The sequence below is a fragment of the Condylostylus longicornis genome, unplaced genomic scaffold (assembly GCF_029603195.1).
Source record: "Condylostylus longicornis isolate FDR11 unplaced genomic scaffold, ASM2960319v2 ptg000040l, whole genome shotgun sequence".
Taxonomy (NCBI): Eukaryota; Metazoa; Arthropoda; class Insecta; order Diptera; family Dolichopodidae; genus Condylostylus; species Condylostylus longicornis.
Window position 1 is genome coordinate 7,369,335 of NW_026578009.1, and position 105,976 is coordinate 7,475,310.

General features: G+C 20.8%; 3 protein-coding genes across 19 annotated transcripts; all 3 read right to left on the minus strand.

Moving 5' to 3' along the window:
• Nucleotides 1–1,292: 1,292 nt before the first annotated feature.
• Nucleotides 1,293–11,104, minus strand: LOC129609896 (tropomyosin-2). 2 transcript variants are annotated; one of them, XR_008697054.1, is made up of 5 exons: nucleotides 10,955–11,104; nucleotides 6,565–7,220; nucleotides 6,276–6,453; nucleotides 3,043–5,160; nucleotides 1,293–1,634 (listed from the first exon to the last, which is right to left on the minus strand). XR_008697054.1 is itself a non-coding variant. In XM_055522134.1 (4 exons), exons 2-4 carry the CDS (start codon nucleotides 7,156–7,158, stop codon nucleotides 1,552–1,554), a joined length of 855 nt encoding a protein of 284 aa, XP_055378109.1. In that variant the 5' UTR covers nucleotides 7,159–7,220; nucleotides 10,955–11,104; the 3' UTR covers nucleotides 1,293–1,551. The 2 variants fall into 2 exon arrangements, 1 of the variants encoding a protein (XP_055378109.1); XM_055522134.1 differs by lacking the exon at nucleotides 3,043–5,160.
• A 12,941-nt stretch (nucleotides 11,105–24,045) lies between these two features.
• Nucleotides 24,046–104,498, minus strand: LOC129609880 (tropomyosin-2). Of its 15 annotated transcripts, none has more exons than XM_055522077.1 (10): nucleotides 104,377–104,498; nucleotides 90,546–90,702; nucleotides 89,472–89,597; nucleotides 70,940–71,073; nucleotides 69,348–69,465; nucleotides 41,944–42,014; nucleotides 40,900–40,975; nucleotides 40,468–40,530; nucleotides 34,614–34,683; nucleotides 24,046–24,297 (listed from the first exon to the last, which is right to left on the minus strand). In XM_055522077.1, exons 2-10 carry the CDS (start codon nucleotides 90,657–90,659, stop codon nucleotides 24,212–24,214), a joined length of 858 nt encoding a protein of 285 aa, XP_055378052.1. In that variant the 5' UTR covers nucleotides 90,660–90,702; nucleotides 104,377–104,498; the 3' UTR covers nucleotides 24,046–24,211. The 15 variants fall into 15 exon arrangements, with proteins under 15 accessions (XP_055378052.1, XP_055378051.1, XP_055378049.1 ...); XM_055522076.1 differs by lacking the exons at nucleotides 41,944–42,014; nucleotides 69,348–69,465 and adding exons at nucleotides 43,181–43,251; nucleotides 60,970–61,087 and having other exon boundaries at nucleotides 104,377–104,497; XM_055522069.1 differs by lacking the exon at nucleotides 24,046–24,297 and adding an exon at nucleotides 25,064–26,143.
• Nucleotides 79,963–84,185, minus strand: LOC129609879 (homeobox protein 2-like). 2 transcript variants are annotated; one of them, XM_055522063.1, is made up of 3 exons: nucleotides 83,016–84,185; nucleotides 82,038–82,955; nucleotides 79,963–81,666 (listed from the first exon to the last, which is right to left on the minus strand). In XM_055522063.1, exons 1-3 carry the CDS (start codon nucleotides 83,545–83,547, stop codon nucleotides 80,900–80,902), a joined length of 2,217 nt encoding a protein of 738 aa, XP_055378038.1. In that variant the 5' UTR covers nucleotides 83,548–84,185; the 3' UTR covers nucleotides 79,963–80,899. The 2 variants fall into 2 exon arrangements, with proteins under 2 accessions (XP_055378038.1, XP_055378037.1); XM_055522062.1 differs by having other exon boundaries at nucleotides 82,038–84,185.
• Nucleotides 104,499–105,976: the final 1,478 nt, after the last annotated feature.

The window sequence follows — 105,976 nt, forward strand, 5'->3', positions numbered from 1 at the left end:
TTCATAAAATTTTAAAAATTTATAAATGTAAAAAATTACATAATATTTATAGATTGATAATATTTATATATATATATATATATATATATATATATATATATATATATATATATATATATAATATCTATATCAACATATGTAATTGATTATTCATACAAATATATAAATTAATATTTTATTTAAAAAATAAGCAAAAAATAATATAATATATAAAATTGCTAAAAATTTTCCTAAACCTACACAAGTTATATATGTATATATATATATAGAAAGTGAAATTATCTATTAATATATATAAAAAAAAATTATTTTCAATTTAACTATTTTATGATTTTTAAATATTTTATTTTATAAAGAAAAAAATATTGATGAAAAATAAATATATAACTCTTTTGACAAGACAACTATAATATATAAACATATTTTATACAATATTAAATAATATTATATAAAGTATATATAATGTTGGATATATAATAAAAGTTTAACTTTTACTTTATTGTTTTGATTTAAAGTTATATTTTTATTATATTAAATTATATTGTTAAATTTTTGTTTTAAGTTTTTTTCTTTTTTTTTAAATATTACCTTTTTCTTTGCAATTTTCAAGATTTTAGGCTATTAGGTCTATTATGTTTTTTTTTATATAACTATATATTATGTGAAGATAAACAATGGAAGCTCTTCTATTAGATATTGCATATCTATATATACAGTATTTACTTAAATTCCTCTAATCAATGGATGTACCCGCAGTTATGAACATAATATACATATATAATTTAAATATATTAATATATATGATATACATACATATACATACATATATATATATATGTATTATATGCATCGAATTTTTTCTTTGGTTGAAGATGCTGCATAACATTGTGATATAATGTGATAAGAGGACTAAGATAAAATTGTAAGTATATATTATATAGAATAAAATTTTACACAAGAAAAAAAAAATAAATTACTTTTTCAATTTTCTTTTTCTCTTTTTTGTTTTTTTTTTTTTTTAAATATTTTAATTAAAAAAATAATAAAAATAATTTTATACTTTATGCAAATGTGTGAGTGTATATTTAAAATGGTTGTAATAAAAGATGAATAATATAAGATACAACAACAATTTTTTTTTTGTTTTAGAAAAACGATCCGCCAAGAGCGTTTTGTTGTGTGTTTTTTAAAATAAAAAAAAATTTATAAATTAATTAAAAATGTTTGTTTTTTTTTTTTGTTTTGATTTTCAAATATTCTTTTGCAAATAATATTTAAATAAATAGAATTCATTAATTTTTTCCTTTTATTTGATTTTTCATATATATGAAGTATAAAACTGCTGATATATATATATATTCGCATATATATAATATATATATATATGTATATACATATATACATGTAATACAAATATTAGATGTTCTATATTAATTATTTAATATTTTATTGTATATATTCATACATATATATATAGATACATATATATATATATATATATACATATCTGATAAAAGAATAAACGAATTTTTTGTTGTTCCTTGTTTTCTTCTAATAACCGGCCAATTCGGCAAATGTGGAATCCATTTCGTCGGCAAGACTCTTGTATCTGTCTTTGTTGATGCCCAATTCGTCTATGTAAAATGGAAATATAAAAAAATAAAAAAAAAAAAATAAAAATTATAACAAATAAATAAATAAATAAATTTAGTAAAATTCGAAATTATAATTTTATAATAATAATTATAATTTTGAATAAATATAATTTTAATTAAAAATATATTCAATTTAATAAATTTTTCTTTAATTTTTTATTTCTTATTACAGTTTTTTTTAAAAAAAAAAGGTTGATTTAAATTTTATTATAAAATTTTGTTAATTTAGCAATTGTTTTTTTTTACTTCATTTTATGATAAAGCAAGCAAATGCAATTTCATTATATAAAATCATGTAGAAAAAAATATACATTTTGGAATTTATTTCAAATTATTTCAAAGTAATTGAAAATCAAAAATATTAATTTATTGTTGTGCAGTACTATTTTGTTTAATGCAACAGTACTACAGTATATATATTTAAGTATAATATCATAGGGTAAACATTTAAATATATGTACATAGATGTAAATTTATTTGACTTTATGAACAACCAAAATTTTTCTAAGTATATATACATAGTAATAGTGTTTTTAATTTTATTATTGATAAAAGATGGATTTAAATTAAAAAAAATAATCTAACTAATTATTGTAAGTTATTATGCAACTTTCAAAATGCAGTATAAAAGTATAAAACTGCAATGAACTGCTAATTCAAAATTTTTTAAGAATTTTGTAAAATGTATAGTTGGAGTATTTAATACGTATAGAAATCTAGAGAGTTCAATTGACAAAATCTTTAATATTTTGCTTGTACTTTTTTGTCAAGCAATATAAATATTATATTAAATATTAATTTTTCACTGTCGCATTAAATGCGACCCAAAATTTAACTATAATAACTGTTTTGTAGTTTGTTTCTTACTGCCTTTTAGAACTCATGGTAAATATTTTACATAAAATTTTTTATTACCATTTAATTTTTAAACGATTTTTTTTCTTCTCCTTTAGATTGTGAAAGCAAATGAGTGGAATGTACGTATTGGAGCAAAAATTTTTGAGTTTACTTGAACATGAATTTAAGCTTTCGAAAATCTATTTAGTGTAATTTTTTTTATAATCAGTATAATATAAGTTATAATTAAGTATAAATTAAATATATAAGTATGTACAATATTTACAAATTAAATATTTTACATATTATGCATTAAAGATAAAATAAATATTTACATCTGAATTAAAATTCCAAAATGTCGAATTATTAAAACTAATTTATTAAAAATAATTATAATTTAATTATATAAATAATGTAGGCATTCCAATTAATTAATTATCAACCTTCTTAATATATATTAATAAAGAGAAAAAAAATTTTTATTCTTATTGTTTTTTTTTTTACAAAGTATATTTACAATATTGTGTTAAAATAAAAGAAAAACAATCACCTTTTCCAAAAAAAAATATTATGTTTTATCGGCCAGTAAATATTATATATAAGTAGTATATAATTTATTAAAGCTGTATTAGTAGTTTATATATACTCAAAATAGGCGGCGTTGTTCATAATATTAATTTAATTATATTACATTTTTATTATATGTATATTTTTTTTAATTAGATATTTTTTATATAAATTAATTTTAGCGAAGCGAAGGCATTTTTTTTATAAAAAATAAAAAAAAAATTCTTGTTCGTTTGTTTTTTTTTTTAATATACATCACATAATAGTTGTTTTTTTTTAGTTTTATTTAATATACAATTATACATTTTATTGATGTTATTAATAATTGTTTTGTTAAGCATTTAATGTATATTTTTTAATTTTAATTGTTATAATATTTTTATATATTAAAAAAAGTTATTAATGATATATGTATGTATATGTATATGTACATGTATATGTATTTGTATATTTGTGTATAAAATGAAAAAAAAAGTAATATTTTGGCCTATAAAATATATATAATTTATTAATAATAAATTAATAATGTCAATAAAAAATATTAATAAATTAGGTAAAAAAAAAATGAAAACAATAATTTAACAATTAATTATAATTTATATTAATTTAATATGTATATTATATATATAGGAGTAATATTATACACAAAATGATTTTTTTTAATATTTGTAAATAAGAAATAAAGAATAATAAATTGACAAAATATATATATACGTATAAATATATATATATATCATGATTCCAAGTAATATTAATTTTTAATATTTGAAACAAATTAAAAAAACACAATATTTAATACATATATTTTCATATGTATATCTGTAAAAATATATATGTGTAAATATATAAATAGAACGCAGGAAGAAAAAAAACTTTCTTATTTTTTATATATATATGTAAAATTTTACTGTATAAGGGACTTAATTTGATATTAATAATAAATTACTTATATAAATTTTTGATTTTATGAACAATAACGATATAGAATAAGATTTACGAAATATTTTGAGTGATTTTTATTTAGCTACGTTTTCTTTTCTTTATTAATGTTTTAACAATTAATAATTTATTTTTTTGTTTTAATTAAATAGTTTTTAATTAATGATAAATATTTACAAAATTGATTGTTTGGTTTTTTAATTGAAAAAAATGTATATATTTTCTATATACCTTATTATTTTAAATTATAATGATGTTATATACGGGTATATATTGAAAGAAAAGAGAATTATAAATGATATTATAAAAATGTTGACAAAAATAAAATGGTCAAAAATTCTCAAAACGAATTTTAGGTGACAATTTTTTTTGTAAATAAGTGTTTTATTTTTCCTATATATAAAAATTATTTTTGATCTGATAAAAAATATTTTTTTTTTATTGCAATTAAAATAAATTCGAAAAAAAATTTACACACAACAACACGCAAACTATGTATGTATATTATATATATATATAATTTAAATTGAAAAATTTAATAATTTAAAAAGAAAAAAAATAATATAAATATAATCGCTATTTTATTAAAAATAAAGAAAATATATAATTCGAAATTATCTTAATTCTACTAATATTATATAATATAACCGCTATATAATATTAGTGAACTATTTATAATGTAAGAATATAGTATGTAAAGTGATATTGCAGGTTAAATGTATATGAAAGAGATTGTTTTGGGTAGTATAGTGTTTTTGTATAATTGTGTGTGTGTGTGTGTGGTTATGTTTTAAAATTGATAAAAACATCAATAATTTTTAATATGAGATTTACAATAAAAAAATTTAAATAATTTCATTTTTATTATTTTGGTTTTTTCTTTTTTTTTTTCATATAATACGTCCGAGATAAAGAAATTTAATTTAGAAAATAAATATAAACATATATATATATATATGTATATATTTATATATATGTGTATATGGGTGAATTAAGGGATGTTGTAATTATTATGTATATATATACATATATACAAGTACATATATATATATATATATATATATATATACTGAAAGTTTTTAATATCCTGTAAGTTCGGCAAATGTTGAATCCAAATCGTCGCAGATTGCTTTGTATTTTTCTTTTTCGTGGAACAAACGGTCTGTAATATTGAAGCCATTTTTATTATTAAGCAAAAAAACAAAAAAAAAACAATTTTTTTAATTATATTATTAAAATGCATTAGTTGGCGATATATTGACACTTCTGTTTTATAATTTAATTTAAAATATAAAAAAAAAAAATATTATTTATAAATAAATGCAAAAATAAAAGTAGAAAAAATTTTCAAATTTTTACAGCATAAACTAAGTATGTATACTTGAAATGTGATATATGTATGTTATTTGTAAAATAATATGTAGAATGTGCGCATACATACAATACAGACAGGTATACATATAGGTTGTAGATAATTTATTGATTTTTTTCCAGTAAAATCTTATTAAAGAATATTATTAATTAAATTATGAAAATTTGAATATTCTTAATAAATAGTGGAAGGTAACTAAAGATATCTTAAATATAGATAGCAATATTAGTTTCAACAAACTATGCACAATGTTCTAGAATTTTCAAGATAACGAAAAGGTTATTTCAATTTTATTAACACTGAATTCTTCTGCGCTATAGGAATAATATAAGAAATATTGTGCATGAGAGTTTTGTTAAAATTCTAAGTTCATTTTAAATATGTATCCTTGCATTACCTAATTTAAATATTTACATACATAATGTAAAAAATGTATATGTATAGTAAAAACATTTCATGTATATTTACAAAGTATTTCAGCTACATACTTATTATGTATATTTACAAAAACTAATCGGCAAAAATTTAAAATATTTTACATAATTATATAATTATTATTATAATCTTTAATTTATGTATATACAGAAAATATTAGATATATATTGTCTAATATTTATTCTAGTTATCATAATTCAATCACACACTATAATATAATAATTAATATGTTTATGAACATATATATATATATATATAATTTATATGAAAATTTTTTCAACTTTTAATTGTTATGCATATTATAATTTATAATTATGGCAAAACATTTAATTATACAAAAATTTAATATTAACAAATTATAAATTATGAAAATAAAATGATATTAATTTTAAATGATTTATTTATACAATATAATATAATATTATTTTTATTATAAATATAATAAAACAATGGTTCATTTAATCTGTTACCTTCTAGCCTGTCGACCTCCTTTTGAAGCCTCTTGACTTGTTTTTCAGCGTGTTCGGCACGAGTTTCAGCTTCCTTCAATTTAACAGTCAATGTCTTCATTTCACGTTTGAATTCTTCTACTCTTTGGTTGGCCTTTTCTTCTGAAACTTCCAAAGATTTAAGAGAGTTACCTACAACCTACATATATTGTTAAATTATTATTAACGTATAGCAAATACATAAAATATATAAAATAAAAATTATATAAAAATTTTAAAATATTGTTATATATATATTTTCAAAACTTACTTTCAATTCTTCTTCAAGTTCCATGATCTTTGCTTCACCGGATCTTACACGATCTTCAGCTACTTCAAGTTCATCTTCAACGAAGGCCAATTTACGTGATACTTCATCAGATTTTGAATCAGCATCTTCAGCTAACATACGTGCTTCCTTTAATTGATTTGACAATTGTTCCATACGTTCTTCATCTTGTTGTGAACGATTTTCGAGTACTTTACACATACGGTTATTTTCATCAGCAGCTTGTGTAGCTTCCAATAATTTTTGTGTAGCTGTACCAGAACGTTCTTCAGATTTTTCTAAATCTTCTTCAATTTGTTGGACTTTACGATTTAATGTTGCTACCTCAGATTCTGTAGCAGTTAATAATTTTTCTTTTTCTTCCAATTCTTTATTGGAATTTTCCAATTGCTCTTTAGATGAAACTAAATCAGCTTCAACTTGAACTAATTTTTTACCCAAATCAGATACTTCTTCATTGATTTTATCAGCACGTGCATTTGCATCTCTAGCTTGAGCTTCACATGCATCGGCTTTATCAACGGCATTATCTTTTTCAAGCTTCATAGCTTGCATTTTCTTCTTAATGGCATCCATGTTGAATTTGGGTTTTTAACTTTTATATACACGAAATAAGAAAAAAAAAGTGGAACAGTAACCTAAAATGAAATAAAAAATAAATAAATTATTAAGTATCTTAATAAAATTTGGTCAATTTATAGAATATGAAATGAAAATTCATTGGCAAGAGATTTGATATTTGAAAAATTTTTGACATTTTTCAAAAAAAAATTAAGATAATAATTATTCCTGGGATTGGAAATGTATTAATATTGTTGTAATGCAGAATTCAGCTTATAAATGCCAATTGCTGAATTGTGCATCAATATGGTATTATTAAAATTCCGCTGACAGAGTTGGTACCAAAATTAAAGATAAAATTTTTAAATAAATTTAATTTAATTCAGGTATGTACATAAAGTCCTGAATTCAGCAGAAACAGTTTAAATTTTATGTAAATATCAGATTTTAAACCTTATTTGTTTATTTTGCAATTTAAGTATTCTTATTTATTGCTATTTAAAATAATAAAATAATGTAAATTAATTATTTTAATGGTTTTGAAAATTAAACACGTAATATGTATGGGGGTATAATTTTCCTATAAAGATCATATGCTAATAGAGTAAGTACAGATTTAACGTCACCTTGAATTATTCAGCAATTAAAAATATATTGCTGAAGTTGACGCTTAAATTTGCATTTTATTTTTTTTATCACATATATATTTTAATTTTTTAAAATTGCATTTATATTTTTTGAGTGTAAATGAAAGCGTATGTGTAACACTGACCTTACAAGTTAATTAATATACCTATATGTGCATAGTGTTATCTACATAGTGTAAAACTCATGAAAAATCATAGTAAGTATATACATGCTTTATTAATATTTTAATAGAATTTTTCTTAAAAAATTAAATTTTCTTTTCAAATCTAAATAATTATAATAAACTGTGAATTAAAAATAGAAATTTGATTCCGTGTAGGTAGTAGTAACTAATTCATTTATGTATATATATTTAGTATGTGTTAGTATGTATGCGTTTAAAAATATTTCAATAGTGTGTGAAATATTTGTGCTATTTTCGTTTGCCTATGCAAATAATTTATTAATTTTTATTTTTAGATATTTAGAAAAATTACTTTTCTGTTTTCTTTTTTTTTAATAAACAATTGAATTTATATATTTATTTAATTTTGATTTTCATATTACATAGATATAAATTGTATATTAATAAATATAAGCATAGTATTGGAGTATATAATACGAAATAAAAATTGATATATATATACTGTATAACATGAAACTCAATATAGAATATAGAAATTTTTACATATATGCACCTACATATTAAATACAATTTGAAATATATGTTCGTATGTACCTATGACATTTAGCATTAAATAGAACAAAATTTTTATTCTTTTTCAAATATTTACCTGCAAAGCTATTTATAAATTAAAATATAATGAGAATATATTATAATAATCAAACACAGTCGAACACGCTTATATGCAACGCGCATATAAGCAAAACTCTTTTATACGTTTAAGCATTTTTAGCCCACACATGTGGTTTTTTTAATTAAGTAGGAAATGTATAACTCCACAATAGGGTTGTATGCATAAAAAATTCTCCCCTAAAGGGTGTGTATATAATTGTCTTCGACTGTATGTTATAAATAATATTCAATAGGAAAATATTTTATAACAACTTTAGGTACTTAGGAATAATGTAAATAATTAAATTAATTTTTATTTATTTAAAACATTTATTATTAATATTTTTAATTATTTAATTTAAAATAATTAAAAATATTTTAAAGTAATTTAATATCAGACTTTATTTTCAATAATGAATGTCTTTTAAGAGTTTCGATTCGGTTATTATTAATTAAAGTTAATTGATCTTTAATTTTCATTAGTCTGGTTTCTTATTGTGGGTCTGTGTAGGTTTTTTTCATCTTATTAAAATTTGATAAAAATTTGAATCTATATACGTCGCCGAATTTGATTCAATTGAAAGAAATGTGAAAATATCAAAAATGCTGATCAATTTAAAATGCGTGAATAGAGTTTTTGATGCTTGTATCCTGTCTTGGATTCAATTATTACAATAAAATGAGATTTAGTTATACGCTTGTTGATTCTCGAATTCTATTAGAAATTAAACATATTACGGGAATATTTTGCTAATAATTTTAATTATAATTGAATTTGGTAATAAAATTTTTTATTTTTATGATTCAAGCTTAAACTTGTTATAAAAAGCTGTGATGTGTCATACGTTTTTGTAAGTATTTAATTGATAACATCAATATAAAAAATATAAAGAGATTAAAATATTAATTTGAAAAATAAGATAAAATATTTTAATTTTATATTATTTAAATTTAAAAATTTCAATTTATTCAATTATTTTTATTTTATATTTTTTTTTAAATAAATTTAAATTTTTAGTCGATTTCTCTATTTTGTATATTTGTAATATAATATGTATAAATGTATGTGTATAATATAATATGCGTATATTTGTGTGTATGAATTCACGAATATTGAATTTGTAAGAGAAAGAGAATTTATACGTTTTGAGATTATTTTGACGTCATAATAAATTAAAAATCATATTTCTCTTTTATATCTTTAAATGTGCGTAATTGTGTGTATTTCGCTGAAAAAATTAATTAACCAATACTATAAAAATATTTTTATTATTGTATTGATAATTTAATTTCTTTTAATTTTAAATTTCGTTTGATATATGTAAGTATGTATAGATGATTCAAAATGAATGAGTATAGATATTGTATTATTTGTTGTATTGTGTGTATATGTTTGGATATGTGTTAATGTAGATATTTTGACGTGAAGAAATAATATGATATTCAATTACAAATTCCTTATATGTTTGTCATGAATTTTAATTTTAAACTAAAATTAAAAAATAAAAAACAAAAAAAAAAAAAACCATATAAGAAAAACAAAATTGAGTAAATTTTGAAAAAATTTGAAAATTTTAAAAATAATTAATTTTTAATTTTTGTTTAAAAATTTTTTCGTATAAATTGAATTTTAAATTCTTTATATATGTTTTTTTTATTTTTACGGATTTTAAGGGATTTATGTTTAAATTAATTTGAATATATTTATTAATAATTTCATTATCCAGCCATTTTAAATAATTTTTTAGTTTACGTAACACATTCCAGATGCTTTTCTTATTATTCTTTGTCAGTTATATTTACTCCATGAAAATATTAGGTAGCTTTTGTATCCATGATTTAATCCATTTATAGGTTAGATAAGGCTCGCTAATTTAATATTGGGAAAGAAATTACTTTAATCCTTTGAGACCGTGAAAGTGACAAACTATTATAATTATTATATTATACACACACACAAATTATAATTAAATATACACTCTATATATGAGTATATAGAGTGTTAATTTTATTTTTAGAATATTATAAATTATTATGAAAATTAATAATTGATTATTTTTTTATTCGTATTTTAATTAAAAATCTATTTTTAGATAAGATCACTATTCTTCTCTGATTATTTTTTTCTTATTTTGTAACTGAATGATTTTTTTTTTAAATGAAAAGTGTAAAAAATTGAAAATTTTATAGAGAAAATTGTTAAATATTTACTGTTATTAAAAATTTTAATATTAAAACTAGTTTTAAAATAATAATAATAAGTTTTCAATTGGATTTATAAACAATTAACGGGTAGATTTTTATAACAAAATCCAAAAAAAAAAAAAAAAATTTTATATATATATTTTCGATTTTCCTATATAACGGAATATTAAAATGAAAACCAACCTGAGCGCTTGGAATATACACTATGCGCTACCAAATACGCGAAAGCACTGATGACCAAATTATTTAGCCCCTTAACGCCCCTTGACTTTTCATGTAGTTGAAAATTTTACGAGAAAAAAGACAAAAAAAAAAAATAATTTTCATTTTTATTTTAAAATATTTTTCTTCTTTCATCGTTTCGTATCCCAAAAAGCAAAAAGAATTTTTCTTTTATAGGTGTCTTAGTTTTAAATTTTGTTTTTCTTTTTTTTTATGTTTTAATTTTTTTTCACCAGGAAAATTTTTAGATATGAATATTTTTCCCAAAATTGTTTCTATAGTCTACCTTAATGTTAAAAATTACATATGTATATATAAATATGTGTGTTTTCTTGTTCGAACACTCACGCACTCCTTTTAACAAATACAATTTTAAAACGTTTTCTAATATATATATATATATATGTATGGATATATATTTTCTTGAAATATTAACATTATAAATATAGTTTATACAATTATGAATATCTTAATTTGTTAATTTATAAAAAATCTTGCATTTTTTTTATAAATAATAATTAATATAACAATAAAATAAATTTAATAGAAAAATATTAACATCTCTACAGTCGACACATACACATATACCAATGAATTTTAATAAGAAATTTTAATTTAAAGTGTGTGGCCTTCTTTTAATTTATATATCCTAAATATATACATATATGTTTAATAAAATCTAAAAATTAAAGTATTCTTAGATTTTATATCCTATATAATATAAACGCATACTTGCTATTCTGTATACACATTGAAAAAATATAATCTTATAAAATTAACAATAATTGTAATAATTATTTTAATTTTATACTAAATTAAATTTTCAATTTATTTTCAAATATTTGTATGCGACATTACTTGTATTGTGCTTGTATTTGTATTGTGCATGATAATGACTTTTATATTAAACTGTATAATGAAAATTTCTCATACATATGTATATATACAAATACAATATTCCTATAAATTTTCTTATTTTATCAATAATAAAATGATAGAGCAACAGAAAATTTATATGTATGCATGTATGTATTGAAATTGTAATTTTTAATTTCAAAAATTTACTTTATTTTTTTTTTATACTTCAATTCTATTCTCAACATTTTGAAAAAATTTTTAAACTCACTGTACCATATGATACTATAATTTTCATTCATTTACACACATATAAAAAATGTAATGATCTCTTAGAAAATCTCCACTGAGATGAGAATTGCTACTAAAAATAAATTTTTCTTATTTCCCCTCAAAAAATATATATATGATTTTCAAGAATATTAATGAATAGTTAATATTGTTGTTATAAGATATGTAGTTGTGTGGTTTGAAAAAAATTTCCTTTTGGGAAATATTTTAAATCCTGTCAATATCTTGTTTTTGCATAAATGCTCTTATTTTGAATGTGCACACACACATATATACATATTATATATATCAAAAGAAAAAAAAATTATTTTTTTTTCTTTTTATTTATTTTTGGCAAATTTTCAAAAATTAAACTTATTTTTTTTTTTGTTTTTTAACTTTTATGAAAGTTATTTTGATGATTTCCCACACAATTGGCAACTTGTTCAATTTTTCTGAAATTTTTCAATATTTAAGAGACGATAATATAGTGTTATTGATATTGATGATGATGAAAGAAATGATTAAATGAAAAAGATGATATTCAGACGAAAAAAAATTTTGAATATAAAATTAGAATAAATGGAGAATAATATTTTTTCTTTAATATTTCACACTATTTACAAATTGTTTAGAGAAAATATACCAAAAAAAAAAAAAATTATATCATATATGCTTGAATGTTGTGTGGCGATCTCTACACGCCTAGATTGTATATTACATTTATGGTGTTTAAAAGAAAGGAAATTCATTAAATTTTTAATAAAAAACAAAAAAGAAAAGAAATCGGAATCAAATTTTTAAAATAGAAAAATTATTCATTCATTTTATGTTCATTAAAATTGAATTTTTGTAAACGACGTAGATTTTATAATTAATCACAATCTGCAATCAATTATGAAAAATTATTTAATTTTAATATGAAAATCAGTTTATGCATCTCTAAAATAAATTGTTTTGAAAAATTTTGAAATAAGAAAGTGGTATATCCTTCAAGGACAACAGATAAATTCGTTTTCATTAGAAAATGTATAACATTAAAATTCGATTCTAGACACACTACAATTTATTTGTAGTACATAATAAAATTTTTACGATTAATTTGGTGAGACAGGAAAATTTGAAATATGATACATATTTTTTAAGAAATCATTTTTAAGAATGTTTAATTCAAATTAATTTAATTAATTTTAGTTAATTGACATTCAAATTATTAAGACTGTAAAGTAATACTAATTTATAATGAGATCAAGACTTAAATTTATTTTTAATTTATTTAAATATAAGACTGGAGGTATGATGACTACTACTTACAACTATTGTAGTACCAATATGTACATGAAGTTCTGTGATGATGAAAATAAAAGTTTTTCTATATAAAATAACTCACTTCACTAATCATAATGAAGTTGGAGTAAATTTATAAAGTGTTAAATTAGAAATCGACAAATTCCCAAATTATCCAAAAAACTATCCAACTATTTAAAATATAACTCTAATATGGTCACCAGTACATAACCGACTGCATTGCATATATTATGAATATTATACTTATTTCAAATTTTAAAGAAAGCTAAGTAACAATAAATTTTTAAATATTATTTTTCTAGCTGACAAACAAAATGTTATTATAATTTCCTTAATATGGTCAAAAATGTATAGAACCAATAAAAAATCGATTTCCATTAACTATATTATATACCCGGATAGTTTCTAATTTCATTATTTTAATATTAAGATTTTAAAGCGGAATTTTATAATCAATTTTTCTTCTATCTTTTAATAATAAATCTGCTAGCGGAATTTGCAGATTATTTGTTTATATATAGATAAAAATTTATATTAGGGATCTGATATTATCAATAAGATTATAATGACTCTTCATATTATTAAACATAATATGTATATTATATTATTATAGATATTGTTATTATTGCTAGGCTCCCTAAAAAATGGATTTAAAATTTCGACACAATTTATTTAATATATAAGTTCTTAAAAATTTGACAAAAATGTTTTTCAACTTTTGTTATGACAACAACTAACCTTTGCTATGTTCAAAAAAATTTGACTGATTACAATCCCACGGCTCCTGATATATTTACATTGACACGGCAATTTTTTTTTTTCAAAACCCCTGATTATATGCAATATATCCATGTATATATAAAAATATATAGCTATTTAGCAGGTTTAAATATGAAATTATTAATGTGCAGAATGGTGCTAAATACAAAAATACAAAGGGAAGATATTAATTTAGTTTGAAAAGCATAATTACATTATTTTGAATTTGTTTATATTCATAATTCAATAAAATTGTCTTTTGTAAAATAATAAAGATCAAAGTATATCAACTATTTTAAATTTATATACGAACTTGATGCTTCCAAATAGGGTTAATTTAAAACAATATATTAATATTGCTATATATAATACACATACATATATATGTTTAGTATATCTAGTACGAAAATATTAAACACATAAATAAATATAAATTCACATGGCTTTCATATTGTTACATAAGGATTTTTTCCATATTATGCACCTGTTAAATTTATGTAAATATAACATTTTTTCTAATTATTTTTTTTTTATAAAAATTAATAATGTAGAAACATATATATAGAATATTTAAAATATTGGCAATCTAAAAGTTAAATTGAATTAGAATATTAATAATAGTTATGACATGAGTGATATATATATTAATAAATTATTGTATATAGTAAATATATCGCCTTTGTATATACAATAAATATGAGGTAATGGCCTAAAAATAGAAAATTTTTTTTTGTTTGTTTAAAAATATTGTATAAGATAATGAATAATTTTAATTTCTTTTTTTTAATTATCGTAATAAAATTAATTAAAATTTTCTATTAATATTATAAAAATGATTTCATTCAAAATTTTATTAGATTCTATTTAAATCTTCATTCTAGAACTAACTGTATAACAAATGCGTGTTAATAGAACATAGATCAATAATAATTACTATTAAGATCTAAAAATTTTACATTTCACGTAAAAATGTTTATCCAAAGAAAATTAATTGAAGTTGAAATTATTCTTTTTTATATTTTTATATATAAAAGTTTAAAAAATTTTGAAAATTCTCTGTTGTTTTTAAAACTATTAATTTTTTTTTACTTTGAAATTGAGGTCAAATGATGCTAAATATAATATTATATTAAATTAATGTAGTGTTGCTATATCGCTGTAAGAGTATATATATATATAAATATACACATATAAATACGAGTATTGTATTCGCATTTTTTTAGCAACAAAGAGTCTGTGTAGTATCACCATAATTATAATGTGCATATTATGTGGTACACAATTTATACAGGCGGATGTATGTAGATATACACTCTATATTCTTATTGTGTATAAGTATTAAAAACTTATAAAAACTTAAAAACTTAAAATCGAAAACAAAATTTTAATTTTTAAATATTTGTACTGGAATAGATAAGTAATTTCTTAAAGTACAAAATATAAGGAATTGAGATAAAAATTATAATATATTATACCATATGGATTCGATATAATTACAAGGCCAAAAATTTATTTGATTTAATCTATATATAAATTATAATAGTAACATGAAAATGTTTCTTTTCCAAATTTTGTTATTTGAAAAATTGTTATTTATAACTAGATCTTGTATAATAAAGAATTTTATACATACGTATAAATATATCTTTGATATTTCAAAATCTAAAGTTTTATGATTTTGGTGATATGTATCGGTTTTTAAATTAGGAAATCCTTTCGTACAAAATTTCTTAGCACTAATGCATATTACTACAGATACATTTTTTATATAACACTCTATTTTTGAGGTAGGTTAGGTTAGGTTAGGTTGTCGCGGCTCCCTGAATGTTACACATAGGCCAACTAGGCCCGTTGAGGTACCGCCGGATCTCTTCCCTCGCGCTCCTTATCTGAAATAGCTTGAACCCCTCAAAAATCGGTTCAAATTCCTAACGCTTACATTCGCTAAGTTCGTAGCGTGGCTGAAGAAGCAAGACCGAAGGAATCTCTGCCTGGAGTTCGCCAATGCCAGACATGAGTATAGAAGGTGGGTCACCGTTTCCTCCTCCCCCTCGTCACAGCAACTCCTACAAAGATCGTTTGCAAGGCGGCCCATTCTCTTTGCTGATGTTCGCCGATCAGACAATCGGCCCGTCAGTACCCCTACCACAGCACTGATATCCTCTCTTCTGAGAGAGATCAGATTCCTTGTGCGACGTAAATCCAGTTTTGGCCACAAATTCCTTGTCGCATTACACGTTGCTCCATTAGCTTATCTAAGGTTGGTGCGCTCCACTGCCGCGTTGCGCAGCAGCAGCTCTAGGGTTCTTAGAATAAATTTTTGAGGTAAATTAATATTATTTCAAAACATTTGTTATATGAAAGAAATTTGTTATATATACTCGTATAGTTCATTAAATGGTAACGATTTTGCTAGGAAACCTGATAGCCGCATTTTGTGCATCGAATTGATGATTTCTTTAATGTTTCGTGAAATGTTATTTTGCATGATAGTTTATGCTTGCCCTATGCAATTTCATTTTCATAAATTGTATTTAATTTAAATTTCACTCCTTATACTAGTATACTTACATGTATTTGAATTTATGTTTGCCAACATAATATTGATTTTGATTTGTTATATTGATGTATTACGTCAAATTTTCTTTAAATTCTTCAAACATATTAATATTAAATAGTTTGTATCGTACCATACCATTTCATACAAAAATTCAGCTTCTTTTGGGTTTCGAATTAGCCAAATATTTGATATAGATTGAGTAAAAGTTGCAATTCTAATTATTGTCATTATCATTGCTTTGGAAATAAACGAGAGTTTTAAAATCGCAAATAGATTTAGGTCACTTTTAAAGTAAACCATCCAATATGTATTATTCTTAATAGTGTTAATATAGAAAAAAAAACAATGTTAGGTTGTCCATGTTAATTTTGAGATTAAAACAAAATTAGATCTACATATATAAATCTAAATATATATATACATATATATTTGGATGAAAAAAAAACATAGGATTAATAAATACCTCGAAAATATTGTTCTGAAAATCTATTTCCCATCTAATTCATAATACGAGTATACAAAGTTTAAAGCAGGAGTCTTATTCGAAATTTTTCTGTAATTTGATTTTTCGAAGAAATTTAATTTTCGAAAAATCAAATTACATTCGAAAACAAATTTAATTCGAAAGAAAATTTAAACAGAATTTTGAATTTTTTTAATCCCATCTATTCTATAAATTATTCAAAGTCATAAATATTTAGATTTAGCAGAATGGAAAAAAAAAATTCAGAAATTAAGCAAAAACATTGTTAAAAATTTTCGCAATTTGAAAAAAATGGAACTAAATTTTCGATAAATTAGATTTGAATAGCGTTTTTAAGAAAATATCATATTATATACATTATAAGTATATAGGAATATTTTTTTATGTTCTTACTGAAGTGTATTGTTAAGTTATAATAAATTGGCCATTCCATTTGCAATAATAAAAAATAATTGTCTAAGATATAGACACAAGTATATGTTTTTAATTAGTGTCGAATTATGAGTTGATTTATCCATGTCTGTTTATTTGTCCTCAAAAAGAAAGTTAAATTTACTAAATTTTCACAGTTGATTTATTATAGTAAATGCCAGGACTCAATTTGAATTGAATATGATGGAAGCTGTGATTTGGTTACCTGCCATACAACTTCAAATTTTACTTAGCTTTATTATCAGAAATTATAGAACCTAGAAAATTCGCGCAGTTAAAAATATTATTAGGGTTATTATATTTGATAAGATCTTTTTAAACTGATCAATTCCTTATGGTAGCTGCCATACAATTTTATAAGTTATTTAGTTATGTCCTAGAAACTGTGGTTTGAAACAATCCTGAAATTTTACACAAACGAATTTCGTAATATGGCCATTAATTTCGGTAAAAATTTTTGAGAGTATTCCATATACTGCCGTAAATTATCATACAATTCTTAAAATCAATCATTAGTACGGGTATCACAGCGTTGACCAAGTTAACCTATTCACATATTTTTAAATAAAACCCATATATTTTGCAATTTTTTCTCTTTTAATTTTTTTTTTTATTAAATATATAATTTTTATTTCAATTTCAAATAACTATATATTTATAATAATTATGATTATTACAATTAAATTTGCATTATTTTGATTTTACATGCATAAAATTCAAATGTTTTTATAAAAAAAAAAAAAGTATAAATAAAAAATTAATTTTTTTTTTATTATTTTCAATATTATGAATAGATTTTTTAAAACTTGTTGTTTTTTATAATATTAAATATTTTTTAAATTCTATTTTTTTGGTGATTGTAATTTGTAAATGTATCTTAAGAACTAAAATTAGAAAAATTAATTTATGTTATTTTTTTTTTATGTATGTATTTAAGTATGATTATGATAAGAAATATTGAAAGCTTGAGCTAGCAACTAATTAAAATTTTTTTAAAAACATTTAATGTTGAAAAATAATATATATATATATTTTTTTTGAATTAAATGCATAAATTGGACATTTGCTTTTTATTCTCAATCCCTACAATTAAAAAAATGAAATTTTTATTTTGCACTCATTATTTCATACTTTTGAATTAAAAATTAAATCTATATTTGAATGGATTTGAATGGCAGTTTAGAATAAATGTTTTTCTTTATTTTTTTACTATTTAATTTCAAAATTTCTATAATAAATTTGTTTTTACTTATTTTATATAATATAATTTTAAATGTATAAAATGTAAATATATGTATATATTTATCAATATAAGTTTGTAATTTCTCAAATTTTTAATTTTCTCCGCTTTGAGAAATGGTTCAATTGTTGTTAATTTACTTTATTCAGCAATTGAATGAACACACCGCGTGCGCGTTAAACAAAGTTAATTGAGAACAATTTAAACATTATTGTGACCGCGGTATATGCAATAATATAGCTTGATTTTAAATATCAATCTTTGAATATAATTTGTTAATGATTGATCAATTTAATCATTGATCAACGGCAAATCTGATTCATTTTAATATATTAATGTTAACAAATGAATAACAATTAGATAATTAACATTTAAAATTATCCCTGATTTCAAAGTTACCATAATTGGCGGTATAAATAAACAATTCAGTTGATGAGTTTTAATTGCTAAACTGTATGGTAATATAATTTTGATGTAATTGTGAAATCAGATTTAATACTTTTAAAATGAAAATCATTAAATTTTTCGATTAATAAAATAATATTATTGACAGTGTGCGATACATTTAATTTATTGTTCATCGAAATATTTTTTTTTCCAATTTCGGATTTTTCGGATCAGAGCCTTATTTCATTATTAAATTGGTTTTACTATAATATTCGAAAGAAAGTTAAATACATACTCTGACTTTCAAAATATTGGTAACAAAGTACTCGTATTAAACTGCATTAATTTATTTAAGATTTAAAAAATTATTTAAGTTTTGAATGAATATATCTACGAATGGATAGATAGGGTGATTCAGTAATTAGTGAAATTTTATAAATTATATTGTTTGCATGTTTAAAATTTTTGTTATAAAAACTCAATTGTTTCGAGAAATAAGAATTTTAAGAAAACTTAGTAAAATTTTTATTTGATCTTTATCATTAAGTTTTCGAAAAATATGAGCCTGCAAGCAAAGCTTTCTTTTTGAAGAAGCTCATTGAGTTTAACTTAATGGATATTTCTTCATGCAACTGCAGAACAGATGGATGACGTAATCAAAGGAACGAGTTAAAGGCAGAAAAATTAATTAAAAAATTTTTCTCCTCGAACTGGACTCGAACCAGTGACCTACCGCTTTCTAGGCGGACTCTCTACCAACTGAGCTACAGAGGCATGAAGAAATTGCCGACGAAATGTTCTCTACATTGCTTTATACTTTAATCCACATGATTACTAAGTATTTTTTTTGTTTACATTGACTGCTACATACAATCTACTATTGAAACACACAATAACAAGAACATATATATATTTATAGGATTGTGCCTATTACACTAATTATATTATGAATTTCATTGCTCATTGAGTTCAAGATTTAATTTTGTTTGCCATTCCGAATCTACAAGGAAATTAAGCCATATATTTTCGTAAAGGTTTCAATGAATTCTTTCGGAAACGCTTTACTTAAAATTAATACCATTTGGAGACCGGATGATACGAGCAAGTGAAAATCTCTATCAAATTTTCTTAAAATTCCTGTAAATCAAAAACTATCGAGTTTTTAAATCAATTTCTGAACAAAAGTTTTACCCATTTTTTGATTCTCTAAATTATGGTATATAATATTGTACTTACTACTGGATCATCTTATAAAAATATAAAATCAAAATGTTCTTATTATGTTGTTGTTTCTTAAGTTAAAAAATAGTTTTTTGATATTTGAATGTACTTACTGCCTTATGTGATTTTTTTAGAATAGAATGAATGCTTTAATAAATTTATAGTACAATAGTTATAATTCATATTCATAATAAAAGTCGAATATATGTATGTATATGTAGATATTTGAATTAAAAATAATTAGACAAATCAATTACCTTATTTAAATTTATATTAACTATATGTTAACATACTTATAAATCAATGTTTAAAGAAATTTATTTGACATTTACTTGACTTGCTATTCGACAACTTTTCTTCTTTTGACAATTTCTGTTTGTATAGGAACTTTGAATCATAGCTACTACACCATAAAAGTACCCTAAACAAATTCCTTTTATTATGATCTGTTTTCGTTAATATAAAAATTATTTGTATGGAATTTTGCGGATCACACTTGATGAAATCACTTTGATTACTAGTTATGTAATATTTTGAACTTAATATATTTAAATTACAATAACAAATTAAATGAATCAAATTGCTATTATTTTGTAAAATTATTCTTGAATCTTTAATATGATTTTGAGTTTAATAGTAAAATTGAAAAAAAATTGTGCAGAACTGCATTCCATTTTCTATAGTTGAAAATTTAAAAATATAATATATTTTGTACAAATATATTAATTGCATATACATATACACATGTACATTTTTTTCTTCTTTTTAAATAAATATTTTTCAATTTGTTTTTTAAAAAAAAAAAAAATTAATGTACTTATATTATGAGAACATTCTCTAATACTTGGTATTTAAATTCATATTATTGATTTATTAAAAGACTTGTATATATAAACAGGATATCCGAAACTTGATGGAGCTAGCGAACTAGGATTATATATTAGAATGCCTCAAGACTAACAAAAAACACCTGCTGACATTTTGTTTTTTTGGGCCCTCCAAAATGTTTTTTTGCCACTAGATGTTTTTTGTTCGTCTGAATACATTCTATCATATTGCTTGAGGAGTTCCATCACGTGTAGGGACACCCTATATAGAATTGAGTTTACCTTATTACAATGAAAACGAAGCACTTTTAAGCTTAAAAAAAGCACATAACATATAATTTTTCGGTGGTTACTTACACAGATAATTAAAAATTTCCATAGATGACTTTTTCGATCAATTTTATTTTTGTTTTTTGTAATATTTAATTTATTTATTGTTTAAAAAGATTCTTTACTTGATTTTTGAAATTCGATATTAACAGTTAATATAAAAATTTTTATTATTAGAATGTGAATAAGCAATAGTGATAATAAATATTTTATTTTTTCTATATTATTTTTGGTATTCTCCCTATTATTAGAGCCTACAAATAATATTAAATGTTTCCATAGAATCACCAGATTGAATTGTGAAATATTACATACATTGGGCGGCATGAACATGTTGCAATTAAAAGTAATTACTTTATAAGAATTAAATTTTTTAGAATATTATTCACTACAGCGAAGAATGGGTAAGTGTTAATTAATATCTAGAAAATTTAAAAAAAAAAAACACATCACCTGATATTGTGAATTACATACATTATTAGCCCATTAATTAAATAAATTTTGCTAATCGTACACACGCATCATCTTAAGATCGCATATTATTCTAGAATTTTAAAATGTTTAGAAAAAACAAAACAAATAAATTTAAATTAATTTTATAATTTAAATATATACATATACATAATACATACAATGAAAATATATATATACATGTACACATATGAATTTATAAGCTATAATAATAATTGGTGGGTATAAGCGATTTTTATAAAAAAATCAAAAAGCAACAAGATTTTACTCATATTTTGATTGAATTTTCATAATTTTTTATTAAATGAACATTTAATTTTGCTTGTGGTTCCATACAAGTTTATTAAGTTTTGTTCACTCCTATTCAGATTAAATTCTTATTCACTTATATTCTGTTATTCGAATCACTCAACGCAGTTGGTTGTTATTCAAGATTTTTAAAAGGTATTTAGTAAATAAATTTCGAAATTCAAAATTCTATACAAAAAATTAAAATATTATTGAAAAGAGGTGATAAGTTCTGAAATACTTTTCTGATACGCATAGGATTCAAAGTGGTATAAGTATATATGTAATTGCATAAGTAGGTGAAAGTATATTGAAAAGATTAAAACAAAGTTATAATTTGTGAAACCTTATTTTAAATATTTATTTGAAATAGTAATTATTAATAATTATTTAATTAAGAACACCTATTATGTATATAATATTATTGTCTCCTTACATGTGTACATATTTGGAGTATTAATAGCTATCATAAGGAATCATAAAATCAATTTATTATGCTTAATAATCTTTTTGTTAATTAAAGTGTTAAGATTTGAAAATTATTAAATATTTTAATTAATTTCACATTCATAATATTCACAAACTATTTCTATCAAGTCTGCCTGCTTGTATATGCCTATATTTATATACATATATATTTCCTTTATTATAATAATTTGTTCTTGTCTTGTGATATGCCGGTCTAAAGACGAAATTTAAATTTTTGTTTTGTTTAATGGCAATAAATAACTCGATTTAATAATCAATTCCCTTCTAACAACACACATTCCGAAGGTACATAAATGGAATTTTAAATTTTTTAATTAAATGAATTTTTTAATTAAATAAAATTTTTTTTTGTTTGAAATATAAAAACCAATTAAATTAATCTATATTCATATAAATATTAGAAACTTTTAAACATTTTTAGTAGTCCTTTTATAAAATTGAGCGGAAAAACATTTGAAAAAATTTCATTTTATTTTTATACACGTTCGAAGTTGGTCTGCATAAACGGATATAAATTCAATATCCTTTCTTTCTTATTTTTTTCTATACAAGTCTTTTTCGAAAATTAAATTTTATAATTTTATTAATATAATATTTTTGAAATCAGTATAATAATATCATTGAATTTAATCTTTATAAATATTTTTGTAATTAAGGTTTTTGAAAATAAATTAAAAGAGAATTAAAGAAATAATAAATATGGTTATAATAAAAGGCCTATTTTAATATTCAATATTTTTAGTACATGTCCGCAATTGATAAATCCAATTGATGTGAAATTTCTTTGTACTTTTCCTTCTCTTTGTTGTAGTCCTCTGTTTTTTGTTTTCATATATGAATAAAATTTTAAGAAAGAAAATTAGCAAAATAATAAAAACAGCAAATTTTTTATTGGTGTATTAAATTAGAAATTTGTTTTTATTTACTTTTTATTTTTGCGCAAAAATAAATTGTATATGTGATGGAACAAAATTTTAAATTTAAAAATAATTAATAACTAAAATTGAATAATAAAAAAATAAATAATAAATAAATAAATAATTAAAAAAAAAATAAAGTCCTTTTTTGATGTTTTGTTTTTTCCTTTTTTCAAATTTTTTTTTTTTGTTCTAAATTAAAATAAAAGTAAACTTTTATTGAAAATTTACATTTATATTTGAGTCAAACAACCACATAAATAGGTTCTTGTTTTCTTTTTTTATAATAATACAATAATATTTTACTATAATATTTCATACATATAAAAAAAACTGTTATAAATTTATGCGCAATTGCAAAAAGTTCATTATAAAATAATTTATTCCTTGAGGATAAGTTCGACGAATGCGGTATCGAGATCGTCTCCAATATCCTTGTATCTTTCCTTTTCCAAGACGAGGTCGTCTATATACATCATTTTCATATTTTTTTGAAATAATCGATTTTTTTGTTTTCGGGCACAAAAAAAAAATAAATGAAAATAAAGAAAAGAAATAATAAAATAAATAAATTTTGAAATAATAAAAAAAAAATTAAATTTAAATTTAAAATAAAATTTAATTAAAAATATTAAAAGAAAATAAGTAAAAAATAATTACCTATTAAGTTTTTTTTTTTTAAACTATTTTAGCAAAGCGGCATTTTTAATATTTAATGGCAAAATTTCATTTTTGCATTTTTTGCAGGCTCGATTCACACTTCTTTAAAATTATTAAGGAAAAAAAAAAATACCAAAACTAAAAAATAAATTAAATTTCAAAAACAAAATTAAATTCAATTGAGTATTAATGAAGCCTTTAACAAGTTCAACTACATGGAAATGCTGCTCAAAAGGATTGTTTTCCAATTTGATTTTGTTATACTAAATAAGAGTGTGTTTCTTTTGATCACACTTAACATCATATTTTAAAATCTATTCTCTAATTTGCAGGTTCTTAATATCTAATAATTTTAAAATTTTAATAATCAAGAAATAAGGCTTTTCTACACATTTCTATTAACTGATCAACAGCTAATTTAAATTACTTGCTCTCGATTATGGCATTTTTAATGTAAGTTTCTTTTTTAAAAAATACTCAATGATAATTTATTTTTGATTTGAAATTAAACTATAAATAAAGAAATTAAATTTGCAAAGGTTAAAAAAAATAAATAAAAAAAAAAAAACGTTTCGTTAATAGCAAATTTGAAATTTTTTATATCGATATTAAAAAAAAAATTCATGTTTCATCTGAAAACATTAAATATTATAACTAGTATTTTATATAAATATAATATACTTATGTATGTAAATATATAATAAATTATGTACATGCCAATATTAAAAAATTTTTTTTATTTTCTTTTTTTTTTATTGATCGTATTAAAAAATTAAAAAAATGGTGTTTCATTAGACGGACTGTTTGTGTTTCTTTTTTTTTTCTGTTTTTCATTTTTCGTATAGCAAATTCTATTATTATTATATGATAAAGTTGTTGTAATTTTTTTATAGGTAAATTAATTTAAGAAGGTGGAGCATCTGCTGGCGGCGCTGGTGCTTCGGCTGGTGCATCTGCTGCAGGGGCGGCTGGAGGCGCTCCTTCCGCTGGTGCTGGTGGAGCAGCACCATCGGCTGGCGGAGCAGCTCCTTCTGCTGGAGGAGCAGCTTCTTCGGCTGGTGGAGCAGCACCTTCGGCTGGAGCTGGAGGTGGTGCAGCTCCCTCAGCTGGGGGTGCGGCTCCTTCGGCTGGTGGTGCAGCTCCCTCTGCTGGTGGGGCTCCTTCAGCTGGTGGAGCAGCTCCCTCTGCCGGAGCTCCTTCTGTTGGAACAGTAATTGTTTCACCAGTAGGCACTGGTCCGTCGTAGTTTTTGACGTATGGAACTTCAGCACCCTCTGGTGGTAAATCTATAGCATATTCGAATGGTGGTGGTGGTGGTGGAGGAGGTGTTGGCTCTTTTGGTGGAGGCGTTGGTTCTTTTGGTTTTGCTTCTCCTCCTTCTGCTGGTGCACCCTCAGCGCCTTCTTTAGGCTCTTCGCCTTCTTTTGGAGCTTCACCTTCCTTAGCAGCTTCACCCTCGGCTCCTGCTTCACCTTCTCCTGCAGGTGCTTCACCTTCAGCTGGTTCTGGTTCTGGTGGTTTAGGTGCTTCAGCTGGTCTGGGTTGTCCCTTTTCATCATATGCTTCATTTAATCCTGGAATTAGTTCTACGAATGCTTCATCTAAAGCTCCCATTACTAATTTATATCGTTCTTTTTCAATGATCAGTTCGTCTAAATTTTCGAAGATTTTTATGTTTTTATTCGAGGATTTTATTTTATTTCGTTTTTTTTCGTTCGAATGTTTCCAAATTCGACAATTTTATCATTTTATGCGTGTTATTTTAATGCAATGATTTTTGAGATGCGGGTAAGCAAAAGATTTTTAAAGTCAAAATTTCGAAAAAAAAGAAAAAATTGTTAAAAGAAAATAAAATAAAAATTAAATAAAAAATGTGTAATAATGCTACAAAATGAAAATGAGTCGGAAGTATTAAAGGTTTCCAAAAACCCTTCTTAAAAATATGTGACTGGTGACTTTGTGGTTTTCTTCTGCGTATTTGGAATGTAATGTAAAACTTTGAAAATATAATGTAAAAATTTTATATAAATTGTGAAATTAAATTTATTTTATATGATTTAATAACACGTCAATGCCAACAAATTTTTTAAAAAAATTATCTATGATAATTAACACTTTGTTTTAGATCTCAATATTTTATTTGTTATTCAATTTCTTATGATGATGAAGCTGTTTCTGTTACTGGTGCTGTTTCTGTTGGAGCTGCAGGATTTTCTGGTGGAGGTCCTTCCACAACAACTGCTGGGGCACTTTCAACAGTTGGTTGGCCTCCTTCCGTTGGTTGTACACTATCTCCAGCTGGTGCTCCTTCTGCTGGTGGAGCATCAGTAGATGTTGGAACGTCGGTTGTTGCAGGAGCACCTTCAGCTGGTGGAACACTACCACCTTCTGGTGCTGGTATGTTTTCAGTTTGTGGGGCTGATTCTCCTTCAGCAGGAATTTCATCTCCAGGCTCAAAATTTTTAACATATGGAACTTCAGCACCCTCTGGTGGTAAATCTTTTGCGTATTCAAATGGTGGTGGTGGTGGAGGTGGTGGTGTAGGTTCTTTTGGTACTTCTGGTTCTGGCTCGGGTTCAGGTATTTGTGCTGCTTCTTCTGCCGCTTCAGGTTTCACTTCTTCTTCAGTAACTGCTGTACCTTCAGCAGTTTCTTCTGCTGGAGGTGGTGTTGGTTCTTTTGGAGGTTCTATACCCCAACCAGGCGCACAGCTAGGAATAAGATCACAAAATGCTGCATCTAAATCATCTTCAATTAGGAAATATTTTTCTTTTTCACATATTAATTCATCTGATAAGTGTAACAAAATTTTTTTTTTATATTATAAGTTTTTATTTTAATTGTTGGCAATTGACGATTATTGTAAAGTTGTTTGTTTAAATAACGATTATTGTTAATATTATTAAATATTTTTGTTGTATATTTGTTTTAAAAAAGTTGTAATAATGTTGATTGGTGAATTTTGAAGTTTTGTTTTGTTGTTATAAAAATTCATTTTGTAGACATTTTGTTTTTTTATTATTTTTATTTAAATATAGAGAGAAAAAAGAGAAAAAGTATTTGTTAAATATAATAAATAGGATAAATTTAACAAATATTTAAAGGATGACGATGGGCATGTTCATAACATACAATACATAATCTATTATTAATCAATTTACATTATATTGTTCAATATAAGTACTTATGACAAAATTAATATTTAAATAATAATAAAACTAGTAAATTTATATTAATGAAAAATATAAGGCAAACTATGCTACACAAAGATTTATATATTTGAAATCTAGTTTAAAAAGTAGATTTTTTTTAAATTAAATAAATAATATTATGTAGGCCAACTTCAATCCGGCTTACTAAAAATTTTTGTATTTAAGTTACAAATATAGTAATCTTAAATTAAAAAGAGTTTTAAATTATTAAAAATATTTTAAACATTAATTCGTTTAATAATGTGAGAGTAGGTTCTTCTGAAGAAACCGTAGCCTGCGTACGCATTTCCAATTTAAAACTAAAAGTTTTTTCAATGATTGACAAATTCAAAAACATGTTGTTTGTTTTGCAGTAGCAAAAAGATTTTAGATAGCAGAATTTTAATTAAATATGTTATTTTTGAAAACGCAATTCTAGTATTAAATTGAAATTGTCATTATTGTATTGGTCTTACATATGAAAATCAAAAAACTTATATATACTACATATATGTAACATATATACATATGTCTTTAATAATTAATTTGATAATTAATTAACCCATCGAAATGAAATCGCTTGAAATTTTTGAAATGTCTTACTTGTAATTGTAATTTTCAAAAGACCTATTGCCAAATCTACGTTTTTAAAAGCACTGCTTTACAATTAACGCAGTTTTTAATAAAAATACACACTACAATCTATTAGTACTAAGTTAAAACTGTATTTTCAGACCTAGTGTTTAATTTATAAATTTTAATAGATTTTCAATTTTATAATTTTAACTTTTTAATATCATAAGTACTTAATATTTATTAATATAATGAAACATAAAAGCAATGAATAATATATATAAAAAAAAAACACATTTTTATTACATATTTTTAGGCACAAGTATTCTTTTTTTTTTGTATTGCATATTTTATTTGTTTCTTTTTTTATATCATATATTTTGTATAATATATACCTATTTGTATAAAAGTATTATATATAGTTATAAATTTTAAAAAATTAAAATAATAAAATTTTTTTTCTCGTTTTATACTTTTTTTTTTTAATTTTTTTTAGTTCTTTTAAAATTTTTTTTGTTTTTCTGGTATTATAGTAATTTATATTGGTATGTTTTACATACTTAAAATTAAAAATAATTATAATAATTAAAAATTAATAATAATAATCATTAAAAAAAAAATGGAAGTACATTTAAAAAGAAAAAAAATTAAAAAAGACGATTAAATAGAAAATAAAATTATATTTTTATTATCTTTAAGGATTTTCTGCGTTCAACATAATTTATGGAATTAATTTATTTTAATTTAAAACATTCGTTTTTTTTTAATGTTTTATAATAAATGTATACTTTAATATTAATTTTAATAAAAATTTGAACATAGGGGATTTTCGATATTTCATTTTTAACTTAGGTCTTAATATGCTCGAAGAAAACTACAAAATTTCCAAAAATGCATGTTTGAGAATGAATGTTGTGCTTAAAGTTCTATAGTTTTTTTTTTTTATAAAAACTGCAAAAATATCATAAATTAGAAGAACATAATAGACAAACGTTGGACATTGAAGAATTACTCGAGTATGCTACACAACTGCAAAAGTAAAATATTTAATTTCTGCAGATTTGCAAGTATTTGTTAAAAGAATTATAAAATTAAGTTTAGAACTTTCAGTTCATGTCTGAATTATCGCAAAAATTCCCTATAATCATATAGAATTTAAAAGTAATTTAAGTATAAAAATAATTTTCAGTAGATATATAATTAAATACTATTGAAAAAAAAAAATTATATTTAATTTTTATTAATCATTATTCTTATATATTTCATTAATTTTATCAAAAAAAAAAAAAATCTGCTTTATTTTTTTCTTTTAATTTAATTTACAAAAGTATTCTTGCTTTTTTTTTATTTTAACAATTTAATTTTATATATTTCGCTTTTCTTATGCATTTTCTTTTTTTTTTTTGATTTAAAATTAGAATTCAAATTAATTATGATTGACAAATTTTTTAAAATTTCTAATTACACAAAAAAAAAATTATATTATATTAAATATTTATTTATTTAAAAAAAAAAAATTAAAATATCTCCAGAAATTGTGGATAATTAACATCGAAAACATGACGTGTTTACAAAATTTTAAATGTAACTTTAAACAAAAGCAAATAATTGCAAAAAATCAAAAAAAAAAAAAAATTTAAAAATATAAAACTGAATAATAGACCCAACCTTGCACCAAAAAATAATTTTTTTTTTTTATTTTTATTTGCAACATTTTTTTTTACAAAAATCTATGAGTGTTTCCACTAAGTTTCTTTCACTTCAGAGTGAACAGAATTTATTTAGCATAAATATTTTTTGTGTTTTCTTAATTATTTTAAAAAATGAATGAAATGATGAAACAGATCAAATAAGCAATTTTATTTTCTATTTTATTAAATTGAATTAAAAAAATAAATATTATAATTATTTTTCCTTTTATTAATATTTACCATTTAGTTTTATTTTGTTTTATTGTTATTAAAATTAAAAGTAAAAAAATTATTTTATATAGAAAAATATTTTTTTGTTTTTATAATAAAGGCAGCATTTGGTCTTAATTGAAAAATTTTATTTTATTTTATTATTTTTTTTTGTATTTTTATTCCATTTTTATTAATTTTTTAGTTAATTAAAATTTCATAAATAGAAATTAGAAGAAAAGTAATAATGATGCCATGATTAACAAAATAATGACTGAATTTTTTTTTGATTTAAATAATAAATTTTGATTCCAAATTAATCTTAGAAAAATAAAAGAAATTTTTTTTTAATTGCATATAAAATGCTGAAATCTAGACTTTGTATTATTGCGATATATCTGCACAATTGAAATCAGGGTGTATAAATTAATGAAAAGTAATTTAATATAAATTTGTTTTATTAAATCAATAAAAGATTTGGAATGTGATTGACAGAAAATAAGATAAACAGAAATGAAAGTATAACAGATGTATTTAAATAAAAGTATATATATATATATATATATATATATATATATATATGTATCTATTCTAAACGTATAGCATATAAATTAAAATTTATTTAAATTTTATTTAATAAAAATATATTATATAATGTTTTATTATTTTAGAATGTATAGTATATACGAATATAATAGTAGTTCTAGATAATTATCATGTGTCTGCTAAATTAAAAAAAAAATGATAATCCAAAAACAAAATTAATAATAATAATTAAGAAGAAACAATGTAGATTTTCTAAATTTTTTAAAACAAATTACATAAGAATAATAAAAAAAAAATTATTTCAATCGTTATTGCATATTTAATTAATTTTAATTGATTTTTTAAAAAATATGTTTTTCAATTTTTTACTTTGTAGATGAAAAAAAAAATTTACCATAATAAATTTAATAATTGAATATATAAATAATTTATATATTAGAATTTATATTAGAAAATTGTTTAAGAAAATTTATCATAAGAATTTTATATCCTTTTTTCATTTTTTTTTTTGAATTATTTACTTGCTAAAAATAAATGTACAAATAAAATCGAAAAAGAAAAAAAAAATTTTTAACAATTTTAAAATTGTTTGATTTTTTTGTTTGTGCTTTTATTTAATTAAATTATTTTTAATATAATTTTTTATAATAAAAAAAAAAAACAGAATTATAGTTTTTAATTATATAAGTATATAAAGTTTTTTTTTATATATGGAATTTATTTATAATTTGTATCTCTTTAATTTTAATTTTAAATATTAAATAATATTTAAATTTGAATTTAATATTTAATTTTAAATATTAAATAATAAAAAAAGTTTTTTTTATTTGCTTATTTTTCAAATTTTCTTTATTAATTAAAAAAAAAAAAGAAGAAAATTGAAGTTCAAACGAGGAATTTTTTAGTAATGTAATTAAGAAATAATAAATTTTTTCTCAAAATTTATTTGAGAATCTTATAATGGAGAACACACAAAAATTACATGATGAAATCAAAATTAAAAAATTTTATTAAAAATAATTAAATTTTGTATCAAAAATTTAAATATTTTTTTTTTAATATTTAAATTAATAAACATTACTTTAGTATTTAAAAAAAAATGTAGAATATACAAAGAACCATAAAATAGCACATAGATTACATATTGGAATGTATATTTTATATTATACTTATAAATATATATGAATGTATATATAAAAATAAAATTAAAATAATAAAAACACAAAATATATTTTTATTTTTAATAAAAAACACAATATTTTTAATTCATCATGTAATTTTTATATAATAATTAAAAAAAAAAATAATTCAAAAACAAAGTGAATCCGAAACGTAATCATTTTGAATGTTTTTTATGTTTGCTTAATATTTTTTATAACTTTTCATTTTTAATTTTAAATTAAAGTTACAGATTTTTTAATTTTATCTTGTTTTTATAAATATTTATAAAAATAATTGCAATATTTGTTAAATTTAAAATATTAAAATATGTTTTATAGCAAAAAACAATAATTGAAAAAAAATTATTGATATTATTTAATTTTTACAATATAAATTTTTTTGTTTTTAATTTTAAATGCATATTGCAAATTAAAAGATTTAAAATGAAAGAAAATTTTAATATTTATTAATAATTTAGAAAATTAATAAAAAATTCTTTAAAAATTGAAATTAAGCTTTCTTTAAGAAAAGAAATTACATAATACATAGATTTATGAAAGTTTTCATGAGAATAAAGTACAATAAAATTGAAAATTTTTAAATAAAATAAAATTTAAGATGAATTTTATTAAACGAATATCAGAAATCTTCAATTAAATTTATAGTTTTTTAATTTTAAATGTAGTTGATTATTATATTATTAAATATGATAAGCTTTTAAGATCAATAAAGATATTGTTTTTTTTTTGTAATTTTGTTATGCAAACATAATACTTAAATATGTTAACATTTAATTTCTGGATTTCTTGTTTTCAATTTTTTTAAACAATATTTTTCTAATAACATATTAAAAGAGAAAAAAAAAAAACACAATTATTTCAATACTTATAATAATCAAAATTATATTGGAATGATATTCTGGAATGTTTTCTTTATTACATTGTCTTTTATATTAAAAAAATAATATATATTAATTAAATATATGAATGCTTGTTTTTACAATATTTTTAATTTTTTTTTTGAATATCCCTTTAACAATACTACAGAATATTGAATAAAATGAAAAAAATATAATACCCATTTTAATATGAAATTTAATAATATAATTTTAAATCAATAAATGCATTATTATTGAATTTTTAATTATATAAAAATGTATTGAAATAATTTTTTTATTTTTAAAATAGAAAATAAAAACATAAATGTTTTTTTATAAGAAAAATTTCTTATAAGTTGTGGTTGTTAAATTTAGAAAAATATTGTTTTTTTTTTTTTTTAAAAATAATAAATTTTTTTGAATTATTTCGTTTTTAATAATAAAATTGGAATTTTAAACAGTTTTTCAGAATTTTTAAATTTTCTTAAATAAAATTTTGAGCTTCTTTTCTTCTTTTTTTTTTTTGTTTTTTGATTCTAAATCTTTTCTTTGTTTCTTTCTACTTTGAAACATTTGTTTTTATTTTTGCCTGTCTTTTGTAAACTTTGTTTTTTTTTTTTGCAATGTATTTGAAATTATTTTGTTTTCTTTTTTTTTAAATAATATAATATAATAATATAATTATTGATTATTTGTTTATGCTCTTATCATTTTTTTTTTGTTTTTACATATTTTGAATATCGTGTAGAGTAGCTTCCATTTCCTCCTGAAGTAATTTTTTCTTTTCACGTTCATTCAGTAAATCATCTGTTTACATTTTTTGTTTTGTGTTTTTCATTTATTTTTACACAAATTTTGTTTAATTAATTTTATATTTAACATTTTTTAAATATTCGTTTTTTGTTTTTCAATTATTTTACATAAATTTAATTTAATTTTATATAATAATAATAAAAATAATTAAGTAAAGTAAAACAAAAACATTTAAATAACAAACACAAGGGTATATTTTAACAAAAACAGAAAAAAACAAAATATTTTTTATTATAATTTTAAGTTTAGTAAAAAAATTATAAATGCAAATATAATTTTAAAAATATTTTATTTTAAATGCAAAAAAATTGTTTGGATTTTCATTTTTTTTTTTAGTTAACATCAAATATTTGTTACAGCATTATGAGGTTATTTGAGCGTGCGGTTGATTGTCAATATAAAGTTTTTGTAATAATTGGATTAAAAGGAAACATAAAAATAAAATAAAAAAAAATATAGAAAACAAATTATAATTATTAAAAAAACATAATAAAAAAAAACATTTTAAATATTAATTAAAATAAAAACAATTAACAATAATATTAAATTTATATAACAAAACAAAACAAAAAGAATTGAAGATGTTTTTAAACAAATTAATTATTTTCGAAAGAATCATTTAAAAATTAAAATATTAAAATTTATTGCGAATTCTTGAATTAAAAAATTATAACAATAGAACAAAGTTCTTTAAATTTAATTATATTTTAAAATTGCTTCTTTAAAAATTATCATTTAAAATTAATTTTAATTTCCTATTGAATTAAATTTTTGCAAAAAAATATTTTTAATAATGCAAAGCAATTTAATAACTTTTATTAGTATGATTTAATTACAAATAAAATTATTGATTATTAATTTTTCAAAAAAAAAAAAAAAAAACATCTTCAATTTATTTATTTTTTTCTTCAATATGAAATTATTTTACAAATATTTCATTTAGTATACTTATAATAAAATAAATAGTAAAAAAATTTCATCACATTTTATATATATATATATAAAAAATGTAATATTAATTCAATATAATTAATATTATTATTAAAATTTTAATACATACCTTCGAGTCTGTCGACTTCTTTTTGCAATTTTTGGACTGAACGCTCAGCGAATTCAGCACGGGCTTCAGCCTATTGTTATTATTATTTAATAAGTGAATAAAAAAAAAACAAAATGAAATTTAATTAATATTATTTTATTTTAATCAGATTCATTTTTTTTTTTTCTTTTTTTTGCAAATTAAAAAAGAAAGTCAAATTTTCATTTTTATTAATATTATTTCTTCTGATTTATTTACTTCTGTTAATATTTTTGTTTTTACAGAATATTAACAGAATATTTAAAATATAAATTAAATAAGAAATATAATTTTAATAATTTGACTTTCTTTTTTTAAAGAAATAGCGTTTTAAGTTGCAAATTTATTTTTTTAAATAATAGGATAGTTTCAAATTGCAAATTAAATCGCTATTTTTTTTTTGTTTTATATTTCATTTAATTTTCCAAAAGCGAATTTTTCAATTTATAATACTATATTTTTTTTATCTAAAACTTTTATAATAATATTTATTTATTTGTACTTATTTTAGAGTTTTAATTATTTAAGGATTCAAAAAGCTGATAACCAATCCAGCGTTTAATATAATAATAAAAAAAATTAAAAATATAATTTTAAGTTTATATTTACAAATTTAAAAAGAAAATTATAACAAAGAAAAAATTATGAAAAAATTTTAAATAATTAAAAAAATATAAAACATACAAAAGCATAAAACAAATGATTACAAGCTACAAAATACAATTATAATTTATTTAAAATTTAAATATTCAGTTAATCTAAATTAGCTAACAAACCAAATTAGTTAAGCCAAATAGCAAGAATTTTTTATGAATGTAAGGTTTAGTTTTTTTTTTTTATGAAACATTATTGGTATATTTATGAATTAATTAATGTTAATTTTACAATTAATGATTAGAAAATTTGAAATCAACCTAACTACAATAGTTACCTACTTTTGAATCTTGGATTTTTTTATTTTTGTTTTAATTTTAAATTTGGATTTAGCAAAATATTTTAATATAATTACAACTAAAAACAGAATAAAACATGTATTTAAAAAAATTTAGATTTTTGAGGATATGTGCATAGAAAAGAAATACATTTAATTATAATAGGTCTTTTCATAAACGCAATATATCACGATACATAGCGAAAATTTCGCTACATTTCTGTTTATAATCAAATTTTATTAACCGAATTTTTTTTTAACAAAATAGAGAAATAAGTATGAGTAGCGCAGTTAAATCATACGAACTGTTTTGATTTAATAGAATAGTTATTATTTTGCAATATTGCGTTTATGAAAATCGCTAATTTTATAATCGTTTTTTTTCTGTTTTCATTCGTTTACTACATTCATTTATTATTAATTCAATTGAACATAATTTTTATTTATACAATTTAAAATTTTTTTTGGTTTTTGTTTTAATAATTAAATTCAGTCATAAACTCTATGTTTAAAATCATAAATTAAAAAATTTCAACATATTTATATTGTATATTATATTTAGTAAATAACTAAAAAAATTTTTTTTTAAAATTATCTATTAGGTATTACGCTTTATTCTTAAAAATTATTAAAATTATAAAATTATAGAAAAAAAATAACCATATGATTTTTAAATAAACTGCTTCTTGCTTAGTACTGCTTTAAATAAACGTAAAATTTTTTGATCCAGTAAAATAAAATATTTTATATTATATTTTGATTAAAAGAAAGTATTGAAAAATAATTAATAACATTATATTTTCAATAGTTTCTAATTCTTTTATAACATAATTATGTTCAACTGAAACCATATACCAATCTTATTAAACAAATATAAATCAAAGAATAATTAATAATAAATTTTATTATATTAATAATAATTGTATATAAAAATGTGTATATAGGGAAAATAATTAAACAAATTAAGACAAAGCTTAATAATATTATTATTACTTTAATATATCATTTAAATATTAAAAATATAGAGAAAATATTAAGGTATATATCGATTTTTTGTTTTAAACATTATATTTTTAAAATAATTGCAACAAATTTATTACATTTTGTTTTTATATTAAATAAACTATATATATATATATATATATATATGTATATATATATACAAATTTATTTGTTTTTTAATTTTTGTTAATATTTATATTATAAACTTACAGCATCTAATAGTATCTTTAAATTTCGGTTTTGCTCCTCAGCAATATTGCAATCTATACAGGCCTGAACATAAATACCATTAAAATTATGATGCGTTTTTTTTTATTTTATATTTATTACTTCAATTTTATACAAATATTAATAAATAAATATATAAAACAATAATTATGATAGTAATAATAATTATAATTAGAGATATAAAATAAATACAAAAACGTAATAGAAATTAACAAAAAAAAAAAAAATAAATAAAATTTTTGGAAGACGATAAAATTTCTACCGAAATTTTAAAATTTTTCTTAAATAATTTCTTAAATAATAGCAAATATTCATTGAAATATATTGAAGAAATTTGAATTTAATACAAAATATACTTTAACTACACTAGAAAAGAAAAAAAAAAAAAACAAATACAAAATGACATTCAAAATAAAATAATGATATTTAAGTCCCACTTTCCTTTCTTTTAGTAAAATTTTTTTGAATATTGAATATCAAGCTTAAAAAAAAATATTAAAATAATTTTGATTTTTTTTTGAAATACAATTTTTTTTTTTTAAATGTTTAGGCCTCAATATTGCAAATTACATTTTTTTTTCAGAATTTTATTTTATTATATATTCAATTTTATTTAATAATTTTTATTTATTTTAGTAATAATATATTGTAAGTTTACAATTAATATTTTTTCTTTGTCTTTTACAAAAAATCGATTTTAATAAATTAATAAAAAAGAATACATATAAAATTATTTAAATATACATACATTTTATATATAAATAAATTTACATGAATAAATTTTAAAGAAGAAAAAATTAATTATAATTTAAAAAAAAATTTTTAATTAAAATTTATAATAATTAAAAGATATTTTAAAATATGTATATAACATATAGTTTAGAGCACAAATTTATACTTTAAAAAAAATAGGTCAAAAATTTAGAAATATAAATAAATATACATAAATTATAACAAATTATTTATTTAATATTATAGTTAAATTTATTATTTAAAGCAATTATTAATGCGTGACAGAATTTATAGAATTAATGTTATTCATTACAATAATGTTAAATTATTAAACTCTACATGAAATGATAAATTAATTAATAATTAATTATTGTACATACATTCATGTTAATTAAATTATTTTATAAACAGAATGATAATTTACGTGATTTTATTCAAATAATTAATTTATTTTAAATTTTAATGAAAATTTTATTAAAAAAAAATTAACCAATAAATGATTTTATTTTTTAATGAAAATTAAAAATATAAATAAAATTATCTACAATATACTAATATTAACTAAATTTTACAAATTTTATTTTGAACAAAATTGAAAAATTATTTGATTGTAAAAGTGCTTGCATAAATTTCTATTAAAAATAAACAATTAATTTTACCCAGTTACCATAAAAAAAAGTAAAAAAAAAAAATGGCTCTATAAATATCAAATTTTTCAAATACCTCCTTAAGTTGTTGATCCAATAATCTAATTTGACTTTCAAAACTTTCTTCTTTTTGTGTAGCCTAAATTTATTTTTATGCCATATACAATAAAATTTTATAATATTCACGTGTATTTAAATTAATTCGCATTCAGGTGGAATGTGTGTACAAGTATACAAGGAACAAAATTTTTTTTTAATTTTACAAATTTAAATAATGTTTTTTTTTATGTTAATAAATACGATACATATAACATTGCAAAAAAATTCATTACAATATACAAAATTCATTAAAAAAAAAAATCAAAATTATTCACGTGAAGCATAAAAATTTTTTTTTTTTTTTTTAATAAAAGCAGCAGTGCATCAAAGAATTCAAAATCAGGAATTGTTTCATTCAATCCAATCACAAAAAAAAAATTCAAACATATCAAATAAAAAATATCAAAATTTTATACATGAAAATAAAAAAGAAAATAAAAAAATTTCATTAATATTATTAATATAAAAAATAAATAATATAATTACAAAATTAAAAAATAAATTAATATTAAATTTTATAATTAAAAGAACAACTAAAAATACGAAATTATTTTAGAAAAATTAGTAATAAATGTAAAATGCAAAAATTTTTAGTAATTTTTAAAATTATTAGAAATCGCTGAGATTTTCGGTAGATATTTTATCGTTTTTATAAATGCTTGTTTTTCATTTTTCAAAAACAAAAAAATAAAGAATATTAAATTAAAATTTTAAATTAAAAAAAAATTATCTTTTGTCTTTTGTTTTTTTTTAAATTAAAATTAAAATTTCGAAAATATCCACACTAAATTTAAAAAAAAAAAAAAATAATTTTTTGTTTTTGTACAATAATGAAAAAACTGATAATCTTTAAAATAAAATGAATTTAAAAATCAAGAAAAAAACAAAAATAATAAAAAATTATAAAAAAATAAATATATTGAAATTAAGTTAGTAAATAAAATTTTTTTTTTATTTAATTTTGATCTGTAAAAGAGATTTTTCACAATTTTTTATAAGAAGCCCCATTTTTTGCTTTTATTTAAGTTTATTTTCGAAAATTTTAATTTTAAATACAATACTCGTATTTTTGTCCAAGAAGAAAATTGGAAACCCTCCATAATAATTGTTAATATAATTTTCTCTCATTATTCACACTCATAACATTACTGTTATGTTTTTAATTAAGTTAAATATTTTCTTCTTATCTCATAAGAAGAATGGGACGCCTTATATACATTCATATATAATGCGTTTACCAAAAAATACGGATCAACTTAACTTATTCAGCCATGCTGTCTTAATTACTGAATATGTCAATTTGTCGTTAGAACTGCATTTTTCTATATACGTCCGTACATTTATTTAATTGAATCACTGAACAAAGACCACTCTAACAACAAAATTTTAATTTTAGACTAACATTTTTATATGAAAATTGAGAAAATGTTAAAAATCTCTTTTAAATTTTTTTTTTGTTTTGCTTACAAATTTCTATTTACATTTACATTAAAAAAAAAAAAAACATTGAAAATAAATTTAGCAAACTGAGCTGTCTTTTATGCTCAGCTAAAATCTGTACAGTTTTTCTTTTAAATTTGCTGTAAATTGCAATTTGAATTTGTTATGAATATATGAAGTATTGAGAGCCGTATGTATAACAGGTCCCCCTTTTGAAATTAATTTCTTTAAAATAGATTAAAAAAAAAACTTTTGTTATCTAATTAACATGTAAATTTCATTTATTTTAGTTTTTTTTTTTTTTGGTTATTTACCAAACAGTAAAAAAAAAATATTATTAAAAAAAAATATATATGTAGAGAAAAATTATTAGAAATAAAAAAAAAAAAGAAAAAATAATTAAATGATCGCCACGCTGGAAAATAATTTTAAAGCAATTTTTTTTTTTTTTTCAAAACTCATTTCATAAAAAAAAAAGAAAATATAAATCAAACAAAAACAGAAACAGAATGGAACAAAATCAAAATAAACAATATTTGGAAAACATTTTAATTTTTTTTTTTGTTTTTAAAGCCGGATTATATTTACTGCAAAGGCTATTTTGAAGAACTTCAAAAATTTTATCTGAATTGCCAGATGAATTCTAGATTACTCTTAGATATTCGATTCAGTAGATATTTTACTTGTATTCGCTTTTGAAAATTATAGAAATTGGTTTTTTTTTTTGCAGCTATTTAAACCCAAAAAAAAAAAGTACCTCCTTTAGACGAGTGTTCAATGTTTTGATTTGGTTCTTGTATTCTTCTTCACGTTGGTTGGCCTAATCAAAATTTATTTTTTAGAATATTTTTATTATGTAATATTTAAATTAAATATTAATATTATCGTATACATATACTATATAATTAAAAATTCTAAATTTGTCAAAATTGTTTTTTTAACTTTAACTTTAAACAGCGGGCGAACGAAGATATATATTATAAATATATTTTTTGATTTTCTGAAATATACTTCTATTCTTCATAATGATTTCTGAACTTACACCGAATATTTTAATATAATTTAACTAATAAATTAATTAAAATTTTATAAATTATATTTTAAATATAGTTTCAATCTTTTATATGAAAATTATTGTAAAAAATAATTTTTTTATTATAATAAAATTGCCATAATATGTATAATTTACCTTTTCTTCTGAAACCTCAAGAGATTTCAAGTTGTTGCCTACAACACGAAGTTCTTCTTCAAGCTCAACGATTTTACTGTGAAAATTTTCAAAAAAAAAAAAGAAATTATTTTATAAATTTAATTTTCATATTTGAATATTTATATGTATGTACATTATTTATTATTATAATTATTATTATTGTCATATATAAAAAAAAAATCAATATAAATTATTTTCAATATAAAATAAAAAAATGTTTTTGAAAATATTGCAAATAATTAAATTTTTTCATCAGTTTTTTTCATTTTATTTATTAAAACAATAGTGCTCTGTTTTAATTAATAGTGGAATTTTATTGAAGATATTAAATTGAAAACCGAAATTTGTTTTCACGAAAATTTTGACATTACGTTACTCATAAAATGTATAAAGTTGAACGAATGCAAAATGGTTTTAATATCATTAAAACCTTCAAATATTTAGCAATATCGACTAAACTAATTTTATCATAATAATTTATTCGGAATTCAATTTAAATTTTGCATTCAAATCAAATTTGAATACTCGTATAATTTGAACCGGAATGTGTAACACAATATATAAATAGGAATATAATGTTAAAAAACATTAAAAATAATTTAGTTTTAGAAGAATTTAATTAAATTTAGAATTTAAAATTATGATTCTTACAACAAATTTTAATTGTATATTGAAGATTTCAATTAAATATTTTAAAATTTTTTTTTTTTTAATGTTTCAATTTAAAATATTTTATATTGAAATTTTATATTAGATTTAATAATTAATTCAAAAAACTTATTTTATTTATATTGAAATAATTTATTTATACATGCATTTCAATATAAAAAAAAAAGAAAAACAAAATGAACAAATATTATACGTAAATCTACATACATTTTATTAAATTAAACAAATATACAAAAAATATATATATATATGTACATTATGTTTATGTTATTAATATATATTTATTGGTATATAAAAAGCATAAGTGCATTTTCAAGATTATTAAATTAATTTTTGTGATAAAACCAAACAAACCTTTCAAGAAGTTCAACTTTTTCTTCTGATCGTTCCAAATCCTGTTCCATAAGGACTAGTTTACGAGCAACCTTTTATAATTTTTTTGGTTTTTTTTTTTTTAATTTTGCAAATTTTGTTTTTTGTTTCATTCGAAGTAAAATCCATGAAGGAATTGCAATTTTTTTTTTTTTTGTAAATGATGGATTTGGATTTTATTATAACAAAAATTAATTGTATATATGGAGAGCGTTGTTATTGCAAAAAAATAAAAAACAATTGTTAATTTGCCATAATGTTTTTGAAGGCGATATTTAAAATCACAACACACAAAATTTTTTTTTTTTTTCGTTTTTATTGTTAGTTCGGATTTGTGGGGGGAAAGCCGTAAAATATACAAAAATAAAAAATAAAAAAAAATTATTATTAATATTATTTTAAAAAAATATTTGTTAGATTATTAATGTTTTTTTTTTTTGTTTATTCAACAATATAAAACGAGAATCGAGCTAGCTAAAGCTACTTAAAAATAAAAAAAAATAAAGTTTTTATTAATTTTTATTTAAATTTATGCTGAAATATAAAATATTATTTATTAGAGTTAGTCAATTTTTTTTTTAAAAAAAATTAAAATTCAGAATTCTTTTATTTAATTTAGTTTAATGGACTGTTTTCAAATAAAATAAAATTTTTAAAGTAATTAAGTAGTATAATTAATTTAGGAAATGCTAGATATAAAAGAATCAATTTAAATTAAATCGATTACTTGTTATACGTATCGTAAAGTAAATTCACTAATTTTTTTTAGAAGTGAGAGCAATTTTTGTATATTTAAATTTGATATTCGAAATTTCGAATATCAAATTTATATTTAGCAATTTTAATTTGATATTCGAAATTTCGAAAATAATAACAAAATTACGCAAAATGAATTATATTTGACCGTAAATTCAATATAATTGTCCATTAACAAAATTAAATAAAAAAAACAAAAATAACAATAATTAGAATTAAAAAAATATATATGTATATTTATGTATATTATATAATTATTTAATAAAAATTATTGTAATATTAATCAAAAACAATATAGTATTATAATAATTTAATGTAAAACATAAAATCAATCAATTGAAAACTAAAATTAGAACACACTTGGATCAATAAAATAAATCAACATTAATTAACATCAATATTATATATAATATCAATAATCATTTTTATAAAAAATAAATTTTTATTTATTCTTTCAACGTACTTTTCACCTTGTTCGGCACGTTCTTCTGCTCTTTCCAAATCAGCTTCAACCATGGCCAATTTACGAGCGACCTATACATTTTTTTTTGTCGAGATTTTTTTTTTTTGTTTTGTTGTTAAGATTTTTCAAAGGACAATATAACGTAATATGTTTCGGGCAAGGATATTTCAATAATCAAAAATATTTATAGAAGATGATTTTTTTTTTTTCAATTTTTAATAAAAAAAAATTGAAATTCAATTTTATTTTAAATAAAAATACGAAGAGAATAAAAAAAAAAATAAATGAAAAGAAAAAATAAAATACAATTACTAAAATAATATAAAAAAAAAATTAAATTTTCAAAAAGAAAAATACAAAAATAAAGGAAACAGATTTAGAAATACTAAGTAGAGAGAAGGAAGGAGAAAAAAAAAACAGGAAAAATTAAATTTAAACCAGCTGCTGCATTTTATGGTTTTTTTTATTTGGTATTTGGTTTTTTTTTTTATAAAACATAATACGAACACACATAAACTAGAGAACAACATTTACAAATAAACAACAATGAATGACACAAAGTCAAAAACAAAAAGCAAAAAAGCAAAAAAAAAAAAAACACAGAAAAACTAAACACAATTTTATGAAAAGGAAATTAAAGGATTAGTTTTTGAAAAAAAAAAATATTTGTGAATCGAAAAGCGTTTATATTTCTTAAAAAATTAGTTAATTAAAAAGGAAAAGCGAAATTTTTTACAACATTTAGAAAACAAACAAACAAAACATTTACAAAACACAAATTTTTCTACAAAACAATATTTTTATTTCTTTTTTTTTTTTTTTTTAATTACCAATTGAGAACTTTTCAAAAAGATTAATTACTATTACAATTAAAATTAAAAATAAATTAAAGAAATTGATCAAGAAAATAAAAAAAATGGATGTTCTAAAACATTTTTTTTTGTATTCAGCCATTTATAAATGAGTTCAAATAGTTTTTTTTTATATTTATTTTAGCTGAATTTCTTGCATTTTATATAAAAAGTTATGTAATGTATCTATTACATAATAGTTTACTATGTGTGTAATTACAATACATATGGTACTTATTGTATTATTTTATATATGTATGTATGTATTGTATATATGTACATTGAATGTCATGATAATTTTTATAAAATTTCATTAAATTATTAATTATTATTCAATTTAGAATATTTTTTAAATAATTCGATTTTGTAAGACCTGGATAAAACATATTAAAGTGGATAGGTTTTCAGGATTATATTTAAAAATTTCAAAAGAAAATTCCCAAAATACGTCCTTAAAGTGTATTGTTTATAAATAACAATGATAGTTTCACATTTTTCATAAAGAAATTAAAATTATTTTGTTTTTTTAAAAAGAAAACCGTTTAAATCTAAATTTATGTGGAACATGTTGCTCTAATTGCCTGGGAATCAATTTGAATATATGATTTAATATAAAATTATAAAGAATATCCCAAAATACTATATAATTAATGACTTTTATTCTAGTAAAATATTTAAAATAATTCTGTTCTGTTATGTTATAATTAAGTTTTACGGAGTTTTTTTTTTTTGTGGGGAAATTCTTGAATACAATATAAAATCGGAAATTTATGTAATTAATTAAAAATATTTTAATATTATTTTATTAACTCCTTCATCTATATTATTAATAAAAATTTAATTATCAAGAAATTTGTACTTTAATATATGTAGGTAATATGAGTATAACAAAATTCAACATATTGTTATATTTATATTTAATAGTAAAGAATAAGATCAAGGAGAAAATTTTTTATATTGTTACTGTACTCATATAAATAATATAGATGTATGTATTTGATATGCAGAAATATATGATCGTATATTTCAATGTATATTAAATTTAATATCCGTAAAAACTTTTAATGTGGGATAAATAATATAAAGTCATTGACAATATGCAATATTTATATAAATAGACAAGTAACATGAATATAAAAGAAATATAAATTGCCTTGAAAAATTGAGTGTCTCTTCTTTGTTATTGTACAAAGGACTATTGTAGTTACATATATAATATAAAACTTGACCTTATTTTTAAAAGTGTATATAGGTACACTAGTTTTTATTCATTTTTATACTTCTTTTTCTCTATTTTATTTGTAAAATAAAAATATCAAAATTTTATATATGTACAATTTCTTTTTGTTTTCTTGAAGTTTACGAAATCTATTCATTGTTAATATTTTTTATCCAACCGCATTGTATATAGTAATAAGGGTCATTACCATATATAATAAGAGAAATTTTTGTTTTCTCTTGAAACAAGTCATATAAATTTTGTTAGGAAATTGCACAAAAATATAGGCAAATGGATGATAATATTATTTATATAAATTTAAAAAAAATTTTGGCTCGAAATTGCAATAAAATTATCATAACATCAATGCAATAATTTTACATGAATGAAAACTACAATTAACTACTTACTATTAAAATAAAAAAAAAAAATCTAAAAATCTTTGTAATTAAAAATATTGAATTATTTTAATAATCATATTCTTAGTATTGAATAAATATTCATTTTTTTTTTCAGATTAATTTTTTATTAAAATTAATTTATTATTATTAAATTTTCAGCTATTCAGTCATAATCATTCCTATATGTTTTTATAATCATGCTAATATTTTTTTTTTAATTTAATTTTTAAAGCTAATTTTATTTTGCTTTTCATTCCTTTATTCATATAATATGCTTGATTTCACTTATTATTATAATTTTATTGGTATAAAATAACAGACAAATGCAAAAAAAAAAGGTTTGCATACCATCAGTTGCGATTAAAGAGGAATTATATATTATTATTGTTGGTTTTATGCTTTATTTATGGATGGGGACACTAATGTGGAAATGATTTATATTTAAATAATTTAATTAATAATTATTCATGACATTTTTTTTTATTTTTTGGTAAATCTAATGCTATAAATGCATTTTTGTTTTAAGGCTTTGAATAATGATCACGATGCGTATTAAAAAAATTTTGGTTTTAAAAAATTCGACAAAAATATGGGTAAAAAATTAATTTTTTTAACAAAAATCAAAAATTTTAAAAATATTTCAAAATTTATTGCATTCTTTCAAAAAAAATGTGTACAAAAAAAGGAGGAAGGAATTGTAAGGTTTTGAAACTCAAAAAAAGAAAGTGTGTTTTTTCTTGTCTGGTTTGACTGTAATGGATTTTTTTTTTAATGAATTTGTGATTATGTGAAATTCTAAATTACAAAATCTAATTCTAAATAAAAAAAAAAAAAACTACTAAAAATTATAAAAACTTACTACTGATTAGGTAAGGGTTTGTGTGTCATTTTTTTTAACTTTGTTTTCTATTCTATTCAAAAATTTATATATATATACACTTTTGTTTTTAATTAAAAAAAAAATTTAAAAAATTAAAAAAATTTTCAAAAAAAAAAATTATTTTTATATAAAATAATGCTTAATGTTTTCTTGCAGGTTTTGTTTTTTTATTTTTTATTTTGGGATCAACTTCATTGCTTAACTTCACCAACACATCCAAAAAAAAAAAAATTATATGCGATAAATTTCAAATTCCTGGATTTTTGGGGGATATTTCAAAATAATTATTTTTGCTAACTAAGTATAGCTATATTTGGAGAAATAATGTATGTATAAAAAAATTTCAGTATGGCACAAGCACTTTTCATTTTCTACATTCTTTTTATTTTTATTTTTTGCAGAATTCTAATGCATTTTATTTTTTTAATTCATGTATTGGAGGAATTTGCATCCAAAATCAAAAAAATGAAAAAAAAAAATTATAATTTATTTAATTTTATGTGATATATATGGTATATATAAAATGTAGTATTTAAAAAAAAAAATAACTAAAAAAAAACTACAGGGATTTTATAATATTATAAGTAGTAACATTCCGATATTATGCACATACCACCAATAAATTATCTACTTTTAAAATTTTATATATATACATTAATATTAAAGACTACATATATTACGAGTATTTATTTAGATTTTTAATATTTATGTAATATTAAGAATATTAAAGAATTTTACTTATTAATTACTATTATTTAAATTTATTTTATAATTATGAGGAACGCTTAAAGGAAAAATTATATTTTAATTAAATTTTGGTACGTAATTATTGTATGAAATTTGAATGAATTATAAAAATAGTAGTACTTTTTGATATAGTAGTAAGACAACTATATGTATTTTTAATTTATCAGCAATATTAGAACTACGTATAGGTATATTTAGTATATAAAATTTACTAAAATTTTTAGATGAAAATACTTATGTATATAGACACAACAATGTATAACTACATAATATTGAAAGTTTTATTATTTTATTATATTAGGGGTCGATCAGTTTTTTGATAATATTGGAAAGAATATAAAATTTATATTTTAATTAATTTATTTTTATTTTATATTTTTTAATACAAATTTGAGAACATAAATTATTTATTTTTAATTTTTTTATACTATTACAAATGTATAATTCTTATACTTATAATTTTAACTCGGAAATGCATAAGACCGCCTTTATGCAGGCTAGGTCTTGTTGAGATTAAATACTCCTAATTTTTATTATGAATTATTTACAATTGTTTTGGTACTGCATTATTTTTTTATAACTATTCTTGATAAATTAACTTAGTTCTATATCATTAAAATAGTTAACGTTTTTGTATTAATTTGTAATTGTAAAAATTTTTATTTTGTTATTATAATTTAACGAATAACTTATATTTTATAAAATATATATTATAATATTATATTTTATTATTAAAACAAAATTTATTTATTTTACCATATAACATTCAAATATTTTTTATATAGGGTTTATTTTTAAAATCAACATTAATTATTTGTTTAAGTTTTTAAGTTTTCGAAATGTCTTCAAGACTTCATGTCATGACAATTGAATTTCAATTTATGACAATACATATTTGTTGGGAAATTACTACAACTTTTTTATAGACTAAACTGGCATCGAAATTCCAATTAAACTGTATCCCTACACAATTTAGAAATAAATTTTGAATTATCATTTATAAGCTGAATCGTTTATAGTAATATGATAGTATTGTTGCATTAATTCTCATGTCTCAATTAATTAGGAGTTATTTTATTAAGATATTTGCAGTAATACATTTTTAAAATCTAGATTTAGAGAAGAAATAATTTGCCGAATTTAGATTTGAGAACAGAATTTAAAAACAGTAATCTTTCATTATGAAGCTAGCTCATGGAATAATTTTTTTTGAGTTTCTTTTTTGTTATATTAAGTAAACTGCATAGAGACACAAATTTAAAGTGTTCTTAAGGGGGGAGTCAAATATAAAAATAAAAATTACAAAGATTCGTGTATTCAAACTACAATTAACACCTAAATTTGTTTATTTTAAATCAAAAATAAGATCAATGTACAACCACATTTAAAAAAAAAACGCTTAAATATTTTCATCTTCATTTCTAATTAGCAACATACATACATACATATTTATGTATGTACAAATATCTATAAATGTATGTTGGTTTCTTACTCAAAAGAAATGAATTCATTTCAAAAAAATTTTTAGAAATAAAAAAAAAAGGAAATAATTTAAGAATAATTTGTTTGTGGTTCTAATTCTAATTTTTGTTTTTTAATTTGAATAAATGAATAACGGAATATAAAATATTTACGGTAAACTATAGGATACCAATAAATTGATCTTTATTTTTGTATTCAATTTAAAAAGGAATAGCGGAAATTTAATTATGTACTTACATACATATATGTAAAATGTTATGCACATATGAAACGAATGTGAAATGTCGGACGACAATATAGACGTCGATGTTGGTCTAAAACGATTTTGATGAAGTTTTGTATTTAAATTTTCTTTTTAGATACATGATAATATTATCAATTTTTCGGGTTATGAAGGTGTACTAAAGGCAAATTTCACCGTTTTCGAAGATGCTGTTCGGCAAGTCCAAGGTACTATTATGCAAGTATTATCAAAAATATCATATCAATCTTGAAATTCTAATTGAGTTTATCATATAATTGGAAAATGTATTACGTTGTGACGGTCATGTTGTGGCCATATCAGATTGTATTCTCGTACTCATCTTTTTTTCCCAAAAAAAGATAAATGACATTTCGACTTTAAAAAGCATAATTATTTGAATATTTTACTTGTACGCTACCCACGCATTCCCATATCTTATATAGATATCTCGTTCACACTCACCTATGTATGTACTTCTTAAAAATATTATTAATAGAAAGAGAAAAAGAAAAAGAATTATAAATGAAAAAGAATTGAAATTCTTTTTAACGGTTTTTTTTCTGAAAACTCCATTAAAACAAAAAAACTGAGAATAATAAAAAAGAAAAAAACAAAAATACTAGATTTTAAGTGAGTGATTAAATAACGTTGGAAAGAGAACTTGAGATATGTATATTTGTATGTGTGTACCTATAGTGTGAAAAATAAATAAAGCATTCCGGCCGGCATTTGTAAGCTTTTTCATTGCTTTTTCACTTTTTTTTTTCATTTTTTTTTGTTTTTTTTTTATTTTTAAATAAATGTACATAAGTACTTATATGGAGCGCGTTCATCAGTCCATTTCTGTACATATTTTACATGGTCGCGTTTTATTTTTTCTTTTGTTTTTTTTTTACTAGATTTTAAGGCAAAATTTAATATACAAATAGTTTAGAAATTTTTTTTAGCGAAAAAGTAAGAAAACAAGTTTTTTCATTCGCATCTTTCTTTTTTCTTTTTTTTTTTTTAAATTTTATTGGCTATATTAGATTCTTTAACATAAATATAATATAATTGAGATTTTTATGTCATTTTTATATTCATGCATCGCAATTTTCGTATGCGCGAGTTTATAAATGTAACTACGACGTATGTTTCATATTTACATGCATATGGCATCGCTATTTTTGTCTATAGACTACTTTTTGTTGTGTTGTCATTAACTCATTTTCAACAATATTGTAAGAAAGTTGCAGTTGTAAATTTGTAATAGCGCCAATTTAATGACTCAAAAAAATACAAATTAATTATTATTAAGAAAAAAAAAACTATAAATTTTTAAAAAGCTTAAATTACTCAAATATTTATTACATTTCTCGTTTATTTATGCAAACGGGCAACATGTAAATTATTTTATTCTGTACATATATTTACATAAGTCTTCTGTATGTGTGTATTGGACGTACGAGAGTATATGTAGATAAATTTAAGTAATATCTCTAATGTCATTTATCATTCAAAATAATGGACAGAAATTCTTATATTGTGTATGCTGTGTTAAATATTCATATTTGTAAAATGAAAAAATTTAAATGTCTGTCAACAAAATGTGGTCGGGTTATCTAATATGTTTGACAAAAACAAAGCTTAAAAAGATAAAATTATATTTATTAAGTTTTAAGATTTTTATAAGATATTTAACATAAAATTGAATTTTTTTAATAAATTCGAATGAAATTGAGAATTGGCAATACAAAGGCTTTTAAAACCCTTTATTATAAGTATTGAATATAGATACACTCAATTTGGGTTACTTTATGTTCTATAATATCTAGATATTTCAAATTCGTCATATTTCAATTTGGTATAGTATTAAAATAAAAGGCCATCTTCGAAATCTCAACTTTAATTTGTCATATGTATATGTACATATGTATATGTAAATATAAATATATGCATAAAAATTCTACCTCCTTTAGGTCTTGAATTTAAGATTTTTAAAGCTGAATAGTTATTTTCCCAAAAATAACTTAATTGTCACAAAACTAACTATTGACTTTTTTACTAATCTAACTAATTATTGTTGACTTAATTGTTACAAAAATAACTTAATTGTCATGGCCTATATTTTGAGCATAGCCGCACTTTTGTACTTCAAATGAAAAACATTTTTTGATAAGTTTTTGATATAAAATTGGGATAATTAATTTGAAATGACAAAGAAATTTATACAATATCTTTTCAAATCAAAAACATAGCAAATCTAATATTAATTAGTAATGGTATTAACAAAATGTCATGACTATTTTTCTCTGTGTTCATAATTCAGAATATGTAATTGTAATAGGTTTTGTGCGTATGTATGTATGAAACATTGAAACATGTATTTCAATTAGAATTATAAATATCACATGGTCTCTATTTAATAATATGTAGTTGATTTAACCCTACTTTTTAACATAAAAAATTTGTTAACTTTAAAAAATATGAAATAATGTAGTTGTGTACGGTAAAATTCCTAGTAACTATTTATTACTGTCGAAAAGTAATTATATTTTGTATGCTGTTTTGTATTTACTTTGATTATATGCTACATGTTTCACGTAATCTAATTTCAAAAATAGTTTTGAAAATTTTTGTAAAATGATAACAGTTAGGTGTATTAAAAGATTTATCTATGTATATGAGTAGATAAAAGTACATAAAATACAAATGAATACCTATACATAATATAATTATTTAAGTAAATAATATGTAGGTTGTATTTATGTATAAATTTTCAAAAATTTTTGATATTTGAGAATTACATTTTATTTAATTGTTTGTGATTTTTAAATAAAAGAATTACTGGATTGTATTAAACATTAGGTCAAACCAAAATAATGGTGATACCAAAATATCAAATTGTCATCATAATTATAATAGTTGCGTAAAATTCATATGGATAATTTTTAACAGAAAATCAGGGTTAAAAGTTTTTTTATATAAAATGAGGTATTTTTCATTTAAAACATCATTGTTTATATAATAAAATACATACATATATATGTAAGTATAAGAATAGCATAATATGTGAATATCTTTTGTTTTTGTATAACAGTTATACATATATATACAAGTGTGAAATTTTATATTATTTTGTCTTACGCGTTTTTCTTTATAATTGTGGTAGTTAGACAACAAGTTAACATATAAAATTGAGTTTATTATTTCATATCAATTTATCAATTATTTTTCTTGCCGTATGTATTTTTGCAAGTGAATGACTCAGCTTTTAAGTGTTTTTTTTTTTATGGAATTTATTGAATTTTTGAGTTAATCTAACCGTGAAAGGTCAACAAATTGATTTTCGTTTTTATTTTTTTAATTTATTTTTATAATTTTGCTGTCTTTTTTGGAATTAATAAGTAAAAGAAAAAAACATAAAATCTAGGTTTGGTTCGCAATAATTTATGTACATCTACTATATGTAAGTAAATGTTAAGTACATAAAATAATAATGATATACATATGTACATATTTGCATACATATTTATATATTTAGGTTTTATTTAAAACCGTTTAGTAGTAATTACAGATATTATAATAAATTGGGATTTAGTATGTAAATTGTTTGCAAATGTTTTTCTGAACGAAGATTTCTAAAGATTTTGTTTTCTTATTTACGTTTCAAATATCGATTATTCGAAAAATGCCAGACATTACGATAGATTTATGGTTTCGATAGTACTCTTTAATCAATTTCATTTTAATTAATTTATATTTTGTTGGATTTAAGTCTGAATTTAATATTATTCTATCGCAGATAAATTTTTGGACTCGATAAAGTATATTTAATGTTTATGATTATTTAGAATCGCTAATTATACATATTTCGAATTAAATATACAAATGCATATCTCCAATTCCGTATATATATCAAGCAGCTTTACTGGCAGTAAAGTAAGAAAGAAACATTGCAAATAACCAGCATGTACAATATTATATTACTATTCGTAGTTTTAAATAACTCAGAAAATAATTTTGAAAATTTAGAAATTTTTTAAAAGTTTTACAGTATAAGTGAAAAATTGCGACTGTTTTCCTTTTACAAGGGCTAATCTTATCTGAAAAAAAGGTTTTCATATTTATCGAAAATATGGAATAATAATTATAAAAAACTTTTACTAAAAATATTTTCAATTCTCATTAAATCACATGATTTAATTAAGGTGAAAGTTTTGTAAAAAGAGAATATTACATATGTAAGTCGAAATAAGAACAGACGAAATAAATCAATTTAAAGTCAACTGTTATATATAAACCATTTTTTTAATACCATTAATGATATAATTTTTTTCTTAGATGACAATAAATAGTCATCTAAATAATGAAATTCTGAAAAAGTTTCTTAGACATTATTTAATAAAATCTCGCCTTTTAGTGTTTCTCTCACCGAAATTACCGTCTCTCTCATTTATAAAACTGGTAAACTTTATAAAACATTTATAAAATAAAAACACAAACAGTTGATTCTATAGTTTTTTCTTATCTAAATATACAGTCAAAAAAATTTCGTATAGTAGTAAGTATTTATTTGGCTCTTCTCTTATTTTTCTGTTCTCCGTCCATCCTATAACTATGCAACATTAGTACATATTACAAAAATAAATTCAACGAAAGTATGAAACATCCAAACCGTTTAAAAGAAATTTGCAAATTTTTATAAATTATTCGCTTAAACTAGGTTTTGGTTTATTAATTCTATTTAATTTTATTTTAAATATTGGGTCTGTATGGCGTAATTTAATTTAAAATTTTTAAATGGTTGGCGTATCTTTTAGAAATTGATATCAGGTAAAGAATATTAATAATCTAAAAATTCCATATTTTACTTATTATATAAAATCATTTATTTGCATATTATAGAAATGTGTATATATGTATAGCGATTTATATAGGTAAATTTGAGAAATAAATTCATTTTTGTACTTAATATTCTATATAAAATCGTTAGAATACCCCAATAATGTGAAATTCATTTCAATGATCCTCAATTAAGTGAATATTGTAAAATATGTAGTATACATATAAAGAATTTCAAATCATAAACTAAGAATATGTTTAAATTCTAAATATTTTATATGAGGAGACAAAAAAAAAAAAATAAGAAGAAAATAAAATCAAAAGATTTAAAAAATTAAAAAAAATTTGTATGCCAAGAACATTTTTGTTATTTGAATGAGTTTTTTTTTTTTAAGCAAAAAGGCACAAAATTCTATTTTTCTCAAAATTTTTGTTCTTTTTATAATGCGAGAGCCTCGATTATTTTTGTGTTACTATAATAAAAAAAAAAATTTTTTTTAATCAAAACTGATCATTGCCATAAAAAAAATTTTTTATTATGTTTTGTTGGTTTTTTTTTTCGTTCATTTTTGGTTAATTTATGCTAACTAATATAACATAATGACGTCATCTGTGAATATAGAAATATTTTCATGGTTGAAGAGTTTATTATGTTGCACAATGTATGGGTTTTTATTCTCAATTTTTTATTTATTTTTTTTTTATTCTGTTATTATAATGGTTGTAGTATTTTTACGTATATATTTTAGTTTTTCTGAAATTCACTAATTTATTATGAGATGAGCAGTTTGTAGTAGTATAGTTTATACATAAATATATGTACATTAGATTTTTATAGTTTTTTGAATAAAAACTAGATTGAAAATTTCATAATTTCTAATTTTTACTATATTATTCAATAAATAAAAATGTAATTTGAATATTAGGACAATATTAAGTATGTATGTATGTAAAAAGTTCTGTTCTATCATTCATAATTTATGTTGGATAAGTTTATTAAAAATTTCAATTTTTATTTATAGAGAATTGAAAACAAAATGAAATACATGGATTCAATACCTTCAATAGTTGTTGGTAATAAAGTGAATTTGTAATAAATGAGTAATTAAATGAATTTTGAATTAAATTAAGAACGCTTTATGAAACATGAACATAATTTGAAAAACCAATATTTCTGATTAATATTTAAAAATTTAGGGTAATCCACTTGTATAAGATTTTATTCATGAATATTTAAATATGCCATTCCTGACTTGTTTTTTATTTTATTTTTTTGTAAGAAAGATACTTGATACAATTCAAGTTTTGCAAAATATATGTACCACATATGATAATAATTATTATAAACCATGTGGATATTGTTATATATGTAGAAATTATCAAAAAAAATGTTGTAATTCGAATATAAAGTTGAAATGACCCAATATTATCTACTTATAATACAAGATTTTTTAAATAAATATTCGAAAAATTTTCTTGAATATGAAGTTTTTTATACAATTAATTTTTGTATATGCATTAAGATTAAATCAAAAGAAGACACAAATTTCGAAATTTTTTTATTTACTTAAATAGAAAAATTAATTACGAAATTTAAATTATAAATTAATTTAAATTTTACATGATTTTGGGCTCTATCAAGAATCAATACTACTTACTTATTTTATGTATATTTTTCTTATCTTTTAGCTGATAGCTAGCTATAGTTTAAAAAATATTGTGATAAGTGAATAAACATTATTTAACGATAAGAAATTCATTTATCGAAATTACTATAAATGGAAGTAAAAAAATTGTAAAATTGAAAAAAAAAAAATGGAAAAATAAAGGTGAATAGTTTATTTTTAATGATATTAAAGAGAAATGTATATAAATTTGTGTTATGTATATTGGTATTCGCGAAAAATGTATATAAACTATAAACACATACATAATCATACAATTTTGATTTTTCTTTATTGAGTATGTATTCAATATTCTATTAGTATGGATGTATTGGCATTTACAATATTATAGGTATGAACATGTGACTTTCATATACATACATAAGTATCTCTTGTATGAATAAATGAAGTTAAAAAATTGCATTCTTTGAATTTCTCAAAGCGACATATTTTTGATATCGATGGCGAAAAATTTGAATCATACAGTGTTCAAAACACTCATTCTTTAACTGATTTTCATAAGGTTTAAAAAAAGAAATGAAGAAGATTTCGTCATTAAAACTTTTTTTGCTTAAACAATGATTCATATTAATTTCATTATTAATCGAATGAATAAATTATATGATTAAGTCAAATTTGTTACCAACCAATATTCAAGCTTGTTAATATCATATTTCTATGCATAGATTGTAGACTACATAGATATTAGTATGTCAAAAACGTAATCATGTAATATACTCTAAAAATAAAGAATGCAGAGATATTTGGGAACACTCTCGAAAATACCAATTTGAAATTAGATATTTAAAAAAATTTAATTAAAAATTTAATATGTACTTTCAATTGAAGTTTCAAAAAAACACGTGTTAGAAAAAACTGTTTCATTTTTTTTATCAAAATGTTACCAAAATGTTTGTTATTGAAATTTTTATAAGTAACTATAAAAACTTTTAAGAATTTACAAAAAAAAAAACAATTCTTATAAATTAAAATAATGGGCATTGTTTCTTTTTACTGTTACAAATTTTTTCTCTCGATTAGAAACCTGTGCAAGTACAGTTATTCAAATAAATTGTTTCATGATTTTATCGTTTCATCAATTTACTCGTCAATTATTCAGGGTAAATTGTTAAATTTTCCTTATTTTTGTTCGGAAAATTCTCAAACGTTCCTTACTTCTTCGTCCCAAAACATTATTAATTTAAAATTTATTATTTTAAAGTCTTAAAAATTCAAATTAAATTATTTTGTGCCATTAATTTCTCAAGTAAAAATTCTATTTTCGAACTTTTTTTCAAAAATTTTTATACGTCAAAAATTTCGACGAAATTTTGTAATTGAAAAAAAAAAAAGAGTACTTTTGAAAACGCAGTGTCTGCACGTTTACTTCTATTATTAGAATATGTGCTCATATTTAATGTTTTACAATACATACATTGTAATTATTCTTATATGTTGCAGTTTTGCAAATCTTAATCGCAGTTCTAAAAAATTCGAATCAAAACACTGAATTTTTTTTGTACTTTTATAGGTTTAAGCTTGTAAATTTTCGAGTAGGCTTCTATTATACATATAATGCAGTATTCACAGAGTCTCTGAAATTTACTGCACAATCTACAATTCTATTAGAACTGAGTTTTATATTTAAACATTTATACTTTTAAGGAAGTTATCATAATAACATTGAGATAAGCTAAAAACAAAATTTGCATTTTAAGAGTAAAAAAAATTAAAATTTTTTCTTTTATTTTGCCTTTGTTTTATTTTTGAATGTTATATTGTAAATAAAATTCTTCATTATACTTAAATATATATTTGTATATATTTATATAAGTTTTCGTTCAATTTTTTTTCAAGTAAAATAATTTCCCACTTCTTTTTTAAATAACAATTATACATTAAATTAAATCGTTTGTTTTTTTATTCATTTTCTTTTTATTTAAAATAACATTAAAATTTTATACATCGATGTGATATAAATACACATTTAGTACATATATATATATATATATTCAAATATTTCAATACAATATTTATCATTATTTTTGTTAAAATTTAAAATAAAAACGAAAATTTTTACAACCAATTTAAAAAAAAAAACAAAGTTTCAATATTTTAATCCTGTTCATTTTTATATATTTATATAGGTAGGTATTTTTATTAGCACATTTTTATTTCTCGTTTAATATATATTTTATATAAGATTACAATATAGATTTCCCATTTTTTAAATTATTTTAAATTTTAATTTATCAACAATTTTTATTTATTAAAAATATAATAATTAGTGATGATATTAGTACAATTTTAATTGAATAATTTAATTATAAATATTTAAAATGAAAAAAAAATAATTATATAAAAAGGTAAAATGCATTTTTGTATATCGTCGGCAAAACTGTGATACCTCGTAAGTGCAAATATTTCCAAAAGTACTTTATCAATTTTCTGTTTATGAAATCTCAAACAGTCAATCTTTAAAATTTACGAAACAGTAAAAACTAATAAATAATTACATATTCTTTAAATAATTTTCATATTTTCATAAATTTAAAAGATGGATTGTTTGACATTTCCTAAACAGAAAATTGGTAAAGTACTTTTGGAAATATTTGCACTTACGTGGTATCACAGTTTTGCCGACGATATCATATATGAAAGTTTATTAAAAAAAAATTAAACATATTAAATTCAATAGTAATTCATATAAAAAAACAAAAAATATAAAATAAAAATTTGTTTGCTGTGAAAAAAAATTCAAGAATCATTTATTTCAGCTGTAAATTGGAGAAAAAATTTTACAAGAGTTCAAATGTTTCATATGACACGAGAGAATAGCTCCTCTTATATCACTGTTAAATACGGATTGTCTCTCTATTTGTGACGTTCATAAATAAACAAAATAGCTCTAATTAAGATTGTCATATTTTAGAATCATAAAAATTTGTGACTTCAAAATATACTCGTATAATTTATTGCTCCATAATTAAGATTTTCTCTTTGAAGTATTGGTACTCGTATAAATACTAGCCTATAAGACAATAATTTTTGTCAAATGAGTTTTTATACCATAATAAATGGAGTTAGCTGCACAATATATTATGTATCTTGTTCTACTAAAACATATCTTTATCAATTTGCACCTTTTCATTGGAACATATTTGTGTATATGTATAGAATTTAACCATATACATATATACATATATATAGTTAGTTTTTTAATTAATTGAATTTAAAATTTAACTTGAGATCACTAATAAAAATTTATAATGTATATAAAAGATTCCAAATCAATATGGTAAACAAATTATATTTTGAGATCAATTTATCATCTTCATATTATAATAATTTGTATAACAGAATTATATTATACAAAAATATATAATTATCTTATATAATACAATACTTTTCCGATTAAAGAATTCTTCTAAGTAATTAATAAAACTTATACATATTTTTTTTAAAATATAATACAATACTTTTGAGCCTTTAATATTAGTGATAAACAAGGAAATTTTAAAGTTTGAAATTTTTTATTTGTTATTAATTTTCTTATTGATTTGATGAACTTAGATAAGTCAGCTTATGCCAGTAATATAATAATTGTGTAATTGTAGCACAGATTTATTTATAATAAAGCTATGTGTTACAAAACGTGTAAACGTAAGTTGGTATATAAGTAATTTAAAATTTCAAAACAAAATTAATGACTCCGTTATTTACATATGTACTGGAGACTCAGTTACTGGTTTATTGAGTTGTTTTTTAAAGTTCAATATTTTTATTACAAGAACTGACTGTTTTTTTTTTTTAATATCTTCCATAAGGCAAACAATATACATTTGACCTTTTTACATAATGACATAAATTAAAAATTGAACAAATTATAGAACTATATTATAATTATGGATACAAAAAAAAAAAACGTAGTGAAGAAAACAATTGAATAAATAAACAAATAAATAAGAGCAAAATAAATTTTTGTTTTTAGAACAAAAAAACTTGAAATAAGAAAATTTTAACATTAGAGGAGACCATAAAAAACAACAATTAAATATTGATATTAAAGGAAGTTTGTATAACAGTTTTGTTTTGATTATATTTTGCTTGTTAAATATTACAAAATAAGAGTGATTTTTGTATTAAAGTTGAGTTTTAACAAGTTTGAGTGGTATTTTGCGGTATAACAGTTTAAACAACATAATCATTGTGGATGACAAGTTGCACCCAATGTCAGAGAGACGTTGATGTGTACTAATGACAGTAAAAAAAAAAAATAAAACTATAATTTTTTTCCAATAAGAATATTAAGAAATAATGTGTTCTAAACTGTTATATTTGATGTATTATGTATAAGTCACTCTATTTTGTAATCAAATATTAATCCTGTATTTTCTAAATTGAATAAATTGAGTTATATTTATAAGTCAATATATTATAAGCATAACATTACTTTTATACTTATTATAACTCAAATTTTAGTTAATCGAACTTAATTGTTATCTCATAATCCCTCCCCTAATGACAAAAATTTCATTTTTAGCCTAGACATCAAACCAAATAAATTATAATAAACAAAAAGAGAGTATAATAAACTAAATATTTAAAGATTTTGTTAAAAAAAAAAATTAAATCATACTTAAATTATTTTTCTTCTTTCCAAAAATTCTATTTGAAATTTATGTTCTCAAAATTACATACATAGCTAATAGTTATATTTATTCATAAATATTTTCTCATATAAAAATTAACAATATTAACATTGTGTTATATTATTGCTTTTTTTCTTTTATACATTTTATTATTTTATAAATAATTTGAGTTATTAATTTTCTTCGTAATTTTTTTATTTTTTTAAATTTTGAAGATTCGTCCTTTATTATTATTTTTTTTTAAATTTTATATTCTTTCCTTTATTTCAAATGTTTTCTTTTTGTTTTCCTCGTTTATATGAGCTTCTATATAAACTTTAAAGTGTATTTTAAAGGAAAAATTGGGGTAGTCGTTGTTATTCTTCCAAGTTAAAGTGATATGGTAATTATAAAGGTGATAAGATAAAAATCAGAAATCTTATCATTTATTTTCAAAGAATAAAACTCAATCAATCAAATAATAGTTGAATTTCTTTTATATGTATGTATTTTGATTGAAAGGTATATTTATTTATAAATTTTTTTTTTATATTGTAGTATATAAAATGAATAGAAGTCGTATAGTAAATATTATCGTAAATTTTTCATATCATAAGTCAAATTTATAAATTTCCTTTTCTTTTCTTTTATAATGCTATATTATTTTTTTTTATAACACTCTCGTTCTTTTCTAATATTTCCTGTTTATATTTGTATCATTTTTTTTTCATATTGATCTTCTCACATTCTTTTTTTAATTAATCAAATTAATGCATATATTGGTGTATGTGCAAAATTATATTTTCGGGTAATAAAATAAAGTCAAGTAATATGTGAATTAGAAACCTCATCATATTTTTTATCAGCTTCTTCAGCCATGAAACGAGCTTCTTTTAATTGACTTTCAAGTGCGTCCATACGTTCTTCATCCTGTAGTGAACGATTTTCAAGAATTTGTCGAGCACTGCATTTTGAACGTGTTATTGTTTTTTTTTTTTTTATAAATTTCATTTTTGATTTATAGTTTGTTTTTTGAATATTTTATTAACAAATATTTTATTTTTGTAATATTTTATGAATGTTTCAATTAAAAAAAAAAGTAAAAAAAAAAGAAGAAGAATTTTTGTTGGTGAGTTGATTATAATTTTAATGTTTAATAAAACAAAATGCTATTTTATTAACTGTTATATTTACTATTAAAATTTTTACCGAATTTTATTTTGCATTTCAAGCTCAATTTTATTAATCAAATAATTAAGTTAAATAAAAATACTTTTATCACGCTAAAATTATTTATGTAATCTATTGAATTTTGTAGTTTGATTATTTATATTAATCTCCTACTCATTTTTCCTCAACATTAATTGAATACCCTTTTGTTTCACATATTGCATTCGAATTTTCTCTTCCTCGAAATTTTACTCTATATACCTTATTAAAATAGCAACTGATTGTATTTAAGAAATATAGGAATAAAATTTTTTTTATTAAATAATTTGGGTGAAATAATCCCTTCCATTTTCATATAAAAGTTCAGAATTAAAAAAAATTAAAAAAAAAAAGTAGTTTTATTCACCTAATTATTGTATGATCACTAACAATAAAAATAGTCATAAAAAATAGAAAAGACAATTAATAAATACTTTTTAATAGCATTTTGTTGATAAAAAATTCTATAAACTAATCTACTAAAATATTTCTTTTTATTTCATTTTAAATGCGTTCCATAAATTTTCAAAGTAATTTTAGCAAGAATAAGAAAAAAAAATCTTTATTTTTTTGACATAATTTTTTCTTCTCTTTTGTTATAGACTGCAATTGCAATTTGAATAAATTTTATTAAAAAAAAAAATTCTAAACATCAAGAGGCTTAACAATTAAATTTTGAAATGTTCCCAATTGAATTTTATTTTGCATAAAATACTTATATAATAAATTGGACATATACGAAACAATTTTTAAACTATACACTGTAAATATAGATAGCGCTGAATTAATATATAAAAAAAAAAACAGAAGAGCGTTTATATTTAATTTTTTTTTAGAATAACGTTTTCCTCGTCATCTTAAATTCTAGTTTACCATAATTAATACCACAACATCTTATTTTAACAATATAATTTTTCATTGTTAAATAAAGTAAATAAATTTATTATTGGTAAATTATAATTTATAGATTACGAAGAATTTTGATTATTATTTTGCAAAAGATATCAATATAGAAGTTCTGTTGTATTATAACACTTAAACAGAGATTAATAGAAAAAAAAAATAATTTTTTTTTTTAACCTCATCGTATCTTTTGTCAGCTTCTTCAGCGCACAAGCGAGCTTCTTTAAGTTGAAGCTCCATAGCATCTAAACGTTCTTCAACGGCTAATGCAATTGTTTCATTTTTTTTGCGGTTACTATATATACACAGTACGATATTCAAATCCATTAGAAATTATTATTTAAAATTTTTAAGTTTAAAAAACAAAAATTATATGTAAAAAATCGTATTTTTTTTTCTATAAAAAAATAAAATTACGAACGTATTCGTATTACAACAACAAGGAGGTTAACTAATAAAAAAAATATATATATAATATTAACATTGAAAATTCCTGAATTATTAAGATAATGGTCATTCTAATTCAATAAGAACTATAAGAATTTTCATTATTAACAAGTAAATACCTAAATAATAATAAAATGTTTTATGTATATGTGTATGTATATGGAATTCTTGTATTTAAATAAATTTAAATATCTACAGGAAATTTTCTGAAAAATTTTTAATACCAGATACTTTTTATGGTAAAGAAAAGTTTTATATACAGATACTTAAAAAATTTAATTCATGAAACTATAATTTTTAATATTTTATAATCTCTTAATTAAAACGATTTGTTTATGTATATAAAATTGATTAGTTTTAAAACTGTTATACGCTCGTTAAAAAATGTTATACGTTTTAAAAAAAAAAAACTGTTATACGCAACATTTTCACAGTTTTTCTTATCTGTGATACTAGTATAACAGAATATAGAAATATGTCAAAATATTCATAAAATACACTTATAAAAGTAAAATTGGTAAAAAATTTGGTAGAAAATTTCCATTTTTTATAACTGACAATACAACTTATACATTTATATTGGTTTACATTGTTTATGTATAACAGAAGGAAAATTGGAAATGATTTTCAAAGGGATTTTTAACAGGGATTACAAGTGATTAAAGTTTATGTATTTCTTTTGTTTGTGGTTTTATAATTAATTTTTAAAAGCTTGAACGTCTATTAAAAATTAAATATTAAGTATATAGATTAAGTCATATGTCATATTCATTCCTTGCAAAAAAATGTTACACAAATTTAAATTAAATTAAGTAATAACGGAATATAATAATCAAAAATAATTATATAAAAAAAAAGTACATATATTAGAATTAAGTTAGAAAATATATTTTTATTTTTCGTTCCAGCATTCATTCATATGCGTTCCGCTTGCTTTTTATTTATGTATATAAATATAAAAATAATAAAGTTTTATTGAAAGGGAATTAAAAAATTTATTTTTTTTGTTTTGTTTTTAGGCGAAATTATAATATAAAATAGAAATTAGAAAAAAAAAAATATAAATAGGGCAAAAAAAGAAGAAAAATTAATGAACCTCATCATATTTTTTATCAGCTTCTTCAGCCATGAAACGAGCTTCTTTTAATTGACTTTCTAATGCTTCCACTCGTTCTTCTGTGGACAATGCATTATTTTCACGAATTTTGCGTTCACTAAGTTATTTTGTTTTATTATTTTTTTTTTGTTGTGATAATAAAATAAATATAATTTTTATAAAAATTTTTTTAGAAAATATGTATATAAAAAATTGTTTTTAAAAATAAATATAAATAAAAAATTTTTTTTGTATAACAATATTATTTATATAACATTGTATTGTGTATAATAATTTAAAAACACCAAATATAAAAGAGCACGTTAAAATAAACTTTTAATAAGTGATTTTATACTTAAGTTTATTCATTTTTCAAGATGTGATAATAATATTATTGTGTTGCTTATAAAACTTAATTTACTATGATGGCAATTCCACGATGACGAAATACGGAAGATATACCTAGATATAAATATATATTGTTTCTTGTTAATGGTCTATTTTTATCTCATCCCTCAATTAATGAAATAATTTTCTTCAAAAAAAAAAAATTCTTTTCATCGTAATAATCGAATAATTCATGAATAGCAGAATTATACGTTATTGTTTATACGTATAACAATTATTATTTGTGTATCCTAATAAAAGTTAATTAAATTTATAATTACTTATAGTATTTTTCTTATTTTGTTCTTAAAACTTATATATGTGTAAGAAAACAAAAAGTTATTTGTATTATGTATTTTTTTTTCTAAATTATTATAGATTTATAATATTTTGTGTTATATAAACATATAAATATGTAAATGTATTGGTATAATTAGTTAATTATTTTGTGTAATTTTGGAAATTTCTCAACTGTTTATGTGTATATATTCTTATATTATTTATATATTTGTGTGTATTAGTGCTTTAATTTTACTTATAAAATTTTATAAAATATAAAAGTAAAAAATTTAAAAAAAAATTTTTTTTAATTTAAAGTAAATTTCCTTTAAAATTCAAGAAAGGAACTTTTTTTTCCCAGCAAATGATATTTTATAGTAATTTATAAAAATTATGACATTGCTATAATATTTTAATATTACACAATTCAGCTTATAAAAGTAAGTTTCTGAATTAAGTAGTAATAGAAAATTACTCTTATTTGAATTTCAGATTAAAACTTTATTTTATTATTACGGAATAAAATAAATCTTGCAATTATCTGAATTTAAAAGAAAATTTACCTTAAAATTGTAATTTTTTATCTTAATTTTTAATAAGTATTAATTTGTGTGTGTAAATGTTAGTAAAGTGTATAGCAAAATTAAGAAAAAAATTTATGTATATATTCGTATTTAAATATACATAAAAATTAAAAACTAAAAAAATAAAAACTAAAAACTAAAAAGAAAACCCCTAAGAATCTACTTAAAAAAAATTCGAAAAGAAAAAAAAATTTTAACCCTCCAATACGTTTATGTATGGGTAAAAGGTTTCTAAACTTTTTATGTTTTGAAAATCAATTCAATGTGGGTGGTTGGGGAATGTTCATTTGTATTTTTATAATTTATTTATGTATTTATGATGAATGTAGGTATATATATGTGTGTGTGTTAGCATATTTTTTCAAAATAAAAATAAGAAAAAAATAAAGTATAGTATTTGTTGTGTTATTTACAAGAAAAAAAAAAAAAAAATAATTCTATTAATTTTTGAATTGATTGGTAAAAAAAAAAAATTTTTGTAAAATTTATTCGTGTAAAGACCTCATCATATTTTTTATCAGCTTCTTCAGCGCAAAGACGAGCTTCTTTAATTTGAAGCTCCATAGCATCAACACGTTCTTCAAGAATTTGAGCGCGTTCTTCAAGTGAAATACGTTGACTGTAATTAATTAAATAAATTGCCAATATTGATGATTATTTAACAATTTTTATTTTTGTGTGTGTTTTGTTGTTTTTTTTTTTTTTTTTAATAATTATTACAAATGATCTTTGGTTTTGTAATGTATGTATGTATAAATAATGATAAAATGTATCAAAAGAATAATTTAAAAAAAAAAAACCAAAAAAAAATGAATGTAATAATGGTAATGAATTGAAAATTATAAAAATATACACTAAAATTCAAAATTGTAATAAAAAGGTGTTTATACAAAATTCAGCTTATAACTTGTAGTTGCTGAATTATTTAATAAATTAATATTATTACAATTTCGAAATCAGGAATATTTAATGGAATAACACAAGTACATGAACATGTATGTATTCGGTTGATTGAATATTTTTTGAATTGTAAGTTTAAATACTTTTTATACATCATGTAGTGGAGATAATGTGTATAAAAAACAAACGTAAATGCTATAATAATAGTTCACAATTGTGACTAAATTATTGTGTATAATTTACAGTACGTTTTGTTTGAGTATTTCATTCTCGAATTAATTATTAAAATTTATTAGACGTAAAGCATAGAAATTTATAATGTAATAAATTTTGACTTTAAATTAGATTGGAGACGGATAATTATTAAATAGGATATTAAGTAAGAATTCTTTTTTCCTTAATTTGGTTCGATTATTTTAGTTACGATTCTCAATAGATAGAAATAAATTTATTGAATTGAATCACGAACATCATACATGTTTGATTCATAATATTACTAAAGTTATTTGAACCTTTTAATCTAAATAATTATGTAATCTTAATTATTAAATAAATATTTTTTTTTTCAAATTGTTATTCTACTTAAGAATTTCGAATTTTCTTTTATTAAGAGCTTGTATGATTTTGAGGTCTAAGTATTATTAAATAAATATTTTATATTTTTATGTATAACTTTTGTGTGTGATTAATGTTAAATATGTGTACTTATTTTATTATGTTATTTGATTTGAAGATATTTCTTTTAAAATTCCTTAGATACTTATTTATGAATTTATATTGAACATTTTATAAGATTATTTTTGTCCTATATTCCAAAATTAAGAAAAAACCGTAATAGTTGTTTTTTTTACCTTTTCTTAGCTGAATACAATACTTTCGAAGAAAATCAAAAAAAAAAATGTGATAAATAATAATAAAACAAGTTTAGGGACAAAATTAATATTATTAATATAATATTTTGCTCCCTATAACCCACTTTTATGTAGGTTTTCAAAAATAAAATTTAACATTAAAAAATAAAATGAAAATGACTCAAAAATGTTTTTTTTTTTGTTTAATTACAACGGATGCAAAAACTGCAAATTAAAACAAAAATTCTTTTTAACAATCAAAAAATTATTTAAGAGGCGAAGGTCAGGGGCGGGCACAGGGACAAAATCAAAAATTTTTTGTACAAAAAACAGGATGAGGGGTCGTTAAATATAATTTTTAAATAATTTTCAAAGTTATTTATGTTTTTTTCATTTTGATAAAAAAAAATAATCAGTATTCATTATTTTTTTTTTCATTTAAATAATTTATTAATATGAAATTTTTAAAAAAATGGGAGAGGGGGGAACAATAAATATCACATCTATTTATGCAAAAATAGTAAAAGAGTATTTTTTGTGTTGTAATTTTATTGATAAAATTTGTGATATTTTAAAAAATGAGTATTGTGTTTTAAGAACAAAAATATTTTCTTTTACTTTATTTTTAGTTTTAAGAAATCTATAGTTCGTTTGTAAGTTTGCCTATTTAAAAAAAAAATATAAGTAATATTTAAAAAATTATTTACATATTATTTTTGCAGTTTTAATAATAATTTTTTTGTTTTGTTAGCATATCTTAATTTAATTATTTTGTCAAAGAGAAAGTATTAACATTCAAAAGTTAATATATTATGAAAAAAATAATATATATAAAATATATTAAATAAATTTGAAATCAATTTGAATTTAAAGACCTCATCATATTTTTTATCAGCTTCTTCAGCAAGAAAACGAGCTTCTTTAAGTTGAAGCTCAAGTGCATCTAAACGTTCTTCAACCTCTTGAGAACTGAGTTCAAGATTTTTACGTTCGCTGAATAATACATAATAAAATTAATTTAAGAATAAATTAATATTAATTTAATTATTAAGAATATTATTAATTATTATTGAATTAAAAAAAAAAATTTATTTTTTTTTTTAATTCAAGGCCGGGACAAAACGATCAATCATTTTATAAAAGTTTCCGCCACCTATTTGTATAGAAAATTTGCAAAATGGGCAAATATATAGTAATATTATTTTTAAACAAATAAATAAAATTCACATAAAAAATAAATAAATAAAGTTTTAAAATAAATTAACAGCTGCTGGTTGAACAAAATAGGATTCAGAAGACACATATATACCTCCGACATACTTATACGAATTGCAGTAATATTACTACATAATTTTGCTATTACAAGTTATAAGATGAAGAGTTTATGAATTAACAAATTCATCTTATAACCTCTAATTACTGAATTGAATAGTATTAGTATAGTACTAGACTGCAATTCGAATGTTAGGGAAAATAACAAAATAATTTCCAATCATAAAATAATTTTACAAATTTTGAAAATATTTCGAAATTAATTCAATACAACATTTTTCGATAAATTCTTATCTATAATGAAAATTGAATATAATTAAAACATGAAACATTTAACAGACATATTATAATTCATAATATTTAAAATAAGGACCGAAAAAAGGTAAAAACATATAATAGAATAGAACCTCATCATATTTTCTGTCAGCAATTTCGGCAAGATATAATGCTTCTTTTAATTGTGATTCTAATGAATCCATACGTTCTTCATGTGATAACATACCATTTTCAAGTGTTTTACGTGCTCTGAAAAAATTATTATTTTTGGTTTTTTCTTCAATAAAATCAAAAATTTTTTCTTTTGTATTTTTTGGGTTTCTGACGGCAGCAGGTGAAAAGTTAACGTTGACTTTTAATTTTTTTTTATATACGTTGAATTTAATAATAATTTATATTATAGAAATAAGAAATAATTTATACAAATTGATCCAGTTGAATAATAATTTAATAATAAAATAAATAAAAAAAAAATAAGAAAATTGTTGAATCTGAAAAACTCATTAAATAATATTTTGTATAATAAATAGAACAGAGAATTCCCTAATACCCTACAAAAGCTGAATGTTTTGAATTTGAACTAATTATTCATTTTGGAAATTTAGAATATGTACTTGAATTTATGGGAAATTGATAATTTTACTGAAGTAAAACAATATTTTTAAATTTTAAAAATTAAAAGTTACTGGAAATTTTAAATTTTTTGATTGATTGCGAATTTTAATTACATTTTTTAACAAAATTAATTCGGCAAGTAGAAAAAAAATTTATTTTATTAAATTCGAAATTCAAATCAAAATTTTTTCAATATCAAAAGAAAATAATTAATTCAAATTGAATGATTTCAAAATGAGATCACAATACGAAATTCAAAATTATCAAAATAAAAATTAACAGAAAAAAAAAATTTTTTTATGGCAATTCAAAACATTTTCAGCGTGTCCTATTTAAAACCTGACTTTGAATTTATCATTTTTTTTTTTTGCAATTAAATCAATAGAACGTTCTATAAATTTATACCTCTTCATATTTTTTATCTGCTTCTTCAGCAATTAATTTTGCTTGTGCTAATTGTGCTTCCAAAATAGCTACTCTGTCATCTTCCATATTTGTACGATTTTCAAGTGCTTTTCGTATCCTTGTGATTTTTTATTTTATTTTTTAATTTTTGTTTTGCATTATTTTTTTTTTTATAATTTATTCGTATATAATAGAAAAAATTGTATTTTTTTTTGAGATAATATTTCAAAATTGGTTTTTAATTTCAATTTTAAAAAATAATAGCGAAATATATGGTCAAAAAATGAGAGTAGAAAAACGATTCATAAAAAGTATGTGTGGAAAAAACCCAAGTTATTACACATAAAAATATACATAAATATGTATGTATATAACATATATGTATGTATAGAATTATGTCTAATTCAATTTCAAAGTAGAAAATATTTTTCTATTTATAATTAAGTATTTATAATTCTCTAAAATTATCAACTATAAGGTAAAACAAATATTGTTCATTACTTTTAGTCAATTTTAATAGAAACCTGATTTTAAAAATTAGGTACTAATATAGTATTATTAGAATTTCAGGTCAATACTTATAAAAAAAAAACTTAATGAATAAACTACTAAAGTAGGAGAGAGAGAGAGAATAATGTAATTTTTAAATAAGCTAAAATCGGAGTTTTAATAAAATTTAACATTGAAAATTCGTGGGAACTCGAAATCTTTTTTTTATTTTTTTTTTTAATTTCGTTTTATTTTCTAATACGTTTATGAAAAGAAATATTTGATAAAATAAATATAACAACAATTATATATAATTAAGAGTAAATTCTTTGATTTTAAAAAAATTTCGAAGAATTTATTAAGTATATTTGAAATTTATTGAACGATATTTTATTTTACATATATCATGCTCTTAAATCTCATTAGTTCAGTAAATTAAAATTTGTAGCGTATGCATTTTGAATGCTTGACTGATTACAAATTAGATTTGCATTTGAATTTTTTTGAAAACAGGCGTATTTTAAACATATATTTTGGGAAGAGTACTGAAGCTTCCAATTATTTAACATAGATCTCATATAAAGAGTATCAGCCACTCAAAATGATTGAAAGTTTTGAATAATAAATAAATACTTCTTTGAGGTATTTGAATATTATGCAATAAGCAGTTACCGCTTAATTTGATCTCCGAAAAATACATAATTTTTAATGTTATTAAAAACCAAAATTAATTTGAGAAACCCATGTCTTTCTTTTAAAATTGAATTTGTTCCATGTTGGTATGTCAATCGATATTAAATAGGATATTGTTATGCAGAGATAACACTTTGTATTTATATTTTATAAAATTTTTGATTTTATAGCAGGTCTCGATAACCGTCTTAATTTGTATTACAAAATTAAAGTATTGAAACAGTTAAAAATAGATTTTGTTTATAAAACACAGTTAACAATAATTTTTAATTTAAGAGCATGATATAAAAAACAAAAATCATTATCAATTTGTGGAAAAATTTCATACTTTTTCAGCAACAAATAAAAAATAAATACAATTTAGCAATAAAACAAAAAATTCTTATTACAATTTTAATATTGAAACTTACCGTTCACTTTCATCAGCAGCTTGAGATGCTTCCGAAAGTTTAGCTGACGCTGAGGCAAGACGTTCTTCAGAACGTTCCAAATCTTCTTCAAGCAATTGAATACGACGATTCAAAGCAGCTACTTCTGATTCAGCCTATATTTAATTGAAAACAAAAAAGTTTTTTTTTTGGATAACAAAGATGTCCTTCATAATTTTTTTTTTTTATGATTCTTTTTCTTCTTTTTATATAATAATTATATTTCATTAAAATGATGAAGTTTTTAATAATAAACTTTAATATTTTAAGAATAAAAAAGTTTAACCTAAAATTCAGGTAAATATGGTAAAAAAGTGAAAAGTTTTAAAAAAAAAAACCTAAAAATCCTCCTTTATATAGAAACCAAAAATTAATGGTATTATTGCATAATTCAAATTTCATGATTAAGTATAATAAAGAAGATGTTTATGTAAGCATAAATTTTCAACAAGTACAGAAATATGTACAAGATGAGATAGAAATGTAAACGGTAAAAGATCCAATTGTTGTCGTGTATAAGTATTTATAAAATAGTCAGAAAGTACTTAATAACTCGAAAGATGAAATTTTATTGTAGCAAATCGTGAAATTTCCAAAAAGTTCAACTTGCAAATTTTTATAGCTTGCTTTTACAATTTCATAAACTACTCAAATATGACCTAATAAAAAATATATGGTCAATAACTTATGAGTAAATATTTAAAATGCTGGATCGAAAAAAGTTTCCATACCCCAAAAACAGCAGGAGGTCTTGGATTGCAAAAGTTATCTATGCCATGCAAAGACCAAGTACTAAAAATTATTTATCGTTTTAAAGACCCTGTCGTATAATAAAAATCTTTAATCTTTCTGTAATCACTTATTCCGATTACTTTTTCAAATATACCTTGTGCTTTTTAGTTTTTTTTATACTTATATCTTTAACAGGTAGTTAAATAGATAGACATATATTAAATAACCGAAAAAAAAAAATTTTTTTATACTTCATTTTGTTATAACCCTAAAATTTTTAGGTTAGAAAATATTTGAAAATAATATTAAAAAAAACTCACTGGCAACAATTTCCGTTTACCAAATAGGTGCTCTGTTTTTTTTTTTTTTTAATATTATTCAAATCAACTTGACCATAACATGCATAAAGATTTAACAATTATGTATTCTAATTAGGTTGTACTCTATATAGTTACGCACTATTTTTTTTTATTAATGTTATATTATTAAATTTTTTATTAATGAGAAATAAGAAAGAATGAAAAGCAAAATGTTTTATTTTAACTAATTTTTGGGTGAAAATTTAGCTAGAATTCAAAATATTCAAATACTTATAAGTATATTGAAATATATGCCTGTTTAGCTATATGCACAAACATTTATTTTAAAAGAAATTTTATTTTGATTATGATTCTACTAGCTCTATTATTTCCCAATTATGACAGTAAATATATATTTAAAAATGTTCCAATCCATTGAATTTGTTTACGTATCGCTTATACTTAACTACTAAGGTTTGTTTTTTATTATTATTTTATTTTATGAATTACCTTGATATTGTAAGTACAATGAAAATTTAGAATTTGGACCTATTCAAGTTTCACATTAAATATGACATATTCATGTAATGCTGAATTACAAAATTTACTTGTCTAACATTTAAATGTTACTTATTTTGGGTAAATTTTAGTAAGGCTTATTATTTTGCATTTGATTTAATACCAAAATATTTAATTTGTAAAATAATTGATTCGTATTATACATTACGTTCATAAACTGTTGACAAATTCTGTAGAAATCACATGGAATATTCGATTTGGGAGCCTTTTGATATTGTACTAATATTTTATTTGATTTCAAAGTTTCTAATGTAATTCTAAAATTGACGGCAGTTAATTTTTACATTTACTTAATACTAATTTGCAATTTTTAATTTTAAATCTTGAAATAATTCATAACACTTTCACTCATATAAAAGTGATATTGATTTGATTCTTAAAAGAACACTTAATAAGTACACAGTTACAATTTATATACAAACGGCACACCATAAAATGTCGAAAATAAGACAAGAGCATTAAACAATCGAATCCAAATAACCTTTAAGAAAGAAAAAGTGAATTCAAATTACCATTATAAATAAGTATAAAATATTTTTAAATGGTAGGTATGAAAAACTAAAAAACAAAAATAAGTCGATTGAATATTAACAAAAAAAAAATTTTTTTAACGTTTTTTTATTTTTGATTTCGTTTTTTATTAAGTTACTCAAAAGGTAGCCAAGAAATTTTCTTATTATGATTTTTTCATTTTTTATTTGTTGCCATTTTTAAAAAGAATTTCATGCTTTTAACACATGTAGTACGCAGGTATATAAGTCTTTATTATTTTTGTCATTATTTACGTAATTTATTTGTTAGTTATTTATGTATTTATAACTTTATTCGTATAATTATTTTATAATATAAAAGGTATGAACCGGCAATGACGAGACAACATTATTTTCATTAAAAATAATTATGTAATTATAATTTTTATTATTTATATTTTATAATTTTATGTAATAAACAAATGGAATGCGTTGATATAAATTTCGAATTTCTTAAAAGGCCATCAAATAACAAACATTGACAATTTTGACATTGCAATGAAATATTTAAGTGGATGAAATTTTAACTTTGTTTTGCAAAGTAAATATGTAAATACATTTAAGTATATAATATAATTAAAATAATAAAAACATACATAAAGTATAGGCAATCATTTCAAATGAATGATTATTAAAAGTAAAATTTTAATATTATTGTACGATATCTTATACACCAAATTCTAAAAGGTTTAATTAACATAAAAATTAATTGATGTATGTAAACCTATTGCTACGGATGTACCTATATATATTTGCAATTAAATTTTTTTTTTTTTAAATTTTTACTTAATTGTTTTTACAAAAAAAAAAAAAAAACATACTTTTCTTTTTAATGTAAAACACCAAAAATATTCTTAAACATTAGTATATGTACTTTAAATAACCAATGACGAATATTTCGTTTTTAATTTCAATTAAGAATCATACCTCCTGCCTAAGTTAAACTGCTTAAGGCATTTATGAATCACATTAAATACATTAAAAATTTTTTTGTTAAAAAAATAATCTAAGTATACAAAATAATTTAATAGTAATGGCAAATAAAATAATGACGAGAATTACTTAATTTAAGTAACAAGAAAAGAATTCGAAACTTTTAAATCGTCAACCCTAAAGATTTATAAGGAATATAAAACTGAATAAATGATTTTAATTCTGATTCAAAATTATGAAAAAAATAAGAAATACCAAACAAACATAGATGAAATATTTTCTCCCTAAAATTTAAAATTAAATGCAACCTACTGTTTAAACAGTACTAATAAAGCTAACATAACCTAAATAAATATAACATATAAGTACGTACATAAATGCTTAAATTATAATTTAAGATTGAGTAAAATAATGAAAAAAAAAAAAAAACGAAAACAAAAATATTGCATGAGCAAATTTCCTTCAATTCATAAAAAAAAAAAAAAAAATTAAAAAAGAACAAGCGACTGTAGACCTAAAGTTTTTTTAGCGTTTGCCTGTCACCTCACCTGCTTTTGTGGTCTGCCCTTTTTTTTCTCATTTGAAATAAAAATAAAACAGAATTTTACCTGTTTAAGTTTTAATTTTCTTTTTTTTTTTTTTTGTTTTCTTTTTGTTAAATTTTATTATTCTTATCATCAAGTGTCATGAGGTCACCAAACGCTATAGTAAAACAAAAATACAACCAAACTATTACAAACTTTTAGTTATTTAATTTTATACTTGAAAAAAGGAAAAAAAAATGAACAAAAAGAAAATATAAGGTATTTCTTGCTTTTATTGTTGTATTCTTTTTTTTTTGTTTTCCATTACTTACTCACTAAAATCGTAGATATTTGAGAAATAAACCTACCTATTCATATTCTTTCAAACTTATAGATAGAAAGGAAGTTTACTATAAAGTGTGTGTGTCTGTACATTTTAGAAAATAAGTATTGGTTGTCTTACTTGTGTTATAGTAATTGGATATTAAGTTGAGAATAACTTTGAAGAATATTTCGTTTTTCTTTTTTCCAAAACGAAAATAAAAAAATTTACTGACTATTTTTTTTAAGTTGTTAAATGTGCAAAATTAACATTTTTTCTTATGGATTTGTATAAATGCGAGTGCCTATATAAATCAGCTATCTAACTATACCAATGCTATTATTACTTGCTATATTGTTGGGAGTAAGAGTCAAGAAATTCACCCGCTATAATTAAGTGAAATATTATTTTAGTTAATGAGAACGAAAAGGTATTATATTTCTTCAATTTTTTATTTTTATTTTGTTTTTAGAAAACGTAAAAACAAACAAAGAGAACATTTTTGGGGGGAAATAATATTTTCTGTCATTTTGCTTTTTTTTTTTTTAATTGATTTTTTTTTAGAAATTTCGAAAACAAGAGTTTATGAAAACAGGTAGGTAGGTAGGTATAAATATTTATATATGTGTATAATAACTTTTAGCTTATTAGAATTCAAAAGTTTATTGTACCTAACCTGTAAAATTTAGTTTAATAAAAAATCTGACATTTTCAAATTTACTTATGCTATGATTAATAACTTAATTTTTTATTTGTACCTACATATATGAATAGTTAGGTACATAATTTGGGAATTACAAAGTGGAATTATTGTAATAATTTTTTGTATAATAGGGGTTGGATATTGCAATTACGTAGATCAGTTAAATTTATTATGTATGCACCTACCCATCAACTAAATAACAACATTAGGTAGGCACCTAGTTATTAATGTACAACAAAAAATAGTAAAGAATCATAATATATTGTTAATAAGATTAGAATAAATTTAATTCGGATTGGAACATTTAATAATTATAATATAAATAAATAATTAACAACCTAATTACTTAATTAAAAAACTAATGAATTAAAAAAGGGATTTCATACTTTTTTGAAAATGAGAAGTAGAATCATTTAAATATTGTGTCTCTATTAATATGAACATTTTCTTATTTTGCATAGATCCTTTCAACTTTTTTATAGATATATAGGTATAAGTTTTTCATTTAATATTTAATAAACTATGACAGAGTGATAATTGCAACTATGGAGTACATACAACCTCTACCTAACAAAAAGTTAAACTTCAAATAAATGTAATCAATTTATTAATACTTAGTTTCCTAACTCTAAGTATATTGACTAAGAATCTAAATAATTGAATATTTATAAATTAAATTTATAAATATTCAAAAATATATAACTAAGTTGGTATAAGTATAGAATTAAGTAGGCTCCTAACTGATTATGAATTTTACATATGGAACTAAATAAAACTCACTTCTTCTCTCCTAATAATTTCCATTTGTAATCTTTTATGATATTCTTCACATTCATCTTTATATTTTTCCATTTCTTCTTTCGTTTGTCGCATTTTCTTTTTGAGAACATCTAAGAGTGTACCTTGTTGAATATTTGCCGTCATTTTGTTAGTTTTATTTTAATTTTTTATATATATATATTTTCTCTAACGAAGTATTGTAATAATATATTAAATATATAAGTATGTAAATGTGTATGGATATATATATGTAATATAAATCCAAAAACAAAAAGAAATAGTGTGATAAATAGATATTTCTCAAATATATTAATCAAAATGAATTAAATAAGTTTTTCTTTACTAAACTTTAAAATAATTTTTAATTAAAAGCTTATATTAAGCCAAAATTTATTTTTAAAAATAGAAAATTAAGATCTTAAATTAATTTAGGCACAAAATTGTTAATTATTTATGGTCAATAATTATTTTATATTCACAAAAATTTTATTTTAAGTAAGCAAGTTTATAAAGTAATTAGGTATAAGTAGGTAATTCACTTTTTTATCAATTTTTTTTTTTATATTTTTAATCTAAAATTAAGATATAAGTAATTTATTAAAATATGATGTTATAGAAGTATATTTTTGATTTAATTAAATATTAATCTATGGTCAGTGGTGGTCATATTAAATGGAAAAAAAAAAATCATGATGTGTTTTTAAATATGGAATAGGTAGGTAGGAAGTAATTGAATGTATTTGTATGTATATAAGTATTTAACATCTATATCATAATCACTGTACAACTTTCATATGAAGGTAGGTAGGTAGGTAGATGATACACAGTATTAATTTTAAATTTTAATCAAATAATTTAAATTTTGAAACAAGAACTAAGTATGTAAGTACTTATGTATAAATTTTGTAGAATAAAATTTTTGAAACCATACAAGAAGTTAGTACAAGTTAATACGTATATGTACATATTATGTATATAAATAGGTAGATATATAATATTCTAACCTGAAAAATTAAAATAATTTTAATTCTGTTCTATTAAAAATGGCTTGATTAACAATATTATAGTATATTTTAATAAAAATTATATAAAAAAAAAGAAGGAAAACAAAAAATTGGAATTTTTTGTTTTATTTAGCCATATTATAACAAAAATGAAATCAATTGGGAGCGGCTTTTACTGATTTTTAAATTTTATTGCTATAAGCACTACATAAAATTAAAGTATTATGGAAGAAAATAGGCAATATTAAGTATGTATAAAAAAAAATTTGTTAGCCATTCTGCTTGTGTGTGTGTGTGTGTTAATATCAACCACCGAACTGACTGACTAATATTTCAATAAAACATTTTTTTTTTTTTTTTTCAATTCACTTGACGCAAAAAAAAAATTTAATTTCAATGGATGCACTTAAAATATATTAAAAATTTATCAATGTGACAAATAAAAAAAAATTAGGGTAAAATTTATTCATCCGAAACACACGGTTTAAATTTTTTTTTTTTTAATATTTCTATTTTCCTTCTATAACTTGCTTTTAATTCTAATTTTTTAATTTATTCCAACAACAAAAAAAAAAAAAAACTATTTTTTTTTTGTTACACGTAACACACTACACTTTTTAATATGAAAATTTTCCAATTCCACTATCTTTTCCTAGTACTAAAATCAAACTGAACTCAATTTCAATTTTCAAGTCAAGTTTTTTTTTTCTTCTTTTTATTAAATCCGATGCTTAACAGGAGAAAAAGCAGTAAAACAATATTATTTTTGAAAATAATTTTATGCTATCCTTTTTTGTAATCCACTTCAAAATATCTGTCAAACGCAAAATGGATTTGTGAAAATATCATAAAAGTTACAAGTTGAAATGAAAAAAGTATATCTATATCATGAAAATTAGTGAGAATGAAATAGAAATAAAGTAACGTCATCTTTAGACCAGAGCTTTATTTTTTTTTCTTTTTAAAAATAATTATATGTTATGTTGTGTTTGTATATGATGAGTGATGACAACAAAACTGGTCTAAAGAAGAACGTTATTATTGTTATTTCTTTTTATCCAACAGGTAAAATGTATATATACTATAATTATCGAATTGTTACAAACAAATGTAATGAAATTTATAATTTCTCAAAAGATTTAAACTTATTGATAAAAAGTTATTTAGTTATATGAACGAGTAAACGAGTAAACTCGATATTTTAATTATTTCGATAAGATTTTACTATATTGTATAATGTTATGTTTGACCGAACTATGAACTCTGGTGACAAAATTTAAAAGTTTTAACAATATGCTTATTATTTGAGTTTTTATAATTAAATAAATTTTGAAAATTAAATATATTTTTATGAAAATATTTTTCTTTTTTAATTATGAATTCAATTATTTAAAATTTTTAATACATATGCTGTAAAAGTTGTGATAAATTATTTTTAATTTTTATCTATATAATCAAATCTATATGAATGAGTAACTTAAGTATGAATGTATAGCATAAACTATTTTCAATATTTTAAAATTTTGTCACTAGGATCATTTTCTAAATTAAAGTTAATAACGGTTTAAAAAATTATGAATATCTTTATCTCAATTTCCCACTTAGTTATATAAATTTATTTCAATAAAATTTTAGTAAATATTTTTTTTTAATTTTAATTCAAGTCTCTTAACTAACTGTATTTATAAACTTATAAATCGTTCCTAATATTATATAAATTAAATCTAATAACTTATTGAACTACCGTACTTGATTTCCTGAGTTTTAGTTTGAATCAAAAAAATTTTTATTTCTATTTTTATATTCATATTTTGACGATAATCTACAAAATCGACTAATGAAATGTTCAACAGAACAAAAATTACAATAACTTCCTCGACAATAGGTTTCTATGTACCAAAACGGTCTTAACAGCTATTAATTACATATGGAAACTAGTGTAAGAATTCTTGATTTTTGGTTAGAAAAAAAATATACATATGTCGATAAGAACTATTATTAGTTATTGAATTAGAGCAATTAATAAATAATTATATTTAAAATCAAAAAACAAATATGTTATATTATATAATTACATATATCGAAAATACAATTAAATATCAAAAGAACATTCACTATATCAGAAAATATTTTATGTAAGTTTTGAAATGTAAATAAATTTCAAGATTTAATTGTAATTCATAGAAAAATTTTTCAATTTATATTCTTTTTTTTTTTAGTTTTTATGGATTTTCCTAATAGCAATAATTAAAAAATTAAATAGACAACTCTAAATACATGTCTATTTAACTTGGAGTCAATAAAAAGAACCTTCAAGATTTTAATTTTTGATGCCTTTACAATAATCAAAAAAAAGTTGTTTAAAAACTTTTAAAAGGTATGTATAAGTAATTAAGTGTATATATTTAAGTTCCTATTAATCAAATTAGATTATCTTAAAAATTTATAAAGTAAACAAAACTATACATATGTATGTATATGCTATATTACGAATTAAATAAAAAATGAAAATATAATTGAAGTATTTAAAAAAGCAAAAAAATATTTAACTAATGAATCATCACGATAAAATTTTACTATGTTCATTGAATTTAATTTTTTAATTTTCTAAAAACAGATCCAGTAAGTGTTTATTGTATTTAAAGACAAAAATAATTCAAATGTAATTTTGTGAAAAAGCTTTCTTTTCATCTATCTAATAAAATGAAAGAAAACAATAAAAAAACAGTAATCAATTTTGAATGATTTCGCGAATATCTTCAAGGTTATATTTTTTGATTTCATCCTCGTTGCCTCGTTCTCTCTCATATTTTAAATATTTCATTATTAAGAAAGACAAAAATTCATCCAAAAATTATAAACTAAAATTTTAGAAAAAAATATATTTATGTATGAATTTCTTATTTTAATTTTTAAATAAAATTTTGTTTCTTGTTGAAAATGAAAGGAAAAAAAAATGAATTTGGAAATATTTATAATGATGACGAGTCAAGTGATCGCTTTTATTTATTTTTCTTTTTACTTTTTACTTGTAGCTATTATGTATATACACATAATTACTCAAGCGGTGAAAATATTCCGCGTTTTCTTTTCAGATCACAAGATAAGCGTGCATACATACATATTACATGTATATTTATTGCATACGTGATGATTTTTTTTTAAACAAATTCGTATGTTGCGGGAGGGTTTTAATAAAATAAAATTTTCCATGGGAAAGTTTATATTGCGTATAAAGTCAAAATATATGAATTTCTGGTTTCAAGTATTTGTATCTACACTTCAAACTTATAATTTTGAGAATTTTTTTTAGAGAAATACGTTTGTAAACAAGAAAATTGTTTCAGTGAACCGTATTTTCTAAATTTTAAATATATTATTTTAGATAACGTATTCAAGCCAAATTAAACTTAAACTGACATTAAAAGTTTTTTAAATAATTTGTGTCAAATAAGAAAAAAATCATTCTCACAAAACTTGTTAATCATTATCACAGTTGTTTGTTAAATTTCACATTCACTCATTGCCACAAAATGCTAAAATAGAAAAAAAAAATGTCGTATAGGATTAATCGAAAAATTTACCCTTTTAAGTTGAGTTTTCATAATATTATGCAACTCATTACGAATAATATTAAATTTCATCATAGTATCAGAGCTAAATATTGAACGCCCAAATGCAAGACCTGGATAATCGGCACAACGATTTTTATTACGACGTGCTTCACGTTCTGCAACAATTTCAGTACATTCACTAGTACAACGCATTTTAGCCCATTCAGCTGCATCCGGATCATTTTCAATGTTATCGATATCTGGATCGGCTGGTGCACCATCACCTGGAGCTCGTTCATTATTGCTATATTGATTAATACTATTATTTATAATATTTTGATCACGTCGTCGTTTATGTTTTTTATCTGATTTCGAATTGGAATCTTTGGACGTTTTATCACGTTTTGAGCTACCATTATTATTATTACTATTATTATTATTAATATTACTATTATCTACAGATTTACTACTAGATTTAGTTTTAGATTTGGTAGACGATTTTGATGTTTTAATGACTGAAGATTTTATTAAAACTGTATCATCAGCAATACTGCTATCATCAGTTGGTGTTGGACTACTGCAACTAGCTGATGTTGGTGATAGCAACTGGCAAGATGTATTAGTAACTGAAGATGATGGGGAATCTAAATTAGTTTTGACATCAAATGGTGATGCTGGCAAGGCACTTGTTGGTGTTGTTGATCTCGTTAAATCTATTATCTCAACCTCTGTTGTTATTGATTTCAAATCTAAATTAATATTTGGCATTTATGATAATATTCTTAAACAGAATATGCAAAAAAAAATATTTGAAAATATGAATACAAAATTATAGTTCCATTATTTGAATACCGTATCAATGTACACTAAGATTATTATTAAAAAATTTCATTTTATTGAAAAATAAAAATCAAATTTTTTAAAAGTGTTAAATTGCTGTGAATATCAAGAAATATTAACTTGAATTAAGTTGACAAGGAATAACTTTTAATTGGAAATAGAATGCTAAAACCTATGTTCATTTTATGAATTGATGACGCAGGAGTTACTTTTTTTTGTTATTAAACATTGGGAACTATAACTTTCATATTCAAGTCAATTTCCATATTTGTATTCTTACCCCTATTGTTCTGTCCGTCGGGCAGTAATTTATTTGGTCGAGTTTTATTTGATATATCATTTAGGGTATTGCGATTGACATCTTTCATTAATTTTGTTTTAATTGATGCACTATCTTGTTCTATTTCTTTATTAACAGATGATTTTTCGTCTAAATTTATTTTTGATTTATTTAAAGTTTTATTTTTAGTGTTCTCATTTGAATTATTTATAACATTTCCACTAGTTTTTCCTATCTCCACCTTAAATCTATCATCAATTGTTTTAGTTGAATTTACATCATTTACTTTTTCAATGTTATTTATAGTAGGATTAATAGTTGTATCTAAACTATTATCAGAAGCAGCTGACGATGTTGATGTTGTCGACGATGATGATGATGATGTTGACGATGATGATAATGATGATGATGATGTTGTTGTTTTTGTTATTTCTTCTGTTGATATTGATGATGTTGGTGCTGCTGTTGTTGTTAATTCAATTGTTCCACCACGACGTAATACCTCTAATACTTCTTCAACTGGTACATTTGAACGACGTTGGCCAGAAAAACGTAAATGATGTTGATGTCCTCGTTTTTTAACTGGCATATTACCAGTATTAGCATGATCACTCATTATTATTGCCAAATTATTATAATTATCACAAATAAAATATAATTTATTTATATCATATAAAAAATTTTCCTTAAATTCATTTGCATTAGCGTAGGTATCATCATCAGCATAAAATTCATTAAAAAAATAAAAATCAAATAATAATGAATTCGATGAACAATATATTGGTAAAGTCACCGAAAATGTTCTACTTTTAATACAATCGTCATTATTATTAAATTTATTTTTTGATTTTCTTTTTTTAGATAATTTTTTTATTATTTCAAATTCAGTAAAGTTATTTTCTTTTTTTTCTTCTTCACCTACAAATAATTCACATTCACTAGTACTTTGTTCTTGTTTTTCTACTACTGTAAAAATACCTTGAGTTGACAGCGAAAACGACACATAACCAATCGGTGTAGTTAGCTGCATATTTGTAGTTGTAGTTATTTTTGACATATATTTTCTATTTCTTTTTCTTTTTCTAAATGTTTTTATGTTGGCAGAATTGTTTCTATTATGATTACTACATTTGTGGTTTGTATTATATTGCGATATATTTGTTGTTCTATTTGTAGCAACAATTTTACGTCGTTTAGATGTAGTGAAAAATAATTTTTTATATTCATTGTTTCCAAAATTATTTAATAGATGGCGGTTGGCACGTTTTAATTGATTAATTTCTTTTAAATATTTTGATTTACGATGAAATTTTTTTGTATTTTTATTATAATTTTCTGTTTTATTATTATTATTATTATTGTTGTTATTTGAACCACTATTATTATTAAAATTTTTTATATTAGTTTTATTTAAATTATTATTATTTTCATTACGGAATTTTTGAAGATATTTTTGTGCTGTTGCCGATATGATGCTAGTATGAGTTTGATAACCCCCGTATCCACCCATATTTCTTTGAAATTTTTATAAACATTTACTTTTTTCTTTAATAAAAAATTCTTATATTTATTTTTCCGAACAGATTATAGTTAATTAACTTGGCAAAGAATAAAATGATTAATTAATTTTATTGATTTAATTTTTTTGTATTTGCTATAATTTGTACGTTATAAATTTAGAAGCATTTAGAGTTCTACTATATACTGAATTAAAATGAATGAACTTCTTTTTAACGTAATTACGATGTGTTCATTCATTTAGAAATGCTTTTTTAAGTTTACTTGGATTTGATAAAAATTTTGCCTAGACTTTGAATGTTCTTAATTTTTTTGATTATTTTCTGTTGTTGTTTTTTATTTATTTATGTTTTTTTTTTTTTTTTGGGAAAATTAGTCACATCACAACGAATGACGGCGACTATGCGGCAGAAAACAATTTTCTTATTATTTTTTTCTTTGCTTTTTTTTTGGGTCATAAAAACCTATGAGATTAATTAATTTCAATTCTTATACTCCAACCAACGCCTTGACTTTTCAGTAGTTGATGAATTGAGAGAAAAAAAAAATTTTTGAACGGTAAAAATTCTTCTGTATAAATAGAAAGTGATGCTGTTATTGAAAATATTTCCGCTTTTCATATTAGTTTTTCACAAACTAAAAAATTTACTATTGAGAGAATTTTAAGGATAATAGATTCATATGTATATAGGTTTGTACATACATGAAAATTACGATCTGAGAAAATAATTTATTAAAAATAAAAATTTTGAAGGTTAAAATCTACGTGGTTTTATACACATAGTTTTTTTTTTTTTGTTCTAAAAATGTATTTTTTGGAATGATTTAACAAAAAATTTGCAAACTATTTCAATAAATTTTATGAAAATAAAAAAAAAAAGAAGAGAAATTGAAAAAAAATTGCAAATATAAATTCCTAAATTTTATAAAATAACAAGAAAATTGCGAATTTCTACATACATATATTCGAAATTTTTGAGTATGTAGGTTTATAAATATGAAAAAAATGAAATTCTTTAATTTTCAAATTAACATCGAAAAAACAAAAACGCTTTCTTTTGTTTTAATAAATTTTTATTCTTACGTTATAACTATACATTACGATATTCATATTTTATATTCCATATCTACCTACATAATACAATAAAAAACATTTTGATATCACAATCTGTGCGATAAAATTATATTGTAATGACGTAAGAACAAAACATATCGTATGATATATTCACTTAAAATTATAAACTCAGAATATACGTGTATTACAAATCTTAAAAATGATGACGTTATTTCTTGCTAATGTCATGCTAGCTTATTTTAGATTTTTAATAGAGTATGAATAGGGGCGAAACGAAATAACTAGTGATTTCTAAAGTTCTCTATATAAGAGATACGCATATATTTTTGTTTGACCTTTTTTATATTGAAATGGGGAAAAGTATGAAATTTAGAAGACATCTGGATTTATTTTATGGAATGCTCCTTTACAATATCTACATCTTACCAGTCATATCTGCATTTTATTAAAACGCAATGCTCTTTCTTTAAAAGTTTTACAAAAATTTATTAATATTATCACTAATAGTGGATTAAAAATTTATATTATTCTCTTCTTATATTAGGTAATAAATTATTGTTTTGTTTCTCTTACCGTTATTATTATTTTTCTTATTTCAATTAAAAAGAATAATGTATATAAATAATTTAAATAATATATTATATAATATAATTAACATTGTCTGAAGCGACATCTATTGATCAGTAGTTTAACTTTTTGAAAGCGATAAAAGTTTAGCTTTTTATTTTTATCCAAAAGATGGCCTGAAACAAAATTTAAAAAAAAAAACATCTTTTGTAAAATCGGAACCTTCTCAATTTCCCTTTATTCCGCTACTAAAATTCATACTTTCTAGAAAAAGTAGGCCAACAAAAATTTTGGAAAATTAACCATCCTAATTCATGCTTTCATTTTTTTTTACATATTACAATTTCGAATATTATTAATTTTTAAAATGGTTTTCAAATTTTACGATATTCGAAATTCAATATTTTTTTTTTTAATAAATTTAAATTTAGATAGTTGTTTTTAATGTGGTTAGTATCTTATATAGTAAATAGGTGGTGTGTAGTGTCTATAGAATATTTAAAATTAATCATGTAATAAATGATTGTACGTATATATATGTACATATATTCAGCAAATTTTAAAGAATTTTATAAATTCATGTTACAGATATTTAATAAAATTACCAAAAATATATGTAAGTAAATCAAACTTGAGCTTAGGTTAGGATAAACGATATATAAATGTGTCCTTCATGTATACTATACCATACATAATTTAATGTCATTTTGACTTATTCAGCAATTAAAATTCTATTAACTTAATACAATTAATTGGACATTTGAATTTGACAAGACTTCCATATGGAGTTTCCGAAGTATTATACTTGGAATATGATTATGTATTTTATTTAATTAAGGCGATACTAACAAGATCAAATAATACCTATTTTATATAGCTTAATTTTCTAAAAAATAAGAAAATTTCAAGGGTATTAATAAAGGGTGAACCAATTTTTTAATAAAATATTTTTCGCAGTATCTATACATAACAAGTCTGATTGATTCTAGTTAGGTACTAGAATGGTTGTGTATCCGAATACGTATGTTTGTTATTTAAACAATCTTACATATATTGTTATACTTATACCTTTAAAATTATTTACTTAAATTTTATTAATAAAGATATTGAAAAAATTTGAAAAAAATATAAAAGTTTTTTTTTTAAAATATTCTGAATTATTTATTTATTTCAGAGAATTCAATTAATTTTTTTAATTAATTCAAAAACATTTCTCTTTCTTAAATTTTTTTAAGAGGTATTCGAATAAAAACCTAAATTTAATGAATGATCATATATTTTTAATTAGAGCATTTCAATAAAATTAAATTAGAACATTATTCTTCTGTTCTGAAATTAATTTCATATACATAAAAAATAATTGAAAAGATTTTTCAAAAAATTGTGAAAATTATGAAAATTTTGACCAGAAAATTACGTCATATTTTTTTTTGTAAATTTTTCATTTTCCAATTTGGATTTATTGCGCGTGGAAAAAAAAAGAAGCGGAGTGGGAGTGGAAGAGGGAGATTCTTATATTTTTTTGTTAGCGTACGTGTATACAAAAAAAAAACGTGCTTGTATATGTAGGGTACAATAAAAAAAAAAAAGACAAATAGAATAACTAAAAAAAAAAAAGAAGAATAATAAAAATTTCCCAAATTTTCATTTTTAACAACGAGAATTTCCACATCGCACCATGTGTATATGTATGTACTATATATGCACATGTATGTTATGCTCTGAATTTCCCAAGAGAAAATAAAATATATACTTTTATTTTCAGTGAAAAACTATAAAAAAAAAAAAAACAAAATACAATTTCACATATACATGTGAAAAATGTGTGTGTAAGAAAATTTTTTATGAAATTCTATTATAGGAGCATGCGCCACATACTCTAAATCTAATAAATTAAAAAAAAAAGAAAAAAATACAATAAAATATTCGTATATCCGATTTGATCGTCGCATATCGCATTTTCTTTAGATTCCAACCGTATTTGGCCAGGGTGTTAATTTACATAAAGGAATTTTTAACAATAAAAAAAATTCAATGTGTGTATAAGTTTATGTATTTGTGTTAAAAATGAGAGAAATCAATTACAAAATTATAAATGAAGATTTTATAAAATTGCGATTTCATTTTGTTACTGTAAATTTTCACATCCTACACTGCATTAAGAAATAAAATTTTCAAATTATCAAATTATTTCTTTTTCTCTTTTTTTTTTTAATTAATCCTCATTTTGTTAATGAAGTTTTTGTTCCATTGATTAATTTTCATATTTTTAATACATACATATAAGCTGTTATACATCATTAAGATTTTTTTTTGAAAAATATTTTTTATGAATATTTTTTTTTGTACAATACAAGAAAATGTAGAATTTTCTCGTAGAAATTATTGAGAATGTTAATGTACGAGTGTACTACACACGCATATAATTATTGTTTTCTTAAAAATGGATTTTTGGAGATTTGAATGATTTGAAATTTGATATCTGAAATTTTTTGAGAGAGCATAGTTACCTAGTTTCTATATTATTTAATGCTACATGCCATATATATTATATATTCACATTAGAATTGCTATACATTCGTATATTTTTTATTACTTCAAATGTAGCTTACTTCAAAATACTCTCAAGTTAAATTGTAGCTGTTATACATACATATATATTTTAATTATTATATTTATAATATAATTTAATTGATATGAGAAAAAATTTCAATAAAAATTTTATGATATGCAAAATATATTTATACAAGATTGTCCTATGAGATCTTTAATATTTTTATATACATATATATGTGTGTATATGTATATAATTAAAAAAATAGAAAAAAATGTATATTTAATGTGGAATTTGTAGATTAATAAAATTTGTATAATGAAAATTTTATAAAATAATAAAGAAAAGCTAGCAATTAAAATTATTATTGCTGAATAAGTCAACTTGCTGTTACAAATCTGCAATTCGGTATAGACATTTATTTATACACTCCTTATTATTATTTTAAGGTTATTGACAAATTTTGACTATACTATATCGTAAATTCACAAAACTTTTATGCCGTTCCAAATTGAAGGATGAAGTGACTGATTACGAGTACTAATAGATTTTTGGGAAAAGGTTATTTCTCTTAAGTATCAAAAGAGGTTTTTCTTCATTATTCAGATTAATTTTTCTCGTTATTTTGGAAAAATGTCAAAGCTTAACAGTTTTAAGATATCGATATAGGATTTTAAATAAAAATTTCTTAAACATTATTTTTCCTAAACATACCTGCACTTCTTACCGAATTTCTATAAAATTTGGAAATAGACACATTATAGATACTACAGATTAAATCGCAATTTAATTGGGTTATTACATTAATGCCTTTGGAATATATTTTGAATTCTTTTAAAAATTTAAAGAATGTTACTTATTATAATATATAGCCAGAGCATTCTGATCCTGCTGTGTATAAAATAGAAGCATTGTCAATTAAGCAATTTTAAAAAAATGCCATATGTGGGACAGTACAGATTGAATAAAAAATTCAAGTAAACGCGTTTACAATATTATGAATTTTTAACATTACTTGTAAGAGATTTGTTTTATAATGTCGCATAATATTGAGTCTCAGTCGAATATTCGAATTGGCTGAAATGACTACATATATTCGGGTTGTTTAAGAATTATTTCAAATTTCAGAAACATTCAACTACAAATCCATATTTTTTTTTAATTCATAATTAAAATATAATATTAAATATTTTGAAAAATTCGTGAAATTCATTTAAATTACTTTTGAACTCAAATAAGATTTCATTCAACTTTTCTGTATACCAATGAACTTAAATCTTAGATAGAGAAATAATTACGTATATAATTGAATATTCAACAATAATTTACTTTTAATTTAACAATTTGTTTTTTTTTTTTTTTGTGTTTTCTAAATAATTGGAAATTTTATTGTTAAACTGTTAATAATATGATTTTTGCGTTCAGTTATGAATTTTACAGATTTTTTTTACATAAAGAATTTTAATTACAAATTCAATTTGAATTTGAAATTATATAGAAATATTTTTCGTGTTTGTTATCAATTGCTTTCAATCAATTAAATTTTTTTTTTTTACTTTCCATTTTATTTAAGTATTATAAAAAATAATATACCCAATAAATATACCCAATATTATAAATTTTTTCCCATTATCATTCTTAATTTAACTTCATCATTTTAATAAAAATATTATTATAAATATTATAAAAAATTTAAGAATAAAATTTTGATAAAACTTACATTTTGTAATGCCTTATTTTTCTCTTCTAATTTTGTCATAACTTGTGTAAGAGCTTCTTGTGTTTGATCCAATTCATTTTCAACTGTTTGGATTTTCTTTTGTAGGTTACGAGCTTCTTCTTCAGCCTATTTTATATAATAGAAAACAAAAACCAAATTAAAATTTAATTTCTGTTTAAATTGCATATGAGTATAACATATTAGACAAAGTTTTAAGATTTTCAAATTCAAGTTTATTTAAGACATTATTTAAGACAAGTTTGAGTACCTCTACTATTTAAAGACAAAACATAAGTTCATTTTTAATAAATTTCAAATGAATTCTTTAAGTTATTGTTTCTGCATAAAATTAAGTACATACGAACTCAAATAATGCTTTGCATTTTTTTTTTCAGTATGATAGTTAGGTATGATTAAGTATGATAGCATGTGCTAATAGCTATCATACATAAATAATTAATCTGAAATTATTTACATTATTCTATGTCTTAGGGGTCAGACAGACATGCAACGAAACTTTTGCGTCAATTAAAATCAGCTGCAATAACTAAATTACAATTAGTTTGTAAAAAATTACAAACCGTTTGATTGTTTATTTTCATGTGATCATACAGTTGTATGTTTGAGTGGAATACAAATAATCAATCAAACCGTTGCAAAATTAAAAATAGTATGTCTGCCAGGGCCCTTGTTATTATACTACATTTTTAGTAAATTTTAAAAACTTTTTTTTGGGTATGTGTTAAAAGTCGTTGGTCTTCATTATCATTTACACGTGTTGTGCAGAAATTAATATAAGTCCAATATTAATTATGTGCCTTTCTAAAATTTAAATTAAAATTAAATAGCAATATTATGGCATAATAGATGAATTTGCCGGCAGCTTTATATTATCTTAAAACCATTTCTAATTTATTTTTATAAAAAATTTATTAATCGGTAATTTTGAGTAAAATATTCATTACATACATTTTCAAATAATTTAAATTTAACATTATTTTAACTATATCGTATATATTATTTTATTAACATCACAATTCATTGATTATTTAATATTTTTTGTTATATTTTTACCTTTTCTGCACGCAAGTTAGCATCACGAGCTTGTTGTTCGCAAAGAGTTGCCCGTTCTAATGCATTATCTTTGTCGATTTTCATCGCTTGCATTTTCTTCTTAATGGCATCCATGGTGTTGGTTTTTTTGTTTTACACTCCAATTACTTAAAGAAAACTGTACGAAAAAAAAAAAAAATAAAAAGTATATATAAATTAAAAAGTATAATAATGTTTTACAAATTAACTATAATGAGTGTTTGTTTTTTGATTGAAATTAATTGAAATCAAAATTGTAATCATAATAACAATAATAATAGTTATAATTATATTACAAGTAACGATTATAATAATAATTGGTTATTCAACTATATATAATAAAAATTAATAATTTAAATATTAAAAATTATTTTTCATAATTTCAATTAAAGAAGAAACGAAAAAAAACACAAAGTGTTTTCCTTCGCAATTTTTAACATTTTTGATTGGCTAGCCCCTATAAATATGCAATATAAAAATGTTTAAATTTTTGTTATTGCAATATTTTAAAATGGAATGAACTTATTGGTTTATTAAAATTATTTATTTTTGGTTTTACCATTATAAATTCAATAATAATGTTTATTTTGAATACCATTTTTGGTAACTTGGTGTCTTTGCTTTTAATTTTTATTAATATTTTTTTTTTTTAAAGATATTTATGTTTTTAGTTGCATATGTACGTATTCTTGTTTATGCATTGTATGTTTAATAATGTACATATACACATATTTTTAATTAATATACAATGTTTTCATGTCATTTATAAATAGGTTGTATAACATGCGACTAGATATTTTTTTAAGATAATGTTTCAAAGTTGCCATCAAAATTTTAGAATATATGCTTGTGTTTTATTTGTTATAAATAAATTAATTTTGCATTTTTAATTTTTGTTTTTTTGCTTTGTCGCCAATATTAAGAAAAACTATATAGGGAAAGGAGTCCTTGATATAGATTCATGTATTTCTTACATGTTTTAAATTTATGTAGTTTTGAATTATGTTTTGATTTTTTTTATATTTTAAGTTATTATGGTTTATTAGTCTTAAATATGTTGATAATAATTAGCCGGGAAAGTATTAAGATAAATACGATTCTTTGTTTTTAAGTATAATTTTAATTAAGTGTTTGGTCAATTGAAATTATTTCGGTGAAATGGGCCTACAAAATGGTGTGGAAATGAAAATTATTAATCTATTTTATAATAAATAGCGATTAGGTAGTATAGTGGCATAGTTTAATAACAATAACTTCCAGTTTGTCTGTATACATAGTATAAGGGATGTATACTATAACTATAATCTGCTAAATTTTTCACTCATTAGTGATCCGTGAATAAATAAATTATTTTCAGAATTAATAGAATTTAAATTAATATTCTGTGAATTTCAGTTTTGTATAATTTTTGGGACACATCGTATCACAACAACTGCTTTCTTACTATATGGATTCATTTCGTATTTTTAACAATTTAAGGTAATAATAAAATGATTTTCTTAAAATATTATAATTCAGCTTTATTTTTCGGTTAAACGAATTAATAAAATTTTAGAAAGTTTTTCTTCATTAAGAGCTAATATTAAATTATTTCAAGTGACTTGACTAATAATAATTAACTAATTCTATTAAAATCTTATATTTCTAAAATTTGTTTCCAAATTGGACTTGGTTGATCAACTTTTTATTTTTTTAATTTGAAACAATTATGTATTTAAGCACATCTACCTCAATGCAATTATACCCTATTAATTAACTTAGTTAATAGGGTATAATTAATTAAACTTAGTGATGATAAGCCGCTATTTTAAAAAAAAATATTTGAAAAATCTTTATAACAATCTATAAATACAAAATTCAGCAATCACAATTCATAAGCCGAATTGTATATTATTGCAATATTACTGTTATTTTGAAGCCACGTCACAGGTATTTTCCACTTTTATAATTATTTCATTAGATTATATAAGAGCAATAAGACTTCTTTATAATATAAGAATAAATTTATCAAAATTTGTAACGCATACATAAGATGGACGATAGTATGCTGACTACATCACATATTTTCTATATTATTTTCTCTTATTTTACGATTGTAGTTTTTCAATAAATTTTTTTAATATTTTAAAATCTCTATTATAAAATATTCAATATAATTTTATAGAAGTATGCAATTGAATTGCGTGTATGATTTTTTTTTTTTTTGGTTTTTATAATTTTCTAATATAGAATTTCAAATATTTTCAAGAGTAAGTATAGAAATCTAAAAGATCACGCTTAATAATTTAATGTATTTTATGTACAAGTATACAATAAGAAAAAATATTTTACTTAATTTAGGCATCAAAAATTAAATAGAAATATTAAAAAAAAAAAAAAAAATAAATGAAAAAATGCGCTCGCTTATTAATTGAATGAATCAACGGAATGAATGAATGAATAAACGAAAAAATGTAAGAAAGAATTGAATAGAAAGAGAACAAAAAAAAAATATTAAAATTGAAATGATCCCGACTTTTAAAGTTTTGTGTCTTCCATTCCACTTTGCAATTTTGTTTTTCATCCATTCTTTTTAGAAAATGAGTGTATGGAATGGAAGTGTGGTGTGTTTTGTGTGCGCTGTGTTTTACTCAGCACTGTGCTTTACTTATTCAAGTGTCGCTTTTCTTTTATTTTTATTTTCTTTTTGATTATTGATGCTTTTATTTCTTTAATTCCTTTGTTCTTTTTTTGGTGGTTTATTTATTTTCAAAGTCACATATTATTTGCATAATAATTACACCAATTTTTTTGTTTTTTTTTTTTTTGTTCAGCTGACTGCCGTGTTCTAGTTAAATGGCTAATACGTGATTAAAATATTTGGGTATGAAATTGAACTCAAAATATGTGCGATTTATTTAAATGTAAAATTTTCACAAAAATTTTTAGTGATTCAGCAAAAAAAAAAAATAGTTATGAAAATTACCCTGAAAATTCTTTAATAAATTTTGTCGATTTTATAATTTTTTGTTTATTAAAAAAAAAATGTTTTTTTTTTGTTTTGTTGCTTTATTAAAAAATATTTTAATGCCCCAGTTATTTGTTGTATTATTAATATTTTTTTTTGGTAAATTTTTAATAACAAAAATGGAAAATAAGTTAAAAAAATGCATAACAATTTTTTTTTTGTTTTTGTTTCTATTTTCATTTTTTTTTTCCAACAATAACTTTTTTATTCATTGTAAACTAAGGGTTTTAAAAAATAAGTGCAACTATATACAAAAACTTTGTCATTAATATTTAAGTAAACGTAATACCTATATGTATAGTAAGTACCTACAGGGTGTTGAGAAAAAAATTGAATTTTGAAATAATTGAAGTATGCGCAATGTTTGTCGGTTGAAATTGAAAGAATATTGAGAGAATTAGAATGAAAAGAGTTCAAAACACTCTTTATAAAGTTATAAGAATAAAGTTATAGTTTGTATGTGGAAGCGTTTGGAGACTACTATGCCTTATAATCGGTATTTGTACTTTATATTGTTATATAACTGTTAACTTTACTTTTAACATTAAATACTTTAAAAATTCAAGAATTTTGCTTTGATATACTTTAAAGATATTATGACATTCCTAATATGTAAATGAGTTTGGAATGTTCTATACATTTGGGATAATATACGACATATTGTAAGTGGCTCGACATTTTTATATAGAAAATAAGTATCAAATTCTTTTGGCCAAATATCTAATTATTTTCTTTTACTAATTACAATAATTTCATAAAAAAAAAACATTTATAACAGCTACAGTTAAGCAAATATAACATTTCAATTTTGTAACACTCTCATTCATTTAAATATTCCAAAATAAATCATTTTATTAATCATGTATTCCGGTAATTTTTTCACTACCAGATTACTAAAATTTTTATATACATAGGTTAGGTTTTACTCCATAAAAAACGGCGTTTCATTTGTAAATTATTCCAAATTACGACGAGATAATTTGGAGTGACATATATCAAAGCCGCAATTGGAGTTTAATTTTTGAAATTACAAATATATATTTTTATCTCCTCAACTATACTACTTTATTGAGGCTGGTGTATTTTGGAGAAAACATGGAACTTAAACGTTTAGATGATCTTAAAAAGATTTATTTAAAATTCAGGAAAATTGTTAGTTATTATATTAAATAATTTAGTCACTATACTCTTATTATATGTAAATATTTTGGGAGATTGTCATAATGTATACTTGTTTTAAAGTGCCCAAATCTATTTGTGTAATATGAAAAAATTTTAAATACAAATTATTTTGTAATAAAAATAATGTTAGTAAGTCTTAATTACATGTAATTATTATTTTGGTTTCTATAAAATTTATATGAGTTTTATTTTCAGTTTGCTTAACTTTTCTAATAATACAATAGCTTTGAAATAAGTTCAAATTTTAGTTGAAAGACAATTTAGTTTGTACTTGTGTACAAAGGTGCTAAGTAGTATAAATGTAATAATACACATAGAAATGAACTTACAATTTTTTGAATAAATTGTGTATTTTTAAATATTTTTCATAATAAAATGTGTCACCCTGTTCAAATGCTATCAACATTGATTACGCATATATGTATGTATATATATTAACATGAATTTCTTGCACGTACAAGCATATTATACTTATGTTTTAAATGATATATCCATAATTTATATAGAGAGGGAGTCAGTTAATGTACGAACGTATATGATATGCAAATATTTGTAAAATTTTGTAAAAACAAAAAAAAAATATTTTTTTTTTTATTTGCAAGATTTTTCAACAAAATGATGAATAATATAGAGAAAAATGTATGAGTATGAAGTTTTTTTGTTGTTTCTTTCTTGTAGAAAGTTTTATCTTTATGTCATTTTTTAAGGATACAATAAAGGTGTACGGTATACAATATTGTATAAGAGTATGAAAATGAGCTCATACACACGGTAAACCATCATTGTTAATAATAATATAAGTTTGTTAAGAAAAAAACTAAAAATTTGATTATGTATGAATCTTGTATTTATAAAAAATATTAAGATTAATATATTGTTTTTAGTCAAAATACCAAACATATACAAACACAAATAATATGCATATATGAACCTTTTTGTAATGTCTATATGTATATAGAAGATGTATACAGAAATTAAAGATTTTGTTTTTATAATAAAGAAAACCTTGTTTGTAATATTTTTGAATATGACAAATTAATTCTGTTTAACAAGTATGTAGATATACTTCAATAACGACCTTGATTCAATTTATATCTTTATTAATGTATACATTTACGTATACATATAGTATATTTATGTGAACGAGTATATAATATATATAGTGTAATATACGAGAATTGGTAAAAATTAATTGAGGAAGGATTTTTATCATGTATATTATGAATGAGCCGATATGCAGCGTATTTCGATTAATTAATAAGATAAAAAGGCGAATGCAAATACATATTGTAAGAGCATTGATATACAGTATGTAAGAGAGTTGCAATTTTTATATATTTTTATATAAAAATAAATGTAAGTTATCGGTATATAGGTAAATATTTTTAATATTATAAATATACAACAATAATATTATATAACTTTTAAGGTATAAGCCATATTTTCGATAAATCTCGAATAAATAAGAGAAATTAAAATTATTTAAAAATTATAAAGGAGACTGATGATTCATTTGGAAAATAAGGGATAGGGAAAAGTTTTCTTACAATCAGTACTTAAACGCAAGGTGTATTTTCTATGGTTTGATAAAAGTACTGATGCGATGCGTTTTTCATGAAAAGTTCATGAGCTAGTTTCAGTGACGAATAAAACTTAAATATTAATTTTGAAAAAAATTCTTTAAAAAAGTTCAAATAAGATTTGAGAGAAAATTCAGTATCCGAATCCTGGACTTATTAGTTTTTTGACAATCAGATATGATTTATATTAACTTTTAAGTAAATTTTGTTAATTGCTGTTCAGTATATGAGCAAAAATGCTGAATCGGTATATAGGAAAGATTTAGTTTAAGGGATCTGTATAGAATATGATTATAAAATCTTTTACAATTGGAGGTTGTAGTTGGAAAATTTGTTGAATATCCTTGAACTTATAAGATAACTTAAGTTTAAAATTTTAGATATTTCAATTCCTACAAATATATTTTTCTAAATGTGATTATATATCATTATATATCATTATATATTATTATATATCATTAGATTATATTAAATATTTATAATAAATTTTCCTTTTTATATCATCAAAAAATGCAATTTTGTAAATGAACATATTTTTAAGCGGATGAGCTTTATGAGCTCTCAATTGTTTGATATATTCAAAATTACAATATTTTTTTAAAAGTTTTTTTGAAATAGGTACTAGAATGAAAGCTTGCATTGTGTGATTAACCTTATATATGCTTATATTTGTATTATAGAGTTTATATTAGTCTTATAAAACATCAAAAATATGTTTTTTATACCCGAAGAATGTATGATATACCAAGTTGTGCTATGCTGTTTTCTATGTTCATATAAAATGCTTTTTTTTATACATTCTACATATTGTGGGGATAACACTTTTAAAATGTTTACATAAGTTTAAGAGATTTGATAATTCAATATGATTAAATTCAATATGATTTAAATGTCAAAGAATAAGGCGATTTACGCACAAATTTTTCTAAAAAATAAAAAATAAAAAAAATTGTACTAAAGAAACCAAAAATTTATAATTTTACCCTCCTTTTACTGAAATATTTTTAGAACTAAGGTCTTGAATCACTTTATTTGTTTTAAAAGAAAATTTTTATTTTTCACAGTGTTACAGACAAGTATTTCGTTTTTTATTTAAATTAAATATTTTGTGTTTTTTTCTTGTTATTTTTATAAATAAATTTTACTCTACATATTGTGTAATTTTGCTTTGTTTTTTTTTTTATTTTCTATTTAGTTTGTTCTGCAAGAGCACGATTCAAGAACGCTTCCTTAAAATTAAAAAAAAAAAAATTTTAATGAAATTTAACCTTATATCAGCTTTATTTTAAAAATAGATACAACGATATTGCTTATTTAATCATTTCAGTTATATACGAGTATATATGTATGTTTAATATATAGCATGCGATAAGTAAAAATTTTTTCTAAAATGTTGCAAACACACTTATAACAAATATTCAAAAAAGAAAATTTTATTAGTCTCATGCGAACATAATTTTCTTTGTTGGAAAAACAAATCTGTGAAAGTTTTCCGCACACTATTATAAAAATATAACCTTGAGTTCCAGTATAATGCTATAATAAGCTTTAATAGAATTTTCTAACTGTATTACTGCAATATGAAAATGAAGGTGTATTGTGGTAATCACGGATATAAACATCGAATGCAGATTTCAATTAAAATATGTCAATTTGATCTTAGATCTGGATTTGTAGACGTTTTCCGTGTACGAATATCGTAAATAAATGAATAATAACTTAATTACTTAGGATATACTACTATGTGTTTAGTATTAAGTAGTAAATAGGTGTAATACTACTATATACTAAATAGTATATAGTAGTATTACAGGTATATACCGCTATATATTACTTAGTATTATAGATAATATTGATTAATAACTTAAATTAATTGATTATACATAAAATATGTAAATACTTATTAGTATGTGAATAGTATTTATTAAATGAACTTCTCTCCTGGCTACCGCAACCATCTATGATAAACATGATCGATAAGTCACGCTTGTTATCAATAATGAAATAACCTTGATATTTCTTTCGGCTGCCAAAGCTGTGAAATCACTCATATGCAAATTGTATTCAGCTAGCACGGCACTATCGCGTTGGAGAAAGTTAGGCGAGAAAAAGTGAAATTTATCCAGTTAAAGTAAATAATATTTTAGCATTGCACAGTGTGCCGTAATTTGTATGTGTATATTATTTATTAAATGAACTTTTCTCCTGGCTACCGCAACCATCTATGATAAACAAGATCGATAAATCACGCTTTTGGTCAATAATGAAAAAGCCCTAGTATTTCTTGTGGCGGCCAAAGCTGGGAAATCATTTACATGCAAATTCAACTAGCACGGCACTATCGCGTTGGAGAAAATTAGACGAGAAAGAGTGAAATTTATCCAATTTAAATAGATGATATTTATGACACAGCACACTCTTCTGTGATTTGGTATACTTAAGTAAATGGCGTATACGTATTTTAGTTTTAGTTAGTGTATGTATAGATTTTTACTCTACTTTTAAATTAAGGGAAAATTAAAGTGTGGTGTATACTACCAGTGGTGAACGTGTTAAATTCATTTTGAATAAAACCACCAATTTTAAAATTATTGTGTACAAAATACGTATGTGAAATGCGTATACATGAATGAAAATATATTTGTATTTTGTAATAAAATTAATTTTAACTTTAATTATTAATAAAATTTCATAAGAATTCAAATGTAAATTACATACCTATACAATAGTAAACTACCTAAATTTTAAAATCAATTAATTTTTTTTTCTCCTATTTTCTTGTATTGAATTTCTTTTTCTATTTTTTTTATTAGATAGTATATAAGACTGTGAATTAAAAAAAAGGGTGATTGCAAGAAAAAAAAAAAAAAGAAAACTAGAAAAAAAAGCAGAACCAAAATAATTTTTTCATTTTGCGGTTTTGAACATTTTATTTGTAAGTATATTGGTATTTTGTAAAAAAAAAAAAATAAAACATAAAATTGCAATATTTGAAATCAATTACAAAAAAATATAGTAAGTACTCGTATATGGTAAATAAATCAATTTGAATTAAAATTGCCTCTTAATTTATTTTATTTTTTATGCAATTTATTTTTACTTTTTTTTTCATACAGGTGAAAATTAATATTATCTTTAGTTTTTTCCTCTTATATATTTTATTACAAGGGCGTACACAGAGAAAAAATTATATTGAATTTTTGAAATTTATGTTGAATTTTGTATTTGCAATACCAAAGTGGTACTTAGCTAAATTTGATTTGGTTTGATTTTCTTTACCCATAGAAATATTAATGAAATTCGGATTTCATTTCAATGACAATTTTTGAATTTTTAATATTGTATGTATAATATTTTAGATATTATATAAGAATTGAAAATATATTAAGGAGACATACCTAAAACAGAATAACGTAAGAGACCAAGATCATATTAGTGTTAATTCAATTTTATTGACATTTCATAAGAATTCAAATGTAAATTTGCAAAATTCAATTTTTCCTACTTAAACAATTGAGTGTTTAAAGTTTTAGGAAAATTCACTAGAAAATTCATTAAATGATAAACTAAGCTCTAAGCCTATTTTTAAATTTCTTTTTATTGTATTATGTATACAATACGTAGGTTATGTGCTAACCACATCAGATTTTTTTTTTTTAATCAGATCTTTAAGGTTACAAAATTTTTTCGATCTGGTCAGACTGTATACTCTGAGTAACTCTGTAAACTATGCATTTAATCAAAATAAGCTTTAAAGAACGAAAACTCCCTTGTATGAAAATATATTATGGAGAAACACCTGAATGTAAATCAAACGTCAACTTGACTTATTTGTCACTCAAGTTGATGTTAAATTTATATTAACGTCAAGCCTATAATCAAAATAATTTTAAATAGAAATGTATTAAGGAGAAAGATTTTTTTGTGTGTAAAAAATTATGTATGAAAATATATTTATTGCATAATTTTGGTTTACGAGTATAAAGATGAAATTAAAATTATGAAAAGAAAAAAAAAAAATTAAGAAATGTATACAATATAATCCACATGTACATTTGCATATACATATATATATATACATATAAATATATAGAATCATATCTTATTGTATACAGTGCAACTGTATATTTTTAAATACATATAACAATGAAAAACAAAATTCAATTAAATGAATTTGTATTAAGTATTTTGAGACAAAAATGTTTTTATAAAAATTTTATTACTGTGTACCTATAACAGTAACAACTATGTCTGAATTGAACATAATTTTGTTTATAAATAATATATTTGTATACTAATATAAATATATATATATGTAAATTTAATATATAATATGCGAAAAAATCAATGTGAAAATGTGAAAAGTCTAGAAATTTCTAAAAATAAAATCTTTAAAAAAAAAAAATTAGAAATTTTGTAGAAAAAATGATTTTTTTTTCACTCTTCTATATTATACTGAATATCATCTGAATTGAGGGCATCGGAGATAATATTATTTTTTTTTTTTTTTGAAAATGAAAAATTATTTAAAAATAAATTAAAAACATTTTAAATAAACAAAATGTATATAGGTACCTATGTAGTTATATAGAAAAAGTAGAAGAATTTATAACATATAGTAGATAATTCAATATTTTTCAGGAATCTCATTTTCTTAATCCAAATTAATAATAATAATTTTTCATTTGAAAAGTTAATTGATATTAATTGATGATATTTGCCAATTAATAATTTATTAAAGATAAAAATCATGTCAAGAAAATTCGATTATAACCGTATACATATACTATATTTATACCCTATATGTACTAAATTTACTATAAAATTACTAGCAGTGATTTGGTATTCATTTATACTGTATAGTGTTTTAGTAATGTTTAAAGCTGATAATTTGTAAATATGAATTCATTCCGGTACACAAACACACACATTATGTATTCATATTTAAATTTTATTTTTCATTATTGTATTATATATGTGTGTCTATATTATATACGTATATGTATATATACAAAATTTAAATATAATTTCGTATTAAATATAATGTAATTTAATATATAGTTTTCTTCCATTTGAATTATTATGAAAAATTAAATCCGCAGATAATAAATTAAATTTAATACATTAAATTATATTTATTTTGTTTTTTCAATATAATCCATGTAATACTCGTATTAAAATAATAAAATTCACAATTAATTTATAAAGATGTTTGTTAAATTTTGATTTAATTCCTTTTTTTTTTTTTTTGTTATTATAATAGAAAAGGGTAGTTGAAGAACATTCAATAAAATCTCGTAATCGAATACGAATTTGTTTTAAAACGTAAGTACTTATTATTTAGTATTTGATGAAGCAAAGAAGTATTATTGTAATCATCATCTATAATTTACGATTTATAAAATTCTCAATTCTCTTGATCTTTGTTTAATTATAAAATTTTTACAAGGAATCCGATTTCTTTTTTACATTTAACTTAAATTAAAATTTTTGATCGCAGCAATTTTAATTTTGTGCTGATGCTTTTGATATTAAATGTCTTCTTTAAAGGAATAGATGGCTTATGGTGAAAACCTTCTATTCAACATAAGAAAAATTTTAAAATATTTTACAATTAATAGAAAAAATTTATATCAAGTTCAGTATTTTGTACTGTTACATTTTAGTAATTAAAGTATGGTTTTTTAAATTTACAGTCTACATATTTGTGTAGTAAGTTAAGAATGATTAGTACTGAAGTAGTATTTTAGGATTTTTTACTAAGTTATTTTAAAATATGGTATAGGACATTTTTTCTATAAGCTTTCGGAATGTTGTGTATGTGATTGAATATTTTTTTTTGAAATAGATGAAAATCTCGTTAAAAAAATATTCAATTTTTTTTAACATAAAGTTGACAATATTAATTTTTTGAAAAGATTGCTATGCACAGAAATATTGTAGTGACGGGATATAACACATCAATCGTGCTCTAAACTTCATCATTAGTTTTAGATTATGTTTCATATTATTAAAACACGATCTTTTAATTATTAAAATCCTTAGAATTTTATAGAAATTTGAGCTAACAAAAAAAAAAAATAACCTAAGAAAGATCTTTTTAACTTACAATAGTAGATATTAATTACAGAAATATATTTGGAATCTTTATAACTATACCGGAAACTAAAAAATCAATAGGTTTATTAGAAATTCTATTTCAAGTACCCAATATAACAATAATTTACTTAAATTTTATATTTAAAATTAAGCAGTTCACAATTTTACTAATTCAATTTAATACCCATATTATAATAAGTATGTGCGTTAGTATATTTTTATATGTGATACAAAATTAAAAATAGATAATGTGTGTTGAGTAAGTATATAAAATATTTTAATTTACACACAGTATGCATATAATATGTTTATGTAACATTGTATGTACGCTGTTTATTTAAAATTATTTTGGTAAAAATAAAAACAATTTTTTTTTTTTTGTTTTTTTTATATTTAAAAATTAAAAATAGAATTAAAAATACTGAGATATTTAATTTATTTTCTGAATTTCTTTATTTTAAAAGAATAAATGCAAAAAAAAAAATAAGAAAAAATTAATTACAACTAAAAATGTTAAAAAAGAAAATTCATCAGTTTATAAAATATGCAGCAAAAATATGCGAAAATTTATTATGTAATTTGGCATTACTAAATATATATTTTTTTATAAAATAATATGTGTGATATAAGAATAAAATATTGAATTTGAATGAAATATAAATGTAGAAATGTTTAAGAAAATTAAATAAGAATTTAGAATAAAATTTCCAAATTTTCATAAAAGTATTGCAAAAAATAGTCAATTTTCAAAACTGAATATTTCAACATATTACAAAATAATTCAAATTCTATTAAATTTAATTTCCAAATTTAAAATTTTGGAAATTAAATATTTATAATTAATTTGAAGATATTAAAATTGTGAGAAGATTTTATTTATTTAATTCTTCAATTATTTTCATTAATGATGAATAATTTAAGATTTTCATCATACTTATATAATAAGATTTTTTAATATTGCTATATTTTGTTATACAGGAATATGTAAATGTTCCTTAATGATATTGTTCTCTATTTATAATAAAATAAAGATTACAATATTATATATGAGTACGATATTTTAATATACATAAGTATATAGATGTATATATGTACTATAGATGTATACTAGATAAAATGTATTTTTCTACTTATATATACACTTTTTAGTTCTCTCTACATGATAAAACTATTTGTTTATGCCTTTAATATTTTTCTCATATTTTTTTTTATGTTTATTATTTTTTTTTTTCTTTTATTTTGGAATATTAAAAATATATGCAAAGAATTTTCATTCTATATTTATTTTTTCTTCATTTACACAATATTAGAGCACTTTTTTTTTATATAATTTATTTTATTATTTATTTATAATAATTAATTATTTATATGAGTTGAAAATATTTAAATGCAAATCAAAATTTTTTTTCTTTGGCTAACCAATCAAATGACAACCAGATATACATATATAGTCTTAACACCTAACGGATAATTGTACGACCATTGTATATATAATAAAAAATTTACGATCATAATGATCGTAATTATGAACACATAATTAAATATTTTAGAAAAAAATGTTCATATTCATTATAAATAAAATTTTAAATTTCCATAATTTTACTATTTAAAAAATTTATTTAATTATTTTGATTAAATTTCTTTAAAATAATTTTATTATAATTATTATACTTAAGCTTTTTGTATTTTTTTACTCAAATTTCGTTATTTGATCTTAAAAGTTTTCGTTTTTTTTTTTTTTTATCTCTTATCAGGAATTATCAAGAAAATTATTTCATATTCTTATTATTATTGTTATAACTATTGTTATTATATGATCTTTTTTCTTTTTTTTTTTTTGTAGCTTCTTAATTTTCTTCTTCTCTTACTGTTATTGTTATTGTTATTATGATTATATGATTATATTATATTATATTTTTTTTTTTATTATTTTATTTCTACTTACAAACTCTACAATAAACCTATCCGCGACTTGAACGGATTGTGATGTTCAACTGAAAAACGGGCAAAAGCGAATTTAATTTTTTGGTTCAATATATTGCTGACGTCTGCTTTTAAGATACAAAAATAACAACAAAAATGAAAAGAAAATATATTTATGCATATATATACATACACAATATATATTTAGATATATATGTATATGTATAGATGTTAGTGTATTATTATTTTCTTATTATATATTTTATATTATTTTTCTTTTATTTTTAATTTTTTAAAATTTTATTTAAAAAAAAAAAAAAAGTAAAGCATAAAGCAGAAAATGCGAATGAATCTAGCCAGATATTTTTAAAGTTTTATAAGATTTTTTTGTTTTTGTTCTTGTTTTTTTTTTCTTTCTTAATTTTAATTTTGTACACTCATTTATTTTTATTTATTTTTTTATTTAATTTTTTTTTTTTTTTTTTTTTTTAAGTTTTACTTTGCTGCACTGTTGCTGTTTCTTTGATTTAATATGATAATTTTCGAGAATCGATTTTATTTTATTTATGCATTTTTTTTTTTTGGGTTTTGATTTCTTTTTAAAATAAATCCTTAATAATTTTTATTTTCCTGTTTAATGCTAATAATAATGTAATGCAATAATATTGAATTATTCTATATGCATAATATTAAGTATGCATATGTATGTATGTATGATTGTTAATGGAATTTGATAAAAAAAAAAATTGTGAGAATGTTTTGCCGTTACTGCCGGTATACACATAAAATTTTGGTTTTTTGTGTTTTGTTTTTAATAGTTTTTATTATATGATTAATAATAATACGGTATTTTATATCTGAATTGCAGTAAAATACGATATTAATACACAATCTTTGAATTGCAATAACATACGGTATCTTAGCTCTGAATTGAAGCAAAATACGATATTAATACACAATCATTGAATTGCAGTAAAATACGGTACCTTAGCTCTGAATTGCAGTAAAATACGATATTAATACAGCTTATAGTTTGTAATTGATGAATTGTGTATCAATGTAGAATTAATAAAATTTTGAAATCACAAATTTGTTGACATGATTAGTTTGGACTAGAATTAAAGAATTTGTAACATTTTGAGTAGATCAATTTTTATTATAATTAAAAAAAAAATTTTTTAAAATAATTACTAAGTTTCATTGCAAGGTCTTAGTCAAGTCATGATATATACATATATCAAAAATGTTCATTGATATTTATTTGATTTGATTAAATTTTGAAGAAACGTGTATAATAAGTCGCCTGTAAATTTTATTTAATAAAAAAAATAAAATGTCCAATAAAGCATATTGAAAAATTTTTGATTAGTGAAAACATTTTGCATATTTTTAGGGGCCGAAAGAAATTTGCAATAATTTGGATTAAATGACAATACTTTATTCAGTAGAAAGAAAATTGGGAAGAAAAAAAAAACTGTAGGTATGCTAAAAACGTAGCCCCACTTTTCCCACTGAGTGAATGACTTAACAATTTATTGAAAATTCAAAAATACCATTACTTTGTCTAAATAAGATGCACATAGGCGTACAGCGCAATATTTCACTCTCAAATACTCTACTCA

Bases quoted from the DNA above. Each gene is read 5' to 3' on its own strand.
- LOC129609896 (XM_055522134.1), bottom strand. From the start codon at position 7,158: ATGGATGCCATTAAGAAGAAAATGCAAGCTATGAAGCTTGAAAAAGAT. The intron at 6,454-6,564 runs GTAAGTTTTGAA...CAATATATGTAG, and splicing joins AACTTGAAGAAGAATTGAAA to GTTGTAGGTAACTCTCTTAA. The intron at 1,635-6,275 runs GTAACAGATTAA...CATTTTACATAG, and splicing joins GGAGGTCGACAGGCTAGAAG to ACGAATTGGGCATCAACAAA.
- LOC129609879 (XM_055522062.1), bottom strand. From the start codon at position 83,547: ATGGGTGGATACGGGGGTTATCAAACTCATACTAGCATCATATCGGCA. The intron at 81,667-82,037 runs GTAAGAATACAA...ATATTAATTTAG, and splicing joins CGACGGACAGAACAATAGGG to ATTTGAAATCAATAACAACA.
- LOC129609880 (XM_055522069.1), bottom strand. From the start codon at position 90,659: ATGGATGCCATTAAGAAGAAAATGCAAGCGATGAAAATCGACAAAGAT. The intron at 71,074-89,471 runs GTAAGTTTTATC...AATTAAATATAG, and splicing joins AAAATAAGGCATTACAAAAT to GCTGAATCAGAAGTAGCTGC. The intron at 40,976-41,943 runs GTTTGTTTGGTT...AAATTTTCACAG, and splicing joins AAAGTTGAACTTCTTGAAAG to TAAAATCGTTGAGCTTGAAG.